The sequence below is a fragment of the Chiloscyllium plagiosum genome, unplaced genomic scaffold (genome assembly GCF_037043375.1).
Source record: "Chiloscyllium plagiosum isolate Xiang-an unplaced genomic scaffold, Cpla_swu_hap1 HiC_scaffold_6, whole genome shotgun sequence".
Taxonomy (NCBI): domain Eukaryota; kingdom Metazoa; phylum Chordata; class Chondrichthyes; order Orectolobiformes; family Hemiscylliidae; genus Chiloscyllium; species Chiloscyllium plagiosum.
This window is the reverse complement of record NW_028270144.1, coordinates 91,287,420-91,409,315: the sequence shown is the minus strand read 5'-3', so window position 1 is coordinate 91,409,315 and position 121,896 is coordinate 91,287,420. Positions and strand designations below refer to the sequence as shown.

General features: G+C 39.4%; 1 protein-coding gene across 2 annotated transcripts; it reads left to right on the top strand.

The window, feature by feature from the left end:
- The first annotated feature begins 368 nt into the window (after positions 1-368).
- On the top strand, positions 369-113,473 carry flt3 (fms related receptor tyrosine kinase 3). 2 transcript variants are annotated; one of them, XM_043692009.2, is made up of 25 exons: positions 369-482; positions 32,084-32,208; positions 34,195-34,288; positions 34,474-34,624; positions 37,634-37,740; positions 38,662-38,770; positions 55,637-55,797; positions 58,227-58,375; positions 58,471-58,618; positions 59,793-59,958; positions 67,229-67,335; positions 75,495-75,597; positions 77,062-77,246; positions 77,522-77,622; positions 82,993-83,125; positions 83,835-83,939; positions 89,031-89,141; positions 89,251-89,404; positions 91,604-91,740; positions 92,684-92,805; positions 92,893-93,015; positions 104,417-104,528; positions 104,623-104,722; positions 105,440-105,545; positions 107,748-113,473. In XM_043692009.2, exons 1-25 carry the CDS (start codon positions 431-433, stop codon positions 107,886-107,888), a joined length of 3,102 nt encoding a protein of 1,033 aa, XP_043547944.2. In that variant the 5' UTR covers positions 369-430; the 3' UTR covers positions 107,889-113,473. The 2 variants fall into 2 exon arrangements, with proteins under 2 accessions (XP_043547944.2, XP_087844324.1); XM_087988198.1 differs by lacking the exons at positions 105,440-105,545; positions 107,748-113,473 and adding an exon at positions 104,843-105,432.
- Positions 113,474-121,896: the final 8,423 nt, after the last annotated feature.

The window sequence follows — 121,896 nt, the reverse complement described above, 5'->3', positions numbered from 1 at the left end:
TTTAATATCAGACTTGATCAACTTAATTTTCGAATGTCCCATGGAATGAAATACAGTTGAAGATATTCCATTTGCTCGTAAATAACATCAAAAAGATGATGGCAGAAAATACGCTGGTTTGCCATGAAATTAAAGTATTGCTTTCACGGAATAAGCTAAAATTGAATTTAGAAATTTTGTCAGACGTCAAATCGCAAAATAGAAAAAGCACAGATTGTTATCTATATTTTCTCACTAGAAATTAGTAAAAAGAGCATTATTACAAAGAGGATGGGCTAAGTTCTTTGCACTGGTTCCTGTTGAGTGACGTATGAACAGGTTAAATAAAACCCACAGTCACTTTCAGCTTTAATGCTTGGCACAGTGCACTTGTGGAGTATCTGAGTGTATATTTTCATATCCTCTTTTTGATAAAAAGTATAGAACTACAATGTTGGAATTCATGTTTGAAACAGCAAGCAAGCTCTTTATCCTGGTTCTGGGTACGTATACACATCTGACACCTATGCTTAACACTGGGGCTTTTAAACTTTGAAAGACCAAATGTGTTGTGACATGGAGAGATTTGATTGCAGATATGATATTGTTTATTGTGGAAAGATGTAATACTTTGTTGACTAAACGTTTTCACCTTGTGCTGCTAACCAGTTTAACGGCCAATATATTGGTTCAAATTGCGAGAAGAGGTACGGTCAACATAGATGTAGCCATTTAACGGCATGAATAGCTACATTTGTTTTTGTTTCCTTTGTTGATGCGTGAATCTGGGCCACCCACGTGTGCGTACCGGCAGTTCATACCAAGAAACCATTTCAGTCCAACATTATTCAAAGTGGACCGTTGCATCTAAATCAGCAGCTGTAAATAATTCTCGAGCCATTTTTCTTAAACATTGTTGCTCCTTTAAGCATGAAAAGGTCAGTTCTCTGTTACGGTGACACAGAATCATAACTATAATAAGATACGATAAAAGTTTTTTTTAAAAAGCAGGGCTTCGATTTGGAAACAATCCCTAAAATTTGTTTTGTTCTATACTCCCTATATAAGCCGCATCGAATCCATTTCCTAACCTGGTGTCCCCATTTATCATTCATGCAGTGGTTATGAAACTAAAAAGGCAGTATTCAGGGCCAGTTCAGAACACTTCAAGGTTGGAATTGTGTTTCCAGCCGCAGGTGAAAGGTAGAAGTAAATGTATAAGTTCTATCTTGTGTAACAAGATAAGCAAACTACTTAGGAGGATGTACCTTTGGGTTTGATGTTTAACGATGATGGGTCGTAAAATTAACGATGGTTCACAACTAAGTTAAATCTCTACCTTGCTGCGTTATAAAAGCAGCTGGGAATTCCCATTTGCATGGTAACTTTTACTTGCGTGTTTAGGAATATGTCAGAAATGTCACTGACCAGAAGTTTAGAAATCTCTTCTGACGGGGACATGTGCGGTTTGCATGCAGCCTTATAAATATCAATACTTTTAGGCTCATGTTTTCACTTCTGTATAAACATAATACATTGCATTTGGTTTGAAGAATGTCTATTTCCGGAACAATATTGCTCATATTGTTGGTTTGGACTTCAAATCTGCATTGCATCTGGTAGAGGATGAGGAGTTCCACTCTAATATATACAAAACCAGCAGAAATAGAGTTGCTGCTTCAATCAATAGATAGACAAGACTTTCTCTTGAGGAAAGGAAAGCTGAGGGACCGAAAAATTCTTAACAATCGAGAATGTTTTACCTTGTGAGGAAGAGTAACATTAGAATCCTTACATTGTGGAATCAAGCCATTCGGCCAATCGAGTTCATACCGGCTCTCGAAAGAGCATCGTATCTCCATAACCTTGCATTTCCCATGGCTAAACCACCTAACCTGCACATCTTTGGACTGTAGGAGGAAAGCCACGCTGACACGGGGAGAACGTGCAAACTTCACACAGTAGACCGAGACCTGGAATCGAGCCCGAGCGCTGGAAGGCAGCAGTGCCAATCACTGAGCCACCGTGCTGCCTAACAGCGATAATAAAGCTATTGGTGGACAGAAAAGACGAAAGGAGATGCAGATTTTGTATGATAATAGTAACCTATCTGTAGTATTTAAACAGAAGGAAACTGCACTATGAAACCCAACGTGCCGAGTAACATTTGTAGAGTCAATGCGAATTTTCGAATTACTAACTCAAGAAGCCGAACACTCTACTCACTTTTTTTCGACTGCAGTTGAAACACGTGTGGCAAAAGCGGAAAGAAGACATAAACAAGCTCGAAAGTACCAGTGACACATTTTTTCCTCTCGTTCTTAAAATGTCCCTTGCCTGGGCAGTGATCCGGAAAACAGTGAAACAAAATGTGCGCCCCCCTCCCCCGCCACTTACACAACAAACATTTCCCCTTTGAGGCTAAACACACTTTACTCCTTCATTCTGAGGGGAAACTAAACCTCAAATTGCGACCTCGACACTGTTCCACGCACAAACATCTGCCATCCTCTAACCGCGCGAATTATATCCTAGACGTGATGCTGCCAAAGAAAACCAAACAAAAAAGTACATTTAAGTATAAAGTTAAAAATCACACAGCACCAGGTTATAGTCCAACAGGTTTAATTGTAAGCACACTAGCTTTCGGAGCGACGCTCCTTCATCAGGTAAGGAGCGCCGCTCCGAAAGCTAGTGTGCTTCCAATTAAACCTGTTGGACTATAACCTGGTGTTGTGTGATTTTTAACTTTGTACACCCCAGTCCAACACCGGCAACTCCAAATCATTTAAGTCTAGACACGCGCAACATTTAAATTGATGCGCAAACGAATCAAGAATGAGGTGAGGGAAACTTTTTCACACAACGTGTGTGGAATGCTCTGCCTGAAAGTATGATGCCAGCAGATTGAGTTGAAGCATTCAAGAAGCATTGGGTGATTACTTGGATAGACATTGCGTGCAGGGGTATGAGAAAAAAAGACTAAGTAATAGGTGTACACATGATGGGCCAAATGGTCTCCTTCTACTACAGCTTAATTCTGTGATTCTTTGACTTAAGAATCTCTTCTTGCATATAACAATCATAGCAGTGCAACATTAAAAGCCATCATCTCCCAAAACCATAAACGAGGGTATGTAAAATAAAATTATCCATAGTTGCCTGTGAATTCATACACCATCATGTTCCCTGGACAGCATTTCTATACTGGGCTTGCTGCATTGCTCCAATATGGCTCAGTGCAAGCTGGAAGAACAGTGTATCATCTTCCACTCAGGGACCCTGCAGCCTTCAGGACTCATATCAAGTTTAATAATTTTATGGCTTGAAAATTTTTTTCCATGTCTTGTATCCACTCTCACACACCAGGCCCTGTCATGTCATGGACTACCATGAGCCAACCCACTTTCACCTACTCACTCTCCCATCATCAGCTTTTCTTCTTCCCTGAGTTAGTATCAACCATCCATTTGGCTGCCGAACTTTCCTTCCCTGCCTTTGCTCACTTGTTACCTCCGTCCATCCCCGCCGCTGTCATCAGCATATTTTCAACCTTTTCCTTGCTCCTATCGGTTCTAAAGAAGAGAAACTGGACATTAACTCTGCTTTGTCTCCACAGATGCTGCCAGACTTGCTGAGTTTCTCTAACAATTTCTGTTTTTATTGAACCTGAGTATGGAGTCTGGTTAATATATTTTACAAAATATATATTTTCTTCCTCAAAGTATTTATATTTTTCTGATGCAATACAATTGCAAGTGCTGGCAATATTTAAAATATATCCTGTGAGAAAGATGCCAGACCCATCCTCCAGAGATTTTACACATTTTCCAGCCCTCCATGTGCTATGATAAACAACATTCAACAGGAGCTTCTCACTATTGCACATTCTGAACCTGGAATGCGCCAGTCTGCAACACTCAGCCCTCGTCAGCTCTTTGTACTGGAAGACAAACCGGCTTTAAGCATACAAGAGCAGTTTTCACCAAAATTGAATAGTCCTCCATCAGCAGTGCTGTCTATCTTAATGTGCATCTCTGGACTGGCCAGTAGAAAAAAGTCCTGCATCATGGATTTGCTCAGTATGAACCTCGTCAAAAGTTACTTCCGAGACATTCTTTGTAGATTGCAGAAGGAGGTGGACAATGTCTTCCTGAATATACTGACTTGAAATGCTGAGTTCAATAATCATTATTATAACTTGATTCTGACGCTACCTATTATCATGTATGCATGTCCAGGAAACAATTAAGAATGCAAATGGCATGTTAGACTTAATTACAAATGGATTGAAGTATAAGAGTAAGGAACTCTCATTGTTTTATATTGGGTGTCAGTGAGATCACACCTGGAATACTGTGTACAGTTTTTGTCTCTTTCCTTAAGAAGTATACAAATTTTTCCCACCCCAATGGATTTAATGCATGTAACTTCTTAAATAGATGGAAGGATGCTAATAACAATCTAAGGACTTTCCTTTATTGCACTCATTCCTGGGTTGACAGGATTGTCCTATGAGAAATTAAGTAGACTAGGCCTATATTCCCTTGAGTTTGGAAGATTGAGAGGAGCTTTCGTTGAAATGTAATGGTCTAAAGGAACTTGACACTGTAGATCTGAAAGTATATTTCCCCAGGCTGGGAATTTATATCTAGGGAATACAGTTTCAGAATAAGATTTTGATATTTGAAATCAGTAGCGGAGAAATTTCCTCACTCAGAGTTGTGAATCATTGGGATTTTCCCCCAAAAGAGTTATGGACATTCAGTTTTTAAGTATGGATTATAAGGGACAGGATTTGCACATATTTGGAAAGGCAAGGACTGATTATGGATAGTCAACATGGCTTTGTGCATGGGAAATCATGTCTTACTAACCTGATTGAGATTTTTGAGGAAGTGATAAAGAGGATTGATGAAGACAGAGCAGTGGGCGTGACCTATATGGACATCACTAAGGCATTTGACAAGGTTCTGCATGATAGACCAGTTAACAAGATTAGATCACATAAAATATAGGGAGATTGAGCCATTTGAATACATAACTAGCTTGAAGGTGGAAGACAGAAGATGATGGGGGAGGTTTGCTATTTAGACTGGAGATCTGTGTCAGCTGTGTACCACAAAGATTGGGGTTGGGTCCACTGACTTTTGTCATTTATATCAATGATCTGAATGTGAATGTAGGAAGTATGGTTAGTAAGTTTGCAGATGACATCAAAATTGGTGGTGTAGTGGACAGTTAAGAAAGTTATCTCCCAGTACGATGGGACCTTGATCAGATGGGCCAATGGGCCAAGGAATGGCAGATGGAGTTTAATTTCAATAGATGTGAGGTGCTGCATTTTGGTAAGGCAAATAAGAGCAGAGCATATACACTTAATGGTCAGGTCCAGGGGAGACCTTTGAGTGAAGGGTCATCGTTCCTTGAAAGTAGAATCATGGGTAAACAGGATGGTGAAGAAGGCATTTTGTACACTTGTCTTTATTGGTCAGTGCTTGAGTATAGGAATTGGGAGGTCATGTTGCAGCTGTACAGGACATTGGTTAGGCCAATTTTGGAATACTGCATTCAATTCTGGTTTCCCAGATTTGGAAGGACATTGTAAAACTTGCGAGGGTGCAGAAAAGATTTACAAGGCTGTTGCCAGGGCTGGAGGTATGAACTATAGGAAGAGACTGAATAGGCTGCGTCTATTTTCCCTGGAAGGTTGGAGACTGAGGGGTAACCTTATAGAGGTTTATAAAATCATGTATGGCATGGATAGGATGAATAGCCACAGTGTTTTCCCCAGAGTGGGGAGTCCAAACCTAAAGGGTAAAGGTTTAAAGTGAGAAGTTAAAGATTTAAAGGGGACCTAAGGAACAACCTTTTCATGCATATAGTGGTGTGTGTATAGAACGAGCTTCCGAAGGAAGTGGTGGAGGCTAGTACCATTACAACATTTACAAGGCATTTGTATGGGTACATGAATAAGGAGAAGGGTTTACAGGAATATGTGCCAAATGCTGGCAAATGGGACTAGATTAATTTGGAATATCTGGTCGGCAAATGGGTCTGTTTCCATGCTGTTACCAGGGACAAGAGATTTCAGCTGTAAGACAGGGTTATGAGGTGAACTAAAAGAGATTTACAAGATAATCAGAGGTTCTAATAGAACAAATAGAGAATAACTATACTCTTGTGTGTGTGTTTGATAACCAGAGATGTTAGCTTTAAAATCATAGACTTCAGCAAGGCATTTGATAGGGTTCCCCATGGTAGGCTCATTCATAAAGTCAGGAAGTATGGGATACAGGGAGATTTGGCTATCTGGATTCAGAATTAGCTGGCTGACAGAAGGCACAGAGTAGTTGTAGTGGAAAGTATTCTGCCTGGAGGACAGTGTTGAGTGGGGTCTTGCAGGGCTCTGTTCTTGGGCCTCTGCTCTTTGTAGTTTTTATAAATGACTTGGATGAGGTGGTTGAGGGGTGGGTTAGTAAATTTGCAGATGACACAAAGGTTGGAGGTGTCGTCGATAGTATTGAGGGCTACTGCAGGCTGCAACACCACATAGGATGCATAGCTGAGCTGAGAAATGGCAGATGGAGTTCGACCTGGATAAATGCAAAGTGATGCATTTTGGAAGGTTGAACTCGAATGCTGAATGTAGGATTAAAGACAGGATTCTTGGTAGTGTGGAGGAACAGAGGGATCTGGGTGTGCAAGTACATAGATCCCTCAAAGTTGGCAACCAAGTGGATAGGGTTGTTAAGAAAGCTTATAGTGTTTTGGCCTTCATTAACAGGGGGATCGAGTTTAAGAGCCGCAAGGTTTTGCTGCAGCTCTACAAGTCCCTGGTGAGACCACATTTGGAATATTGTGTCCAGTTCTGGTCACCCTACTATAGGAAAGATGTGGAGGCTTTGGAGAGGGTGCAAAGAAGGTTTACCAGGATGCTGCCTGGACTCGAGGACTTGCCTTATAAAGAAAGGTTGAATAAGCTTGGACTTTTCTCTCTGGAGAGAAGGAGGAAGAGAGGAGACTTGATCGAGGTGTACAAAATAATGAGAGGAATAGATAGAGCCAATATCCAGTGACTTTTCCCCAGTGCAGGATTGACTGGTACGAGAAGTCATAGTTTGAAGATATTAGGAGGAAGGTATAAAGGAGACGTCAGAGGTAGGTTCTTTATGCAGAGAGTTGTGAATGCATGGAATGCGATGCCAGCTGTGGTGATGGAAGCAAAGTCACTGGGGGCATTTAAGCAACTGCTGGACCTGCACATGGATAGCAGTGAGTTGAGGGGTGCATAGGTTAAGTTACTATATTTTATATTAGGATTAAATCTCAGCACAACATTGTGGGCCAAAGGGCCTGTTCTGTGCTGTATTTTTCTATGTTCTATGTTCTAGATCTGAGGATGAGATAAGAGATGCTTTCAATCAGGAGAGGTTTAGCAGGATCTGGAATGTTCTTCCTAAAAATGTGGTGAAAGTTGATTGCATGAATAATATTAAAAAGAATTCCGACAGGTCCTTGAGAATGAGGAACTTAAGAGGTTGCAGAAAAAGCAAAATGTGGAATTACTCAACACTCCTCTTGCAAAGAGCCAACACTGGTACGGCAAACTGAATCCTATGCAATGTTCCTATAATTCTAAACAAGCTTTCTCAAAGTGGTCAATAAAAGCCATAACTGAAAAGGTATGTTTGCAAAGTTGGTGTATATTGCAGTGCTCAGGACTATTGTCAGTTCTGATCATGCTTCTCCCACTCTATGGTTTTTTTTATTTCTTTCTCTTTCTGGCCAGTTCCTACCCATCACTTTCCCTTGCATGACATTCTTTACGTACTGCAATATAGTGCTTGGTCCGCTGATCTTCTGTTAGACTGTTACATCTTCTAATCCTCACTCCATGTACTATCACACTTCCTCTCACCCACTGCCTGTGCCAATGCATGACTACCATCTTTCCCACAGCAGTTCATGTCCTCCATTCCAACCCATGCTTCATCCATGCTCGTGGTCCTTCATACACTCCATGCCAGCTCATTCTAACTCATAGCTATACCATAGCTCTTCCATTCATCCAATATACACTAAACCAATGAACCATAAAGTAACAGAGAGATGTGTAGAACTGCTCTGAAAAGAAAACAACCATTCACAAACCTCCTGGAAAAAGGAAATATGATATTCTCTCCCCAAATGCCTTTGCTGCCTGAAATATAATTTCTCAGATACATTTAGTATAATTCCCTCTACCATCTTATGAGGTGGAGAATTCCACAGAGACACCATCCCCACTGAATGAAGAAGTTTCTCTTTTTCTCAATCCAAACCATCTACCTTGTGTCACGCAACCATGATCCCTTATTCTAGAACTCCACATAGGGGAAACAGCGCTGTCAGAAGTTTATACATTTCAACAAGATTCCCTCTCATTTTTGTAAACCTCAATGAGTACAAGCTTAGCCAATCCAATCTCACCTTCTATGATCTACCAACCATCTCAGGGAATCAGTCAGATGAATCTTCACTGACCCCCTTCTATGGCAAGTCCATTTTTTTTGTAAGGAGACTAAACTGTACATGCAATAAATGTCATGATCTGGAGGTGCAGGTGTTGGACTGGGGTATTCAAAGTTAAAAATCAACACCAGGAGCGCGGTTCCTTCATCAGGTGGTTGTGGAGTGTAAGATCGTAAGACATAGAATTTATAGGAAAAGTTTACAGTGTGATGCAACTGAAATTATTTATTGAAGAAGACCTGGAATGTTTGTTAAATCTCTCATCTTTTAGAAAGATCATGTTGGTTTCAGTTCTTTCATATGTGAATCCCAGAACTTTTTTTAAAGTTACATTCGCTAGTGAACTTTAACAATTGGTGCCATATCATCTCAGATAATGCATTGAAGAATGTGTCTGACACACACACACACACACACACACACAGACACACACACACACACACACACACACACACACACACACACACACACACACACACACACACACACACACCTATAGACCCATGCACTCACACAGACCCTCTCATACGCTCACATGTATACTCCCTCTCACAGACTTATACCCCTTTACACTCACACTCACACACATACACATACACATACATACTCATTCTCTCACAGACACTCAGCCCCCAGCTCCTCCCCAACCCCATCCTCACCCCATCCCCCAACACACACACAAATAAGTTTGTGGGGTGAATTTGTACTTGCAGAATTATATTTATTTTGTTCAAAAACTGCATAAATCCATGTAAGATTCTGTAAATCCCTTTTTTAGAACATTGGGGCACAGACAGCCTCACACAGGGCACCTCACACATTCAGTGCGTTATCTGAGATAACATGGCACCTATTGTTAAATTTCACTTGAGAATGTAACTTTTAAAAAATGTTCTGGGATTTACATATGAGAGAACTGAAACCAACATGGTCATTCTTAAAGATGAGAGACTTAACAAACAATCCAAGTCTTTTTCAATATATAATTTCAGTTATAAACCTTTGCTAAAAATTCTGTTTTATGATCTTATACTCCACAATCACCTGATGAAGGAACAGCACTCTGAAAGCCACTGCTTCTAAATAAATCTGTTGGACTATAACTTGGTGTTGTGTGATTCTTAATTTTTCCATAAACGTGGCTAAATGGGAAAGTTAAGGATAGTATTGAATTGAAGGAAACATTGCCTAATTCAGAAAATGTTTGTGGTATGTCAGAAGATTAGATGGGTTTAATGACCATCAAAGAATAACTAAAAGAAAAGTAGAAAGCATGTATTTAAATAGGGGGAAGGAGTACCTATGCTAATGTTGGTCTTCTAGAGAGTGGGTCTAGGGAATTGATAATGGAAAACCAGGAAATTGTGGGGGCATTGAACAAGTCTTGTAGTAGAAGACTTCGAAAGCTTTACTAAGAAACTTGAAAATCAAGTGGTGAAAGGGAGAAAGGAACTTAAAGCAATCACATGACCAGGGTAAAGGTGCTGGTAAACCAATAGATCTAAGGTTGAACAACTTCTCAGGACCCGATTGAATGCATCCTTGGTCTGAAAAGTGGAGGTAGTGGAGGCACAAAGTTATAATCATCCAAATTTCATTAGAATCTGGAAGCATTCCAGAAGTTTGGAAAGTGGCAAATGGAACATCAGTATTCAAGAAATGAGGAAAACACAAAGCAGCAAACTAGATCAGTTATTCTAATGTCTGACAATGGGAAATTGCTGGAATATATTTTTGAGGAAGTTGCAGTAGGATATTTATGAAGTTATAAAGTGATCAAGCAGAATCAGCTTTGTTTGACGAAAGGGGATTCAGGTTAACTAATTCTTTAGGGTTTTTGAGGAAGTAACAAGCAAGTTGGAGAAAGGGGACCCTGTAAATGAGGTCTACTTGGATTTCCAAAAGGCATTTAATAAATGCCATGTCAAATAATTATCACATCAATGTTTACCACACAGAGTTATCTCATAGTGTATGAGATAACATATTAGAATGGACAAATAATTTGTTAGTTAATAGAAGGTAGAGTGTAGATGTAAATGAATCTTTTATAGGTTGACAGGATGTAACTAATGGAGTGCCACACACGACAGTTCTGGTACCTCTATTTACAATCAATATCAATTACTTGAATGATTGGACTGATTGTATGGTTGTTGAATTTGTCGATTACACCAAATTAGATAAGAACTAAGTTGTCAAGAGGAGCTAGAAAATCTGCGAAGAGATATAGACAAGTTAAGTAATGGACAAAACTTTGGCAGACTGAGTAGAATGTGGAAAATTATGAATTTGTCCACTTTGGCAGAAAGAATGAAAAAGTTCTGTACTGCTTAAATGGAGAAAGATTGCTGATCTTGGAGCCTTGGAGGAACCTAAGTGCTCTGCTGCATGAATCACAAAAAAATAGTTTGCAGTAATAGCAGACAATTAAAAAGGCAAGTGAAATGTTAGTATTCTTTGAAGTGGTATAGAATATAATAGGGAAGGTTTACTGCACTTATACAGAGTCTTGATGAGGCCACATCTGGGGACTCAGTTTGAAAATAAGAAGGCTCTCTTTTAAGATTGACATATTGTTGTTTTTCTCTCTGTGGGTGAGTAGTCTGTGCAATTCTCTTGCCCAAAAAAAAAGAAGGCTGGCTCACTGAATTATTGAATTGCATAGACTTTTCTTAGAATACACAATGAAGGTTGTGGAAGCTAGTCAAGAAAATGGAAACTACCACCAGATCAGGATGATTGATTAGATTGGATTAGATTACTCTTGTTGAATGGCCTAACAGGTTCAAAGGGCGAAATAGCCACTGCTGCTGAGTCCTATGTCACCATTTAGTTTTAGAAATTGACCTACAAAGTTGTTATTGGTTATGGAAGGCAGGCAGGAAAGTTAAGTTAAGACCATTGTCAGATCTGTCATTATGTTACTGAAAGGATTTGAAAGGTCAAAAGGCATAATCTTGCTTCTACATTCTTAGATTCATGCAATTTTTTTTCTTTTAAATTATATAACGAATTTCCTTCTGAATATTATCATTGAATCCATATGCTTTGCTTTTCAAACAGATTAGTGGAGTTGTTGTAGAGAGAAATATGAAGTAATATATTTTGGGAAAGACAATGATGAAAGGCATATTTTGACAAAGCTAAGGAGAAGAAAGTTTGAGGAGTATCAGTACATGGATTTTTAACAGTGGAGCTGCATTAGCTCTAAAATGAGGAATAAAATTTTAGGTTTTCTATATAAAGGGGAAGGAAGTCAGTTTTCATTTGTACATGGAATTGGTTTAGCCACAATTGGAGAATTGCGTGCTGTTCTGGTAAATCCATTACAGGAAGGCCATGGAAAGGTTAATCTGGAATGGCTCTAAAATTGGAATTATAGTCATGAAAACAAAAAGATGGGTTAAAAATTAAAAATGCTAAAAACTCTCAGAGAGTAGAGAGAGAATCATAAGGTTACCATTTCAGGTCAATGACCTATTGTCAGAACCAATGAATTTTTAATGAGAACAACGATTATTCAGGGGAATATAGTACAAATTTTCAAAATTACATAACTTCTTGACACCCACAATGAGCTGAATGGCTTTCTCCTATACTGTAATTTCTCTGATTGAAGGACCACATACCAATGTTGACAAAGCCCAAGATCATTCCAATGATACCAAACTCAACTTTCTGATGCACTGTTGGTAAATCCAAGACGCCTAACATCACCTTGACAAACGGCAGTATTTGGTACATTCCAATAAGCACATACTCTGCTTGCTTGCCAGGATTAATGGTACACTGTCTCTCCTCCGTACTGAGGAGCATGAGCAAAAGAAGTGCCTGACCCCCATAGATAACTACTCTTTCCCTTCCTCCATTCCCCCAATGATGAGGACAGGTGACCAATATTTGTTCAAAGTAGGTTTAAAGAAGCAACTTAAAGGACAAGAGAAAAATAGAAAACCAGCAATATTTAGGGAGGGAATTCCTAATCTTGTCACCAAGATAGCTGAAGACAAGGCCACTGCTGGTGGAACAAAACAAATGGAAGCCAGGGAGCTGCCCAGCAATCTGATATTAAAATTATGCAGAGTTGTCACAGCTTTGAATGGCTGGGGGGAGCTTCAGGTATAGAGAAGAGTGAAGGATTTGTGCAAGGATGAGCATATTCGAATCAAGATTTTAGTGGACCAGAAGCCACCTATTGGAGACTAGGAGAATGACATGGCAGTATATGGTACATTACAAAAAGATAGAATTGGAACTATTGTTACCCTTACCTATGGACCTTGCTATAATTTCAAAATAAAATAGAAAAATCACAATTAATCTATTTTCATCAAAACAATTTTATTCATAACGTTTATATTTATTTTTCTAGCCTGTTCTACTCTTTACAAACATGTATATTAGTATTGGGATATCCCACATCCAATAGCTTCGCATTTCAAGCAACAATTGGTATCAAGTCTTGTCAAATCAGATGATGTTTAAAAAGTTACAATCAATAATTTTATGATAAAAGAATGAAATGGCCATGCCTGAAGGCAATTACTTAGTGCATTCAGAGGCAAGTGAATACCATTCAGGTCTCCTTACTGAAGATATGAACATTATCCATATTGCAATTGTTCAGTGCCCATCTGGAAAATCTCCTCTTACACTCGAAGCAAAACGCTTGTTGCTATCTATACTTGAAACTTTGGTATCTCTTAAATCTGTCCAAACCAATTTAGAACCGGTTTTATACCTTTCATCTTTAGATTGTCCAGTAGACAACTTTCTTCTTTGGATATAATACTTAAGGTGTCAGCTCATTTAAAGAGTACTGTTATGCTATTAAAATAGCCACTGTGGGGCCAAAGTGGCATGGTAATTGCAAAGTAGTTTAGTGGTGCCAAATTGCCGAAAAATCTAGAATCAAGGTCTGACCTGATTAAGACTACATTGAGACTCTTCTAGAGACAATAAGTTCACAAAGCTTAGTTTTGATTCTGCATGGAGTATAAGTCCTAGTTTAAATAGTGTTAGGTGATTCACTGGGGATTTTAAAATCTTATTTGGAATTAATGTAAAAGATTAACTTATCTAGACACATCTACTTACATTCTCCAAACAATTAAACATCAGCTGCTGGTGCAGGACTCTGTATATGCATGTCAGTTCACATAACACTGTACTGGACAGAGGAATTGCATTGTTAACCATGATATATTAATGAGGTACAGCCAGCTAAAATCAGTAGTGCAGCTATGAATTGGAGACTAATAGATGCAGTTTAAAAGCAGTATATTGTTTGGGGGTGATCAGAAACCAATAGCCAAATTCCAATTTACAATTGCTGTACAACTTCTTCATTGTCATTTGGTATACAGAATTTGAATGTTGTTGAAAAAAGACACATAATACCATAAAACATAAGAACAGAAGTGAGTCATTCATTGAGTCTGCTCCAAAGTTCAATGAGATCATGGCTGATCTGATAATCCTCAACTCCACTTTTCTGCCTCGTCTCCAGAACTCTTGATTCCCTTACAGTTTAAAAATCTATCTATCTTAGCCTTGAATATACTTAATATCTCAACCACAACAGCCCTCTGTGGTAAAGAATTCCACAGATTCACAACCATTCAAGAGAAGAAATTCCTCCTCATCTCTGTCTTAAATCTGTGTCCCCTTATTCTGGGGTAATTCCTTCTAATCCTAGATTATTCCATAAAGGGAAACATCGTCTTTGCACATATCTTGACAAGTCCTCTAAGAATCATTTATGTTTCGATAAGGCAACCTCTCAGTCTTCCATTTTCCAACAAGAACAGGTCTAAACCTACTCAATCTCTCCTCATGAGACAATTCCTCCATGCATGATATCAGGCAAATCAACCTTCTCTGGACTGTCTCTAATGCCAGTGTATCTTTCTTAAGGTAAACATCCAAAACTGTTCACAATATTCCAGCTGTTGTCCAAAGAGTCTGATGGTCTGATGTGTAGTTTTAGCAAAGTCTTCCTACTTTTATAGTCCAACTCCTTTGAAATAAATGCCAAGATTCTATTTGACTTCTGTGTTACCGATTGAACTTGGATGCCAACTTTCAGTGATTCATGGATGAGGATTCCCAAATTCCTCTGTTCTGTAGCTTTCTGAGGTCTTTCTCCATTTAAATAATATTCAGCTTCTCTGTTATCCTTGCCAAAGTGCATAACCTCACACTTCCCCACATTATACTCTACCAAGTTTTCGCTCACACATTTTGTCAAAGCTTTTCATCTTGTACTCAGCAGGACAATTTGCAACAATACTAATTCAAAGGGTATACAACATGCATGTAGCATGAGAGAAGAACTCTGATTAGTTGGCAAGTGGACTTTGATTGGTGGAGGCAATGCCATGGGGAATGCACTGGTTAATGCTGATTGACAGTTAACTGCCCACTTGTTTAAATCCTTTTGTTTAAATCAGAGTTAACCAGGCAGCTTAACTCTGATCAGTCAGGTCATTACACTGAGAAATGAAGCAGCAGATGATTACAACCTATTTTCTAAGTTGAAATAGGCATAGTATATGTACATGTTCTTTCTCTGCAAAATATATGTATATCTGGAAGCCATATCTATTGTAGCTTCCAGTACAGGCAAGGTGTCGCACTGAGAGTCCACTGACAATCCTAAGCTAGCGTCAGTGTAAATTCTTCACTCTACTTAGGATTATCCAGCAAATGTTGTCTAATTGCTGAATCACATCTAATGTTGCAGGTTTTACATGTGCAGGCTATTTGGATATTGAGGACATTAGATAATGCTCTCTCTTTAGTGTATTATGAATATTGATTTCCTATAGAATTTGTCTTATTGCAAATTGACCTGATGAGTGTAAGACAAAATCTCCAAAGATTAATTAGAATTTCTTTGAATAAAATATGTTTGAGCTAAAGGAAAAGTGATATAATCTCTCTATTCTGTGTGGCTCCACTTGTGGATTTGGACTTTATTGCTGATATGAGCAGGTTGCCAATGTAAATGTTTGTTCTCAAGTGTCCAGATAGTGTGTTGAATATGCTAATTCAAATTTGTGAAGTTGAAAAGAGAGAGCATTACAGGTATGCAAAACATATCTCTCAGCAGTAAAGTCATTCAAATTATGATCCACATCAAATTTTAATACTCTGGGTAAGAATTAAATTCCAGTATTTGGTTTTCTATGTAAAACGTTTGCTTATGCATTCAATGGAGCTGGTTCTTGAAGTTCTTGGTCTAATTCTTGAAATAAAGTTATCATTGTTTGGCTAGTAAAAGCACTAGCCATTTCTTACTTGTGAGAATTTATTTTGCAAACTTTTTGTCTTTTGTTATGTCTTCAGTTCATCAAACACATCTCTTCTACAGTATTTTTAATTATAGCTGAATTTCAACTCATAAAACTGAGAAGATAGAGCTGTTACATTGTACTGCATAATTAAATGTGGACGCTCAACAAAATTTCAGGCTGTATGCTCATTTAATCAAAGTTTGTCAAGCCGTTTCCAACAGGAAATGTTAAACTTTTTTTGTGCCTCTGCTTCACTGTGAATTGACTGTACTCTGCTCACTGGTGCTGCGTATATTACGGACTCAAAGAGTGGAACAGTCCTCTCCATGGTTTTGAACATCAAAACAGGATCAAGCTCATCCTTGCATGGTCTGGCTTACATGTGACTCTAGACCCACAGCAATGTAAGACCATAAGACATAGGAACTGAAATTAGGCCATTCAGCCTGTCAAGTCTGCTCTGCCATTTGATCATGGCTGGACGTTTCTCAACCCCATTCTCTCACTTTCTCCCCATAACCCTTGCATTTGCCTTCAGAAATCTCATCCTTCACAATGGATTCCAGGATCTTATCCATGACTGAAGTTAGGCTAATTTATCTGTAATTTTCCATCTTTTGCCTTATTCCCTTTTTAAACAGGGGTGTCACATTAGCAATTTTCCAGCCATAGAGTCATGGAGGTATATAGCACGGAAACAGACCCTTTGGTCCAACTTGTCTATGCTGACCAGATATCCTAAAGTAACCTAGTCCCATTTGCCAGCACTTGGCCCATATCCCTCTGAACCACTCCTATTCATATACCCATACAGATTCTTTTTTACATGCTGCAATTGTACCAGCCTACCACTTCCTCTGGCAGCTCATTCCATATATGCACCATCCTCTGCATGAAAAAGTTGCCTCTTAGCTCCTTTTTATATCTTTCCTCTCTTACCCGAAACCTACGCCCTCGAGTTCTGGACTCCCACACCAAAGGGAAAAGATTTTGTCTATTTATCTTATCCATGCCCCTCATGATTTTATAAACCTCATGATTTTATAAACCTCAATAAGGTCACACCTCAGCCTCCAGGGAAAACAGCCCCAGCCTATTCAGCCTTTCCCTACAGCTCAAATCCTCCAATCCTGGCATCATCCTTGTAAATCTTTTCTGAAACTTTTCAAGTTTCACAACATTTTCCGATAGTAAGGAGACCAGAATTGTACGCAATATTCCAAAAGTGGCCTAACCAACATCCTTTATAGCCGCAACATGACCTCCCAAATCCTATACTCAATACATCTGACCAATAAAGGAAAGGATACCAAATGCCTTCTTCACTATCCTATCTACCTGCGAGACTACTTTCAAGAAGCTAAGAACCTGCACTTAGAGGTCTCCTTGTTCAGCAACACTCCTTAGGAGCTTACCAGTAAGTATACAACCCTCCTCTGATTTGTCTTTTCAAAATGCACCACCTCGCATTTATCTAAATTAAATTCCATCTGCCATTCCTCAGCCCATTAGCCGAAATGATCAAGATCCTGTTGTACTCTGAGGTAATCTTCTTCGCTATTCACTACATCTCCAATTTTGGTATCACCTGCAAGCTTACTAACTATACCTCCTATGTTCACATCCAAATCATTCATATAAATGACGAAATGTAGTGGACCCAACACCGATCCTTGTGGCACACCACTGGTCACAGGCCTCCAGTCTGAAAAGCAACCTTCCACCACCACTCTCTGTCTTTTACCTTTGAGCCAGTTCTGTATCCAAGTGGCTAGTTCTCCCTGTATTCCATGAGATCTAACATTGCCAGTCAACTGTGAGGAACCTTGTCGAACGCCTTACTGGAGTCCATATAGATCATGTCCATCACTCTGCCCTCATCAATTTTCTTTGTTACTTCTTCAAAACCTTAATCAAGTTTGTGAGACATGATTCCTCACGCACAAAACCATGTTAACTATCCCTAATCAGTCCTTGCCTTTCCAAATACATGTACATCCTGTCCCTCAGGATTCCCTCCAACAACTTGCCTACCACGACATCAGGCTCACCAGTCTATTGTTCCCTGGCTTATCCTTACCACCTTTCTTAAATAGTGGTACCACATTAGTCAACCTTCAGTCTTCTGACATCTCCCCTGCGACTATCAATGATACAAATATCTCAGCAAGGGGCTAGCAATCACTTCCCTAGCTTCCCACAGTGTTCTTGGGTAAACCTGATCAGGTCCTGGGGATTTATCCACTTTTATGCATTTTGAGACATCCAGCACTTCCTCCTCTGTGATCTGGACATTTTTCAAGATGTCACCATCTGTTTCCCCAAATTCTATATCTTCCGTGTCCTTCTCTACTGTAAACACTGATACAAAATACTAATTTAGTATCTCCCCAGTCTCTTGTGGCTCCACAAAGAAGGCTGCCTTGCTGATCTTTGATGGGCCCTATTCTCTCCCTAGTTACCCTTTTGTCCTTAATTATTTCAAAAATCCCTTTGGATTCTCCTTAACCCTTTTTGCCAAAGCAATCTCATGTCCCCTTTTTCTCACCTGATTTCTCTCTTAAGTATATATTCCTACTTTCTATATACTGTTCTAAGGATTCACTCAATCTCTCCTGTCTGTATCTGACATATGCTTCCTCCCTTTTCTTAAACAATCCTCAATTTCTCTAGTCATCCAACATTCCCTACACCTACCAGCCCTGCCTTTTATCTTAACAGGAATATATTGTCTTTGGACTTTTGTTATCTCATTTCTGAAGGCTTCCCATTTTCTAGCCGTCCCTTTACCTGCAAACATCTGCCCCCAATCAGCTTTTGAAAGTTCATCTAAACCTTAACACTATGACAGTCCTAGTCTATGTTTGAAAAGTTAAAATCCCCTGCCATAACCACCCTATTTTCTTATAGATAACTGCAATCTCCTTCCAAATTTCTTTCTCAATTTCCTGGTGCCTCTTAGGGGTTCTATAATACAATCCCAATAAGGTGATCATCCCTTTCTTATTTTTCAGTTCCACCCCATAACCTCCCTGGACGTATTCCCAGGAATATCCCCCCCCTAAGTGCAGCTGTAATGCTATTCCTTATTCAAAAATACCACTCACCCTCCTCTCTTGCCTCCCTTTCTGTCCTTCCTGTAGCATTTGTACCCTGGAACATGAAGCTGTCAGTCCTGTCCATCTCTGAGCCACATCTCTGTAATTGCTATGATATCTCAGTCCCATGTTTCTAACCATGCCCTGAGTTCAACTGTCTTCCCTGTTAGGCCTCTTACTAGTCCCTCTCTCCTTTGAGAACATTTGACACCTTTTCTGAGACATCCTTGATCCTAATATCAGGGAGGCATCACACCATTCTGATTTTTCGCTACTGGCTGCAGAAATCTCAGTCAGTGCCTTTGACTCGAGAGTCCCCTATCACAATTGATCGCTTGAAACTTAATGTACCCTCATTACATTAAAGCCTCTCTTGATACCAGGAACTTGGCTGTTTGTGCTACGTTCCCCTGAGAATCCATCGCCCCCTACATTTTCCAAAAGAGCATACTTGTTTAAAATGGGGATAGCCACAGAAGACTCCTGCACTACCTGCCTACCTCTCCTACCTTTCCTGGAGTTAACCCATCTATCTCACTGTATCTGCAGCTTTTCTCCCTTCCAAAAACTGCCATCCCTCACACCCCCCGCTCTGTAAATTTCTCATTCCCTAGTAGGCTCCACCATAAGCTGCTCCAAAAAGCCATCTCGTAGACATTCAATAAATTCTTTTTCTTGCAATCCACTACCAATTTGATTTTCCCAGTCCACCTGCATATTGAAATCCCCCATGATCGCTGTAACTTTGCCTTTCGTACACATCTTTACAATCATCTGGTGTATCTTGCGCCTTAACTCCTGACTAATATAGTTGACTCTTAACTGCCCTCTGGGCAATTAGGGATGGGCAATAAATGCTGGCCTAGCCAGCACTGCCCTCAACCCATGAATGAATGAAAAAACATTACTACCTCAAACACATGGGCTATTTAATAAGACAAGAGCCCATGCTGTTGGATTCTAGACATAAGGATCATAGTCTAAACATTAGGGAAGACTGTTCAGGAGAAATGATGGAAGCACATCTACACACAAAAGGTGGTAAAGGTTTGGAACTGTCTTACACATAAGGTAGTTGATGCTTGATCAGTTGTTAATTTTAAATTTGAGATAGATGCTGTTTTGCTAAGCAAAGGTATTAAGGGATATAGACCAAAAACAAACAATCTGCTTGATTAGTATTCCATGCAAACTTAGAAACATTTAGTACACAGAAGGAGATCATTTGATCTATTGTATCCATGCAACTAACAAAAAGCCATTCGGTCTAATCATCTTTCCAACTCTTGATCTGTAGTCCTGTAGGTTATGGAACCTCAAGTGCATATCCAAGTTCTTTTTAAAATGTAGTGAGAATTGCTGCCTCCACTGTCTTTATTGGTGGTTTGTTCCATATGCCAAATAAATAGCACTCTTCAATAGCTCCCTAATCATTTGATCAAATGGTTTAGACAGCTCTCCTCCTGATATTGACTGCTATGCTAATGGAATGCTAAATGGTCTTGCTATCCAATTTATCTAGGTCCTTCATAATTTTGTACACTTCAATTAAATCTCTCTTTGATTTCCTTTGTTCCAAAAAAAACAACCACAGTTTATCCAATCTTCCCACTTAGCTAAAATTTACCGCTCTATGCAACATGCTCATAAATCTACTTCCACCTTCCCCAGCAGAAGCAGTGACCAGAAATCATAGAATCACTACAATGTGGAAACAGATCATTTGGCCCAACAAGTCCACACTGACATTCCAAAGAGTAACCCAGGCAGCGGAATGGGACTATTTGACGCTGCCCTTTTGGCGCCGATCATTTGGCCCTCCTGTTTTGACTCTAAACTGTTTTGGCGCTCATTACTTTGGAGCTGAGCTGTTTTGACGCCAATACATATAGATAACCATTGTGTGAAAATTATGGTTTGTCTCTCTTGCTTTGAATGTCTCCAGCCATTTCTGGTATGGGTTCTACAAGAGAAGAGAAAGAAAATTGTATTATAGCTTTCCAACGTGAAGGCAGTAGATGACCATTAACAATTGTTAAATGAGAAAATGAGTACAAAATGAGATTTGAATCTACAGCGGGTCATTACAGCTTTGACTATCAACTCTCGCTAGTTGAGAAAATTACATCGGGTCGTTAGTCATCCTCCCTTCTTTAACCAAACAAGACTTTTTTAAAATTCTGAATTGCCACCAAAACAGCTCAGCACCAAATTAATGAGCGCCAAAACAGTTTAGAGCCAAAACAACAGGGCCAAATGATCGGCGCCGAAAGGACAGCGCCAAAACATACCCGACTCCCAGCAAGACCCATTCTCCTATCCTATTACTCTACATTTACCCCTGACTAATACACCTAACCTACACATCCCTGAACACTATGGACAATTTAGCATAGCCAATTCACCTCACCTGCATATCTTTGGATTGTGGGAGGAAACCGGAGCACCCAGAATAATCCCACGCAGACAAGGGGAGAGTGTGCAAACTCCACATAAACAGTCTCCAAAGGCTGGAATCAAACCGTACTGTGCTCTGGTTGCAGTTTAACTGTTTGTACAATTTTTCTTCTTCTTCTTACACAGTGTTTTGGGATTGAAGATGATTTGCTTCCACTCTGGTTTGGTGAGTTCTGAAATAGCTATTAAGTCCCATTTGCAGTCTGCAGACTCTGCCACATATGGGGCTGGTGGTATGAAGGGTTAGAGGTTTGTGCGGTCCACCAAAGTCAGGTGCTTGGTGTTTTTAAGAATTAATCTTCTCAGTCTCAGTCAGTCACAAGCCAGGGTCTCAACTGAAATATTTTTAATATAGGGTCTTTGACTCTTTGTCATGTGAAGTGCATTTCTGGAGCTGTACAGGCAAGAAAAGAAGCTCCAGCCTAAAAGAGTGAGAGCATTTGAAAAATGTTTAATAGGCCTGGAGATTGCCTTATGTATTCTCTTCATCATTTACCATTGGGATTTCAATTATTATTCTAATAAGATTACACTAAACTCACTCCAGGAACAATATATTTTTCCCAAGGTGTACTACCTAGTTTTCACCAAAGTATTCCAGATGGACTGAAAAATAGCAGATGGAGTTCAATCTGGATGAATGCAAGGTTTTGCATTTTGATACAGCAAACAAAGGTAGGGCTTATACAATTAATGGTAGGGCCTCGGGTAATGTTATAGGACAGAAGAACATAAGGATTCAGGTGCATAATTCTTTGAAGTTTGTGTCACTTGTAGCGAGGGTGGTTATAAAGGTGTTTGGCATACTTGCCTTCATTGCTCAGTCCTTTGAGTATAGGAGTTAGGAAGTCATGTAGAGATTGTACAGAACATTGGTGAGGCCTCTTCTGGAATACTGCATCCAGTTCTGATCACCCAGTTATAGGAAGAATATTATTAACCTGGAGAGGGCTTAGAAGAGACTTACCAGGATGTTGCTGAGTATGGAAGGTTTGAGTTATAAAGAAAGACTGGATAGGCTGGAACTTTTTTCACTAGAACATAGGAGTTTGAGAGGCAACCTTATAGAAGTTTATAAAATAATGTGGGGTATAGTTAAAGTTAATGGTAGTTGGCTTTTCCCTAGGATGTGGGATTCTAAAATGAGGGGGCATATTTTTTAAGGTGAGAGGAGAGAAATTTTAAAAATACACGAGGGGCAAAGTTTTTACACAGAACATGGCTCGTGTGTGGAGTGAACTTCCAGAGGAAGTGATGCATGTGGTTACAATTACAACATTTAAAAGATCTTTGGAAAAGTATATGAATAGAAAAGGTTTGGAGAGATATGGGCCAGGAGCAGGCAAGTGGGATTAGTTTAGTGTTGGATCATGTTCGGCATGGACTGGTTGGATTGAAGGGTCTACTTCCATGCTGTATGACTCTACAGGATCAAACCAAGATTTTATTTATTTGTAGCATAAATTTCACCCCCTTGTACTTGAGCACTCTAGCTATAAAGGTCAAAATTCCATAAACCTTCTTGGTTTTCTTTTGTATCTATTCATGACATTTATGCACCTGGACTCTCAGGTCTGTTTGGTCATCCATTATGTCTAACCTTTTCACCATTTGGGAAGTACTTTTAGGTCCAAAGTGGATGAATTTACATTTGCCTACATTTACCTCAGTTTTGCCCATTTACTTAATCTATTACTATCTCTTTGTAATTTGATGCTTCTATGTAAACTGCTTAAAATTCCACTTACCTGTGTCATCAGCAAACTTGGATTCATGCTTTTCTAATCTATCATTTAGTCATTGATAAGTACAGTGAATAGCTGAAGTGCCAACAATGACTTTCACTGGTCATGACAATTTGCCACCAATTTCATATGATTCAGCTTCAGCTAACAGACTCCCATAAGAGATTTCTTAAATACCTTCTGGAAGTTCAATAAATAATATCCAAAGACAATGCAATCCATCAGGTCTATGGAATTTATCTATCTTGAGCCCCCTTACTTTCCCGAGCATTTTTTTGCTAGAAATAGCAATTGTATTTATAGAGTCATAGAGTCATACAGCACAGAAACAGGCCTTTTGATCCCACTCATCCACGTACGTCCACCTTAAAACATTCAATTACCCCCAACACCACTGCCTTCGATACAGAGTTCAAAAGTCCTATAGTCCTCTAAAAGCAAATAAAAAGTATCCTCATCTTTGATCTAAAAGGGTGATGCCTTATCTTTAAAATAGGTTTATTTTTCTGTCCCTGGTTCTGGGCAGAAAGAATAAGTGCTAAATATTATTTAAGTGTAAAAAGACTTGTAGAGTATTTTAGCATTGAGGGATTTAGTGGTTCTTGTGCATAAATCACAAAAAGCTTGCTTTTATTTTCAGCAGGTAATAAAGAAGGCAAACAAAATGTTGACCTTTATCTGAAAGAGATGGAGTGTAAAAATAGAGAAGTCTTGATAAAATTATGTAAGCTACAATAGTTAAACCACAGCCAGAACACTGAACGGTTTTCCCTTGTTAAACGAAAAATGTAGTGGTATTGGAAGCAATTCAGAGAAGGTTTGCAAGATTGATCCTGCCTGTGAAGGGATTGCTTTTGCGAAGAGATTGAATAGGTTGAATCCATCTTCACTGGAGTTTACAAAAAGGAGAGGTGACTTTGTTGAAACTTGGGATGGCACGGTGGCTCAGTGGTTAGCATTGCTGCCTCACAGCACCAGGGTCCCAGGTTTTATTCCAGCCTCAAGCGACTGTCTGTGTAGAGTTTGCACATTCTCCCCAAGTCTGCGTAGGTTTCCTCTGGGTGCTCCAGTTTCCTCCCACAGTCCAAAGAATTGCAGGTGAGGTGAATTGGCCTTGCTAAATTGCCCATAGTGTTCAAAGGTGTGTAGATTATGTGCATTAGTCAGGAGCAAATGTAAGGTAATGGGTCTGAGTGGGTTACTCTTCAGAGGGTCGGTGTGGACTTGTTGGGCTGAAGGACCTGTTTCCACAGGAGGAGATTCTATGAAACTTATAAGACTGTTAGCTGGTTTGACAGGGTAGATACTGAAAGATTGTTACATCTTGTGGGAGAGTTCAGGATCAAAGGGTACAATCTCAGAGTACGGGTTGCCCATTTAAAACAGAGATGAGGAAGTATTTCCTCTCTCAGACGGTAATGTTTCTCTGGAAATCTTTACCATCAAAGACTGTAGAGATTGGGTCATTACTATTGACAGATTTCTAACTAATAAGAGTCCTGTGGAAAAGGCAGGAAGGTGGAGTTGAGGATTATCAAATCAGCTACAATCTCTTTGAATAGCAGAGCTGACTCAATGGACCAAATCACCTCATTTGTTCCACATGATCTAATTTTTACTTGCTATATGATTGCCATCAATTTCATATGATTCAGCTTCAGCTAACAGACTCGCATAAGAGATTTCTCAAATAGTGAACATGGTCACTTTGGATATATATTGACTTAAAAATTAGTTCCTAGCTCTTTATGAATAATGGCAATATAACATACCTTTTCTTTAAAAAAAAACTAATGCCTCTACATCAATATAACTATTTCAATCATGAGTTTATCTTCTAAACAGAAGAATAATGACAAGTAAAATTCTATATGAAAAATTAAGATTCTTACATGGCATGTTTTCATTTTCATAAAAACATTATTGACGATATGGTAGGATTTGTGCCTCCATATTGGGAAATTGATTTTCATTGCTCTCAGTGATGAGTTGGCATGCTGCTCATGCGTTGTTGTTTTTGTTATTCCTGGCGTTGTAGGAGTTGTGCTTGACATTGTTGATATTGTGTCAATTGCTGGTGATGTTAATGATGTTGTATTACTTGTTGGTGATGTGGTTGGTGCTGTTTTCCTGGTTAGTGGTGTTGCTTGTGTTGATGATCTTTTCTACATTTCCAGCTCAGGTGTATGTCTAATATAGACATTGTTTTCTTCATTTGCTTACCAGTTCTGGTCTCAATCATGTATGACCTTGGAATCTCAGAATCGCCAGCAACCTTTGCTGGGTTCCAAGTTTTCATGATTGGAATCTTGTACGTGCAAAAATAAAGGTAAAGGGTTTCTTTAAGTCATTCATAAGAGCGTGGTCACTTGGTGGAAGTGTCTTATTTGGCAGAGTATTTTATATTTTTTATTCATATAACTTATGCAGAGACACAAACAATGTTGCACATTACAGAATGATGTCCCCTTTAGAAAATAAATGGTTGATTAAAGACATTAAACTGAACAACTGAGGAGGCTGTTGTTTGGCTCCCAGAGTTTGCATTTGTAAATTTTCAACTGATCAGCTCTCTAAATGATTTTGTGTCAGCCCTGAAATGTGTAGATCAGAGAGACAATAAGACAAACTTTGGACTTTCCTCTGTCTCTCAGCATTTCTTAATTATCGAAGTCTGTTAGCCTTGAGGATTCCTTTGACCATCTGGACATGTCCTTCTTTAAACCTGTGTCTTTTTAGGAATCTGATGATGATGTGATAATATTGATTCACAATCTGTGGTGAATTTGTTAAACTATCTGAATGTAAATTGGGTTCAATTGCTTATTGTACTGCTGAGATAATTGTTGTAACTTTCAAGTCTTTCACTATCCTGATAAAAGAAAATGTAAGAAGTAGTATGTCTCTATGTGATACCTTTCTCGATTATGTGTCGATAAATTAGTTCCACTGTATTGCATTTTGTATGATACTTCTTTTGCTGGTATTTTTGATCGTCTTGAAGTGGGCACCTTCTTGTTATGGTACACCTTTTAAGTGGGTATAGTTGTTTTATCCATGCATTAGGGGGGAAACAATGCAATGTACTATGTGTTTCAGACTAAGCCTCATTTGTTCAGAAAAAGTTACCATTTCAGACGTTGTTAGGAATACATATAGATTTATTGGCTATGAGGAGCTAGAATATAGAATGGTTTGGACATTCCAGATTGAAAAAGGTGTTTAACCACATTATTTCTTGGAGTTGTACTTACTGAAGAGGAAGGAGCTGAAGTCTGCTTTGGTTCACGTGCTTTTTACAAAAGTCAAGTGATTTTGGGGAAGCAAAGCTTTCAAGCAGATAACATGGGATTTATAACTTTAATCACTGGTCCACCTGGTGGAAGGGTTTTTGTTCTGAAGGTTGCCTAGCAATATAATCTGGACTGCCATTGATTTGGAGGAAGTACCTGTACATCTACCAATGTCATCTACTGCACCATTGCACCTGGTATGGACTCCTCTACATCAGGCAGACAGGATGCCTACTTGCGGATCATTTCAGAGAACATCTCTGAAACATCCACACTCACCGCCCCGTGGCTGAACACTTCAACTCCCCCTCCCTCTCCGTCAAGGACATACAGATCCTGTGCCAAACCTTTACCACCCGACGCCTGAAGGAAAAACGCCTCATATTTCGCGTTGGGACCCTGCAACCACACGGGATAAATGTGGATTTCAACAGCTTCTTCATTTCCCCTCCCCTAACATTATCCCACTCCAAAGCATCCAACTTGGCGCTGTCCTCTGGACCTGTCCATCATTCCCCCCTCTGACCAATCACTTTCTCCCTCACCTTCATTCACCTACTGCTTTCTCAGCTACCTTCCCCCCAACCTCAGCACCCCCCCCTCCCATTTTTCTCTCAGCCCCGGTCCATAAGCCTCATTCCTGATGAAGGGCTTATGCCCAAAACATCAATTCTCCTGCTTCTTGGACACTGCCTGACCTGCCGTGCTTTCACAGCAACACACTCTCGACACTGCCACTGATTTGTTTTCCATGGACTAAAAGGTGCCTTTAAAAGGACTCTGCTGACCTAAAATGAGTTGTGATCATATATGAAGCCCAGGCAACTCGCATTGAATATACAAAAGCAAAGCTGCTTCAAAATTGCACTTTCAACCAAGAAACACTGAAACTCAAGTTAGGTGTCAAGAAATTTGAGTCAAGAAATAAAACTCTTGTTTTCTTCACACATGCATAATAACTTGAGGTATTGAAGATAAAAGGTTACCCATGGAATGTTCAGTTTGGAAAAGACAATGGAGCTATACTATGTAAATAGAAAAAAACACTATTTCAGTGGCTTGCTGTAAGAACCCACAGAGACTAAACCAGATGGACTAAATACAATAAGGATATAAAAGGCTGTCTTTTCTCTCTCTTTAAATCTTGTAATCAGGTGATTGCTCCTGTTCCTTACTCCTCAGCATCAATCACATCACTTGTTGGTTTCTCCAGTTGTGCAGAACAAAGCACTTCAAGATGGTGTAACACACTTTATCGGGACCATACTGAAATGCCCTCCAGACCTCTCCAAGCTGCAGAGTCAGACCTTCCACTGTCCTACTGCCCGCTCCATTAGAGCCATGGTCGCAGCCTGTGCACCAATTAGGTGAAGGTGCTGCACCAGCTATCTGATCAACATATTAGATCAAAAAGGCAGTTCCTACTATACTTTTCCCCCTTTCTCAGCCCAGACATAGACCAAACATTCCATTTATCAATGGACCATATTTATATGATGCATAACGTATTGATACTACCCTCAACCCGCTGATAATATCTGCATCACTGAGATGACAATGTTAGTTTACAAATCAAAAATGGCATGGTTCAATTTGCTTTTGATGAACATTTGATGTATAAGTGTGTTCACTTTGCATACATTGTATACGTGCACAGAAATGTTTGCAAAAGAAGTGTACTGGAGATAACAAATGCATGCTTCTTGTGTTTGCGTCTTCAATGCCCTTATGTTCAGCAGACCTGGATCCTGTGCTTTCACCCAATCAAAGTGACACTGATTCTGCTCACCCTGTGTGTTGTCTGAGCCATTTTCCAGTTACATTTCACATCTGGAGAACAGCAAATGATGGCAGGGTACACAGATTGCAGTGAACACTATCAGCTCTGGGCCCCTGTTTAGTCACTGGAACCCCTATGTCCCCTTTTACCTCAATCTATCTTGACAGCTCTTTACCACTCTTTATGTCAATGTGCAGATGCATCACATTGAACTTCCAACTATTCCCCCAACCCCAAAATTACAACTTAATAATACCTATCCTGCTCCTCTAAACTCCCTAGCAGAGGCCATGGTGGTGGTCACTGCCAGTAATTCCCCCTCCTCTAGCCTGCCATGCCTTCCGATGCTGTTATACATAACCCAGCATACACCACGTGTTTCTCTTTCTCACTGTCCTTGTTCCCACCTCCATAAATATCTCGACATTTTTCCCCAGCCTTGACCACTTCAGATCTTCTGGCAGTGGTCCCACTGCTGCCCTACTGCATCCCCACCCAACTCCCACACTCCCCTTAATAATCAAAAATCATAACCCTAGGACTATATTTACCCCAGACTTCTGACCTACTTCTACCTAGACATGATTGACCAGATACCAACTACAGTCTTTGCTGCCCCCCAATTGATGATACGTGATTCCCCCGAATGTTGATGCTGACTTTATAGGACAGATCATTGCTCTTTGTCTGGACAGTTGTTGGGCAGATCCCTGATGGTGAACATCCCATTAAACGGGGTGACCATGGCCTAGCCCCTGGACTGTGCAAGGATTGTGCCCTTGGCTGAGAGTACCAAGACTGCCTGATCTACAGTGGTTTCCCCTTGACTTGACTAAGGCTAACCCTCACCCTGTGTCTGACATCACCAATCGGTTGAATAAATGCTCAGTGTGTTGCCCATGCAATTCGCTGGCACATGCTGTAGATGTTAAACTGATGTCTCAAAATGTTGTGCATCAAGATGTCACCCCACTCCCAGACAGATCCTTACGGACAAGTAGCTTCTCTCTGCATCTGGCGGCACGGTGGCACAGTGGTTAGCACTGCTGCCTCACAGCGCCAGAGACCCGGGTTCAATTCCCGCCTCAGGCGACTGCCTGTGTGGAGTTTGCACATTCTCCCCGTGTCTGCGTGGGTTTCCTCTGGGTGCTCCGGTTTCCTCCCACAGTCCAAAAAAGTGCAGGTCAGGTGAATTGGCCATGCTAAATTGCCCGTAGTGTTAGGTGCAGGGGTAAATGTAAGGGAATGGGTCTGGGTGGGTTGCACTTCGGCGGGTCGGTGTGGACTTGTTGGGCCGAAGGGCCTGTTTCCACACTGTAAGTAATCTAATCTAAAAAAAAGAGCATATCAATACGGTAATACTGATAGAATTTGGCTGGGGCTGAAGAGCTAGCATGTTAACATGCACAGCAAGGCAAAGCATGGATGCTGTGAAAATGCTGGTCAACTCTGAGTGAGCAAAAGCTAAGAAACCAAGTGAGCAACTCTTAGGTATAGTCAAAAAGTGTGGCACTGGAAAAGCACAGCAGGTCAGCAAGCATCTGAGGAGCAGGAGAATCAATGTTTTGGGCATCAGCCCTTCATCAGGAATGTGGGTGGGAGAAAAGGGCTGGGAAGACAAAAGATAGATACAGGTTGGGGGTGATAATGGTAGGTAGGATGGGAGGGTGTAATGGATAGGTATGAAGGAGATGGACAAGTGGGACATTTCAAGAGCGTGGTGCCGAGTTGGAGGGTTGAATTTGGGATGAGGCGGGGGAAGGGGAGTGAGAAACTGGTGAAGTCAACGTTAATGCCATATAGTTGAAGGGTCCCAAGGAGGAAGATGAGGTGTTCTTCCTCCAGTCATCGAGTCGCTTGGATTTAGCAGTGGAGGAGGCCCAAGATTGCATGACCTGGCAGAGTGGGAAGGGGAGTTGAAGTGTTCGGCCACAGGATGGTGGGGTTGTTTGGTGCATGGGTCCCAGAGATGTTCCCTGAAATGTTCCGTGAGTTGTCATCCTGTCTCCGCAGTGTAGAGGAGACCACATCGAGAGCAATGGACACAATAAATGAGGTGTAGCCTGGTCCAGTCTGTGAACTGGATGCTTTCCTTGGGTGCAAGTGTCCCTGTTGCAGCCTTTCAACGCTAGTTGCTGGTGCACCCTACAAAGCAAGTCTGTGCTTCTGAAACAGCCTACACATGGATCAGAGAGCTCTCATGATGATCATGAGGGGGACAAATGCCAATGTCGTAAATGAGGGGTGCATGCAGCTGGAGCTCATGTATCGTGTTCTGAGATGCTGTTTGGTACTGATTAGCATAGCGACTCCCCACACCCTACAATGAGCTGAAATTGCTGGTGACCCACACTGATTTCCATATTGACGCTGCTTGACACTTAATTCATTTGCACATTTGGTAAAATAGGTCTCTGCATCTAATGAGGTAAGTTGAGCCATTAATGAGGCATTTATTAAGCTATAATCATCCTTAATTGGCAGCTTGCCACTGACTCGTGAGAAACTTACCTTGCCACTTGCCAAAAGAACAAAAGATGAAGCGAGAAACTCCTGGTGTTGAAGTAGGCTCATCAGACGTCCTCTTTGATTCTGCCATAAATCTCAACAAAGTTTGTGTTGCACAGACCCCTCTAAGATTCTGCTTTTTGTGCCTGTCTTTATGGAAGAAGATATAGAAAATTCTTGAGATTTGTGAAAATGAAAAGTTAAAAGAAATTAGCACTCATAAAATGGTTGCACTTGAAAGGTTATCTGGATTGAGAGTTGATATGTCTCCTGGACTGGATGACCTTCACCCTAGAGTGTTGAAGGGAGTAACAATAAGGATTGTGATTAGAGAACTACAGGCCTTAGATTGATGTTCAAAATGGGGAAAATATTCGATTCAACTGTAAAGGATATAGCAAAGGAACATTTTTTAAAAATGTTAAATTAGACAGAATCAACATGGATGTTTAAAAGAGAAATCTTGTTTTACAAGCTTGAAGTTTTTTGAGGATGGTACTTATAGATAAACGTGAACTAATGAATGTGGCATATTAAGACTTCCAGTAGGCTTTTGAAAAGGTCTCACAGAGGAAGTTAGTAAATAAGCCAGTATGGACTGATGATTGATTAATAGATAAAAAGCAGGAAGTAGTGCTATATGGATCATTTTCTGGATGTCCAACTGAAGTTACTGAGATGGAAATAAGTGGTCTTAGTGGGCTCAAGTATAATGCCAAGGTGATGAAGAGTCTGGTTCACTATCTTAACAGGGAGTGGAATGGAGTTGGTAGATAGGGAATGGATTTTGGAGCAGGAAGACAAGACAATAATTTCAGTCTTCCAAAGATTTAATTGAAGGATATTTCTGTTTATTCAGTACTGGATGTTCAATAAGCAGTCTGATAAGTTAGCATCAATGGAAGATTGGGAGAGATGCTGCTAAGATTATGTTGAGCTGTGTGTTGTTAGTGTATCTGTAAAAATGAAAATTAAGTGACATTGACAAGAATAGTAGAGATCCTTGGGTGACATTAAAAGCAACAATGCTGGAACAAAAAGAGGAGAAATTGGATATGGTTTGATAGCTAAGGATGGAACCTGGTGAGAGCAACCTTTCTAAGCTGAATGACCATTGAGAGGTGTAGGAGGAGGATGGTGTGATCATGCTAGTGGGCCAAGAAGGTCACCCAAGGACCTTCTCACCTTGAGCACCATTAATGACATGGTGAGAAGGGCTGGAGTTTCTCTCTAGAATGAATTTCCCACATCATTTTTCCTTCTTGGCATCCCCCACTCCTCCAGGAATGGACATTCAAGTCCTGAGTTTAAAAATATAGCCATTACTTCTGTTTAATCATGATCATCAGAACATTCCATTTAACATGTTTATGAGGAGCTTAATTAAGATCTACTTTACTCTCAACAGTCACAAATGCAGCACTCCCTGGGGTTTCTGAAAAAGAAGTCAACAAAGGATTTTCTCAACCCAAGTACGTTTTGATCTATCGTACCAATATGGATCATCTGGAATCATTACACACAACAAACAAGGTAATTTATTGTTCATTCTGTCTGCATATTAATTTACTTTTCTTCTTCTATTGCAAAAAAACAACTATTTTCTCTTGGTGTTCCTGAAGTTGCTGTTTCATTCTATGGCATCTATCGCTGTGCCACTCCCTAAAGTGGCCATTTTTTTATTCGTAAAATGTGACTGTCAGTCAGTAGTTAAGTAGTTGCGGCATCATAGCAAACCCCAATTTTGTGTTCAAAGTGTGAACTCTCTATTGTGGGTCAGTGAATATATATCAAAATGCCAAAGGGATCCACATTCTTCCGATCAGGATTCTGGCCAAGATCAAAAGATATAAATCAATCTTTTTAAGCAACTGAATGGATCCTTACTCAACAGGTCCTGGGAAGGTGGTAGGGGTTGGGAGTAGAGTTATGCATCATTGTAAACGCAGAAGGAATTTTTTGAAAAGTAAAATATATAAAAAAGGTTCAGAGGAATATGAGCCAAATGCTGGCAAGTGGGACTAGATTAATTACTAATGTCTGGTTGGCATGGATGAGTTGGACCAAAGGGTCTGTTTTCATGCTGCACAGCTCTATGACTCTATGACCTTATAAAGGTGGTAATTAGAGTAATTAGATTACTATTTAACAAAGTTTCAATTACTTTCTAAAGCTCAATTCATTGGCAAAGGCAATCCTAACACAATCCAACAGTTTTAAGTCAACACAACACTTACATTTCAGATGATATATTGAGTTAGAAATTGGCTACAACCCGATAGTTAAATTTGTAGTCAAAGGTTATGATCAACATCAAATTAGTAATGGTGTCCCACTGCTCAGTGTGCTTATCTGTATCTTGGAGAAAAAGACTGGGGGATATGGCCAGCAGGTTCACAGATGCTGCTAAAATTTGGATGAAAGTTAAAACAGTAAAAGACAACGGTTAGAACAGCAAAAGAAAGATTTGCATTTGGATGTCTAAAAGCATGTTAGAGCTAATTAAGTGTTTTTTTAGAACCGTTATTGTTATAATGTAGGAAATGTGACAGCCAATTTGCACAGCACAAGTTCACACAAAATGTTTTGTGACAATGAAAAGATCATTTGTTTTATGATTTTAAACAGGGATAAAATTGAACAAGACACCAGGAATAATTCCCCTGCTATTTATGAAACTGTTCCATAATATTTATTACATTCACTTTAGAGTGAAGGCAGATCATCAGTTTAAAAAAAATACATTTGACTGTACAGAACTCCCTCAACTGCTTTGGAATATCAACCTTGAATTGTGGGATTGGATCCTGGAGTGGGACTTGAACCTAAAACGTTATAATCCAGTGCTACTAACTAAATTAAAAATGACACTAAAGTTATAGGAATGCCTGAAGAATGGGCCAAACAATGATAAATTACATATAACTTTGGTAAATGCAGTGTTATGCATGTAAGGAGTATCAGCGCAGAATACTGTATTATTTAACATTTGCGGAAATAAAATGGAAGAAATGTTCAATGTTTTGAAACATTCTAAATGGACTAAATTCAACAGGCTGTGAGTTTGGGGAGATTATATACTCATAAGCGCAAAAGTAGATGTTTTTTGATGAACAAAAAAAAAGGGATATCCGTGAAATTTATCAATGGAACATTCGCGGCAGAGATATGACGCTGATCTCTAGCTAGAGAACCGTAATTACGCAGCATTACTTGAAAAGTTAGTTTTATTCACTTTAGAACTTAGAAGCAGTACTACCAAAAATGTAGAAAATAATGCCAGCACTGGTTTGTGTGCTTACTGATAGATTATTACACATTGACAGATAGGGGAGAACCAGGGACATGCATTTAAAGTGGAGGAACAGGAGAAATTTTCAACATGCTTCTTTTCGTAGAATGTAGCGAGCATATATCCAATTGTCTTTATTGTTTCAAATTCATTCTATTTCTATGAAAACATTCTAAAAATATACAGAAAATATATGGGGCATTTAATTTCAGATCTTACTTTTATAGATTGTTCCCATCGATAAAAATCATAGTCAAAATCAATTCTGCTTGAACACCAACACTTCAACAAGAAGACAATTATTGATGTACGAAGCCAGTGGTATGAATTAAATTACTTGTGTTCCATATTGCATTTTTATTATTAGAATGACAAATTAATGTTTTTTATTAATTTTAAAATGTATCTTTATCCCAAATTATGCTTAATATGAAAATAAATCAGATTTCTAGATTAGTGCTGTGTTTTTTTTCTTTTCGACGTAGTTGATGTATAATGTGACTTAGATTTTCAGGTTAATGTCAGCAAAATTGAAGTTAATGTTTTGGACTCTATAACACTGAAAGTGATCATGAATGTTTCTGGGAATATATCTTGCCATTGGACCTTTAAGAACATCACAACTCCGTGTAATGTGAATTATTGCACCCTACACAGGTAATTTTCTTGATTTTTTAAAATTATGCTTTTGTATATTAAAAGTGGTAGGCAAAAGTGAGGACTGCAGATGCTGGAAACCAGAGTTTAGATTAGAGTGGTGCTGGAAAAGCACAGCAAGTCAGGCAGCATCCAAGGAGCAGGAAAATCGACGTTTCGGGCAAAAGCCCTTCATCAGGATATTCCTGATGAAGGGCTTTTGCCCGAAACGTCGATTTTCCTGCTCCGCGGATGCTGCCTGACCTGTTGTGCTTTTCCAGCACCACTGATCTATTAAAAGTGGTAGTCCAGATTTGTAATGCAAAATGAATTGAAGTTGCACTTTGTGGTAGACAAAAGATTGTGGTTCTACAAGTAAAATACGGTGTATTTTATGCTATCCTGCCAGCAAATTTGAATAATGGAAGCTTGTAAAATGTAATGCATAGTTTTTTTTGCCATAAAACCACTTGCCTCCTGCTCCAATACCTGTATGAAATTTTAAAGGGGTGTTAGAGGAGCTGGATAGTCTGCCCACCTATTAATCCCTATTGAGGTCATAATGTTAATGGTCACTAAAGGGTCTCATTCTGCTTCCACAGGTAGGTGGAGACCCCAACTCAAATTAGACCCCACCACCAAGAACATCTTCCCCACCCCACCTCTCTCTGCCTTCTGCAAGGACCGTTCCCTTTGTTACTCCTTGGTTTACGCCACTCTCCCCGCCAACCCCTCCAGCCCCACCCCTGGTACCTTCCCCTGCAACCGTAGGACATGCAAAACCTGCTGGCACACCACCTCCCTCACTTGCATCCAGGGCCCGAAATAGTCCTTCTAGGTGAAACAGAAGTTCACCTGCCTCTCCTCCAACCTAGATTACTGCATCTGGTTCTCTCAATGTGGTCTTCTCTATATCGGTGAGACCAAATGTAATCTTACGGAATGTTTTGCCAAGCATCTCAGCCAGGCCTGTAAGAGCCTGCGTGACTTCCCGGTCACTGTCCATTTCAATTCCCCTTCCCACTCCCTCTCTGACATGTCCATCCTCGACCTCCTCCATTGCAACAGTGAATCAGACTGGAAATTGGAGGAGCAACACCTTATCTTCCGCTTGGGCAGCCTACAGCCCAGAGGACTCAACATTGAGTTCTCCAATTTCAAATAATTTTCCCACCCATCCCTGGACTCCCATTCCAGCCCTGCCTCCTCCCTTCCAATTCTCCGACAGACCCCTCCTTCCAGCTACCAACCGAATTCACCCCTCCCCTTGACCAACCAGGTCATACCCATGACTTGTGTTCACCTATCACTACCTCACCATTCCGCCCCTCTCCCTACCCATAACCCTTTCCCCTCTCTTTATCTGCAGCTCCCCCTACCCCCACCTCCATTTCTGAAGAAAGGGTTTACCCAAAACCTCGACTTCTCCATCTCCTTTTGCTGTTTGGCTTGCCATGTTCTTCCAGCCTCCTTCTTATCTACTCTAATGTGGCTACCTGGCAGCTTTAGCTGCATGGACTGGTAGCAATCAAGTGTGGGTGGGAGCCATTTTCTTTGCTTGTCCTCTTGTTCATTGGAGGCATGTGCCCAAGTCATATTTTTCTCTTTTTCCTTCCCACCAGCCTCTCAAACATTTCCACCTCCCCAGTACACAGGGGCAAAATCGCTAATAGGCAATTAAATCACAATGGGACAGCTATTCTTCCCCTGGTTGGGTTTCTCACCAATCTTTTGGCTGATTAGTTGTGGGAATCATCGTGCCTATAAAACTCAGGTGTATGATTTATAGCAACCAGAGCAAGCTATTTAGTCATTCCGCCATTTGATAGATCACAGCTAGCATGATTCATTATAAATAACAGACCTTAAATACTGGATTTTACAGAGCATGAAAGTGCACATGTATTACATTCACTAGTTGGTTAATTAAAAATACACAAGATTGCATAGTGAAAACACAGCTCTGAAGATTTTCATAATAACTACATCATCTCATTGGGCAAGATCTTTTGTTTTACTAGTACAAAGTAGCCCATTCCCTTAATTCAAATCACAATATTATGCAGGAGGAGAAAATATACATGCTGTAATCTTCCTAATTTTCCATTCATTAATTTCAATGAACGGTAAAGCATGTGTAATTGGAAACCGCACCACCCAATATTCAGATACATTTTCTATTCACACAATGTAGTGTGACAGAAGCGCAAAAATAAAAAAATATCCTGACTAAATCTTGCATACACATTTTCATTCTGCTAGGTGACAAGCAATTCAAAACTTTTACAGAAACTCAGCATAAATGTTCTAATAACTCCAAAATCAATAAAATGTGATTAAAATATGCACATAGAGTGGTCTCTAAAGCGGAGTAGATTTAACTTTTCTTGTACTCATTTATGTGATGTAGGCTTTTCTGGCTGGCCCAGTATTTATTACTCTTATAAAGGTGATGATGAGCTTACTTGTGCAAGCTTGTGCAGTTTGGAAAGGTTACAATATATTTTAGCTAATAGATCTTAACTCACTTGTAACAATCAAATTTATGGTCATCTAAATAATTTAAAATAGCTTTGCTTTCAATAATATAAATTGAGTATTATTTTAAAAAAAGAGTTGTTTTCCCTTCAATTTGGTATTTCTTGTGAATTGTCCTGACATGTAAAAAAAGTAAAAGCTTCACCAGATGTATCTTTTTCCAGCAATACACAAGCTCTGTACTACCAAATTATGAATAAACTGTTTTTATCTTGCCATTTTTGGAGTTTCAACTTCATTTGACATATGGTTTCTTTGTTTCCCTTCAATGAATTATAAAAAGTAAACTAGCTACAATGACAGCGTTTATCTTTTTTTTGATCCAAAGCCATTCACTTCTGAATTCAGCTTTTGTTCAATGAGAAGGATGGAAATGCATTAAAGAATAATAATACAGCAATGCGTAGTATTTTAGTAAATTTCATTACTCATGTGGAATTTTCTTGTTAAATCTTGATAACATGGTCCAATTTTTACTCTTTTATTCTACAGTCAAATCATTACTTTAATAGTTTCTCGAGTCACTGAAAGGCACGCAGGAATATACCACCTCACTACTGAAGGCACAAACACAATTAACTTTCCAATTTTTGTAAGAGGTAAGTAATGAAAAATAAAAGCTTTCTACACATGAGAAATTACTGGTGTCTATTCATTCACATAGCCATATCCATGGTGTTCCACTCCTCAGACTGTTTATTGATTTGGGGGTATATTTGTGAAGGAAATATGTTATCAAATTTTTTAAATATAATTTTTTTTAATGTATTCATAAAACAAGATTGTGAGTTGGAATCCCATTTCAGAGCTTAACTATATAAATTAAGCTGATGCTTCAGTGTAGTACTGAGTGAATGCTGCATTCTCAGAAGTGTTGTCTCTGGATGAGATTTTAAATCAAAATTTAATCTGGTTGCTCAGGTAAAAGGTACCGAAACAAGAGCACTGCTTTCTCTTGGTTTCTTTGTCAAAATCAATTCCTCAATAAACATCACCAAAAACAGATTCACACATCATTTAGTTATACTTATAATCAACCCGTTCAGATATGCTATGACGCACTTCTGGAGCAGATTGATTTTGAACCCAGAGTTCCTGCCTCAGAGGCAGGGATACTACCACTGCACTACACAATCCACAAGCAATTTATATAGTTTTCTGTTTGCAGCACTTTGCTGTGAGATTTGTCCACCTGATGTCATGAACTTTAATATATCCTGAGGACATGTATGGTTCTATCAACATCAAAGAGAACAAATGTGCGTGACATCGGCTTTAAAACGTAATTAGATTCCATAAAACTGGAAAATATCCTAGATTAAGTACTATTAATGTGGGAAAAAATGAAAAACCCTTTAAATTGGTCAGATCAAAGTGATTTTGAATTTGCGTGAACTAGACACTCTTAAAAACAATTGGTAGAGTTAACTACGAACATCTTAATTAATGTGAGCCGTTAAGTGTCACATGTTTAACACAATTATTTTTTTCCAATAATATTTTGTAATTCCTTTTGATAGCAAAACCCAGGAAACCAAAAATTATAATGGAAAAAGAGGGAAAAATATTGGAATGCACAGCAGAAAGTTACCCATCTTCTTCACTTATTTGGAGTTCCAGTTCTACAAGGTATGCTTTCTACATACAGCATTTTAATTATTAGCATCACCATTTGATCTCTTGTGACATGTTTTCTTTAGCAGCTTAAAAATTAGACAATGTACATGATTTGCCTCTGTCCACTTTTTAGAGACTTCTAGGGACATGACTATGAGGCTGCACCAGGACAAGTTGAAAACTGTGGACTGAATTTTCCTAAAATTTGGCTAAGTCTCAATATTGGGGAGTTTCTGGACTGTTTCCATCTTTGAGCTGTAGTAAGATTTCTTGCACAATTTTATAGTGCTCACCCTGTTAATTATGCACTGCATCTCCACGATGCTGCCGTCACACTATCTTATACTCATCAGGAGCAGACTTGCTCACTACTGCCAGTACCTTCTGGGGTCCCCAGCACCATATTTAAAACTTAGCCATGCATTAGTTCAAATGTTGCAAACCAGGAATTGCTATTCATTTCAGAACAAAGGAAGGTCACTGGATACTTGACTGTATTCTCTCCGCAGATGCTGGCAGACCTGTAGAGTTTCTTCAGAAATTTGTTTTCATTGTAATTACTTCACCCAATTCCATTCCCTTGGAAACAGATATCCTGTTTGGCTTGTTACAGCTGATACTTCAGCACTCTATCATGCTGACGGTGATGGTTATCCTGGTCATTGTCCTCAACTACTTCCTCGGAAGAATGCTATTACTTTCACAGTTTCTGTCAAATCCCTTTTTTGCCTGCCAGCAGCATGCAAGGATTATACAGCACAGATTTTTATTTTTTAGCATACTGCAAGGAATCCCAGACTGCACAAACATTGGAGTTGCTTCTTGAACAAATCTATCACATGACCATCAATGATCAAAATGGAAGCTAATATTGCATTGAATGCAAGCTTGTCCTCAGTCAAGGGTGGTGTAATGCAGTTGTCAGCTATGGCTGTGGAGGGTAGACTTTGTCTTGCAGCAGTCATCCTTGTAAGACATCCGGCCCTGGTAGTGAAGTAGGGACCTGTGAGTTATGAAGGTCCTAGGAATCATGGAAGCTTCCAGGGTACTTAATGTCAGTTTTTAAGATGTGTTGCAATAATCACAGATAAGTTGGACATTGATCAGATGTAATCCTTTTCTATTAATAAGGTCAGACACATAATGCTACGCCAGTGTCACATATACCTGTGTATAGTGTATAGTCTATAGCACCTTCCACCTGGACTGTTCCAGCAGATGACAGTTCTGTTACACTGCGACATCCTCATTTACTAGCAGCACTGTGCCTCACTCATCTGGAGGATATTCAATCGAGGACAAAAAATTATGGGCCTCCTGCACTTTCTCCACATCCTGACAACAGTCCCGTTTGACTTGAATAAGAATTGATCTCCTTATATTTTGAGATATGTTCATTTGGGAGAAGGATGTTTAGTGTATTTGGTACATATGCTGCTGGTACATGGTCTCAGAATACTATTGATATAGTACAGCGCCATACAGCAACATGTCTTCCACCTTCATTGCAAGCAATCAAAATATTTGGCTTTTGATCTACACTAAAACGCAAGGTAAGACAGAACTACTGTGAGGCTGTAAGTCCTGAATGAAGCAGCAATGCACAAAAGGCTTGACAAGACAAGACCAAGATGCTGTGAGCATCCAAATAGGTGCAAAATAAGTGAGCACAAAGAAAGCAAGATAAGATGCCAAAGATGCATCCTGTTCTGACATACGAAACATATGTCTGTTCCTGTGCGCAAAATATCCAGGCACCAGCAGAATAATATGAAGTGTCAGTGCACTCCAAACTAGAGCATTGAAATGGTGAGTTGTATTCTGAGTGAGTCCAAGATGTGCCAAACATGATGTGGTGAGTCTATTGCTTGGCTGATGCCAACTCTATGGAAGGAGGGTGCGGGCGGTCACTGCCCGTGACGTGTGCCCTGAGGTTTTGAGGAATGTTGACCAAGATGGAGGCCCAGAGAAAATGCCAGTGAGCTGGAATCACCAGATAATAGAGTCATAGTCAGAGAGATGTACAGCATGGAAACAGACCCTTCGGTCCAACTCATCCATGCTGACCAGATATCCCAACCCAATCTAGTCTCACCTGCCAGTACCCAGCCGATATCCCTCCAAACCCTTCCTATTCATATACCCATCCAAATGTCTCTTAAATGTTGCAATTGTACCAGCCTCCACCACTTCCTCTGACAGCTCATTCCATACACGTACCACCCTCTGTGTGAAAAACTGCTCTGACTTTCCTGTTGGGAATTGGTGCCATTTTGTTTCTCTTCACTGTGTGGTGAAATAGCAATCTGCATATAAATGAGGCAAGATTAGGTAACAATGAGACTTTAATGTGTGCAACTAGGACCTTTACCACTCAGTATTGAAACCATAAGTGAACAATTAGACATTTTTTTCCTCATAATCGATGGTCTCATTTTTCCATTGTTGCTGTATTTTCCCAATTAACTCACCTTTGCCCATATCACTCTGAGGCTGGGAAAATTAAATCCTGTGTTTCCTCCCTCCAATAGGGAAGTACTTGGCTTTTACATGGAATAATTCCTCAAAACTAAATCAGGATCGCAAAGTCACTATATGACAAAAACATGTGCAGACATATCTACCAATCTGTAATACAGCTCACGGATATATTGGATGAGATGTTGGCCCATTTGCAATCCATTTACTTGAACAGAAATAAAACAGGGCATACTAACTCAACTGATGCTCTTTGCTTCTGAACTACTTAGCTCATCGTTTTATTGGAATTATATTAGTTATAGTTCAAATGTGCACTGCCATTTAATATCATCATAGTTGATCTTCTGCAGTAACTCCACTTTCCACATGCTTTGATTTCCTGAGAAATCTAAAATACATCCATGCACATGGATGCACAACAGTGAAGCAGAAGACATTGGAGTAGAGAATTTCAAAGATTCTGAACCCTCTGATGAAGAAATTTATCCTCATCTTATTTTGAAATTATTGATCTCATTCTCAGTATACAGAACCCATATTCTAGATTCCACAGCCAGGGGATACAGAGTCAGTGTCAAAAACTCTCAGAATCATGTGATCCAAGAAGTTACAACTGCAAAAAGGAATAATTTATCAATCACATAGCTGATGCACTGAATTTATTTGCATAATTTAATCATTTGTTTCAGTGAGATATCATGAAATTTATTTCCACTAGATTTACTCACTTGCCTTAGAATCATAGAAAGGTAGAATCCCTACAGTGGAGATAGAGGCCATTTGGTCCATCAAATCTGCACCAACCCTCTGAAGAGCAGTCCGCCCAGATCCAGCCCCCCATCAACGTAAACCCATAAGAACTGCAGAAACAATGGAAAGTGCTGTTGTGCTCTTCTTTCCCCCAAGGATTACCTGCTTAATTTATAACTAACAATGAGGAGAACTCCCTCACTAGTTATCTCAGTCATGTTTCTGGGTTTCTGTGGTTTTTCCACAGAGTTAGTTAAAAAGTTAGTATGTAAGTACAGCAAGTGATAAGGAAGGCAAAATGGACTGGGAGAACCAGAATAAGGAAGTCTTGTTATAACTGCATGGGGCTTTGGTGGGTGAACATAAGAACACAAGAAATAGGAGCAGAAGTAAACCATGTGACACCTTGAGCCTGCTCTGCCACTCAGTTACATCATCATTGATATTCTGCCTTAATTCCACTTTTTTGCTCACTTTCCACATGCCATGATTTCCTGCAAGATCTAAAATGTATTTGTACAAGCATTGGATACACAACAGTGGAGCAGAGAATACTAATAATTCTCAGCCATCTAATTAAGAAATTTATCCTCATCCTAAGCCTCAAATTGATCCCAATCCTTAAAGCTGCATCCCATGTTCTAGGTTCCACAGCCAGGCAATACAATCTGTAACTACACCATTAAAATCTCTTAGAATCATGTATGTTTGATCATCTGTTATTGCAGTATGCCCCCAAAATTACACACCAAATTTACATTGCCTGTCATCAAAGGACAAGTCTCTCATCCCAGGAAATAACTGGGTCAACTTTGACTGCACCTCACTGAATGCAGATCTAATACAATTACATCCTCCCTTATGTATGAAGACCAAAACTGCACACAGTATTTCAGGTGTGCTCTCACCAAAGCCCCATGCAGTTGTAACGAGACTTCCTTATTCTGGTTCTCCCAGTCCATTTTGCCTTCCTTATCACTTGCTGTACTTACATACTAACGTTTTAATGCTCCTTGTGCAAGAAGCCCAAGTGTTTCTGAACAGTAAAGCTTGGAAGTTTAAAGGATAATTGTTTCTCTATTTTTATTGTGGACTCATTTAACATATCCATATCTTTTAACAATCTTGCTGTGTGCTCCTCATAACTTACATTTTCAACTAGCTTTATAGTGTTTGCAAGCTTGGATAAGTTATCCTTGGTCTCTTCATACAGTTATTAATCTAGATTATAAATAACTGAGACCACAGCAGTGATTCTTTGGTATTCCAGTAGTCACACACTGCCAACTTGAAAGTGATACGGGCAAGTGGGACTAGTTTAGTTTGGGAAACTTGGTCAGCATAGACTAGTTGGAACGAAGGGTCTCTTTCTGTGCAATATGACTCTATGACTCGTTGATGCCTACATTCCTGTCCATTAACCAATTCTCTAAACTTGCTAATACGTTATACCAACTCCTTGAGCCCTTTTTTTTTGCAGATTGGCATTTGTATGGAGTCTTTTGGAAATCAAACTACATTAAACTAGTTCCTCTTTGTCTAATTAGATCCTCAGAAATCTCATTGTAAAAGATTCAGCAGGAAATGATCATGATACAATTGAATTCCATGTTTAGTTTGAAAATTACATATTCTAATCGCAAACAACAATGTCAAATGTAAAATAAACCAATGACATAGGTATGAGAGGAGAACTGCCTAAGGTTGGTTGGTTAAACAGATTAAAAGGTATTGAAATTAGGTAAATAAATAATTTGGGCACATTTAAATAAGCAATTCAAAATGTTGAACAAAAAGATGTTTCATTGAAAAGTCAAAATCCAGAAAGAAAGATCTACTCATGGCTTACTCAGGATGTTTATGATTGTTCTACTTAAATAATCTAGTGTTATGTGTAGAATTACTGGGAAAAGGCGGAAAAGTGACATTAATTTAAAATGCTCAGTAAGCCAGTACAGACAATATGGACTGAATGGCTTTCTTCTATGCTTTCATAATTCTGTGATTGTGTGATTCATTATAAACCTCTTCAAAAATAATTATCCAATACCTCTACTGCACCCTTCTCTATCACACTGTCAGAGAGTACATTCCAGGCCCTAACTACTTGCTTTGTGAAAATGTTTTTTCTCATCTCATATTTGTTTCTTTTGCAAAACACTTTAAAACTGTGCCCTCTTGTTCTTGCTCCATTTATGAGTGGGAACAATTTCTCCCTTTCCACTCTGTCCAGACAGCTCATGATTTTTGAAAATTTGTATCGAACCTTCTCTTTTATCCATGGAAAACAGTCCCAATTTTTCCAAGCCTTTTTCAAATTAAAATGTCTCATCTCTGCAATCATTCACCTAAATCACTTCAGTACTGTTTCCAATGCATTTCCATCCTTCCTATAGTGTGATGCCCAGTGAGTCTACTCAGATGAAGTCTAAGCAGTGTCCTCTGTAAATTCATCATAACCTCCCTGTTTTTGAACTCTGTGTGCCCATTTATGAAGCCTAGAATCATGTATGCTTATTATCATCTCACTCTATCTGTCCAACCACCATTTATTACTTATGTACATATATACTCGGGTTGCTCTGCTCCTGTATGCACTTTAGAATAGTAACCTTTTTTAAAAACAGTGTCTCTCTGTGTTCTCAGTACCAAAGTGCATCAACTCAAATTTCTCTGCATTGGTCTTCATCTCACACCGATCCTGCCACTCCACCAACATGCCGACATATTTCTGAAGTTCTTCACAGTTCACAATTCTCCCATGTTTTGTGTTTGCTAGAACACTGCAAATTGTCCCTGTACAATTTAGATCATTGTCCCTGCACAGATTAGATCATTGTTTCTGCACAGATTAGATCATTTATATATTTATATATCAAGAAAATTCCAGGTCCCAATACTGACTTCTGAGGAACTTTACTACAAGACCTTCTTCCAGGCTGAAAAATAACCATTCTTTATTGTACTATCCAACAGCCAATTTTTAATTCAGTTCATACTGTCCCTTTTTATTAAATGACATATAACTTAGCGCATAAATCTATTGCATAACATCATTTCAAATGTCTTTTGGAAGTCCATGTATACCACACCAAAGGCCTTCTCCTCAACAACTCTCTGTTACCTCTTCAAAAAACTCCAGATGTGATTTCCCCTTAACAAATCTATGCTCACTCATCTAAATCAATTCACATTTTTCCACGTGACTATTATTTCTATTCTGAATAATTATTTCAAGATCGTTTCTGGATGTTACAAAGGAAAGTGGCAAGTCAAAGGACTGCGAGTTTTTAAGAAACCAACAAAGGGCCGCTATAAGTTTTATAAAACGATAAAAGAACAGAACAAACTAAACAGGAATATAAAAAACAGATTATTTAAAGATGTTCAAATAGGAAGAGAGCAGCTAAAGTAAACTAACTTTGGTCCTTTAGTAGCAGATATAGGAGATATGGTTATGGGAATTGGGGAAATGGCAAAGACATGGAACAAATATTTTGTGTTTGCCTTTATAGTAGCTCACACAAATTGCATACCAAAAGCAGAGGGCAATTGGTAGGCAATAAATAATGAAGAAATTAAGGTAATTAACGTTAGCTGAGATAAACTCCTGAGAAATTGATAGGATGAAAATCTAACATTCGTCAGGACCTGAAGGCTTACATTCTCAGATTTTAAAAGAAATAGTAATGCATTCGCTTTTACTTTCCAAATTGTCCAGATTTTGGAACAGTAAAACAGAATCGGAAATTGGCAAAATATAACAGATTCTTGAGAAAGGAGGGGCAAGTGAAAATAGTGAATTTCAAGTCAACAACCTGAAATGAGTCACTTGGAAAATACTGAAATCTATTGTATTAAAGAGGTCTTAACAATGCATTATTATCATACAATGGATGGAATTTTACCCTTTCTGATGTTGCGTCAGCAATGTTGAGGAAACGGAGAGAATGAAAAATATCAGCTTCTCTACATCAAGAAAATACCTTGCAATTTTCCCCTTAACCCTTAAATGGCATATTCAGAATCACACTATTAAAGTCATAGTGTCAGGAGTGGCATGAGCAGCAAATACCTTATTTCCATATACTTGCACAGCTTTAATACTCCAATGTGCACTATTTATATGCCATTTCTCATTCTACTCTCCTTCCCTGAGAAACTAGATGGTGCCAATTCCTGACATACAAGCCAGAGCAGTTAATGGTGGCTACAGCTCATCAAATGCTTGACCTGATCATCATCTAACTGTGTCTTCAGCACAGTGTACTGCGTGGTCTATGGACCCAATCCTTCAACCATGCAAGTTGACATTAGTAAGACACTAGAGTCACTATATTACCATGCCTCCTTTCAGAGCAACTCTCACACCACTTCTGATCTGCACATGATGCTGCACATGATGCATGTTATGGCTCTTAAGTTGCTTTCTTAACGGCAAATCATTTTGGAATTACTTGGAGGCCAGCTTCTGACTACTCAACATTACTTTCTTAGTGCACACTCACTGACCTTAGCACTGACTTACAAGTTGTCAGTTGCTCACATTGTTTTGTTAACTCATAGGGTCCTTAGTGCTCGGCTCAGCTACAGGCCATCAGCCTCTGTGTTTTGCATTTCTTTTTGGCGCACAAAGTCTGTGCTGTGGACTGTCCTGCCAGGCCAGTTTGGGGGCTGGACCACAGTTCTGGGGAGCTTATCAGGGGGAAGTCTGTGGATTCCTAAGGAAGGCAGGCAATTGAGAATAGGTGCATTAGGCTGGGTTGCTGGGAGAATAGTGAAAGCAATGTGGAACAATTCTAGAAAGAAGAGAGAGATCTCAGACATTAGGACAGGACTGGGAAATCCAGGAATTGCTCCATCAGATCATAGTCACTTTAGCCTTTATATTGGGAGGGTGTATGGCCATCGGTGCATGCAAATTTCAAAGATCATGGAGTCTCAGAGTTAAATGAAGATATTAATTGTAATATGAAGGGGCTGAATGAAAATGGGGGGAAGCTAAAAGTCATAGGACTACAGGGTCAGCAACACTAAAGGAGAAAATGAAGGATAGGGGGAAAATCTTGTGTTATAGAACTGAAAGACCTAGGTGTCCAGGTTCATAATTCTTTGAAGTTTGTGTCACATGTAGACAGAATGGTTAAGGTATTTAGCACAGACCTTTGAGGAGAGGAGTTGGGAAGTCATGTTGAGGTTGTACAGGACATTGATGAGGCCTCTTAGAATCATAGAGAGTCCAACCCATGCATGCCGACCAGATATCCCAACCCAATCTAGTCACACCTGCCAGCACCTGGCCCATATCCCTCCAAACCCTTCCTATTCATATACCTATCCAATGCCTCTTAAATGTTGCAATTGTTCCAGCCTCCACCACATCCTCTGGCAGCTCATTCCAATCATTTACCACCCTCTGTGTGAAAACGTTGCCCTTTAGGTTTCTTTCATATCTTTCCACCTCACGCTAAACTTATGCCCTCTAGTTCTGGAATCCCCGACCCCAGGGAAAAGACATTGCCTATTTATCCTATCCATGCCCCTCATCATTTTGTAAACCTCTATAAGGTCACCCCTCAGGGTCCGATGCTCCAGGGAAAACATCCCCAGTCTGTTCAGCCTCTCCCTGTAGCTCAGATCCTCCAACCCTGGCAACATCCTTGTAAATCTTTTCTGAACCCTTTCAAGTTTCACAACATCTTTCCGATGGAAGGGGACCAGAATTGCACGCAATATTCCAACAGTGGCCTAACCAATGTCCTGTACAGCCACAACATGACCTTCTAACTCCTGTACTCAATACTCTGACCAATAAAGGAAAGCATACCAAATGACTTCTTCACTATCCTATCTACCTGTGACTCCACTTTCAAGGAACTATGAACCTGCACTCCAAGGTCTCTTTGTTCAGCAACCTTCCCTAGGACTTTACCATTAAGTGCATAAGTCCTGCTAAGATTTGCTTTCCCAAAATGCAGCACCTCGCATTTATCTGAATTAAACTCCATCTGACACTTCTCAGCCCATTGGCCCATCTGGTCCAGATCCTGTTGTAACCTGAGGTAACCCTCTTTGCTGTCCTCTACACCTCCAATTTTGGTGTCATCCGCAAACTTACTAATTGTATCTCATATGCTCACATCCAAATCATTTATATAAATGACAAAAGGTAGAGGACCCAGCACCGATCCTTGTGGCACTCCACTGGTCACAGGCCTCCAGTCTGAAAAGCAACCCTCCACCTCCACCCTCTGTCTTCTACCTTTGAGCCAGTTCTGTATCCAAATGGCTAGTTCTCCCTGTATTCCATGAGATCTAACCTTGCTAATCAGTCTCCCATGGGGAACCTTGTCGAATGCCTTACTGAAGTTCTGGAATACTGTGTCCAATTCTGGTTGCTCTATTATAGGAAGGATATTATAAAGCTGCAGAAGGTTCAGTAAAAATTTATCAAGATGTTGCTGGGAATGGAAGATTTGAGTAATAGAGAAAGGCTGGATAGGCTGAGACGTTTATCACTGGAGCGTAGGAGGTTCAGGGGTGACCTTAAAGAGATTTTTAACGCCAAGAAGGTTATAGACAAGGTGATTAGCAGGTGTCTTTTTCATATGGTGGAAGATTTCAAGACTAGGGGGCATATGAGAGGTGAAAGATTTAAAAAGGACGTGACAAGCAACATTTTTACACAGAGAGTGGTTTGTGTGTGGAATGAACTTCCAGAGGAAGTGGTAGATTTGGATACAGTTACACAGTTGAAAAGACATTTAGATAAGTACATGAATAAGAAAGGTTTGGAGAGATATGAGTCAAGTGCAAGTAGGTGAGACTACTTTAGTTTGAGATTATGGTTGGCATGGACTATTTGGGCCAAAGGGTCTGTAACCCTGCAGTCTGATTCTATAGGGAGATTCTACAATAGTGTCCAGGGGTGTGCAGGCTAGGTGCCTTACCCTTGGGAAATGCAGAGTTACAGGGTTGGAGGGTGGTGGGTCTGGCTGCAATGCTCTTTGGAGAGTCAATGTGGTCTCATTGGCAGAATGGCCTGCTTCTACACTGTAGGGTCTCTATGATGTCCCCAGTGAGTGAATAGCAAGCATACATGCAGGAAGAGTTGGCTGAGAGCCATTGAATGGACATGATGTATGCAACAATGAGAGTTGTAGGCTGTGATCCTTGGTGGAATGTTTGTAGACACAGAGATTAAATGGGAGCTGCCCCTGTGAGGTATTAGAGAGAAGCTGGCAGCATTTACCCTTATGGATTACAATAGATCACTGACCACTCCTCCTGCATTGCTGAGCATCCTACTTGACCCAGGCTACAGCCCTATCTCAGTTTGTTATCTAGGTTGGGCTGTCATTGTCTGGTGTTGTGGCATCCTTTGGCTGTCAACTGGAAAATGATGACTCACCCACGTTGATCACCAGCAACTCAAAGTCCCTGTCCACAAAGCAGGAGCAAGCTTTTCTTTCTGCACCATAATGGTCCAGCAGCACAATGTGAGGGGTACTTTCTGGTTTGCAGCGTCTGAAGTGGCATGATGCTAGGCTTCAAATAAAGAACTGTTAATGTGAATGACAGAAAGTCCTGACAGAGCCAAGCACTTCCGTCACTACTGCCATATTATTCCACTAGAGGGTGCTGTATAGCCTTGTAATGTGACTGGTTTGGTGAAGTGTGGAAGATTGTGTCAGCAAAGTCGCTTTGAGTTAAAGCGGACTGAACACCATGAATTTCACTCACAAAATACTTCAGCTGTAAATGGGAAATCGGCACCCAGTGATTTTCTTTTCAGCATGATTTGATGAAAGAGATATCATGTTTGACAAATTTATTAGAGTTTTTTGAAAATATAATGAGGAGGGGAGATAAAGGGAATCCGGTAGATGGAAAAATCAAAATATAGGAAACAGGAACAGGAGAAGGCCATTTAGCCATTTGAACCTGCTCTGTCATTCAACAGGATCATGTCTGATCAACCAACTCAGTATGCTGTTCCCATTTTCTCCCTATACCTGTTGATCCCCTTAAACTTAAGAATTATATCTAACTCCACCTTAAAAAAAAAATTCAGAGTTCTAGCCTCAACCATTTTTGGTGGCAGAAAATTCCACAGTTTCACCATTCTCTTGGTGAAGACATTTCTCCTCATCTCAGTCCTAAATAGCTCACGCCATTTAGAAAATAGTTTATTTTCGAAAATAGTCTTCTGACCAAAGTGCATAACCTCACACTTTTCCACATAGTATTCCATCTGCACTTCCTTCTGCAGCCTCCCTGTCTCCTTAACACAAACTTTCCCTCCACCTATATTTGTATTATCTGCAAAGTTAGCAACAGGGGCATCAGTTCCTTTGTCTACATTGTTAACATAGAGCATTGAATAGTGTGATTCCAACACTGACTCCTGGGAAACTCCATTAGTTACTGCTGTCATACTGAAAAAGATCCCTTTATCCCCACTCTTTGCCTTCTGCCAGTCAGCCAATCCTCTATCAATGCCAGTACCTTGCCTCTAACACCAAGGGATCTGATTATTTAGCAGGCTCCTTTGTGACTCCTTGTCAGAGTCCTTCTGGAAATCCAAATAAGTCACGTTCACTGGCTGTCCTTCCTCATTTCCTCCTCAAAGAATTCTAACAGATTTGTCAGACATGATCTCCCCTTTGATGAAATAGGCAAAAGTGAGGACTGCAGATGCTGGAAACCCGAGTTTAGATTAGAGTGGTGCTAGAAAAGTACAGCAGGTCAGGCAGCATCCCCCACCCCCCTCCCCTTGATGAAACCTTGATGTGCTTTTGCCCGAAACGTCGATTTCGCTGCTCCTTGGATGCTGCCTGAACTGCTGTGCTCTTCCAGCACCACTAATCCAGATCCACCCTATTTAACCATGTATTTCCAAATATTCCACAATCTCATCCTTAATAATGGACTCTAAAATCTTGACAAAGAGTGAGGTCAGGCTGACCAATCTATAATATCCTATTTTCTGCCTCTCTCCCTTCTTAAACAGGCATGTTACATTAGCTATTTCCCTGTCCTCTAGGACATCCCTGACTCCAGTGATTCATGAAAGATCACCACATATGCCTCCACAATCTCCTCAGCTATCTCCTTCAGAACTCTGGGGTGTAGTCCATCTGGTTGAGGTGATTTATCCACCTTTAGACCTTTCAGCTTCTCCAACCCCTTCTTCTTCATGGTAGCTACTAAACTCAACTTTGCCCCCTGACTCTTGACATTCTGGTATGTTACTGGGTATTCCATTTGAAGACTGATGCAAAGTACCTTTCAGTTCCTTTGCCATTTTTTGTTCCCCATTACCACATTTTAGCCTCAGTTTCCAATTGTCCAATGTCTCATCCTTGTCTCTCTCTTAATTTTATATATCTATAAAAAGAACTCTTGTAATCTTCTTTATTATTACTAGCTAGCCTACCCTCATATTTCATCTTTCCTCCATCATTAGTTTTTTAGATGTCCTCTGCTGGTATTTAAAGGCAACCGACTCCTCTGGCTTCTCACTAATCTTCACCACATTGTATGCTTTCTTTTATGCTTCTGTCCTGTCTTGAACTTCCCTTGTCATCCATGTTTGCCTCATCCTCCCCTTATAATGTTTCTTCTTCCCTTAGTATGTTTCTTTGGATGATTTTCTGCTGTGTCTCCTGAATTACCCCAGAGCTTCCTGCCATTGCTGCTTCATTGTCTTCCCTTCTAGGTTCCCCTTCCAATCAACTCTGGCCAGCTCCTTCCTCATGTTTGTGTAGTTACCTTTACTCAATTGTAGTACCATTACATCTGATTCCAGCTTCTCTCAGTCAAATTTCAAGTTGATTTCTATCATATTATGGTTTCTGCCTCCTAGGGGTTCTTTCACCTTAAGCTCCCTAATCAAGTCTGTATTATTGCACATCACCAAATCCAAAATTGCCCATTCCCTAGTGAGCTCTACCACAAGCTACTCCAAAAATCCATCTCATAGACATTCCACAGATTCCCTTTCTTGGAACCTGCTACTAACCTGATTTTGCCCTTCCACTTACATGTTGAAGGCTCCCATGATTCTTGTAATAGCGCCTTTCTTACATGTCTTTTCCATCTCCTGATTTATTTTCTGTCACACGTCCTGACTACTGCTAGAAGGTCTATACGTAACTTCGATTATGGACTTCTTTTGCCTTTTGCAGTTCCTCAACCCTACGCACACAGATTCTATGCCTTCTGACCCAATATTGCTTCTTGCTATCAATTTCATTTCATTTTTTTGCTAACAAGGCAACTTGCCTTCTCTGCTCATCCGCCTGTCCTTGTGATAAGATGCGTATCTTGGACTTCAATGTTTTTAAAAATCTAAACTATGAGCCTAAAAAGTAAGTAATAGCCACCTCTTTCCTTCTGCACTAAACTACCACACTGGGTCCAAAATCCCTAAACCCTATACACTCGGGCTGTGTCCTCCAGATGTGACCTCTCCTTCCCGACTCTGTGTAGCTTACTCAACCATGATCTTATTGAATAGCAGAGCAGGTTCAATGGACCATATGGTCTATTTGTGTTTGGCATGACTGATGTCAGGCTAATTGGCACGTTTCCTTGTTTTTCCCATTCCTTCTTTTCTTAAATAGCGTTGTTGTATTCTTCATTCCCAATGATATTCCCCTGTCTCTGATTCTTAGTGGCTATGCATTTACTTCAGCTTTTCTGCTCCTTTTTATATACTTTTAAAAAAACTCATAAATGTTTTGTTATAATCCTGGCTGGTTCACTCTCATTCTATTTATCCCTCTTTCAATCATTATTTTGGTGACTCTTTCACAGATTTCTCCCAATCCTCAAGATCACTATTATCCATGACTTACTCGGAAGATTATACATAGAATAATTGTTACAGAGAAAGGAGATAATTTTGCTCATTGTGTCTATGTTCACTCTCAGAATCATAAATTCACATGGTTCTATTTCCATGCCTACTTGCTGTAGTCATGATGTAAAGGTGCTGGACTGGGGTGGACAAAGTTAAAAAATCACACAATACCAGGTTATAGTCCAAAGGTTTATTTGGAAGTACAAACTTTCAGAGTGCTGCTCCTTCATCAGGTAGCTAGTGGAGCAGAATCATAGGACACAGAATTTATAGCAAAGGATCATAGTGTCATTTAACTGATGCGATATATGAACAAACCTAGATTGCTGTTAAGATTTTTCATCTTTTAGAATGGGTTGCAGATTTCCATTCATTAATATGTAAATCTCAGAACTTCTTTCAAGTCACATTCCCGAGATAACTTAAGGTTTTATAAAAAAAGGTGACATCTCAGCTCAGACAATGCATTAAAGGGCTGAGGTTAGAGTCTGTCTGTATCCCAATCTTGAGTTAGACTGGTTCTCTTTCCAAAGTAGGAATTTATAAAATATTGCATGGATTGACTGCCTACAGATTGTGTGCTTTTTGAACAAAATAGAATATATCTGCAAATACAATTCTGCAAATTCAGGAATGTGACTTGGAAGAAGATCTGGGATTTACATATTAATTAATCGAAACCTGCAATCCATTCTAAAAGATGAAAGACTTAATCTGGATTTGTTCAGTATATTGCATCAGTTGTATGACATTATGATTTTTTGCTGTAAATTCTGTGTCTGACAAAGGAGCAGTGTTCCGAAAGCTTGTACTTTCAAATAAACCTGTTGGATTTTAACCTGGTGTTGTGTGATTTTTAACTTTGTACTCCCTGCAGCACTGCCCACTCTTCCATTCCAGATAATAACATAGTTCCCTTTTGAACGTGTCATTGAACCTGCCTCAACCACATTCTCAGGCAATGCCCTCCAGATCAAATTTCTTCTTATTTCTCCTATTGCTTCGTTTTCCAATTATCTTCAATTTGTTCCCTCATTCTCAATTCTTACTTCAATGAAGACAGTTTTTTCTCAATCTTCACTCTCCACATATCTCATAGGTTTGAATATCATATTTAAATTTTCTCTTAAAAGTCTCTTCTCCAAGGAAAGCAGTGCTAACTTCTCTAATCCATATATGTAATTGGAAATCCCCTGGAATCATTCTCATTTACCTCTTTTAAACACTAATGCCTTCACCTCCTACTTAAAGGGTGGTGCACTGAACTGGACTCAAAACCCAAATTGAAGCTAAATCAGTGTTTTGTACAAGTTTAACATAACTTCCTCATTTTTGTAACCTATATGTCTATTAATAAAGCATACAAGCCTAATCTCCAGTTGTCTTCATCCTTGTCTGAACCAAGATCTAATTGTGCTGTCTACTACTGTCCTTATTGTTTATTATCAGGATTATGTCTCCTCCTTTTCTGTTATGTCGGTTTGAAGTGTTGTCCCACATGGAACATTTTTTCCCAACCTTGGTAACCTTGGAACCTTTGTTATCAGAGATTATATCAAGTCCTTTTATTTTTAGTACTGCCACAAGTTCATTTTTCTTGCTATAAATGTTTCATGCATTCCAAAAAATAACTTTTTTTATACTACTACTCTTTGTGTGTATGTTGTCTTTGTTTACGAGTAATGTTAACTCTCCGCTCTTTCCTCTCTCACTCTGCATGTCTTTATCCAAATTGATATACTATGGTAATGACTCTTCTTTTTAGATTTCAAATTCTTCTTTGACCTGAACCTTCATCTTCCCTCCCTCTTCCTTTAGTTTAAAACCCTATTCTCAGCCTGAGTTATATGATTTGACAGGAAGCAGCCCCAGTCTGGTTTAAGTAGAGCCTATCTACTTAAAATAGCTCCCTCTATTCTAATACTACTGCTAGTGTCCCATTAATTCAAACCACATCTTCCCAAACCATTCCTGGAGTCATTCAATTCATTTTTAAGTTTACTTGATTCTATGTCAATTGATACATGGCTCAAGTAACAATCTAACGTAATCACTTTTGAAGTTCTGCATTTCAATTTAGATCCTAATTCCCAAAACATCATTTCAGTTCACCAGTTGTCAGCTCCTACATGGATCACAACAACTGGATTCTCCCTATTTTACTATAAATGTCTCTTCATCTGTGAAGATGTGATTCGGAGATGCCAGTGTTGGACTGGGGTGTACAAAGTTAAAAATCACACACCAGGTTATAGTCCAACAGGTTTAATTGGAAGCACACTAGCTTTCGGAGCGACACTCCTTCATCAGGTGATCACCTGATGAAGGAGCGTTGCTCCGAAAGCTAGTGTGCTTCCAATTAAACCTGTTGGACTATAACCTGGTGTTGTGTGATTTTTAACATCTGTGAAGAGATATCCTTATCCTTTGAACTCATACAGGCAAGGCAATCTTCAGAAATCCCTACTCCAGCAGCACAGAGCAACATCTGTTCCCCACCTCTACTGCATTCTTTATCACTCTTCCTGACTGATTGGACCTCTCCTTTGAATCAGACAAACTTTATAACATGATTCAAAAGACATGTTTTTGCTAATGGGTAGGTGAAAAGTAGTTTTTAAAAAACCTTGCTGTTCAATACATTGGTGGATGAATTTCACAGGGCAAAAAATGCTACAAAATAATTCCACAATTTGCCATTTTTTTAGTCTTACATATGTAAAAACTGATGGAATAATTTGATAGTTTGATGCAGTTAACAATATGTTTTGTATTTACAGCTCTTCAGAAATACCATACATAAATCATAATAAATCAATCGTAAGCTTTGGAGTGACAAGAATTAGGAAAAAGATTTCCATAAGGCAGTGTATTCATAATCACATATCTTGCTGTGCAAGCAATATTCATGGAACAGAGTGTTCAAGTCTTTACACTCAAGGTAATTAACTCAACAGTCAATGTAAATAACATAATAAAAAGTGATTTAACATAATAGTTTCATACAGGAATTCAAATAATGTCATGGTACTGTAGTAAACTAACTGCTTCGTGTTTCATGGTTTTTGTTTTCATAATTTGTGTACTCTAAACGCTATCCCTCAAAAATCTCAGCTGAGAGCTTGATTTCTGCCAGGAATGAGCCTTGAAGTTGGAATGGAATCCATGCAGTTATGCTGGAATTTCATCCCACGTACTCTGGTCTTTGACATTCATGCAAAGGTGAGGGGAGGGGAACATAAGCAAATAGAGTCATAGAGACGTACAGCGCGGAAATAGACCCTTCAATCCAACTTGTTTATGTTGATCAGATCTCTCAAACTAATCTAGTGCCACTAGCTGGCACTTGGCCCATATTCCTCTAAATCCTTGCTATTCATATACCCATCCATCTTCTGCCCCAACTTCCGCATCAAGATGCTTGTCAGGTTGAGTTCCTGTGATACCGTGAAAATTCAATCCTTTACACTATGAAATACTTCAGGAGATTTAGTGCCAACTAAAAATCATTTTGAAGCCTTTTGAAGGACCCAAAATCCTATTAAGGCTGAAGTAATCACTCTTGGAGGGGCTCAGTTAGATATTCTGGAGATACAATGTCTCCTTTTGTGGTCGAAGACTCAAACCATTAATTGGCCTTCCCAGGAAAAATCACAGGTGGGTGACTGCAGATGTCTGACTCAATTTTAACCTGATGACAGGGTTTACAGCCCACACGAAAAATCTTGCCTATGGTTTCACTCCAAATAGTACTCAGAGGAACTCTTCTTGCTCAAATCCACCATGCTCAAAATACAGCCAAGCAATCTAATACTTTAAAATAAAACTCTTTTCTCTTTATGTGTGTTTGGTAACAGTAAAATCTTGTACTCAGAAACATCTAGGAACATGGCACAAAACAAAAGAAGTATTCAAACTGGTACACAATATGTCTCATGGTAATACTGAAAAGATCATTAGATTCCTTCAAGCTATCCATTCAAAACAACCTTGTTTTGTAGAAAAAATTGATGTGTATACTTAGGCAAATATATGCTAGAGTTACCTATCAGTGGGAACTGGACCAATAATACTTTCACAAGATTTGGGAGTTAGCATACTCTCAGGGAGTGCACTCAACTCACCATCCCAATGTATGTCAGGCAGCTCAGGGATAACTCTGCAACATTTTATTTTCCATTGCAGATTTGTTTTTTAGTGCGACCAGCAGCAAACTGCACTGGATGTACCCAAATTAAACATTTCGCATTGGGCTTGCACTTCGTGCAAAGATGTTAGTACTTTGGCTTGATCCATTATCTAAAGATCAGGACTTATGTTATTAATTGGGAAGGTCAATACATTCAGATTTTTGATTTTGTCAGGCATTTGCATTGAAAATATGTGAACTTTTCATTTTTTAAAAATATAACAAATAAGATCAGTTAAGGAAAACATTAGTCACTATAACAATGATTGTAACTAATCATGGAAATTGCAAATCATTGTAGACAGTGTAAAATACAGCAAGGATTTAAAAGTATATCTACAGAGCAGACTGACTGCGATCCCTCTCAACCCCAAGGGTTAATTGTCAGTGACTTTAGATTAGTTCATTTCAAATACAAGGATTCCTGCAATGCCTTCATTTTACGCTTTGTTCATTTAAATACATCATAACATTTGTAACAGATAAGGAGATCTTTATCCTCAAAATTAGTGACCATTTTCTAAAGATAATTCAGTTTAATGCATGATCTTTCACCTTTACATGACCTTCATAATAATTTTGTTTTAAATAATTAGCCTACTGTTCAGCTGGTAATTACTTTAAAGTGTAAAAAAAAACAGCTGTTATTAATACACTGTAGTTCTTGTTCAACTTGTGTATATCCTTTCCTTGTACTACCTACTACTTTCCCACCACTTCCTTCTTAGAGACCACAATCACTTCCTTCTATTAAATGACTTCTTCTGTTTTGCCAATTCTGCCACCACTTCTCTTTGCTGAGGCAGACTCCACTTCCCTCACTAAAGACACTGTTGCTTCCCTTCTTGAGATAACCCCTTTTTGAGAGTTCAAAAATGTTTTTCCTCAGAAGTACAACTACTCTGATTAGGAACAGTAATATCAATGCCTACAATTTCATACTGCTAAAACTATAATTATCAGTTTAAAATGTAGTAACAACACAAACACTGATCTTCTTAACACCCACGACCCGGCACAAAAGACACTTGAAAGGTTGTAATTTAATCCAATTTGAAAATTGAGAAAAAATCATTGTCTTGGCTGAAAGTGCAATTAATTCATGCAAATGGCCTTGAATATTGTTTAGTCTATTGCAATTAAACATGTCATTTTATAATATTTTGTCCTCTTTATTATAGATCTTGATAGATCAAACAAAGAAAGCTCAGTTTTGAATGTTTTTCTGAAAGTTGGTGATCCATTTCTGGTGCGATGTATTGCTTCATATGAAACATACAAATTCAGAATAGGTTGGATTACTAACACAAATGCAGGAAATACAACAGAGGTATGGCTCTGATTTGAGATTGTTTATTATCAAAGGGGATAAAGTATTTATTTTTAAAAATCAGCATTGTTCTTGCTGTTCCAATAATGAAACAGGTCCTGGACGTTGAAGAATCATTTGTATCAAGCAGGCACACAAGGATCAGATTCCTGTTTATTACTTCAGTACAACTGGAAAATAGCGGATTATATACATGTACTTCTACAAAACATTCACATAAAACAGTGAAATTAACAGTCATTGGTAAGTTTCAGCTTCACAATTGAACATTCAATTCAATGGCATATAGAATTAATTTTTCCAATCTGCTTGAAGCTAATAGAAAATAAAATACATAACTTATTAATCTTCCTAATAGAACAATACATCCAAGTTTTGTGATGATTGTATTTTCAATTCTTGCCTTCTATTAGCACAGTACATTTGGTATTATTCAGAATTTGAAATAAAGACATCAAATCTAATTTGAAATTCCTTTGCATGCATTAGCCATACTTTCATACAGCATTTAAACACAGTGAATTCAATTAATACGTAAGACTAAATTCCAATGTATGCTACACGAATTTTGATGGAAATTCAGTTCACTGTTTCAGGTGTACATTACAAAAGCTTATAATCAAATTTGTAGCCCCACTTCCATGGTTAAACTCTTACAATTCTTATGCCTTCATCCTTATTTAGCCTACGTTGAAGTGCTAACATAAGTAGAGTTTTCCTTTGCATATTTTGCTTCTTGCCCTGAAAGTTCTTGAGTACTGAACTATATTTCTACTGGGCATCCTTTTATACCATATCTGGATGGCTATACATTTTGTATAGCTGATATGGCTGGCTGAATTTTCATTCCAGAGCCTAAATTACGCAGCTAGGAGGAAATGTAACTTAGGAACATGCACATGCTGGTACTAGGACCCAGACATGATATTCAAGAAGGAGGGCACTCCAGCACCGAAAGATATCTCCTCTCCAGAGGTAAGAGTTACAGATAAAGATAAGAGAATGAGAATGTGTCTTGTCATGAGAAAATTAAGCTGGCCAAAACATGACCAAAGCTGTCAGCCCACTAATGCGAAGAGGGTGCTTTTGAATAGCATCTGTAGCTGCATCTGTGACCTGAGTCAGTTTTGTCCATCAGTTTGCTGCTATAAAGCCATTTTCAAACATCAACTGGGATAAAACAATGGATCTGACTGGCTACCTGCACTGTAAGGCAGAATCTATTGGAAAAGAATCAAGAATTTTGACAAGTCAAATCCTCCTTTAAGTACCATCTTATATATTTCAAGTATTTGCTTATGTAATATTTGTTACTAATCTTAAAAAGGAAAGAATGAATTAAATTTAATGCAAGTTTTTAAAGTAATGTCTGTTATGATAAAACATTACAGCAGATTGGTATTCATTATTTTTACAGAGAAAGGATTTATAAATTCATCAATAACAAACAATGTTCATACAATTGGTGAAGCAGAGAACTTTTGTTTTGAAGTTAGATTGAAGGCATACCCACTTGTAAGGTGCCAGTGGTATTTCTCCCACAAAGGATTCCCCAGCTTGCTTAAAAAGATATCTGGAAACAGGTAAATGCTTTTTGATTGCTTTTGCTGGACAGTTTGCTAAACTATATTATTTATATTAAAAAATTATGTGGTGTTTGTGACAACATTGTAAGTTCTGGGTCACAATTTTAAACTCAAAGCTGTATAGTAATTTATTAGGTGAAGTTAATTGGTTTAAGGGACCCTTGATCAATTTCTAATTGGCTCTTAAAGGAGAAGGGCATTGCCGATGTCTCCTTCCATTATCTCCTGACTGGTTCCTTACATTCTCAATTATTCACAGGCCCTTTTTTAAAATTTGTTCACACTGCTGGTTAGGTCAGCATTTATTGCCCACTGTACTCCCTTCTAAAACAAATTGAAACAACCCTAGTACAAAGGCATAGCTGTAGTAAAGCATTCTTTGTAAGGCCTAACAAGCTGAGAGGATACCATCTCTGCCTCATTCAATTGTGGAATGGATATTAAATAGAAATAAGCTGGACAGATCCCCTCATCTTGTAGCTGTAATTAAGACATTAAAGTATTGTCTTCACGTTGTTCTGAATCCCATAGTGCATTTCTTTGTTAAGTGAAGCTCAGCAGAGTGATACGGTAGTTAAATACTAAAATCTACATTGGATACAGACAGGCAGATTATAGAGTCAGAGTCGTACAGCGCAGAAACAGACCCTTTCGCCTACTATGTTTTTGCTGGCCAAAGACCAAACTACATTGATCCCATTTACCTGCACTTGATCCATTGCTTACTATGCCTTGGCATTTTGAGTGTTCATCCAGATGCTTGTTAAATGTTGCAAGTGTACCTGCCTCCACCACCCTCTCAGGCAGCACATTGCATATTTCTACCACCCTCTGGGTGAAAAACATTTTTCTCAGAATACCTCTAAGCCACCTATTCCCCACCTTAAACTTATGCCTTCTGGTCTTTGATATACCTGCCAGAGGGAAAAGATTCTCATGATCTACTCTGTCTATGTCTGTCATAATTTTGTATACTTCAATCTGATCACCCCATAGCATCCTCTGTTCCAAGGGAAACAAACCCAGCCTATCCAATCTCTTCATAACTGAAAACTTTTCATCTCAGGCAACATCCTGGTGAATCTCCTCTGCTCTCTCGCCAGTGAAATCATGACCTTCCAATAGTGTGGCAGCCGGAACTGCATACAGTATTCCATCTGTGGCCTAACCAATGTTTTATAAAGTTGTAACGTGACTTCCTCACTCCTGTATTCTACACCCTGGCTAATGAAGGAAAACATTCCGTATGTCTTCTTCAGGACCCTGTCTACGTGCTGACACCTTTAGGGTTTTATAGACTTGTACACCAAAGTCCCTTTGTTCCTCAGTACTTCTTAGGGAACTACCATTCATTGTGTAAATTCTTCCCTCACTGGACCTCCCAAGATGCATTACCTCAAAAAATTTATCAGGATTAGATTCCATCAGTCATTGCTGTGCCCAATTTACGAGCTGATCCATATCTAACTGCAGCCTGAGACCATCCTCTTTACCATCAACAACATTATCAATTTTGTCATTGGCAAATTTGCTAATTATACCTCCATTCACATCCAAGTCATTAATGCACTTACAACCAATTCCTGTGGCACACTTCTGTTCACAGGCTTCCAATCACAAAAACATTCCCTCACCATCACCTTTTACCTCCTATTTGCAAGCCAGTTTTGGACCCAGTTTGCTAACCTGCCTTGGATCCCATGGGCTCTTACCTTTTGGACCAGCCTTCCATGTGGGACCTTGTTAAAGGTCTTACAGATGTCCATGTAAACCATATCAACTGCACTACCCTCATCAATATATTTAGTCAGCCTTTCAAAAAACTCAAGATTCGCCAGACAGGATCTCCCTTTACCAACTCCATGCTGACTATCTCTAATAAATCCCTGCCTTTTCAAGTATTGATTAATCCTGTACCTCAGAACTTTTTCCAATAACTTCCCTACCACTGATGCCAGACTAACTGGTCTGTAATTACCTGGCATATCCCTGCTGCCTTTCTTGAACAAAGGAATCACATTAGCTATCCTCCAATTTTCTGCCACTTCATCTGTGGCTGACAAAGTTTTAAACATATCTGCCAGGGTCTCAACAATTTCCTCTCTTGCCTCCCATAACAGCCTGGAATATATATCATCATGCCCTGGGGATTTATGCACCTTTATCCACATTAAAACATCTAATATCTCCTCCTTCTTAATCTTAAGATGTTCTAGAACCTCACTATTCCAATTGAAATCTTCAACTACCATGTCTGTCTCCTCTCTGAATACAGATGAGAAGTATTCACTTGAGACCTCACCCACGTCCTCCGGTTCCACTGCCCCTCTAATCTGTAATACGGCCCACACTTTCTTTGTAATCCTCTTACTCTTAACATCTGTATGAAAGCCTTGGAATTTTCCCGGGTCCTATCTCCAAAGAAATTTTGTGGTCCCTCTTTACTTTTGTGCAACCCTCTACACTCAATACTTTTGAAGGGATACCCATGTTTTAATACACTGTACCTGACATATGCTTTTTTTCTTTGTCTTTATCAAACTCACAATATCGTTTGACATCCAATGTTCCGTGGACTTGCTGCCCTTGTCCTTCAGTGTTAGACAATCAAAATAAAATGCAGCATGTGCACACATATGCACACACCCTCCAATTAAAGTGAAATATAATCTAATCCAATGAAAGCATGTAATTGTTTTGAAGTTTAACACCTTAAATACCAACTGTCCAGTTCCTGATGTTACCTCGAGCCAGCAGCTCATTTCAAATAGAAGAACATAAGAAATAGGAGCGGGAATTGTCTCTGAACATAATATTTCATGTTTTGAAAAAGACATTCAACTGATAGCAGATATTTGCAACAAAAACAGAAGCTTAGCAACGGTGAATAAAAATCAAGAGTTAATGTTTCGGGTCCACTAACGTTTCCTCAGAACTGATGGTAGCGAGGAAAATGTCAGTTTATAGGCCTAGCTGCCATTTTCCTAGCTACCATCAGTACTGAGGAAGAGACACTGGACCAAAACATTAACTCTGATTTTTTTCTTCACAGGTGCTGCCAGAGCTCCGGAGCTTTCCAAGCAACTTCTGTTTTTATTACTGATTTATAGCATCTTCGGTTCTTTCAATATCAGATATTTGTTTTCATTATATTTTTTGTTGCTGATGTTTAGATTTATTCACTGAATGAGTCGTTAAATATAACAGTAGTATCAAGAATTGTCAACTGAATATTTAAATCTGAATTTGAACTATATATAGTCATCTGTATCTAAAATTTGTCAGCAATCATTTATAGGACTGGCAAAATTTTACTGAAATTCCTAATTAAAACATCTAGCAATCATGTCTCAAAGCCATTTCACAAATTGACATTATCTAAAACATTTCATTGTTTATGGCCATAAAAAGATTTAGGTATTTTAAATGGTATTTCCCCAAGTTGTACACATTTACATTATTTGTTATACTAATTTATTTTGTTGTGCCATAGCCACTGATGTACAAAGTGCTGTTAACTTTCTTCCAGAAAGACAGTACATATTTTAAAAATAACTCTTACATATTTCCTTCAGGAAAGATATCCTTGTTGGCATTTTAAAAGTTCTAGGTACTTAAAAGGGAAAATGTTTTGTTTGTTAGTGTAACATGTTAGGCAGGGATATTAGAAGTTTGGATCCGAGATATGTGTGAGGAGTTAAATCAGGTGTACCCTAGAACTCTGTGGGAAGCTAGAGAAGTGATTGTTAGGCCTCCTGCTGAGATATTTGTATCATCGATAGTCACAGGTGAGGTGCCAGAAGACTGGAGGTTGGCTAACGTGGTGCCAATCTTTAAGAAAGGTAGTAAGGACAAGCCAGGGAACTATAGACCAGTGAGCCTGACATCGGTGGTGGGCAAGTTGTTGGAAGGAATCCTGTGGGACAGGATGTACATGTATTTGGAAAGGCAAGGACTGATTAGGGATAGTCAACATGGCTTTGTGTATGTGAAATCATGTCTCACAAACTTGATTGAGTTTTTTGAAGAAGTAGCAAAGAGAATTGATGAGGGCAGAGCAGTAGATGTGATCTATATGGACTTCAGTCAGGTGTTCGACAAGGTTCCCCATGGGAGACTGATTAACAAGGTTAGATCTCATGGAATTCAGGGAAAACTAGCCATTTGGATACACAACTAGCTCAAAGGTAGAAGACAGAGGGCGGTGGTAGAGGGTTGTTTTTCAGATGGAGGCCTGTGACCACTGGAGTGCCACAAGGATCGTTGCTGGGTCCTCTACATTTCGTCAGTTATATAAATGATTTGGATGTGAGCATAGGAGGTATAGTTAGTAAGTTTGCAGATGACACCAAAATTGGAGGTGTAGTGGACAGCGAAGAAGGTTACCTCAGATTACAACAGGATTTTGATCAGATGGGCCAATGAGCCGAGAAGTGGCAGATGGAGTTTAATTCAGATAAATGTGAGATGCTGCATTTTGGGAAAGTAAATCTTAGCAGGACTTATACACTTAATGGTAAAGTCCTAGGGAGTGTTGCTGAACAAAGAGACCTTGGAGTGCAGGTTCATAGCTCCTTGCAAGTGGAGTCGCAGGTAGATAGGATAGTGAAGAAGGCGTTTGGTCTGCTTTCCTTTATTGGTCAGAGTATTGAGTACAGGAATTGGAAGGTCATGTTGTGGCTGTACAGGACATTGGTTAGGCCACTGTTGGAATATTGCGTGCAATTCTGGTCTCCTTCCTATCGGAAAGATGTTGTGAAACTTGAAAGGGTTCAGAAAAGATTTACAAGGATGTTGCCAGTATTGGAGGATTTGAGCTATAGGGAGAGGCTGAACAGGCTGGCGCTGTTTTCCCTGGAGCGTCGGAGGCTGAGGGATGACCTTATAGAGGTTTACAAAATTATGAGGGGCATGGATAGGGTAAATAGACAAAGTCTTTTCCCTGGGGTTGGGGAGTCCAGAACTAGAGGCCATAAGTTTAGGGTGAGAGGGGAAAGATATAAAAGGGACCTAAGGGGCAACTTTTCACGCAAAGGGTGGTACGTGTATGGAATGAGCTGCCTGAGGATGTGGTGGAGGCTAGTACAATTGTAACATTTAAAAGGCATTTGGATGGGTATATGTTAAGGAAGAGTATGGAGAGATATTGGCCAGGTGCTGGCAAGTGGGACTAAATTGGGTTGGGATATCTGGTCGGCATGGACGAGTTGGACCCAAGGGTCTGTTTCCATGCTGTACATCTCTATGACTCTATTAAGGTACTGCACTACCAAACAGGAACCGGCTTAAGGGATTGATTGGCCCACCATCTTTCAAGGTTCCTATGATAACACTTGATTTCTATTGATGTGCAAAATGTTCTTTTTATTTTTAAGATACATAATGAAATAACTCTGCCATCAATTTTGGCATAGTTATGTACTTACTCCCAAAGGAAAATTGTGTAAATGTAAATACATACATGCAGTTTACATTCACACCCATTCACTGGAGATAGTTAATATTTATCTTGAGACAGATAACACAGTTTAAACTATAATTATGGTGCTGAAATGTTCACCTAAATAATCTCAACTATTATCTTTACTAAACATTATATTTACCACTTAACATGCATAAAATATAAAGCTACTTTAACCCCAAATATCCAATGGAAACAAGGCACATCAGGAATTAAATATCCACCTCATTACCCCTTCCTGAATCTTTTTGATTTCAGTGTTAAGAGGTGCTTCCTGACAGACACAGAAAGCTGCTTATCCAATGCCAGATTCATATACCCTAATTTAGATCCAAAACTTGACTCTGATATTAACTTTTACCTGCGTGAGAAAGGCAATATGGGTTTCTTGGCAGATAAACGTCCTGTTTTAGGATCAGAGAAACATTTTCAAGCCCCACAAAATAATTTATATCTCAGATTACAAGATATAAATTGTAATTTTGTAACATTAGGTTTCCCCCTCAGATTTCTATCCTGAAAAGTCATCCGCTACATTTGGAACACTTAGGAGCAGGCAGTGTCCATTTAGCCCTTCAAGCTTGCTCTGTCTTTCAATAAAATCATCGCTGATCTGATTGTGATTTCAATTCCTCTTGCCTGTCATCACTCTTGACTCCCGTGTGGATCAAACATGTGTTTTAACTCTGCCATGAACAAAGTTTGGTGACCCAGCTTCCACTGTATTCTAGAGAAGAAAATTCCACAGACCAACAACCCTCTGAGAGAAAAGAAATTCTTCACCTCAGTCTTAAAATGGACACTTCTTATTCATAAATTGTGCCTCCTACTTCTCATCACCCTGTAAGAAAAAAACATCCTCCTGATGTCCACCCTATCTAGTCACCTCTTACAACAATCATAACCTCTCATACTTTTGAACCCCAATGGATACATGCCCAAAATGTTCAGTCTTTCTGCATAGGATAAGCCCCTCATCCCAGGAATGAGGTAAGTGAACTTTCTCTGAACTACTCACCTGAGTGCTCTTGTTAGATTGATATTCTGGAGACCAGCAGCTGCCTGCAGGGGGAAATGAAACTGTGCATGTTGATGAGATCTATTGTATAAATATACCACAATCTCATAATTAAGCAGGAAGATGAGCTACTAAGCAACTTACTAGCTGTTAATAATATCCCAAAGCTCTCTGAAGTTAATTATTGCTATTGTTAACCTCTATTATCTATTAGCATAAAGAGGAATGCGTAAAAACAACAAAAGGAAGTGACTCATTTAAAAGTGCATCCTTCAATAAATTAGCATCAGATGCATTGTCATGATGAGGAACAGCAGATATACTGAACTAAGGTATTCCAGAATACACGCTCTTGTCACTTTTTCCAAATACTAAATTACATCATCAGAGTATAGCATAGTGTGGAGATCATACGCTTCATAAGAGGGAGTGGGTCACCCCAACCCATTGCCTCTAGCTACCTAGAGGCATTAACAGAAACCTGACAGCAATATCAGTTAGTTATCTTCTCATGGTGTACAACATATATTGTCTTAGGACAAAGGCATAGAAGATAATAATGGATGAAACTTCGGGATGTTTTTAGGACTAGTATGAGAGATGCAAAAGAAAGCATACTCCTAAAATGCTTCTTATAAGATCAATGAAGCTCACACCAATTTCCATTTACAAAATACATGCAGTGCACTAATAAATTTATCATTTGTTTTCATGTAGATTTTTTCTGCTACTTATGCTTTTTGTTTATTGTATGATACCTAATTCTCATTCTTTTTACTGCTTCTTAGTTATTCTGCATCATTTTGTGATCATGGTCATAAACCAGGAATCTATGAATTCTTTGCAGAAAATGAGGAGGCAGAATTTCGGACATTTTTTACTTTATATATAAAAAGTAAGTAATAATTACTGAGTTTAGTACATTTATTTTGATATTAAAGTTCAAGGTATTTAATTTAAATACATTTATTTTCTAATTTGAGGAGAAAGACGTTACAGGTAATTATTATACCTTCTTAAAGGTGATGCAACATAGAATTAGAATGCCAAAGGCCTAAAGGAAAATTAATTCTTGAACACAGAAGATGGAATTTGACCCAACAAAACTCTTATCACTTTCCTTAGTGCAGAACTTTCACTCAAAGTTTATACCTAAGAAATTGCCAGGTCTTTGGTAATTGACAATGTTGAGGCATTGAATTTTTTTATGACTTTGCTCTCTCCTTTCAAATGTGTTGACCTTTGCTGAACTATTGTTCTTTTGTCAATCCATTTATAATGAGCTATAATCTAGAAAGAACTGACATTTCTCTCTGTTCACTGCTTTTATGCATGCCGCTATCGGCCTTCCTTCCATCCAATTTCTGAAGTTGACCACATATATAGTCCTTTTCCTACTTGGCCTGTTCTTTCCTGACATTTCACCTTCTATTTTCACCGGCCCAAGACTTTCATCCTATCTTTTCTAGTGATTGTATTTTCTCAGTTTCGGCTTCCTCACCAGCTCAAAATCCATGAGATGCTGGGACTTCAAATTTCCTGATGGTACACTGATGGTTCATTGTTCTGTCCAGTTAATTCTAAGCACCCTACATTGAAAACAGTAGGAACAAGTTACTGCAGATGCTGGAATCTGTACTGAAAACAAAACAAAAACACTGGAGATCCCAGTGGATCAGGCAGCATTCATGGAGAGAAAACAAGATAGCTACCTGATGAAAGAGCAGCGCTTCAAAAGCTTGTATTTCTAAATAAACCTGTTGGGACTATAACCTGGTGTTGTGATTTTTAACTTTGACCACCCCAGTCCAACATAGGCACCTCCACATCATTGTTTCAAACCTAGATGACTCTTCATCAGAGTTGGTGTGAAGCTTCATGTCAACTCTGATGAAGAGTCATCTAGACTCGAAACATTGGCATTGAAAATGGTACCCTGGTCAAATGGTCATTTTAGATGTGTGAGTGAACATCTATTCTAGCATGACAGGCATTACAGATGAGCTCAATCTATCCTTATTCGATTTTAAGAGAAATGAATTGTCTAACTGGAGTCCTTGGGTATCAATTAGGAGTGAAAACATATTTGTTTTGCTGTAGTTGATCTGACTGCTACAAACTCACAGCACATTGAGGATTATCTATATGGTTTAGTGCAACACTGTGTCATTAACTGCCAAACTAGACTTGGTGAAATATTAAGGCAAAATATTGCAGATGCTGGAAATAAAACCAGAAAATGCTGGAAATACTCAACATTTATGGTTAAAAACCACACAACACCAAGTTATAGTCCAACAGGTTTATTTGGAAGCACTAGCTTTTGGAGCACTGCTCCTTCATCAGGTGGTTGTGGAGTATAAGATCATAAACATGAGTCTTATGGTCTTATGCTCCACAACCACCTGATGAAGGAGTAATGCTCCGAACGCTAGTGCCCCCAAATAAATCTGTTGGACTATAACCTGGTGTTATGTGACTTTTAACTTTGTCTACCACAGTCCAACACCAGCTCCTCCACATCTTGGCAAACATTTATGGTGAGAGAAACAGAGTTAATGCCAGAATGTTAGCTTCATTTCTGTTGTCACAGATATTACCAGAAGTGTTGAGTATTTTCAGTAGTTTCTGTTTCTATGTAAGAAATACTTATCTCGATGTGAAGAAAATAATTACTTTATTTTGAAAAATAATCTTTTTAATTCCATCACAAAAGCGAAATAGTGCAGTAGGGATTCTGAAATAAGAATAATAAAAGGCTGAAAATACTCGACAGTTTCAAGCAGCAGGTACAGAGAAAAAGAGAGTTAAGGTTGATAAGCTTTCTTCAAAACCAAAGAGAAATAGAAATATTAGAGTTTTAAGAGACTAGAAGATGGGAAGGCACAGGACCTGCAATGAGTGGGAACAGATTGAGTGAAAAAAGCAAAAAATTGTGTCCAAACGAAACATGAATTAGTACTTAGAAACCGCATGAAGGCAAAGTGAAGGAAGATAAGAATCAAGATAAAAAGCAAGAATCAACCCAGCAAAACATAGGAAAAGAAAAACATGTAAGAAACAAAAACACATAGAACAAAATGAAGGCAGATGTTATGATCTAAATTTGTTGAACTTGAGGGTTCAATCCAGAAGGCTGGAGTGTGCTGAGTTGAAAGATTAATTCTATGATTCTATAAATTTTTCCCTCGAGCTTGCATTGAACTTTACTGGAGCACTGTGACAGAAAGGTCAACATGGGAGTAAGGTGAAAACTAAAATGGCAAAAATAATTGTAGGAATAATAAGGTGTTCTACAAAGTAGTCACCCAGGCTGCAATTAGTCTTCACTGTGTAGAGAAGACCACATCAGGAGCAAGAAGTACAGTATACTAAAATAAAATTCATATTAGGAAATCATTGATTTTCACTTGGAAAATGTATTTGGGGCCATTGACAGTCAGTAGGGAGGAGATTAAAAGATTGGTATTGTATCTCCTGGCTACATGGAAAGGGAAGCAAAAGATACTATGGGTGACTAAGATGAGGACTAGAATATTGCAGCGAGAACCGTCCCTATGGAATGCTGGAAGGGGAAGGCAGTGTTTAGTGTTTGTATCACAGTGGAGCTGGCAAAATGGCAGAAGATGATCTGTTGAATATGGAGGCTGCTAGGTAAAAGGTGAGAACAAGATGAACCCAATCATTATCCTGGAAGGTATCACTGAAGGGAGTGCTCTGAAAGGATTAGGTTGAAGTTTGTATTAGGCTTCAACCAATTTGATGATGGCACACCATCTTAGGAGGAAAATCAAGGAGTTTAGATCTTGATGGGGTCAGACATCACATCCCTGACTCTTCTTAGTTCTAATGATTACGCCTAATTAATCAATGTATTAATCAACCTAATCTTATTCTGAAATGAACTACTTCTTGTTATGAAGTCAAGTGTCCCCTCTTGTTAAGACTCACTAGAGGTATGTCCGCGACCACTATTAATCAAATATGCCTTTAGACCTGCTATCGAAAGATGGTTAGGGCTCTTGTGGTGTAGTGGTTGTGTACCCACCTCTAAGGTAGGATATCCTTGTTCAAGCCCCACCTGCAGCAGAGGTGAACAGGTTGATTAGAAAATATCTAGAAAGGACTGTTGATTACAGTAATCTACCCCATCAATAGAAAAACAAAGAACCAAGAGCAGGAGTAAGCAAATCAGCTCCTCAAGCCTGTTCTACCACTGTATATGATCATGAATGACCACATTTAAGCTGCAATTCCATTTTCCAGCCTACTCCCCATAAACATCTAACCAGCTACTAATTACCAATCTATTACCTCCTTAAATTTATTCAGAATCCTGATGTCCGTTGCAGTCTGGGGTAATAAATTCCGCAGATTCATGACTCTTTGAGATAAGTAATTTCTCCTTATTTGTTTTAAATTTGTCACCCTTCAGCCTAAAACACTAACCTTTCATTCCAAGTAGCCCCACAAGGGGAAACACCTATTCTCTGTCTATTTTGTCAATTCTCTTATTTTATATACCTCAATTAGATCTCCTCTCATCCTTCTTCACTCAAATGGGTATTGACCTAAACTTCTCAATCTCTCCTCATAACGCAAGCCTTTCACGTCTGGAATTAATCTAGTGAACCATCTCTAATGCAATTATATCCTTCCTCAAGTAAGATGACCAAAACTGTACAGCACACTCCAACGCGGTCTCACTAATGCATTGCACAGTTGCAACACTTCCCTACTTTTGTACTCCATTATTTTAGCAATAACTGGTGAAATTCCATTTACCCTCCTTATTACCTGCTATACTTGCTTTCTCTGACTTATGTACAAAAACACCTAAATCTCTGCACTTAAACATTTTGAAGTTTCTCTCCATGCAGATAATCAGTTGCCTTTTTAGTCTACCAACCAAAATGGATAACCTCAGATTTATCTATGCTAAACTCCATATGCCAAACATTGGCCCATTTACCCAACTTATTTATATTCATTTGCAAATTTCTTATTTCTTCATCACTTTCCCACCTATTATAGTGTCATTTGATAATTTAACTATAGTACATTATATTTCTGCATCCAGGTCATTAATGTAGAGACTGACGAATCTATGGAATTCATTAACACAGAAAGCAGTTGGGGCATATTGTATGATTTCAAGAAGAAGTTGGATATAGTATTCGGGACTAAACTGATCAAGGGATATGGTGGAAAAATGGAAACTGGCTTTGGTGCTGGATGTTTAGCCATGATCATTACGAATGTAGAACAGCATAAAGGGCCAAATGGTCTACTCTCATGTTTTCCATGTTTCTACAATTCATTCCACTAGTAACAGCTTGCCGACTTGAAATAGAACTATTTATCGCTATTCTCTGCTTTCTGTTGATGAGCCAACCCTTTATCCAAGCTAATATATTACACCTCACCCCATGAAATCTTACCCTGGATATTTACCTTTTGTGTGGCATTTTATTAAATGCCTTCTGGAAGTCCAGATATACAACATTTTGAAGACTCCTAATATGCTGTGGTTCTGTTCACCGAGCTGGAAGTTTTTGTTGCAAACGTTTCGTCCCCTGGCTAGGCGACATCATCAGTGCTTGGGAGCCTCCTGCAAAGCGCTTCTTTGATGTTTCCTCCGGTGTTTATAGTGGTCTGTCCCTGCTGCTTCCGGTTGTCAGTTTCAGCTGTCCGCTGTAGTGGTTGGTATATTGGGTCCAGGTCGATGTGTTTGTTGATGGAGTTTGTGGATGAATGCCATGCCTCTAGGAATTCCCTGGCTGTTCTCTGTCTGGCTTGCCCTATGATAGTAGTGTTGTCCCAGTCGAATTCTTGTTGTCTGCGTGTGTGGCTACTAAGGATAGCTGGTCGTGTCGTTTTGTGGCTAGTTGATCATACACTACTATCATAGGGCAAGCCAGACAGAGAACAGCCAGGGAATTCCTAGAGGCATGGCATTCATCCACAAACTCCATCAACAAACACATCGACCTGGACCCAATATGCCAACCACTACAGCGGACAGCTGAAACTGACAACCGGAAGCGGCAGGGACAGGCCACTATAAACACCGGAGGAAACATCAAAGAAGCGCTTCACAGGAGGCTCTCAAGCACTGATGATGTCGCCTAGCCAGGGGACGAAACATTTGCAACAAAAACTTCCAGCTCGGCGAACAGAACCACAGCAACGAGCACCCGAGCTACAAATCTTCGCACAAACTTTGACTCCTAATATCTACATTGCTTGAACTCTAGCAAATTAGTCAAACATGATTTACCCTTCATAAAACCACACTGACTCTTATGGATTGTGCTTTGACTTTCCAAACATCCTGTTATTACTTTTTTAATAAGTGATTCCAACAGCATCAATATGTAAATGAAAACTACTTAAAATGTTTGGAAGGAGATGTTTCAGTATTGAAGGTTTCATTAGGCTGCACAAATCTGATGTTGTCGCACAATTTTGGTTGATGAATTAAGGAGTCCAGCTCTCGTACCTGATAGGTTCAGATGTTTAAATTTCACTCCTGTTTATATTAATGGTTATGCCTAACTAGTCAATGAATCTTGTTTCTATTTCTGCTATGCAGTTGACTACATTTATTAAGGTAAGTGCCTCATCTTTTTAAGACTCATTAATGGTTTATCCTCTACTGCATCCATCCAAACAGATCCTTAGGCATAGTATAGAAAGTAGAATATTTGTCAGCACTCTGCACTAACTTGTTGCCAGTATTTAGTATCATATCATACAACAGGAAAGAGGGATAGGAGCAAGTGCACAGGTGTGTGAAATAGAACATGTCAACATGTTCTTGTCAACCTTGCTGTTTTGGTAACCTCAATTGTGGAAAAAGGAAAACATGGCAGAAGTGTTGGTATGGAAGGTAGCTGTAGCAGAACAGATGCAATGGAAATAGAAAAACCAGGCGATTAGACTGAAATCCTTTCCAGGAGTAGGGTGCAAGAAAGGTGGTTGCGCGAGTCTATAGATTTATACTGAGCATTAATATCTCCAGAAATGGAGGCAAAAGGTAAAGGAAGAGAAGAGAAGCAGGAGAGTTGAACCAGGTGAAGGTGAGAGAAGAAAGAAAATTGGAAACAAAGTCAATTGCAGTTCATGGTATCATGACTGATACAGTCAACATTGTATTGGAAAAAGTGTTCAGGGGCTGAGTAGCAATTCTATCATTCTCCACTCACCTCACAGATGAAAAGGGCTTTCAAAAATCCAAAACGATAAGCTGTGCACAAGCATTAATTCTATGATGGAAATGTACTGCATTCCATATTGTATTGGGTCCCTCTGTGGTTTCTGCTGAACATGTTTAAGGTTTAAATGAATTTCCAGAAGGCTAATAACTTTGCATTCAATGGAATTTCATTTATATTATTCACTTTTGAATAACCAGTTCATACTGTTACAACCAGTCTCTGGGTGAAGTTCCCCAATTTGTTATGGTTCTAGATGAGGTGCCCCATATTGTTAAGCTCCCAGGTGAGAAAGGATGAACTGGCTCCCTATCTTTATTCATCCACTCCTTCGGTTGGTTGTAACAAGATTTTTTTTTACAAATGCCCTCCCTTGTGGAAAGCTTTCTCCCATACCCAAATGAACTTATGTTTTAGAAAGAGCTAATTTAACCAGGTTTACTTGAATTAACAAAAGGAGTGTGTATTTTAATTATTAAATGCAAGAATAATTTGAAACACAACACCCAAACAGATGAGGCAAAAGTGAGGAAGCAGATGCTGGAGATCAGAGTCTAGATTAGAATGAGGACTTCCTGATGAAGGGCTTTTTCCCGAAATGTTGATTTTCCTGCTCCTCAGATGCTGCCTGACCTGTTGTGCTTTTCCAGCATTATTCTAATCTAGACCCAAACAAATGAGTCTGAACAATAAAAGTTATTTTTAAAAAAAATCAGTCTCTGAATTGCTCACAAAGAGTGGATCATTTTGTGTTGTGGAGGTTACTAGTAGCATTCACATTGACACAACACCCAAACAGATGAGGCAAAAGTGAGGACTGCAGATGCTGGAGATCAGAGTCTAGATTAGAGTGGTGCTGGAAAAGCACAGTGGGTCAGGCAGCATCCAAGGAGCAGGAAAATCGATTTTTCGGGCATTCATCAGGAAGTCCTGATGAAGGGCTTTTTCCCGAAATGTTGATTTTCCTGCTCTTCAAATGCTGCCTGACCTGCTGTGCTTTTCCAGCACCACTCTAATCTAGACCCAAACAAATGAGTCTAAACAATAAAAGTTATTTAAAAAACACAGATCAGTCTCTGAATTGCTCACAAAGAGTGGATCATTTTGTGTTGTGGAGATTACTAGTAGCATTCACATTGGCATTTGAATAGTTGGCAGGCTGAGATTCTTGGTTTTGATTGAATTTTCTTTGTCTTGATTCCTTTTTAAACTGGTTTACAGCACTAGGATTTAGAGAGAGTCTACACCTGTGACACAGTGTTGACAAGGAGATAGTTCTTCGACTATGACATTCACAGTACGCTAACTCTCAAATCAGCTCCAAATCATCTCAAATCCATGACAGCATTCAGTCTCACAAACTACTCCAGTAGAAACTGGTTTTAAAAAAGTTCCTTTTTCATTATTCATATTGGAAAACACAAACTGTCTCTGCAGTTTAGGGCATAATCCACAGGGGTGGTTTGTAGCTGAGCAGCGAGTTGTCAGCCCCTCGTTATCTTTAGTAGTCATGAGAGATCACAATCTAATCTGTTTCAAGTTTCTTTGACACCTTTAGGTGTTACTTCTCATCAGTTCCACAAAACTAATTTTACACCTGTAGTTATTGTCTCAGTAGCAGTCGTCTTTTTAAAAATATATATACTTTGGAATAAAAACTAAAACATCATAGTGTTTTGAGGCTTCTAACTCATTGTATTGACAATACATTGCATGTATGATGAAATCATATCCAGAATCAACTAGTAAAAATATGTGGAACATCGATTATATCTGTAGAATTAATTTTTGTCTCATTATCATATCTACTAAATTTGTAAACTACATTTTTCTACAGAAAAACCATCTCTTGAACTTTCATCAGGAAAAAATAATATTTTCTGCAACTCCACAAGCTATCCATTAGCCACAGTGAGTTGGAAAAAATGCAATGAAAAATCGTAAGTAAAAGAAAAACAACAAGATGTCACTTTTAAAGTATGGTAACATTGATTTCTTTTTCCCATTGATTGTGAACAGAGTTAATGTTGGGTCTATTTATTCTATCTTAACTGTGCACAGTAATTACAGCATATCTGACTTTAACAATCAAAATCATGGGTTCTAGGAGCACTAACCTCATTCCCATGGTACAAATTAGATATACAGTATATATATTAATAAAACAGTCCAAATGGTATGGGGTAGACATTTTTAAATCAACCTGTTCAGAGATGTTATAACATGCCTCTGGAGTAGATGGGACTTTAACCCAGGTTACCTGGCTCAGAGTTATGGGCAACTATAAGCATCTAGGCAAAAGTGAGGACTGCAGATGCTGGAAATCAGAGTCTAGATTAGAGTGGTGCTGGAAAAGCAAAGCCGGTCAGGCAGCATCTGAGGAGCAGGAAAATCGACGTTTCGGGCAAAAGCCCTTCATCAGGACTCTGATGTGCTCTTCCAGCACCACTCTAATCTAGATACTATAAGCACTGTTTGGGGTGGAATAAATATAGGGCAAATATGGGGCAAAATTGAAAGTGTGTACAAAATGCAATAAAATAGATAATGGTTCAACACCCACCCCAACATTTTGGGACAAAATAACTTATTGTGATAGCATATTTGCAAATGTTTTAATAAAACTACACCAGGTATCCACTATGAAATGTGTTAAGGAACACAGCTTTGAAAAACAGAAGAAAACAAAACAATTCTGTCTATTAAGTTGTATAATTGTGTTGGTTCATGGAAGATTTTAGATTTGTGGTTCTGCAACTGATGTTTTCACAGAAACATAACTAGCAATTTCTAACATTTTTTAGTGCAGTTTCTATGCAATATAGAAACTAATCATTTGCTACAATATATGCATAGTGTCTGATCAAACAAAGTGGCATAATTCTATGTTGTAAACTGGATTTGAAAGAGGATTCGGTAATCTTTCTAAAGATTTCTACAATCGTGAAAAGCCTTTCAATATTATTGCCCTCTTTCAAATCCATTGCTTCCCAAACTTCTTCCCTCCAAGTTCCCATTTTGAATCTTAAAAGTTTTAACCTTTGGTATGAGCAGTGAATTGGGTGCTTAGAGTAGGGGAGAGCAAAACTCAGCAGTGACTCTTACTACCCCACAGCTCACAATCCCCAAATTTCAGTTTGTGACTCTAATTGGGGACCCAATTCTTACTTTACACATAAACACAGGTACTTCAGCAGTGTGATTTTTCTAATATCAGCTGATTTAATCCACATTCACAATTTTAAACTAAAGGGTGCAGCAAACAAAATAAAAATGAGATCCCAAGAATAATCACTTGATTAAATGACTTCTGTACACTTAAATAAAACAATGTGTGAAGTTGATAGATGTAGGTTTAGCCATGCAGATTTTTAATGTGTTCTTTTCTTGTTGTTGCATTCAAGCTGCGCTGGAAGTGAAAATATAACTGAGGGCATTCAGACAATGGAGTTAGATGGAAAAATATTTGGGTCCAAAAGTATACTGAGTGTACTGGATCCAACGGTCATGACGGGTGGGTTTTCAATAGAGTGCTGTGCAGAGAATGCTGTAGGCTCAATCTGCAAAAGAAGCTATCTTCCAGAGCAAGGTATGTTAAAGTTGTGTAATTCTTGAAGCTATATTAGTGCTAACATACAGATCTAATTATGCTGCAGTAGTTGCACAATGTTGTAGTGTACTGTGTTGTTTTAATACATAAGTGATGAATTTAGAGGCCTGCAGAAATTGGGCTGGAGAATGGGACTAGCTGGGTAACTCTTGCAGGAGACGGTACAGATACAATATGTTGAATGTCCTCCTTCAGTGTAGTACTGAAAAATTCTATGATTCTATTATTCTGTACATAGCCTTTCTTTTTTCCAGATAAAATGCGGTTTTCAAAGACTATTTTCTACACGACAATTGGAATTTTTGGTCTAGTTACAATCCTGTTTTTTGCTTTCATAGTCCCTAAATATAAAAAGGTAAATACGCACCTTTGCATATTAATAATGTATATCTAAATGCAATATTTTATGTACACAATATGACCAAGCCAATAAATATGTTGAATCTCCCACTGATATTTTGACTGTCTGCACTCTGAAATGCTCACTCAGATGACAGACTATTTAAATCTATGTGCCTAACAGTTTAGAAATTTGTCAAAGATGTGCAGGATTGTTTCAAACACTAATCAGTTACTGTGTACTGACACATAAAATAGGAAAAGGAAATAAGTTTTAAAACAACTATTTGCAACTACTTTTTTAAAGCAACTTTTTTAATGATAAAAGATACAACACCTACAAACTTCTAGAGAATAGTTTACTGTAATTTTTTTTGTGTATTTCTTACTTCTTTTTCAGTATAAATTTAACATTGACCATACTTCATAGTCTTTGATATTCCACTTGGCTGTCATAATAGCAAGAATGTTTGTTACTATGTAATGTACTGTGTGAGAATAGATTTGGAGGTGATATATATAATTGCATTTTTCATAGTGTGCCCTTGCAGAGGATGTTTTATGTGAAGGCACAAACGGATATTTTTAGCTTTGCTAGTGTAAAATATTCAGTCAGCCACCTGATTTCATTCCCCTGGTTCCTATCGATATAATATGAATAAAATTAGGATGAAGTAAATGACGTGGATAATTTAATATTGTTTTAGGAAACATGGGAGAAATAGGAACAGGAGTAAGCCATTCAGCCCATCAAGCCTGCCTTGCCACTCTAGATCACATTGCCATTTCCCTGCATTATCTCCATATCCATTAGTGTCATTGGTTGCCAGAAACCTATTGATTTCTAAATTGAACATGCTTAATGATTGAACTTCTACAACAGTATGGGAGGGATAGAATTCTAAACATTCAACACTTTGAGAGAAGAAATTCCTCCTCTTCTCAGTCATAAGTCATATAACCCTAATTCTGAGAAAATTTCCCCTAGTTCGAGACTCACTGAACAGGTGCAAACAGACTGAACAGTGCAGTCACAGGCTCTGTACAGTTGTAGCAAGAATCTTTACTCTTCCTTGTGGTGAAGGACTATACTATTTGTTTTGGTTATTGATTGTTGCTAACTTTGAATGAGTCAAGAGCAAGGAAACACAGGTCCTGTTGGACACCAACACTTTCCAAATTCTCGTCATTTAAAAAATGCCCTGTCTGTCAGTCTCAAAGTGGATTACTCCACACTTGTTCCAATTATATTACATATGCCACACTCTTACCCATTCACTTAGCCTGAGAACATCCGCAAATGTGGGATGAATTTCTTGCTGACAATTAAGACCCTTCAGTGGTCAATTAATAACACCATAATGGTCTCAGCTCATCACCTCCTTGATCATCTACCTACCCGGTGGCTGGGAAAGGTGACTAATTTCCCAACTGGGAACACACAGAGACATGTCTGTCAGATTGGGATGGCCCTCCAATACCCAATAGTGTTTGCAAATGGGGGGGTTAGATGGTGGTCAGTGGAGAAGCCTCTGAATATCCTTTATTATCACATGCATTCAATATAAAATATAATGAAAAGTGTGTACCATTGCTCATACATAAGCGCCATTCACAGAATAAAATAAAGAAAGATAACTTAAAAACAGTCCAACTTTTCCTTCTCGGCTGCTATAGTATACCACCAACAGAGTCCAGCTCTGGGCTTTCCAGCCCACACCATGCCGCTGAGAGAATGTCCTACTCTGAGTTTCCCAGTCCATGCCTTGCCACCCAAATTGCCCCACTTTGGGCTACAACACCCAATGCCATGTCACCAGGAGATTATCCCACTCTGGGCTTTCCAGCCCATGCAAAGCCACCGAGAGTGTCCTGCTCTGGGCTACATCAGCCCACTCCATGCTAGCCAGACAGTGTTCCACTCCAGGCTTTTCAGCTCACGCCATGCTACATGGAATATTCCACTCCAGGCCAAACCAGCCAATGCCATGCTGCAGAGAGAATGTCCTGCTCTGGGCTTTCCAGCCCATGACATGCCACCCACCTGCTCTTTTCTATCCCCTGATTTGAAAGTGGAGTCGCAGGTAGATAGGATAGTGAAGAAGGCGTTTGGTATGCTTTCCTTTATTGGTCAGAGTATTGAGTACAGGAGTTGGGAGGTCATGTTGCAGCTGTACAGGACATTGGTTAGGCCACTGTTGGAATATTGCGTGCAATTCTGAGCTCCTTCCTATCGGAAAGATGTTGTGAAACTTGAAAGGGTTCCGAAAATATTTAGAAGGATGTTGCCAGGGTTGGAGGTTCTGAGCTATAGGGAGAGGCTGAACTGTCTGGGGCTGTTTTCCCTGGAGCGTCGGAGGCTGAGGGGTGACCTTATAGAGGTTTACAAAATGATGAGGGGCATGGATAGGATAAATAGACAAAGTATTTTCCCTGGGATCAGGGAGTCCAGAACTAGAGGGCATAGGTTTAGGGTGAGATGGGAAAGATATAAAAGAGACCTAAGGGGCAACTTTTTCACGCAGAGGGTGATACGTGTATGGAATGAGCTGCCAGAGGATGTGGTGGAGACTGGTACAATTGCAACATTTAAGTTGTATTTGGATTGGTATATGAATAGGAAGGGTTTGGAGGGATATGGGCCAGGTGCTGGCAGATGGGACTAGATTGGGTTGGGATATCTGGTCGGCATGGACAGGTTGGACCAAAGGGTCTGTTTCCGTGCTGTACATCTCTATGACTCTATGATTCTATAACTCTTCTCTCTACAAGGCCCAGCGCACAAGAAGAAGAAAATAAATTTACTTTCTGGCTGCTGGATCCCCCAAGGAGTACACCTTGCCTGGTGGACTTTGTGCTGACCTCTGACTGGCTGGCAGCTTTTGCCAATCCAGGTCACCATGCTGAGGCCTATGTTAAGGCAAGATGCTCACCTTTGGTCACTTATCAGCACTTAATGTGGTGATCTGGGACTTATTTCACCTATAGTGATAGCATGTTAGCCAACAGCTGTCTCTCATACTAAGGCAAAACATGGAAATTTCTGCCCCAACACTCTGGGATATAGCTCATTTAGTCCGAGGTGTTTCTTAATCTTCAATCCAGTTAAGTTTCAATTACCAACTTCTTTACACTCCTCAGTCTCATATGTTCTTTAGTTACCTAGTAGTTCTAGAAGATTTTCTGTACTTTTCTGCGCAAGGGCAGTAAAAAGAGGGCTATGTTATACCAAAACTTGTCTAACTGTTAAATTTGAGGAGTTTCACAGTTGTTCTCACTCCCTGAGCTGCAAGTGAGTCATTTCATGCAGTTCTCTGCTGCACACCTTATTATGTATTCATCACATCTTTATAGCATTGCACTCATGCCATAGTACGCTCTGCATTGGCAAATTTGATACATTGAAGTCCATTTTCCATCAGGGTCATTCTTAGGCACATGATTGGCCTTCTAAATGGTGAGTTGGAGCTGCCAGGTGTCTGCTTTGACTTTCGGTTAGGTAATTGTTGCTAGTTTCTATCCATTGCCTGGGAAATAGGAAACTGCATAAAGATTAGATGTGGTTAGGTAATAATGAGATATAAATGCATATTTATAGGCTTCTTAATGCTCACCAGAAAAAAAGCATATTTTTAAAGAATCCTGAAAATTACTTGAAGACATTAGTTGTTTTTGTATTCATTATGAGTCTCTCCCCACCCACCCCCCCCACATATTTATATCCTGGAGCATGCTTAATATTAGCTGGTGAATGTCAATGATTTAATATTGATGGAATTGGGTCTTTTGGGCACCAACCAACTTTCCACCCAAAATTAAAGGGACATAGCAGAAAGATAGGTGCCCCCAAAACAATCCACCAATTTATGGTAAATGCAGTCAGTGTGGATTACAGGACATTCAGTAGTTTTTGAAGAATTTAGTTTGGGGGTTTGAGTCTGCACAGGTGGTTCTTTGTAGTGTTCCTCTGGACCAAATTCAGTTCACCTGATAAGATCATTTATACTATGGAGATTGCATCGGTTGCCATGTTGACTTAGTTGAGATTGTACAGTGGTCCTATTGACAAAATGTGACCCTGATATGCCAAAGTGTACCTGGCACTCCCTTGACTCTGGCATGTACTTCATCTGCCTGGAAAATCATTCATATCAACATGCATAAGCAAAACGGAAAATTAATGTGATCTATTATATACCAATTTCAAGTCTTCATGCCAGTGGAAATAATTTTTCAGTTGTCTGTTCCTAATATTTTGAATACTGTAACAAATTCTTCTTCAATCTCATACACTAGAAAAGAGTCCTATTTCTGACAGTCTTACCTTCTGATTTCTGTCAATTATTAGTTGCAGCATTCAACATCATATTTTTCTCCAGAATTACAGCATTATAGGAGCAATAAAAAAATTCAAAACAAAAATTAGCATTCATGATGTGGCTTGATTTTCGACCAACTATCAACATTCATGATTGATTTTTAATTCTAATAAACGATGTAAAAGCGTTCTTCAAATCCCCTGATCATAACCAAATAACACGAAATGGGCTCAAACTTACAGCTTAGTCTTCCTTGCTGAAAATTTCCAGTCATAAGGTCTCTGTTATCATCACTTTATAACCAGCCACCAGAAGTGTTGAAGATATCTCATTTTCCTCATCTTTCTGTCTCTGTGGAAGTGTCTGACTTCAGCACAGCACACCCCTTGGCAATACAGCAAGACAACTGATCTCCAAGAGATAGTGCATGTAACCCCAATATAGTGCTATGAAACAGTCAATAGAAGGGTCAATATTGTGCACAGATTTATTTGTTGATATTTAGGGGCTCATGAGGCAGCTTTGAATTGCCTGTTTTGTAGCAAAAAGAGCCACTAATTTTGAGTGAGTCTCCGGATCTCAATGACACTTTATAGCCCCGACACCAGTAAATTTCCAGATGTGTTACTGGAGATGTATTGAGTGCCAACAAGTTGCTTTGCATTAAAAAAAGAGAACCAACAGGGCAGTTATTACCTTTTTGCTTTCATACATTTGGATGTACCTGGTTCATGACTGCAACAGCAGATGACAATTTAGCTGTTCCATTCCTTACACACTGTTTCCGCATGAATACCACAATCAAGAAAGGAGAAGGAAGAAGAGAGGAGTAGTATCCTAAAATAGCTTTATGTTCTTTTCAAGTAGTGCGGTTTGTAAAATGACTAATAGATTTAGCTACATACTGTAGCTCTGATGTGGCCCGAGCACTGTCATGGTTTCCCAATTGTGTTGAGATTTCTATGAATTCATAACACAGATTTTATAATATGATGCATCATGGTTATTGATATAACAGACATTTTCATATTGATTAATATAAAATCTCATTCTGGTCTTCATTTAAGCAACCTGGTTATGAACGGCAGCTCCTCATGATACAGGTTATTGGATCCTCTGAAAACGATTATGTTTATGTTGATTTTACCAACACTGATTATGATCCGAAGTGGGAATTTCCTCGTGAAAACTTGGAACTGGGTAGGCCATCTTTTCTAATACCTAATACAAAGTCATAATTTCCACTCAGGTAGCATAAATGAACCTGAGGTGACAAAATAAGACAGGCTAAACAGCTTCAGAGTAACCTTTTTTATATCCAATGTGCTTAAAGTAACACAATTCACTTTGTGACATTTTGCTGCGAGTGTATATATAAAAGAAACCGCTCTCAAAATCTTAATTATTTGAAACACTGATATTATCATGTGATAGTTCAGTGCTTCTCTTGCAAACAAAACAATGAAACAGGATTAACTACCAGTGACTAACAGTTTCTTTTATTTAATCAGCTGTGCAGGTTCAACAACATAAATGAGGTCTGAGTGATTAGACCTGATTTTGATTGTTCTGAATATGAAAATCGTTTCTAAGGAAAAGAAAAATCAATGAATTATCCCAATAATTCACAAATACATTTTTTCCATGTAAATATATTTATTTATCTTTAAAACTGGAGACAGCATCATTGAAAAGAAACAAAATTGCTAGAAATATGCAGTAAGATAGGTTTATCTATAAAGAGAAAAGACCAGTCATAACACTTGTAACTGGTACTCAAACATAAAATCCCAATTTATTTTATTACTTCCTTTTTAATCTGCAACTAGATAAAATTCTTTATATGACAGTACATTTTTACTGCAGAGGAATTTGGTAATACTCTTAGTTAATTGTTTGTGACATGCAGGGAATGTACTTGGTTCTGGTGCATTTGGAAAAGTCATGGAAGCCATGGCGTACGGAATCAATAAAGCAGATGTCCCCGTCCAGGTTGCTATCAAAATGTTGAAGGGTATGTGCAAATTATATCAAACCGTTCTAAGTAGAAATTTAGATTAAAAATTGTGCAAATGTTGACTCTAACTTCGGACTTGCTATTGTTTCAGAATATTAATGCAATTCTGTGTTCAGTTGAATTCCTACAAGATATTCATTTATTAGATTATTGAACTTCAAATTTTTGCTATTAGCTCAAATCTTTGGAATATTTAGGCTACAGCTAAATGACCATATACAGCATTTTACCAGTTGCAAGTTTTACAGATTTTATTTCAAAATATTATCTAATTTAGCACAATTAGCCTTGACAGTATTTTTTTTTTCTCTAGACAGTTATGTCCATATTTGAATGGGTCTTCAAACTTCTAAATTCATTCAATATAGCAGTCCTAAGTTTAGCAGGTGTTCAGATGAAGCCTGGAATGAAAATAATCTTATTGGAGGACAAAATCCAATAGAGTCAGCTACTGGAATTTTGGAGAGGGTTTTTTTTTCCTGGATCACATTAAATAGTAAGGTGGATGTGGAATAAACAACATGGCACCAAGGATCAAATTAGACTAATATGAAAAATACCAACATTACATAACTATCTTATCACCTACCAACTAATAGCTTGGAAGAGGAGATATATAAACGTACAGTATATAATCACAGAGATCATGTAGCACAATGGTAGTATCCCTATCTCCTAATTCAGGAGGCTTGGGTACAGGTCTCACCTGCTTTATATTTGTAATAATACATCTGAGCAGGTTGATTAGAAATTATCTGCTATATATAATTAATGCTATTAATCTTAACCCATTTCTAATAAACTGATTAATTACATTAATAAAGTTTTAGAAGAATTTTTGAAAAATAATTTAAATGAATTAATATAACTCCTGTTAGTTTTCTAAAGTTCCCATACGGCTGCTGTCTTTAACCTGAGGGTCACCATATGTTAGGTGAGGGAAGAAGATGAGAAGGATAGTCCTTCATGTTCACCTCAGCTGCTGCAGGAATTGAATCCATGCTATTGGTATCACTCTGCATTGCAAACTGGCCAGTCAGCAAACTGAGCCCCACTAATTATTTCATTAATAGATAGAATTGCTATCTGATGGCAAAGCTCTTTTCTTGAGGATTTTATGTCTTAATCCTAGCACTAAATGAACATTTTGAAAGTGTAACTTAACTGATGAGTAATTTTCGTGTTTTATTCACTCATGGGATGTTGGCTTGGCTAGCATTTATTTCCCCATTCTTAGTTGTCTTTGAGAAGGTGCTGGTGAGCTGCTATTTTGAACTGCTGCATTCCATTTGGTGTAGGTACACCCACAATATTGTCAGAGAAGAGTTCAAGGATTTTGATGTAGAGACACTGAAAAGACAGTGATATATTTCAGAGTAACATTTCTACAAAGTCTAGATGTGAATGAAAAGTTTGATTTCCAATATTGAATTGCCATCATTCCAGCTGGAGAATTTGAAGTCAATTTTTAATATATGCAAATAAAAAGCTGTATAATTAAAACTTACCCAAAAGCTGCTGTATTATTCCAAAAATAGAGAAAGGAATATTTTAAAAAAGGCAACTGCCATTCTTACCTGGCCTACATATGTCTTCGATCTCACACCATCACGGTTGACTCTTAACTGCTCTGTGAAGTGCTCCAGCAAACTACTTACTCACCAATGCTTTCTGGGCAACTCAGGATGGAAAATACATTCCTACCTTGCCAGTAACACCCACATAGAGTCATGGAGACATACACCACAGAAATAGACCCTTCAGTCCAACTTGTCCATGCTGATCAGATATCCCAACCCAATCTAGTCCCACTTACGTCCAAATGCTTCCTATTTATATACCTACCTAGATGCTTTTTAAATGTTGCAATTGTACTAGCCTCCACCACTTCCTCTGGCATCCAATTCCACACATGCACCACCCTATCTGTGAAAACTTTGCCCCTTAGGTCTCTTTTATATCTTTCCCCTCTCACCCTAAACATATGCCCTCTAGTTCTGGACTCTCCCAACCGAGGAAAAAGACCTAGTCTATTTACCCTATCCATGCCTCATGATTTTATAAACTTCTATAAGGTCACCCCTCAGCCTCCGCACTCCAGGGAAAACAGCCCAAGCCTATTTAACCTCTCTCTACAGCTCAAATCCTCCAAACCTGGCAACATCCTTGTAAATACTCATTTAGTATCTCCCCCATATCCTGCAGCTCCACAGAAAGGCCAGCTTGTTGATCTTTGAGGGGCCCTATTCTCTCGGTAGTTACCCTTTTGTCCTTAATGTATTTGTAAAAACCCTTTGTATTCTCCTTAACTCTATTTGCCAAAGCTATCTCATGTCTCCTTTTTTGCCCTCCTGATTTCCCTCTAAAGTATCCTCCTACTTGCTTTATTCTCTTCTAAGGATTCACTCGATCTATCCTGTCTATACCTGACATATGCTTCCTTGTTTTTCTTAACCAAACCCTCAATTTCTTTTGTCATCCAGCATTCTCTACACCTACCAGCCTTTCCTTTCACCATAACAGGAATATACTGTCTCTGGACTCTTGTTATCTCATTTCTGAAGGCTTCCCATTTTCTAGCCATCCCTTTACCTGTGAATATCTGCCCCCAATCAGCTTTTGAAAGTTCTTGCCTAATACCATCAAAATTGGCCTTTCTCCAATTTAGAACTTCGACTTTTAGATCCAATCTATCCTTTTCCAACACTATTTTAAAACTAATACAATTATGGTCGCTGGCCCCAAAGTGTTCCTCCACTGACACCTCAGTCACTTGCCCTGCCTTATTTCCCAAGGGTAGGTCAAGTTTTCCATCTTCTCCAGTGGGTACCTCCACATACTGAATCAGAAGTTTTTCTTGTACTTGCTGAACAAATTCCACTCCATCTAAACCCTTAACACTATGGCAGTCCCAGTCTGTGTTTGGAAAGTTAAAATCCCCTACCATAACCACCCTTTTATTCTTACAGATAACTGAAATCTCCTTACAAATTTGTTTCCCAACTTCCCTCTGACTATTAGGGGGGACTATAATACAATCCCAATAAGGTGATCATCCCTTTCTTATTTCTCAGTTCCATGCAAATAACTTCCCTGGATGTATTTCCAGGAATATCCTCCCTCAGTACAGCTGTAATGCTTCCTCAGTATCTCCCTGAGTCCCAACACCCATACTTTAAATCCTCCTGGGCAGCTCTAGCAAATCTCCTGGCCAGTATATTAATTCCCTTCCAAATCCGTCCTTCTTTTACAGGTCACATCTACCCCAGAAAAGATTCCAATGATCCAAAAAATGTGAATCCTTCTCCCATACACCAGCTTCTCAGTCATGTACTCATCTGCTCTCTCCTCCTATTCCTACCTTCACTAGCTCATAGCAACGGGAGTAACAGATGTTACTACTCTCAAGGGTCTCCTTTTTAAATTTCTGCCGAACACTCTCTATTCTTCCTTCAGCATCTTTACCTTTTCCCTTCCAATGTCGTTGGTTCCAATGTGTACAATGATCTCCTGCTGGGCCCTTTCCCCCTTGAGAACATTGTACACCCTCTCTGAGACATCTTTGATCCTGGCACCAAGGAGGTAACACACCATTCTGATTTTTCGCTGCTGGTCACAAAAACGTCTGTCTGTGCCTCGGACTAGAGAGTCCCATAACACAGTTGATCTCTTGGAACCCGACATTCCCCTCATTACATTCGAGCCAGTCTCAATACCAGAAACTTGGCTGTTCGTGCTACATTCCCCTGAGAATCCATCACCCCCTACATTTTCCAAAACAGCATACTTGTTTGAAATGGGGATAACCACAGTAGACTCCTGGGTGAAAGTGAGGACTACAGATGCTGGAGATTAGTGTTGAGCGTGTGGTGCTGAAAAAGCACAGCAGGTCAGGCAGCATCCAAGGAGCAGGAAAATCGACATTTCAGGCAAAAGCACTTCATCAGGATGAAGGGCTTTTGCTTGAAACATCGATTTTCCCACTCCTTGGATGCTGCCTGACCTGCTGTGTTTTTCCAGCACCACACTCTTCACAGAAGATTCCTGCAAAACCTGCCTACCTGTTGTACCTTTCCTGGAGTTAATCCATTTATGTGACTATATCTGTGACTTTTCTCCCTTCCTATAACTGCCATCCATCACATCCCCTTGCTCCTGTAAATTCCTCATTGCCTCTAACTGTCACTCCAACAAATCCATTCAATCTGATAGAATTTGCAACCAATGGCATTTATTGCAGATATAATCCTCAGTAACATGTAAACTCTCCCTAAACTCCCACAATTGACAAGAAGAGCATATCTCTCTACTAAGAGCCATATTTGTTTCTTCCAATCTGCAGACCCAGAAAATAGCACCATCTTATTCCTCTACTAAACACTGCTCTAGGCTAACTTAATACTTATGGCTTATATTCTCAAGTTTAATCAAGAGACATATCTCAATAAAACATATAATCAAGAAAGAACCCATTCTACTCACTACTGCAAACTTACAGCAAGGCCCCAAAGCCACCCTTAAAACTATTCACTTATCTGTCTCTGTGCTGTGACCTCTCCCAAACAGGTTCCTCCTAGATCAGTTGTAAATTTCACTGTTGGCTACTTTTCCCAGGTGCACTCCGATATCCAGCGATACATGAATTCAACAGCAAAGGAAGTAACTGCGCAGGTTCACTGCTGTGTCAATTAGCAGTGTGGGTTTCTTTCCCTCTCTCCTGTACAGACCATGTGCTGCCTTTGTTCCACTCCCTTTTAAAAGTGCCATTGTTTCGACTTTATTTTTCTCCAAAGTTCCAAAATTCCAAAACAATGCAACAGCATATGAAACAGTAATTGCTGCTCTTGGAATTCGAGGAAATCAACCTCCAACACCTAACATACGTCAAAAAAGGAGCAGCCTGTTACAGCCAGAAATTTCTCCCATCCTCCATCTTGGATTACCCTGAATCCTCTCTAAAGAATAAATTGAAAATTTAAACTAGTTGTACAAACAATTCAAAAAAATATCAAAATCAAATAGTGCTTTGTATAATAATTTTAATCAAGTCAGTGTAAATTTATAAGTATGTTTTATTATACTTAAAAGAAAAATATGAGCCTTCTGAAAAAGATGCCTTGATGTCTGAACTGAAAATGATGATTCACATGGGGCGCCATGAAAACATTGTCAACCTTTTAGGTGCTTGTACTATTTCTGGTAAGAAACTTTTCCTTGAAGCTTAGTTTGTATGTCTTCATATTTAAATCATACTATTTACTTACTCACTCAATTGCTTACTCAAAATCTTAATTATGTGCTATTTTAGGTCCGGTATACCTAATCTTTGAATATTGTTGCTATGGAGACCTTCTTAATTACTTAAGAAATAACCGGGAGAATTTTCATAAGACATGGACTGACGTCTTTGCACATAACAACTTTAGCTTCTATCATAATCTTTACAATGATCAGCAATTCAGGTAAACTACACATTTATCAAATTTGCTGTTGGTCAGTCTTATTATCTTCCAGTACCCTTATGATTTCTATTGTGTTTGTTATGAAAAAAAATAAGCACATGATAAGAAAATGTTTTATTTCCAATTCCTAAAATCAGTGAGAAACACTATCGGGCTGGCCAACATATAAATAAGATATCAACAATTTGATTGAATTTCCAATTCACTAATATTATGTAAGTGTTAGCATGGCTTAATGTTGAATCTTGCCTGAGTTAGAAGATTACAGGTTGAACTTTTGTTTTAGCACTAGTATGGCATTTCAGACTGAGATTGATCTGCATTTTCAGTATTGCTGCTTTTCAGCTTGTTCAGATGAACATTAAAGACACTGTGCCACTTTGCAATGCAGCATAATGCTGACAATTATCCCTCAGCTAATGTCATCAAGACAGATTGACTGGTCAGATATCTTGTCTTTGGGATTTTGCTGTGTGGAAATAAGCTACTGCATTTGCCAACAGTATGCTGTAAAGTAATTAGTTGACTATCAAACATTTAGGCATATCTCCAGAACATGTGATACATTTTATAAGTTCAAGCTTTATCTCTATTTATCAGTAAATATAGCTAGTACTTATTGAAAATCATCCAGTCATGATTTACAAAGGTTTTGCAAAGTACTTTGCAATTACACGACAAGGAATAATAAACAAGAAAATAATATGCGGGGCATTCTTCTTTAAAGGTAAAGGTAAAGTCACCATAATATTACTGGAACACCAGGCTGCTGTCTCATTAGAGAGGCAACTGGAAGTTGTTTAATGCGACATGTAAGGGGAGAGGATTATAAGGAGAATCTTTCATGGTAATCTCAGCCAGTATGGGAATTGAAGCCACACTGTTCACACCATTCTGTAATGAAAACCTGCCATCCAACCAACTGAATTAATGAAGCAGAAATAATTGCTTGATCTTTGTAATCATAAACAAATTGTCCCATCTATGCCAAGAACCTATTTTCATTTAAATCATGTCCCTGTTCTGGATATACAGGGGCTGATTTTCCAACCCCTCCAGCTCCAGCACAAACTGCACATTTTGCACACACCTAACCTGACCTTACTTCAATCCACCCTAACTCTGAGTTATTACTTTTAAATTCATTGAATCACTAACAGGACTAAGAACTAATGCCTGTCTAGAGGTTTGAGATAAATGGCTGTCTGGCAGAAATATAGAGATCACAGTAATCCATGAGCTCCAAAGTAAAGTATTGAAGGCCTAAAGTTGGTCCAAGGGCAGATGTATGGTGAGGTTGGTGGTTTTAAACAGGAGTTGCATAAATGAAGAGTTGAGGAAGATGGTGGCCATGGAACAGGCAGTGATGTTGTGTAGAATGAGCGGTGGCATGATGGCTGATGCACACATTCACTGAACTACAACCATCCAGTACATGTTCTGTTTTGCCTGTCAGGACTTTATATTGTCTAGTTTCTTAGTGGAGGAGAAGAGAACTGGAAGTGAAATGTAAATTGAGCACATTGCGTCTTTAATAAGACAGAAATACACAGAAATAAGGTGGTCGCCATTCAAAAGTGAGGTTCTAAGTTATCATTTAATGCCAGAGGGAAAAATTGGGAGTGTTTATCTTGACAACAAGATATTGTTTTCTTACCCAATTTTGTCACCCTATTCTCCATTACTCCCGCCATGCTAGTGAGGGGAAAATTCCACCCATTTTCTCAGACAATGAGCGTGATAGTGGCTCAGCGGTTAGCACTGCTGCTTCACAGCACCAGGGACCCGGTTCAATTCCAGCCTTGGGCGACTGTGTGGAGTTTGCACGCTCACCCCATGTCTATATGGGTTTCCTCTGGGTGCTCCGGTTTCCTCCCACAGTCCAAAGATGCAGGTTAGGTGAATTGGCCATGCTATATTGCCCATAGTCTTCAGGGATGTGTAGGTTAGGTACATTAGCCAGGGTAAAGGTCGAGTAATAGGATAGGGGAATGGGTTTGGGTGGGTTACTCTTCGGAGGGTTGGTGTGGACTTATTGGGCCAAAGGGCCTGTTTCTATGATCATCCTTGTATTCAGATTTACAGCTCAATTGTGAATTTATTTTGTTCCCTAATATAAACATTTATTTAGTAATGGAAATTTTTTTTCGTGAAAATTGGACCAATTTTATGAGCATTTTTATTCTCTGTTTTGAACAGCAATAAAGCTAGAAATGTGGTGCAAAATCAATCTTATGAGCCCATGAATAGAGAATCCAATACTGGCATGTTGTCACAAAAATCTGATTGTGATTTACTATTCCATGAGGATGAACTAACATGCCCATTAAATACAGGTAAGACATTGTGTGTGTAATTCTAGAGCAATTGTTTCTGTCACTCCAAGGATAAATACTGTATCGCAAAATAGAATGTAGATGACTATAGTAACTGACCCGTTGTTTATTTCAACAAAGGGGAAAAACCCATAGTCAAGGTCAGTGTTCTATATATATTGCATATGTATCTAGTTCACACGGTATCTTACACAGTTTAGGAGGGAGCATCTACTCTTGTTCAACATATAAGTTTGATGTTACAACTATATACCGTATACATTAGATTGTAATTCAAGTATGTTAACTGCCGGAGAGAAGCATCAAATCAGGTTGCTCCTTTATTGGAACAAGAACAGAAAACACCAGCAAAACCCAACAGGTCTTAGAAAGTTCTGACAAGGGGTCTCTGGAATTGAAGTGTTAACTCTGTTTTTCACTCTACAAATTCTGCCAGACCTGCTGAAATTCACCAGTATTTTCTGTTTCTGTTTGCAGTTCTTAATTTTTATTTTAGTGCTTCTTTAGTGGCTAAGATGTAGGAAGCTACACTGATATGCGAAGCAAGTTCATGAAAATGGTGCATAGAAAATCTAGGGTGTACTTGTTGTATGACGGTAATATATACAGAATACTTTAGAAGTAATGCAGACCTTGTTATAGAGTTACAAATAGAATATACTTTACAGTATTTACACCAAGAAAATTTGCCCTGTTATTGAAAATTTTTGATATTTATGTGGTAGGTACTCTTTATTTTAAGAGAGGTTTGCATCTAACACCAGTCCCAATGTACATAAAAATCCAATAATCACCCTATAAACAACTGTTCTCCAACGTAATAAATAATTACTTCAGATTTAATGATTCTAACAAAGTTTTAATATCTGTAGAGTAGCACATAAGAAATTCTTTGCCAGATATTTTCAATTACTCAATCATTTTTCAACCTTTCTCTGTCTAGATGTTGACTATCGGAATGCCAGGAGATATGAAGATGAAGATTTGCACGTTCTTACTTTTGAGGATCTCCTGAGCTTTTCATATCAAGTTGCTAAAGGGATGGAATTCCTGACTTCACGAAGTGTAATGTTACTTAAAAAGTCTTTGAATCAAATAATTAAAATTATAGCTTAGTATTATCAAAGTGAATTAATGATTGATGTTTATTAGTGTATTCACAGAGATCTGGCGGCAAGGAATGTGTTAGTTACCCATGGGAAAGTAGCAAAAATATGTGATTTTGGATTGGCCAGGGACATCATGCAAGATTCTAATTACGTTGTCAGAGGCAATGTAAGTACATGTTTATGTTTGTTTCTTGTTGTAATCTCACCTAATCATTCATACATTCTGTAAGCAATTTTAGCATTTGGTGACAACATAAACAAAGTTATTGTAGATTGTCCAATTGTTATAGAACCCTTGCAATTTTTTAAATTCACTTTTGGGATGTGGGCATTGCTAACTCGGTAAACATTTATTGCCTGTCCATTGAGAAGGTGGTGATGTGCTGCCTTCTTGAACCCTGCAGTCTACATCGGTTATGTATGTATGTATCTACCTATCTATCTAGCGACAATGTAAAATTTGTCTCCATTCTCCTGTCTATTTTATAACAATATAACAGAAAAGAGGGAGAGGTGTTTAATTCATGACCAATCTACTGATGTCAATTTTAAACAATCAAGAAAAGATTTTTTCTTTTGCCTGCCTTCCATTATTTGTTGCAAGACTGTAATCAGGAGCAGGAAATCCAATTTTCTACTCTAACCCAACAGTAATATTTTAATAATTGTCACTGTTCCCACTGAGATTAACTAATTAAAATTAGAACCCTTGAGCTTTCTGATTTGCCCCACTATTGACCAGTAAAATTACAAGGTAGATAAATAGTTTAGGAAAAAGTGAGGGCTGCAGATGCTGGAGATCAGAGCTGAAAATGTGTTGCTGGAAAAGCGCAGCAGGTCAGGCAGCATCCAAGGAACAGGAGAATCGACGTTTCGGGCATAAGCCCTTCTTCAGGAATGAGCCTCAGCCTCATTCCTGAAGAAGGGCTTATGCCCGAAACGTCGATTCTCCTGTTCCTTGGGTGCTGCCTGACCTGCTGCGCTTTTCCAGCAACACATTTTCAGATAAATAGTTTAAATGAGTATTTAATAATGCACAAATATTGGTAATTTCAAATAAAACAGACACTGCTGGAAATATATAATATGTGTATTAATGTTAGTAAAACAATACAAGTTAATATTGTTAATTTGATCCTTCATCACCTCCCTCAAGTTCTTAATTAAGTAAATAATATGTTTTCATACCATTTGAGCTGAGGAAAGGAGCTATAATAATAGTGAACCCCATTTATTTGATCAGTTGTAGATGTGTGATGTTGACCAGTGTCATTTTTCTGTCCTGCAGCCTTTACATGCTTCTCACATTTTATCTCTCCAATGTGTCTGTTTTTGTCTCTTTCTTTGTTCCTTTTGCATTTCCCCCTACATGACCATTTGGCTTCTACTTCAATCTATGTGTCCTTATGTTTGATCTTCTCGCTGTTTCCAATATTGTTGCTCCAATTCCAGTCTTTCTTTCTTTCTTTGCATTAATCTCTCTCTCCTTAGTTTTCAAGAGCTCCCCATAATCTCTTCCACTGATTTGTCTCATTCCTGATCAGTGACCCTCTCGCCTATTGATTGAGATGCATTTGAAAAATCTATGAGACCCCTTGAAGAAAAGCAGAGGATTTATCACCGGGACCACATTTGTCCCTCAGCTAACATCTCATTTATCAACTTATCTCATTGACATCTATGAGAATTAGTTGTGTTCAATCTGGCTGCTGTGTTTTTTATTACAATAACTCCTCTTCTAAACTACTTCACTGGCTGTGAAGTGTTTTGGGACATTGTATGTATATGTGAATAGCAAGTTATTTTTATGTTCTTTGTTATTCACCATATTCCTAATATAATTCTCTATTACCTATCTTTCTTTGTCCATGTTTTCTTTCTTGCCAAAAGTTCATTCTGTCCCTACCCTGTTGATGTCTTTTGATAACAAAACAAAAGTTAAAGTTTGCCCACTGGAGACCCACAGCTTGGCATTATCAAGTAAGAAATCATCACATTCAGGAAAACAATTGGACAAGTCCAAACGTGAGCTTTTATTGACTGTCAGCAAAAGAGAACACAAAGAAAATGTAGTACTTGCGGCAGTAAAGTCAGCAACAGGGCTATCAAGCAGTGCCTGCTCAGCGATGCGCAGCTTGGATTCCACCAGGGCCACTCAGCTCCTGACATCATTCAAACATGGTCAAAAGAGCTGAACTCCAGAGGTAAGGTGAGAGTGATAGACCTAGACATCAAGCTTGCATACAACTGAGTGTGGAATCATGGAGCCCAAGCAAAACTGAAATCAAAAGGTATCGGGGGCAAACTCTCCACTGGTTAGAAATTCACCTGGCACATAGGAAGATGGTCGTATTTGTCGGAGATCAGTCATCTCGGCTCCAGGACATCTCTGCAGGAGTTCCTCAGGTAGTGTCCTTAGCCCAACCATTTTCAGCTAGTTCATGAATGACCTAGCCTCCATCATAAAGTCAGAAGTGGAGATGTTCGCTGATGATTGCACAATGTTCAGCACTATTCACAAGTCCTCAGATACTGAAGTAGTCCCTGTCCAAATGCAACAAGATCTGGACAATATTCAGGTTTGGGCTAACAAATGGCAGTAACATTCATGCCACACAAATAGCAGGCTATGACCACCTACAATAAGAGACAATCTAACCACTTCCCCTTAGCATTCAATGTTGTTACCATCAGTGAATGCCCCACTATCAATATCCTGGGGATTACCATTGACCAGAAACTCAAATGACTTACCACGTAAACCCAGAGGCTACAAGAGCAGGGCACCATGGAGAAGAATACTGAGGCAAGTAACTCACCTCCTGACTCTACAAAGCCAGTCCATCATCTACAAGGACAAGTCAGAAGTTTGATGGAATATTCCCCACTTGCCTGGATGAGTGCAGCTCCAACAACATTCAAGAGGCTTGACATCATCCAGGACAAAGGAGCAGCCCACTTGATTGGCACTGCATCCGCAGCATCCACTTACCCCCACCCCCATCACTGATACTCAGTAGCATAAGATGCACTGCAAAAATTCAGACAGCACCTTCCAAATTCACAACCACTTCCATCTAGAAGGACAAGGGCAGCAGATAGATGGGAACTATACCACCTTCAAGTTCCCTTCTGAGCCACTCACCATCCTGACTTTGAAATAAATCACCATTCCTCTACTGCCGCTTGGTCAACACCCTGGAATTCCCTCCCTATTGGCATTGTGGGTCAACCCACAGCAAGTGGACTGCAGCAGTTCAAGAAGCAGCTCCCCAACACCTTCTCAAGAGCAACTAGGGATGGGTAATAATTGCCAGCCATCCAGCAATGCCCACACCTCACCAATAAGTAAAGAATTCTCCCCTGACAATTCAAACCAACCAGCATTCAACGATGGTCTGTTGCACCCAACTCTTATCTATGGGAACGTGGTGTCATTCAGGTTCTATCTGACTTATAGTGCTCGATGCAGCCAAGCTGTATCATGGACAAGGAGAGCTTCCTCCTCCTTAATGTCCTTATTCTTCTCTTTGTAAGGCTGCTGTAGTTTTACTAGAGGCTCAGTTTCTTTAACATTGCCTTGTTGCTCCACTTGTTATTTGCTGGTTCAAAATGTTTATCTAATTCTCTGATCTACCAATAATCTTTGCAGATTTGTACATCTATATTTGTGCATTTGTACAGATTTCTTTTCTTTCACTCTTTTGTACTATTCTTAACTTCCTTAATTAGTCGCTGGAAAAGCGCAGCAGGTCAGGCAGCATCCAAGGAGCATGTTAATCGACGTTTCTGGCATGAGCCCTTCTTCAGGAATGAGGAAAGTGTGCCAAGCAGGCTAAGATAAAAGATAGGGAGGAGGGACTTGGGGGAGGGGCGTTGAAAATGCAATAGGTGGAAGGAGATTAAGGTGAGGGTGATAAGGTGAGGGTGATAGGCCTGAGTTGGGGTGGGGGCGGAGAGGTCAGGAAGAAGATTGCAGGTTAGGAAGGTGGTGCTGAGTTCAAGGGTTGAGACTGAGACAAGGTAGGGGGAGGGGAAATGAGGAAACTGGAGAAATCTGAGCTCATCCCTTGTGGTTGGAGTGTTCCTAGGCAGAAGATGAGGCGCTCTTCCTCCAGCCATCGTGTTGCTATGGTCTGGCGATGGAGGAGTCCAAGGACCTGCATGTCCTTGGTGGAGTGGGAGGGGGAGTTGAAGTGTTGAGCCACGGGGTGGTTGGGTTGGTTGGTCCGGGTGTCCCAGAGGTGTTCTCTGAAACGTTCCGCAAGTAGGCGGCGGATCCACAGCACCCGATGTGGCCTCCTCTATATTGGGGAGACAGGCCGCCTACTTCCGGAACGTTTCAGAGAACACCTCTGCGACACCTGCACCAACCAACCCAACCACCCCGTGGCTCAACACTTCAACTCCCCCTCCCACTCCACCAAGGACATGCAGGTCCTTGGACTCCTCCATCGCCAGACCATAGCAACATGACGGCTGGAGGAAGAACGCCTCATCTTCTGCCTAGGAACACTCCAACCACAAGGGATGAACTCAGATTTCTCCAGTTTCCTCATTTCCCCTCCCCCTACCTTGTCTCAGTCTCAACCCTCGAACTCAGCACCACCTTCCTAACCTGCAATCTTCTTCCTGACCTCTCCACCCCCACCCCCACTCCGGCCTATCACCCTCACCTTATCACCCTCACCTTAACCTCCTTCCACCTATCGCATTTCCAACGCCCCTCCCCCAAGTCCCTCCTCCCTACCTTTTATCTTAACCTGCTTGGCACACTTTCCTCATTCCTGAAGAAGGGCTTATGCCCCAAACGTCGATTCTCCTGCTCCTTAGATGCTGCCTGATCTGCTGCGCTTTTCCAGCAACACATTTTCAGCTCTGATCTCCAGCATCTGCAGTCCTCACATTTTCCTTAATTAGTCACCAATGAATGCATCCTTCTCAATGAGCCTTTCTTTCTCATTGGGATATACCTTTTCTAAGAGTTACTGAATACTTCCTTAAAACTTGACACTGCAACTCTACTGACCTAAATTTTAACCTAGTTTCCCTGTTCCTCTTAGCCAGCTCTGTCTTTGTACCCTCATAGTTACCTTTATTTAGATTTAAAACATGAATGATGGATTCCACACTTCTCCCTTTCAAAATGAATGTGAAATTGTGTCACTTCAATACTCCTGTACCATGATGTCATTGATTAATCCTGTCTCATTGCATCTCACATTAAAATATTTTTAAAATTATTTTGACAATCTTTGGAATTTCCTGCATATTCTGTTGCTTTCTGTCATATTCTGATAATCTGTGCTGAAATTGCTGTCCTGCTCTATTGCTTTATTCTTTCCCTTCGCTTCACTTTATCCCTTGCATCTCACTGTACCGGACCATAGCTCACCTCTTGCAACCAGAGCATTTTGGAAGAAATTCATCCTCCTCTTCAGTCAGTAAAGGCATCAAGGCTGTGATAGCTGCTATGTTCACCTCAGACTCTGAGGTTTCTTCAATGCTAGATGACGAGGGAGATATCTTGGGTTCCAATAGCCTTTCAGGCTGACCTGAGGGGCTGGGTTTGGTTTACTCTTGCCCCAGCTGTGAGTTTGCAGCTTTCATGTGGTTCAAGTGCTTGTTCAGGACTGCCTCACCTTCCCGAATTTTGTACATAATAGAACCTGACCGAGCATTGATGCCTCTTACCCATGCGGGGCCATTTCTGTTGTTTTGGCACCAAACTCCATCCCCTGAAGTAAACTGTCTCTCTCACTTAGAGGATTGCTGTGTCGCTCTTGATGCCATTCCCCCCACCACCCCAGGTCTGGGAAAATCAGATTGAACTTAGTGCAGAGTCTTCGTCCATTACTAACTCTGCTGGAGCTATCCCTGTAGTTGCATGACGGATGGTCCGAAAATCTAATAGGAATTGGACAGTTTGATATCGATTGAGGCTGTAGGTTGTTTCTTTAAGCCTGTCTTCAAAGTTTGAACTGCTCTTTCCACCAGATCACTATTCAATAGGTGGTATGCAGCTGCCCTTATATACCGAATGCCATTCAACTTTAGAAAATACTCAAATTCTCTGCTGATAAATGATGGCCTCCATTGTCTGTGAACAACACTTTTGTGTTGAAAAATGCCCACGTATTGCGAAAAATGCTTGCAGCTTTTCTATCATCATCTCTGTGTTTGATGAATGAACTCTATGGACATCCAACCACTGGCTAACACCTTAAATGACGACAGTTACTTCTTCACTTCCCTAAAAGCAACATCTTGGCTATGAGACCATGTCCAAGGCTGACCCTTTTTCAGTAGCAGATATAAGGGTTACAAGATGGCAGCTGGGTTACGTATGAACTTTCTGTAACTATTCACCATCCAAGGAAAGACCTAAGTTCCAGTACAGACGTGGGAATTGGGGCACCTTTGATCACCCTCACTTTATCTTCCAACAGGTGTAACCTGATCTTGTCAACTCTGTAGCCAAAGTAGGTCACTTGGGGTGTCTGGATCACACAATGTTTTCTTCTGAGCGTAAGCCTGCCTTGGAGAACTGTATAAGGACTACGTCTTAGGACTATGTCTAAATTCTCTAGTTGCTCTTTATTAGTCTTCCCTACTATTAACACATCATCCAGATAAACAGCGACCTAGGAAAACTTTCTCCATCATCTGCTAAAAAATTGCACAGACTGACAATAGCCCAAATGGTAATCTCGTATATAGGTTCAAACCCTTATGGGTATTTATTATAGCAAAGTTCTGGGAATCTTCATCTGACTGTAATTGCAAGTACACATGGCCCATGTCCAGCTTTGCATATAAATCCTCTATGCAAGGGATTGGGTATTTATCCAGATGTAAGAAGTGGTTTACTGTTTGTTTAAAAGCCCCACAAATGCTAACTGACCTGTTGAGCTTCTCAGTTGGACTGGTTTGATGGTTCCTTACTTTTTAGCCCCCTGATTTCTGCCTCACCTTTTGCACATATGGCAAATGACACTAGGCTGGCTTTGAAGAATCATAAAATTGCTTCCTGGTCAACATGCAAGGCTTTCCTGAAAAACATTCAGGTACTTATCTAGGGCTTCACTCAGACAGCCATTTTCGAATCTCAAAATGTTGAATCAATCAAGGTGAATCTTTCTCAACCAATTTCACAACATCAGGTTTGGGTCTGAGACTATACTGCAATCTGTAGTAACTGAATTGAGACTGGAACCAAAATTGTAACCTTAGTCTGTAAAGGCTCCCTGACATAGGTTCTCAGTCTAGCTGAGATCTTACACAAACTTAAGGATTGGAGTCCAGATTTAATTTTGTAAAGAACTGGTTCTGCAATCACTAATACAATGGCATCAGTATCAATCTTCATTAGATCCAGGTGACAATTTAATCAGAAGTTTGTTTTGATTGGTTCTGATTTGGATCTTGCTATGCAATTTAACTGTTTCAGGCCAGATGTAGGTGGGCTTTCCAGGGTGTGCATGCTCCTGGATACCAGCCTATGAGTTTTCTTTTTGAATTCAAGCTGAGTGGGACTCTTTTGCTCTGACCTGAAAAAGCCATCATGAGTCTGCATTCTTGCAGCAACTACAATGGCTTTCCAGCCATGTTAACCTTTTGATTAAGGCTTGGCTTTGTTTTGGAGTTGTGCTGTGGGCTGACCTTGAGTTCCTCCAATCAGGATCTGTGCTGAGTGAGGCTGTGCAGTTGTCTTCACTCAAGTGATGTCCCCAAAACTCAGTCAACTTGGCAAGAGAGTCCACTTTCATCAGTCACCCTGTAATTCACATGCTCCACTAGCAGTACTTTCTAATGACAAAGCGAGTTGTGGTGCCTGTTTGAATTCAATTTGGGCTTCAGCTAGTAGGCACTTTTGCAGGATTACTAATGTCATTAATCCCACATATTAAACAGTCTCACAGCATCTCACTAAGGATTAAACCAAAATCACATGCCTCTGCCAGTCATCTTAACATTGTAAAGATCCCGACACAGATTCCCCTGGTCAATCATGCTTCAGATTTTGAGGAGGCTTGGAGTCATAATATTCCTTAGCTAAATCCAGCAACTCTTGAAAGCTTTCAGTATCTGGTGCGTCAGAAAACGTTAGGCTCCTAATAACTGAAAAAGATGCAGGTCCACAAGAATTATTCATTGCTTTCAATGCCTCAATGTCATTTGCCTAGAAAAAATAATGCATTATTTCAACATATTGGGCCAAGTCTTCAATGGCAGGATCGAACGAGTCATGTTTCCCAAATAAAGGCATGATGCCAGAAATGCTCACCCCAACTCAAAGCGAATTTCTTCAGCTGCATATTTTTTTCTCTAGTCATGAATGAAATAATTCCCCAGAGGCCAATGTCCTGTCACCAAGTTGCCCATTATTTACACATGCATAGTACTTGACACTGTTGCAACCTCCTTAGAGCCAGTTCTCGGAGTGAACAGAACCTTTGACACTCCTGTTTTTTTTCTTCTTTTTTCTTCATTTTTTTTGCTGTGTGATCAGATATGCCCCTTTTTTTTCTTAAACCCCACATTACTGCCTAACTGCAGTAGTGCTTACTTTTTCCCCAGCACCCATGGTGTGTGTGTGCAGGTGTGAGGCACAGTGAGAGACACAAAGTGCACGAATCTTTATTCAATTTCCACCACCAGGAAGATAGGAAAACACCCGGGTGGCCAGTGGCAAGCAGTGCCCTTCACAACAAAGGGGACACTCCTGTTTATAGCTGTCAGCCAGGGCTCCCGGATTGGACCAGATTAATCAGGTAGCTGTAGAGCAGGATCATAAGACACAGAATTTATAGCAAAAGATCACAGTGTCATGCATGCAACTGAGACGATATATTGAACAACCCTAAACGGCTGTTAAGTCTTTCATCTTTTAGAATGGGTTGCAGGCTTTTGATTCATTAATGTGTAAATCCCAGAACTTCTTTCAAATCACATTCTCGAGATAACTTAAGGTTTTATTTTTTAAAAAGTGACATCTCAACTCAAACAATGCTTTAAAGGTGTGAGGCTAGAGTTTGTCTGTATCCCAATCTTGAGTCAGACTGTTTCTATTTCAAAGGAGGAATTTATAAAATGTTACATGGATTGACTGCCTGCAGATTGTGTGTTTTTGAACAAAATAGGATGTAACTGCAATTATAATTCTGCAAATGCAAATTCACCCCGTACCTAGATTTAAGACTATGAAAGTCTCAAATGTTTTCACTTGTAGCCAGGCCAGAATTAGGGTCCATTAGTATTAAGACGGTCACTCAAAATCCAAGAGGGAGTTCACAAATTTATTTTGTTATGACTCATTCAGTTTGATTTCCTCACTTGACGAAGGATGTAGTTGCAAAGAAGGCACTACAGAGGAGGTTCACTTGACTGATTCCAGAGATGAGAGGTTTGTCTTATGAGGAGAGATTGAGCAGTTTTGGGCTATACTCATGAGAGTTTAGAAGAATGAGAGGAGATAGATAGAATAGCGAAGAAGGCGTTTGGTATGCTTTCCTTTATCGGTCAGAGTATTTAGTACAGGGGTTGGGAGGTCATGTTGCGGCTGTATAGGACTTTGGTTAGGCCACTGTTGGAATATTGCATGCAATTCTGGTCTCCTTCCTATCGGAAAGATGTTATGAAACTTGAAAGGGTTCAGAAAAGATTTACAAGAATGTTGCCAGGGTTGGAGGATTTGAGCTGTAGGGAGAGGCTGAATAGGCTGGGGCTGTTGTCCCTGGAGCATCGAAAGCTTATGGGTGACCTCATAGAGGTTTATAAAATCAAGAGGGGCATGGATAGGATAAATAGACAAAGTCTTTTCCCTGGGGTGGGGGAGTCCAGAACTACAGGACATAGAACTACAGGGAAAGATATAAAAGGGACCTAAGGGGCAACCTTTTCACGCAGAGGGTGGTACATGTATGGAACGAGCTGCCAGAGGAAGTTGTGGAGGTTGATACAATTGCAACATTCAAGAGACATCTGGATGGGTATCTGAATAGGAAGGGTTTGGAGGGATATGAGCCAAGTGCTGGCAAATGGGACTAGATTAGGTTGGGATGTTTGGTCAGCATGGACAAGTTGGACCGAAGGATCTGTATCCGTGCTATACATCTCTATGACCTATGTGTGTGTGTGTGCGTGTATGCATGTGAGGGGGAGAGAGAGAGAGAGTGTGTTGGGGGGGAGTGTGAGAGTGCATGTGAGAGCGTGTGTTTGCGTGTGTGGTCCTCTTGGCAGGGGTGCAGGGAGGAGATGTGTCTGAGAGCCTGCGTGAGAGTGTGAGTATGTAAGAGTGTATGTGTATGCATGTGAATTGCATGCATGACAGTGTGATCTTTTGCAATAAATTATGTGTCTTATGATCCTGCTCCACAGCTCCCTGATGAAGGAGCAGCGCTTTGAAAGCTAGTACTTCCAAATAAACCTGTTGGACTATAACCTGGTGCTATATGATTTTTAACTTTGTTACAATCACTCTAGGGACCTTGTGGAAAATCTGATCATTTGCAACAGATAGCATTCCAATCATATGAAACAAGATCTGCTTGCAAACCTCAGAATTTCATGTCTCATATTAGACACAGTTTTGTTCATAGACAGCATTTATTGAATAGTTTTGACTGTTTGAAGTCATTTTGCTGAGATTTCTCTCAAAACCAAGTATGCGTGTCAGTCAGGCTTGTAGTATGGTGCATTTGTATGTGCTAGAAGTTACATATATTATTATACAGGACCCTGTTCCTTGTAGGCAAAAGCAATTTGTCAACTTTTTCATTGAGAACAGAGTCATGGAGCCTACCCATCCCTACTGCCCTAATTCCCTTGACTAGTGTATTGACCAATTAGAGTCAAATTGTCTGGTCTGAGTTTTTCAGGTAACTAAGATTGACAGTTAACAGTTCCTCTAGGCGAATGTGAGGACTGCAGATGCTGGAGATCAGAGTCAAGATTAGAATAGTGCTGGAAAAGCACAGCAGGCCAGACAGCATGCTGCATCTCCATGCCAAAAATGGCACAAGCAATCAGCACCTTTGTTTCTTGATGAGTAAGTTGGTGGTCTCTTTCCAAGTTTTTGTGTGCCTCTTCTAATAAGTCCAAGATGAAAATCTTTGAAATTTGTCTCTTTTTAGCAACATTTAAATATATTAATGTCCAAAACACAGCAAAGTATGTGAATAAAAATGTAAGTAATTATTTTCTCGTGACTTCTATTCTCAACTTCTCATGCTTCTGGTTGTTTACATTTAACAAAATTCTTAAGATTCCTGTTTATTAAAAAATGGTAATTAAACGACTACAGAAAGTGAACTCAGAATAATTATGTGGAAATACACACCTTATAACAGAAAATAGATGGTCCTTTTGCCCTTTGATGCACTGAAAGCAGCAGATGCTGTACAAAATATGTCTCATGAGTAAAAATATTGATTTTGGTATTCTTTTCATTGGCTTCCACTGAAAATGTCACTACTGTACTTGCACATCATAATGAGAAATAATTTAGGGAAACCTATAAGTTAACACATTTTACTTATTAACTTTGGTTTTCCAATTAAATTTAGGCACGACTGCCTGTCAAGTGGATGGCGCCTGAAAGCTTATTTGAAGGCAGTTACACAACTCGTAGTGATGTCTGGTCATATGGAATCTTATTATGGGAAATATTTTCACTTGGTAATAATTAATACTTCATATTAATCCAAATATTGCCTGATGAAAATTCTACTCAATTGCATTGCCTAATTTTATATTTTAAATATTTGTCAAGGTGTCAATCCATATCCTGGAATCCAAGTTGATTCTAACTTCTACAAGCTAATCCAAAGCGGGTTTAAGATGGAGCAGCCATTTTATGCTACTGAAGAGATGTGAGTTTCTCTGTCTTTCTATTTTGGACAATAATTTAAATTTTGATGTATTCACACTGAATAGTTATTCACAATGATTTAAAAAAACTTGTGAAACATGTTTTGATATATTGAAAATAGGAATAAAAGAAAGCTGAGATTGAACCCTTGTACCAGATTTGCTCTGTGAACCTACTTTTAGAGTTTTCTTCCAAGGAAAGCTAGAAAAAAATATTGAACATTTAAAGTCTCTAAACATGCTGCACCAGGAACTGGTAGGAAGACATGGATTGCTGTGATGATTCTGAATATGTCATGTTGCCAAATCTTCGGGTGGTTCGAAATGGAAACTAGATTCTTTCTTATAGGGAAATGTTTAAAGGTTATGATGTCTAAGCAATTCTGATGCCTGATTAACAGTTGCAATGGCAAAAGCCTATAACTTGACTGTCTGCCATGTTCTGTCTCAGTCAGGATCTCACGGATGCTGCAGAGGTCTAAAAAAAACTTTCAAATTAAATAAATGTTGTATTGTAATGGCTGCTGGTAGCTATTCAAATTCAACTCTGATAATTAATTCAATCTTCATAAGATGTAATTCTCAGATCACAATGTACAAATATCTTCAAACAATATATGGAATGTATTGTTGAAAGCATTCATTGCAGTTCCATAATTTTTGAGTAATGTTTTACTGTGCCTACTTGCTAACATGCTTCTGACTGCCTATTTTCATAGATACAGTGTGATACAATCATGCTGGGCTCTTGATCCAGGAAAACGACTTGCATTTTCAGACCTAGTTTCTATTTTTGAAAAGCAACTTGCGGATGCTGAAGTAGCTGTAAGTGAACAGTCTTACAGGAAGAATTAATAACATATTTACAGTACTTGAAATGAAAGCATTTGTCTACAAATGAAATAGCTTATTTATACAGCATTCTTTATATTCTTGAGACATTCAATAGTACTTCACAATCAATGCATGTCTTTTTAAGTATAGTCACTTATTATGTGGATACATTTGGCAACCAGTTTGCGCATAGCAAGGGCTCACATACAGTAACTAAGACAAGTCATCACTCAAAAAAAATGCTGCAGAAACTCAGCAAGACCAGCAGCATTTGTGGAGAGAGAAATAAAATCAATGTTTTTAGTCAGATATGACCCCTTCAGAAAATCAGCCATCAGGTAATCTGTTTTTAGAGGTATTGGTTCAGGACTGAGCAAGAAACCAAGGGAACTTGCAAACTTGATGTCTATTAGCACAGGCCAAAAGAACAAACCACCGCCAATGCAGCCCTCCCTTAATCTTATATTGAAGTGTCAGTCTAGATTATGTGCTCAAACCACACCGCATTTGAACATATCAACTTCTGATTCACTTGCTAAATTGACATTAGATTCAGATCCAAGGATTTGTTTTTATTAAATTGCAATGATTATCTGCCAAATGGGTTTATCATTACCTCATTTAATTAATTCAGTTTGAACTGGTGTTTTCTGCAGTAGTCATTTTGAATGCACTAATTTCTTACAAATAGCATCGCATTACTAACCTCCTATACACAGTATGCAAAATAATGTTTGGGAAAAATCATTTTCTGGAAAATTTTTGTCTTGCACTCATCAGGACAATTCACAACAAATACTTAAAAGGACATGGATAATTTGAGAGGATAGGTTTGATTGGCTGGGCAATGCAATGAATAGTTTTGGGCTCCTTATCTAAAGGAAGATATATTCGCATTGGAAGCAGTTCAAAAAAGGTTTACTAGGCTGATATCAAATATGGAGGGACTTTTTTATGTGGAGAAGTTGAGTAGATTGTGTCTGTACTCATTGGAATATGAAAGAATGAGACATGGCCTCTTCCCCCCGCAAAACCCCTCTCGTGGGTCTTTACCATGGTTAACCCACTATATTGCACATGATGGTACAAATCTTTGGGGCATAGCCAATCTACGTAATCCACACATCTTTTGAGCAAGGAAGGAAACCCACAGAGACACAGGGAGAATGTGTACTCTCCACACAGGTGGTCACCCAAGGCTGGAATTGAACCCAGGTCCTTGGCATTGTGAAGCAGCAGCAGTCCTAACCCTTCTGCCACCAAGGCTAGGATTGAAAGACTTTTAATCAGTAAGGGAATCGAGGATTATAGGGAAAAGGCAGGAAAGTGGAATTGAGATAATCAGATAAGTCATAATCTCACTGAATGGCTGAGCAGACTTGATAGGCTCAATTGGCCTACCTCTCCTCCTTTGCTGAATCATCTATGGTAATGGACTATAGACTTTGATTGGTAGAGGTGTTGCCACAGACAGTATATCAATTAATGGTGACTGACAACTACCAAGCTTGTTGACATTATAAAAAAGGCAAAATTGGTCAAAAATTGCCCAGAGAAATGAACCAGAGAATGGTTGTTACCTATTATGCTCACTTTGAAATATATATAGTGTGTGTACATATTATTTCTGTATGCAAAAGAAAGAACCTGTGTATTAATACATACATATATTTGTATGTACATACAAATGCACATACTGCAAATCTGACTGACAATCCCAAATCAGTTCTCAGTATAATTTTTTATACATTCAGGATTATGTAGCAAATGCTATCCAAATGTGGAATCACATTTAATATTGGACATTATGTTGTGAGTTTTGTAAACATAGGCTGGGTTGATATCGTCATTACATTGCTTGAGATGAATAGCCAAAGGGATACACAATTTGACATGATCAGAGCAATATTTTCTCAATACCGCACTGGAATTTCAGCCAGAAGTTTGGCCTCAAGTCCCTGCAGGGACGTTGGACTTGAACATTTGAAGTGTCAGAATTGAGAGTTACCAATTAAGGCACTGCTGTCACTTCACATCTGATATCGTATCTTGTTGTTATTTGTCCTGCAAGGGGTACAATGATCATGCTGTAGTTTTATAAAAATCCTTATTTTGAGATTCATTTCTACATATGTCAGATTTTTTGAAAATATATTTTTTCACTAATTCATGTTTTATTTTGCTTTTATTTAGCTTTATCACAACGTAAAAGTGTGCAAATACAATTCACACTATAAAAACCTCCCTGTTAGTTCTATGGAGTGCACCAGCATCCATTCTGCCACATCATCACTGAAGGAAAGTACTCCAATGAATGAAGATGTGCAAATGTAATTTTTCTGCTGTATTAACCATCAAAGATAGGTGGTTTCATTGGACTATGAATGTTTTCTTTTCACCACTAAGCTAATCAATGACTGTCTCAGCTGCTAACATCACAAAGGTTACAATTATTGAAACAGTTTTACTTTTCTTCAGTTGTAGTTCAGTGGTTTATGGAAGATTGGGCCGTCAGAAATTTGTATTTCTCCATTTGTGTTATAGAGTATTGAAATATGTTAGATTAAGAACAATGTAGAAATTTGCAATTCAACCACAAAAATTAACAACTCAAAAGTGATGGAAATTATAATTAAAAAGATGACGAGTCTACTTTATGAACTCAATGATGTAGAAGCAAATAGCACTGGGAGTACTGAAATCGTGGGTGTATAAGGTTGACAAGGTTGAAACCGCAATTGGGATTGAAGAAAGCCCCACCCAGTAAACAAAGAATAATAGCTAACTAACTACTAAATTGTTGTCAAATCCTGTTTGGTTGGTTAATGTCATTTTGGAAAGGAGATCTATTGCTCTTTCCTGGTCCTATCTATATGCAACTCCAGACCCACAGCAATTGTAGTCGACTTTTAACTGTTCTCTGAAGTGGCCTAGCAAAGCACTCAATTATCAAGATGTTGATCACCTTCTCAAGGACACTCATGGATGGGTAATTAAAGCTGCAAATATTGGTAGTATTATCCACATGCCATGAATGAATAAAAACAAATGTGGAATAGGCTCTATCTAAAGCAGATAACACTTAAAAAGAAACTTTATAAATATCTGGTTAAAGATGAGGTCAAGTCATCTTAGGATAGATAAAAATAGAGATGGTCAAATGCTGTGTGAAATATCATGATCCTTAAGTCACTGAGACAAGAAAATTATTACACAAATTTGCACATTACAAAGAAATATCATTGTTGGTCTATCAATGCTGAAGATATAGAATGTAGATTTAAGATTAGGTAGTTTTAGGGGCTTTTGCTTGATTTACTGTCACAAAGATTTGTTTTAATAGTGTCGTTAGAAAGCTGCAATGTTTCCTGAGAGCATAATCTGACAGAAATTTACAGCAGGCAAAAGAAGGAGACATTAAAACCTGGTCAAGGAGGTAGGTTTTAAAGAGTGGTTTGAATGAGGAGACAGGGCTGGAAAGATTAAGAGGTTTAGAAAGAAATTCCAGTATTTAAGGCTCAGATGGCTGAATGCACCCCCACAGATAGTGAGAGAAGAAGAGCAGGAGATACACAAAAATGCCACATTTCCAAAAACATTTAGGGATGGAGAAGGTTATGATGATAGTAAAGAGTGGAGAGTGATTTAAATGTGAGGATGAGAATGTAAGTATTATTAGAAATCAAAGATCAACTTTTCATGGTCTTTCCCTACTGATTATATAGATTGTAAAAAGTGCAGAATTGAGAATAGTGGGTGTTCTGTAAAATGGATTTGGTGACCTGTTCTCTTATTGGTAAACTCTTCTTATGTCATAGTCACATTTGTTAAAAGCAAAGTACTTAAACATTTCTCACTTTACCACACAAAATATCAATTTTTTAAGATTTGGAGATGCCGGTGTTGGGCTGGGGTATACAAAGTTAAAAATCACACAACACCAGGTTATAGTCCAACAGGTTTAATTGGAAGCACACTAGCTTTCGGAGCAATGCTCCTTCATCAGGTAGTAGTGGAGGGCTCAATCCTAACACACAGAATTTATAGCAAAACTTTACAGTGTGATGTAACTGAAATTATACATTAAAAAAATTGATTATCTGTTAACCCTTTCATCTGTAAGAATATCATGATAGTTTCACTTCTTTCATGTGTAAATCACAAAACCTTTAAAAAGTTGCATTCTCAGGTTAGCTGTTAACAATGGTGATAGCTAGACAATATGTTGAAGGTGTTAGCCCCCTGTGTTCTCTGTCTATGCCATGGTGTTTAGATTGATTCTAATCTAAAAAGTGAGATGACGGAGTTTTGCATGAATTCATGCAGTTTTTTAGCTCGGAGTTCTACATGAATGCATGCAGTTTTTGAGCAAAGTACAATGTAACCCTGCAAGTACAAATTCACGCCACAAAATATATGTGTGCATGTGGGTCTTTGTCTGTCTAACTGTGTGTGTCTGTCTGGGTTGGGGGTTATGAGTGTGAGAAAGTGTATGTATGTGTGTAGTGAGTGCAGAGTGTCTTGAGTCTGTGAGGGGGTGCACGTGTGAGTGTGGGAGTGTGTGTGGCTGTAAAGGTATGTGTGGGTATCTCTGTGTGTGTCTGTGTATATGTGTGTCTGTGTGTATGTGTGTATAGCAGTGCCTGTGTGTGTGTGAGAGTGTATGTGTGTAGGAGTATCTATGTGTGTGTATAGTGCAATGATGGTCACCTGTAATGTGACATGAACCCAAGGTCCCGGTTGAGGCCCTCCCTATGGGTACCGAACTTAGCTATCAGCCTCTGCTCGGCCACTTTTCGCTGCTGCCTGTCCTGAAGGTCCGCCTTGGAGTACCAGGAACCTGGGTTCAATTCTATCCTTGGGCAACTGTCTGTGTAGGGTTTGCACATTCTCCCCGTGTCTGTGTAGGTTTCCTTGGGTGCTCTGGTTTACTCCCACAGTCCAAAGAAGTGCAGATTAGGCAAATTGGCCATGTTAAATTTCCCTGTAGTGTGAAAAGTAGGTGGATTAGCCATGGGAAATTAAGGTTAGGGGGTCTGAGTGGGATGCTGTTCATAGGGTTGGTGTGGACTCAATGGGCCAACTGGGATTCTGTAGGGACTCTATGATCATTCAGTCAAATGCTAGAATATGGTTAAAGGAAATCAGCCTTCAAGCTTTCCCTTCATCTTTGAAAAGAATTGATATCTATTTGGCATTGCCTTTGTCATGACTCAAATGGGAAATACTGTAGAAAATGGATTTCAATTTAGGCAGATGAATAGCCATCACTAGGGACCTAAAAGGGATAGAACAGAGAACTACCTAAATCGAGAAATTTTAGAAATAGTGTGGCTCCAAAGAGACTTGGAGGCTTAAATAAGTAAATCATCAAAATGTCATGTTAAGGTACAGAAAACAATCAAAAAGTGATATTGGCCTTGACAACTTCAGAAGTTGAACAAGATTAAATTTGGTCTCTTAAGTGTTGAATTTCAAGAACAAATTGCACAAAGTGTAGTGCAGCCCCTGGAATTTAGCTAAGGGGTGATTTGATTCATGTTTACAAAGATATTAAGGCTAAACATACAGAAAGAAATTGTTTCTGATTGTTTCGAAATCTTGGAGTTGAGGCTTAAAAATGAGATCTTTCAGGAGGGAAATTAGGAAACACTTCTACACACAAAGATTTACAAGTTTAGAAATCTTCTAGAATGATAATTGATGCTAGATCAATTTTTGTCTTAATTCTGAGATTGATGGATTTTTTTTAATCAAATGTATTTTTGGATAATGACAAAGGCAGGTATATGGAGTTGTTGCAGATTAGCAATGATCTCACTAAATGTTAACAAAGCTTGAGGGAGCTGAATAACCTAGTCAATCTGATGTTCCTAAAAGCTTTGAGAGTTCGCTTGACTTGCACGCTAGGAAACATTCTGAAATATTCATCCTCAGTCCACTGTAGAAAACAACAGTCAGATGAGAACAGTTGAGCTGTGCGGACAACAGAGTCACTTAGAGCTGTTGTAATGCAGTGTTCTTCAATGTGTGATCCTGGGAAAGAATGCTGCTCATTCTGCTGACTATCAGTGATTGTACCATCGTGTTTGGAAAGGCATACTGTGGAGGTTTCAAGTTGTTGATAATCAATATAAAATGAATTTATCAATTAGGATTGATGGCTACTTTCCCAAAATTAAACTTATTAAAAAATTTTTATCCTTTCTGATGTTCTGTCTATCATTGTCAAACAAATGAAAACAGTTCATCTGCTGCTGAGTGAGCCAGTTGGGGAGGGGGGAAGGGGAGAGGAGTGCACTGAGAGTAGTTTTCCTGCTATTTTCTCATTTTCCTTGTAAATAGGGTTCAACTACTATTAAAAATGCCCTGTGAGGGGAATCAAGTGGATGAAACCACAGTGTTAATACCTATAATCACCATACTGCTCTTCCAGAAACAACTTTGAGTTCTGTTGTGAGATTGGGAAAAAGCTATTTGGATCTTCAAATAAACATTGTATCAATGCATCTATCCAGCATACAGTATATCAGTACATCTAATGCATCTGGTTACAAATATTTCATTGCTGCAACATATATTTCTATATTTATCTAAGTTCTTAATTTTTGGATTTATGCTTCCACATTTTTTATTGTTCAGGTTATATTTATTTTACTGATTAGTATAAGTGCTTTGCCATTCCAATCATGTAGGTAGCATACAGCACCATTACTCACTCAGCTCAGATCCAGGGTGATTGTATGGCACAGAAATAAATGGAACCTAAGTAAACAAAGCTGAAACATTTTTGGGTTGAATGTGAAGTGGCCAAACTAAAATAAATTTAAATCAGTTGATCCATCCGTGCAGCCCAAAACTTTACCAAGCTTTTACTGATTTATTAATTCTGAAGAACTTTCAAAAAGATGAAAATGGAAGATTGTTATAGATCAAGTGCCCTTCTGAAGTTCAGATTAAAGCAAATTGCCGAGCATCATGGCAGTTCACCTTGTTTGGACCCAGGTTTATATGTCTGGTTCACTTACAATAAAATATAGCACTTTTACAAAGAACAAAAGACTATTGGGTCCAACATATTTGACCCTTTTTGATGGGTCTAAGACCCACCTACTTTCGTTTTCATCTTATGCTTCAATCTCTTTCCAGTTTGTAACCTGACTTCTTGTGGACAATTAATTTTGATGATCTTTTCTGAGAGCCTCGTTCTGTTAGAAGTATCCTTAGTATTAAAAACATTTAACTGGTTTCCATACTGCTAACTTCCTTATTTTTTAATTTGTACATCAGTATATTTGAACTTCCTGGCAAGTTTTTTAATTTTAGAAACTTATGGAGGGATAGTGCAGTATGCAAACCAGATATCTGGTCTGCAGAAAAGTGAAAGAAATTAGATGTAGAACAAATTTATTCTGTTTCTGTGCACTTCTTAGCAACAGTCTATTGAGTATGTGTAGATCAGAAGTTTAGCTGCTGTTTTAGTTGTGAACAGTACACAGTACAGGGTAGATGCTGAAGATGAAAGAATACATTGTTGGAGTTATATTGAGAGATTTATCTTGCAGTTAATCTGTGCCATACTTACTCTTGAAGACCTTTATGCTGCCATGACTGAATGTGTAATAAGAAAATAATTACTCGAACAATCATTCCTTAGCTGATGGGCACTCACCCTCAAAATATAACAAGCATACTTATTACCATGCAAGAGCTACAATAATTATTAGATTGCTGCAATATTACATATATACTGCTATTATATAATGTAAGTAACTTTTTTTTCCTTTGCATTTCCATCTTCCTAGACTGTATGGATAATATTTATACAATTGAAGTGATATTAAAAGCTGCAAATAATGCTTGTATACTTCCTTTTTTATTGCATTTGAATAAACTTGAAGTTGAATGACAACTCTTGACACTGTGTAAATTGCATGTCTTATTCATAATTTTCAGAAAAGGTCATTTAATGAGTCATTAGCATATAATGAAGCAAAAAGTGCTCATAAACTTACAAGCAAATGAATTTAGAGCAAGAGAAGGTCACTTGGCCTCTCAAGCTTGACCTGCCCACCATTCCATAAAATATTGATTACTCCCCATTCCTGCCTGCCTTTTACCCTTTAGGTAAAAACAATGACTGCAGATGCTGGAAACCATATTCTGGATCAGTGGTGCTGGAAGAGCACAGCAATTCAGGCAGCATCCGACGAGCAGCAAAATCGACGTTTCGGGCAAAAGCCCTTCATCAGGAATAAAGGCAGAGAGCCTGAAGCGTGGAGAGATAAGCTAGAGGAGGGTGGGGGTGGGGAGAAAGTAGCATAGAGTACAATAGGTGAGTGGGGGAGGAGATGAAGGTGATAGGTCAGGGAGGAGAGGGTGGAGTGGATAGGTGGAAAAGGAGCTAGGCAGGTCGGACAAGTCCGGACAAGTCAAGGGGACAGTGCGGAGCTAGAAGTTTGAAACTAGGATGAGATGGGGGAAGGGGAAATGAGGAAGCTGTTGAAGTCCACATTGATGCCTTGGGGTTGAAGTGTTCTGAGGCGGAAGATGAGGCGTTCTTCCTCCAGGAGTTTGGTGGTGAGGGAGCGGCAGTGAAGGAGGCCCAGGACCTCCATGTCCTCGGCAGAGTGGGAGGGGGAGTTGAAATGTTGGGCCACGGGGCGGTTTGGTTGATTGGTGCGGGTGTCTCGGAGATGTTCCCTAAAGCGCTCTGCTAGGAGGCGCCCAGTCTCCCCAATGTAGAGGAGACCGCATCGGGAGCAACGGATACAATAAATGATATTAGTGGATGTGCATGTAAAACTTTGATGGATGTGGAAGATAAAACTTTGGTGGATGTGCCCGAGCACCTTCTCCAGTGCTCTTCATCAGCTTATGCTCGGAAAATCAACTCTCTGCTTCTCGGATGCTGCCTGACTGACTGGGCCTTTCCAGCACCACAATTTTTGACTCTGATCTCCAGCATCTGCAGTCCTCACTTTCTCCTTGTCATGACATGGGCTGTTACCACAACCAACCCATTGTCAGCCAATAATGGATCCCATTAGCAGCTATCCAGTCTCCCAGACTGGCCCTTGCCCATTCTTTTGTCTGCCCATTGGTCATCTCTCTCTCCAGGCTTTATCTCCACCTATTATTTACTCCTCTCCGCCTCCCCTCGCCCACTCCATTTTCAGCATTTACACTAACCTTCACCGAGCTACAATCAGTTCTGAAGAAGGGTCACTGGACTTGACATGTTAATTCTGCTTTCTCTACACAGATAGAACATAGAACATTACAGCGCAGTACAGGCCCTTCGGCCCTCAATGTTGCGCTGACTTCTCATACCAATCTGAAGCCCATCTAACCTACACTATTCCAAGTACGTCCATATGCTTGTCTAATGATGACTTAAATGTACTTAAAGTTGGTGAATCTACTCCCATTACAGGCAAAGCATTCCATGCCCTTACTACTCTGAGTAAAGAAACTACCTCTGACATATGTCCTATATCTATCACCCCTCAATTTAAAGCTACGCCCCCTTGTGCTCGCCGTCACCATTCTTGGAAAAAGGCTCTCCCTGTCCACCCTATCCAACTCTCTGATTATCTTATATGTCTCTATTAAGTCACTTCTCAACCTTTTCTCTAACGGAAACAGCCTCAAGTCCCTCAGCCTTTCTTCGTAAGACCTTGGCTCCATACCAGTCAACATCCTAGTAAATCTCCTCTGCACCCTTTCCAAAGCTTCCACATCCTTCTTATAATGTGGTGACCAGAACTGTACAAAATACTCCAAGTGCGGCCGCACCAGAGTTTTGTACAGCTGTAGCATAACCTCATGGTTCTGGAACTCAATCCCTCTATTAATAAAAGCTAAAACACTGTATGCCTTTTTAACAACCCTGTCAACCTGGATAGCAACTTTCAAGGTTCTGTGTACCTGGACACTGAGATCTCTCTGCTCATCTACACTACCAAGAATCTTACCATTAAGCCCAGTACTTTGCATTCCGGTTACTCCAACCAAAGTGAATCACCTCCCACTTGTCCGCATTAAACTCCATTTGCCACCTCTCAGCCCAGTTCTGCAGCTTTTCTATGTCTCTTTGTAACCTACAACATCCTTTGTCACTATCCACAACTCCACCGCCCTTAGTGTCGTCTGAAAATTTACTAACCCACCCTTCTACGCCCTCATCCAGGTCGTTTACAAAAATGACGAACAGCAGTGGACCCAACACCGACCCTTGCATTACACCATTGGTAGCTGGACTTCAGGATGAACATTTCCCATCAACCACCACCCTCTGTCTTCTTTCAGCAAGCCAATTACTAATCCAAACTGCAATGTCTCCCAGAATCCCATTCTTCCGCATTTTGTACAATAGCCTACTGTGGGGAACCTTATCGAACGCCTTGCTGAAATCCATATACACCACATCAACTGGTTTACTCTCATCTGCCTGTTTGGTCACCTTCTCAAAGAACTCAATAAGGTTTGTGAGGCACGACCTACCCTTCACAAAACCGTGCTGACTATCCCTAATCAAATTATTATTTTCTAGATGATTATAAATCCTATCTCTTATAACCTTTTCCAACATTTTACCAACAACTGAAGTAAGGCTCACTGGTCTATAATTACCTGGGTTGTCTCTACTCCCCTTCTTGAACAGGGCAACCACATTTGCTATCCTCCAGTCTTCTGGCATTATTCCTGTAGACAATGACGATTTAAAGATCAATGCCAAAGGCTCGGCAATCTCCTCCCTGGCTTCCCAGAGGATCCTAGGATAAATCCCATCCGGCCCAGGGGACTTATCTATTTTCACACTCTGCAGGATTTCTAATACCTCTTCCTTGTGAACCTCAATCCCACCTAGTCTAGTAGCCTGTATCTCAGTATTCTCCTCGACAACATTGTCGTTTTCCAGAGTGAATACTGTCGAAAAATATTCATTAAGTGCTTCCCCTATCTCCTCTGACTCCACACACAACTTCCCACTACCATCCTTGATTGGCCCTAATCTTACTCTCGTCATTCTTTTATTTCTTAAATACCTATAGAAAGCCTTAGAAATACCTGATCCTATTCACCAACAACTTCTCATGTCTCCTCCTGGCTCATCTGAGTTCTCTCTTTAGGTCTTTCCTGGCTACCTTATAACCCTCAAACGCCCTTACCGAGCCTTCACACCCCATCCTAACATAAGCCTTCTTCTTCCTCTTGACCAGAGATTCCACTTCCTTCATAAACACAACTCCCGCGCTCTACAGCTTCCTCCCTGTCTGACAGGCACATACTTATCTAGGACACACAGGAGCTTTTCCTTGAATAAGCTCCACATTTCTAATGTGCCCATCCCCTGCAGTTTCCTTCCCCATCCTATGCTTCTCTATCTTGCCTAATCGCATCGTAATTGCCTTTCCCCCAGCTGTAACTCTTGCCCAGTGGTATACACCTATCCCTTTCTATCACTAAAGTAAACATAACAAAATTGTGATCGCTATCACCAAAGTGCTCACCTACTTCCAAGTCTAACACCTGGCCGGGCTCATTACCCAGTAGCACTCCTGCACACACTGGACAAAACCTGACCCATCTATAGTACTCGTACTATGGTGTTCCCAGTCAATATTTGGAAAGTTGAAGTCCCCCATGACAACTACACTCTCTCACTCCTATCGAGAATCATTTTTGCTATCCTTTCCTCTCCATCTCTGAAACTATTCAAAGGCCTACAGAAAACTCCCAACAGGGTGATCTCTCCTTTCCTGTTTCTAACATCAGCCCATACCACCTCCGTTGACGAGTCTCCAAACATCCTTTCTGCAACTGTAATACTGTCCTTGACCAACAATGCCACACACACACCCCCCATCCCCACTTTTACCATCTTCTCTGTTCTTACTGAAACATCTAAATCCTGGAACCTGCAACAACCATTCCTGTCCCTGCTCTATCCATGGCTCCGAAATGGCCACAACATCGAAGTCCCAGGTACCAACCCATGCTGCAAGTTCACCCACCTTATTCTGGATGCTCCTGGCGTTGAAGTAGACACATTTCAAACTAACTTCTTGCTTGCCGGTGCCATCTTGCATCCCTGAAACTTGATTTCGGACCTCCTCCCCACTCTCAATCTTTTCTATACTCGAACTACAATTTTGGTTCCCATCCCCCTGCTGGATTAGTTTAAACCCACCCCAATAGCCTTAGCGAATTTCCCCCCCAGGTATTGGTACCCCTCTGGTTCAGATGAAGACCATCCTGCTTGTAGAGGTCCCACCTAACCCAGAAAGAGCCCCAATTATCCAAGAATCCAAAACCCTCCCTCCTGCACCATCCCTGTAGCCACGTGTTCAACTCCTCTCTCTCCCTATTCCTTGCCTCAATTGCACATGGCACAGGCAACAAACCAGAGACAACAACTCTGTTTGTCCTAGCTCTTGTTGCTGCTGAGTTTCTCCAGAATTTTCTGTTTTTATGGTGAATTACATATGACTCCCAAGTTGCATATTGGGCAACAACATCTCAGGTTACGCTCCATGGTGTTATGGAACAGACCAAACTCCTTCAAAGTATGTTAAGAAGATAGCCTAGATCCCAACATTTTATTATTTTTAAAGGCAAGTGTGTTCAGGATGCAATTAAATTAGTCAAACTACTAGGCTTGAAGCAAAACACACTTTATTCTTACACTATACTTAAAATACAGGTAAAATAATAATTTACAGACATTTAACTGGAACTGTATTAAAATATTTAACAAGATAATATAAATGTTAACTACCACTGTTTAGCTGTTCCAAGATAGTAACATCCCATAACCACACCTCTTGTAGAGGCAAATACAGTAAAATAGACTGTGTCACATGCAACATTTCTCCAGTCCAGAAGGAAAGAACATAAAAAGAAAATTCTGAGAGAGAGAGAGAACTCAAGTATTTTGTTGTAGCAGGGAGAGATGTATAGCAGCTTCCAAATTTCAACAGCTAGTGAAAGTTAGTCTAAAGTCCAGTTCTGTGGAAGCTTGACCCACCCTTTCATGCTGCTTCAGTTGTTCCAACTTTTAAAAAAACTCAAGGTCTCACAAGCTATTTACTTTATTGGCTTGGAAAGATAGCTCGTACCTCTATCTCAACCTCTCTTCATAAAAATAAAACCAGCACAAAATACAACTTTCTTTTGTAAATATTTTTATTAGCAAAAAAACTTTTTTTGACTTTACAAAAATATAGTTATTGAAAATATAACAAATACCACTATAATAAAAAAAACGCAATGCAACTACTGTCTACTAAATACTAACCTACCCTAAAATACAAAACAAAACAAACACACCAATAAATAGGTAAGTGACTAATAAAACAAAAAAAACAAAGAATACAAAATAACAATGCTCGGCGCAAAGCTCCCAACCAAAAAATGGGAGCGTTGTATATCTACCCGTATTAACCCCTCCAGGGCCCAGGACTCAGCAAACCTAACCATCCTGGTTAAACAAAAGCCCTGGTTAAGATAGGAGACAGATCTGTGCCCAAATAACTCAAAAAGGGCTGCCATCTCTTATAAAAATGGTCTGTTGTGTGGTGTACCATATTTGTGAGAAAATCCAAGGGGATGTGCTCCATAATTAATTTCCGCCATCCCAATAAGCCCAGTGGGTTCTCAGACACCCAATTCATCAGAACATTCTTCCACCCACAGTATGCAAGAATATTAAATAGTTTCTTCCCATGCCCGTCTAAAGATAAATTTGGTTAGACCTAGGAGAGATGTCGGGTCTACTTTAAATTTGGTCCTCAATACCCTCCCTATCTCTCCCGGCAAAGCGCTCCAATAAACATGGAACCTGTGGCATGTCCAGAAGCAACGGGTAAAATTACCTACACTTATTTTACATTTGGAGCACATTGGAGATGCCCCCTTTTTAAACTTCGCCAGATGGTCCAGTGCCAAATGAACTCTATGCAGAACTTTTAACTGCATAGCCGGTGTTCTGTTACAGATTGAGATCTTTTGCGCGTTCTACCATATGTCTTCCCATGTTTCAGAAGAGACCTCCACTCCTAGGTCTTGCTCCCAAATTTCACATAGCCGGTTAATATCCTGCCAAGCCCAACCAGGTGATAGAGGGCACTAACCAAAAGGGTGCTTGTGGAACATAGCAACCACCTATCTATATTGGGCTTATAGGGCTTATTGAGAAATGTAGTCTTCTTCTGGATGAAATCCCTAACCTGAAAATAATGGAAAAGATCTCTGCTGGCCGCCCGTATTTGTGGCTCAGTTGCTCAAAAGACATCGTAACCTCCCCCTCAAACAAGTCTCCCAGACTGGAAACCCCTTTCACTGGCTAACGTTTGAACCTGGTCAGAACCCTGGCATACCAACTATGGGGGTGAATGGCAACGTCTCGGATAAGCAACCCTCACTCTGACACATTGCCCTCCATGCCTTGACCATACCAGTAACAATGAGGCAGTGGTTCATAACTATCCTCATTTTATCCATGAACAACAGGTTAATAAGAGGGCACTTTGCCTGGGAGGCCTCGCTATCCAGCCATATTGAGCCTGGATCGTTACCTGCCCAATTGCACACAAAGGACAGCAGGGAACTCAATTGATACCTTCTGATGTCTGGGAAAACAACTCCTCCACATTCTTAAGGCAACTGCAATTTAGTAAGTTTGATGAGGGGCCACCTACAACGGCAAATGAAAGAACTAAACTAAGCCTTTAGTTTAGTTGACCTGGGAAACATTATAGGGAGCATATGCACAGGATAAAGCAAACGAGGAAAGATATTTATCTTAGCTATTCGGCACAACCACGAAATTGATAGAGCCTCCCATCTCTGGAGATCCCGCCTAATATTATCGAGCAGGTGAACAAAGTTAGTCCGAAATAACCACTCAAATATGGGGGTAATAAAAATACCTCGGTATTGGAAACCCGCTTGTGATCACTTAAAGGGCCACCTTCAACCTCTGGCATTCCCTTAAGGTCCCCTTAAAGCCTCCAACTTTGGAAAGTCTATCTTATATCCTGAAATAGCCCCAAATGAATTAATACATTGTATCAAATGGGGTACGGAGGTCACTGGTCCGATAAAAACAGAAGGACGTCATTTGCATTTAGTATAATCTTGTATACCCTCGCTCCTACTTACGGAGCAGTTATGTGGACGTTCTGATGAATGGCCTCTGCCAACGGCTCTATCACCAACGTAAACAATCACAGTGAGAGAGGGCAGCCTTGACAACCACCCCTGCCAATCCTAAAGTTCCTAGACTTTACCCTGTTGGTGATGACCACAACCAGAGAGTGGTGATATAAAACCTCCACCCACTTAGCAAAGACCCCACCCAACCCAAACCGCTCTAAGACATAAAAGAGATACGGCCATTCCACCCGGTCAAATGCTTTCTCTGGATCTAAGGAAATCACCAACCCCTGGATCGATCGTTGCTGAAATGCTTGGACCATATTCAGCAAACTTCTAATATTATTATAAGACCTATGACACCTTATAAAACCTGTCTGGTCCTCTTTAATAATATGGTACAACACCTTTTCCAGTCTCAGCACCAAAATCTTGGACAGAATCTTAAAATTTGAATTTAATAGAGAGATGTCTGTATGAAGCATAAACCTCAGAAACCCTCCCCCTCTTAAGAATGAGGAAAATATTAGCATCTCTCAAAGATGGTGGTAGGCATTTATGCATTGTACATTTGGAATGATTGTACATTTCCAACACTGGCCTGACAGAATCCCTATAAACTCCTTATAAAACTCAACCAGGAGACCATCAGGGCCAGGCGCTTTCCCATTCTGAAGTTGCCTGGCTGCCTCCTGTATTTCCTGAACTGTCAAGAGGGCATTAAGGAGAGAGGCCTGTTCTAAGGTTAATCCTTGGAGGTCCAGACTCTTAAAAAAGGTTTCCATCTTGACCCACCTATCCTCACAACCTTCAGACCAATACAATTCAGAGTAAAAACTCCAAAAAGCCTCATTAATTCTTTTGGCATCGTAGGTAAGGACCCCAGCGCTGTCACTAATTGCAGTGATGGATTGGGGAGCATGCATTTTCCAAGTCAGATACACTAAATACTTCCCTGGCTTATCCCCATACACGAACAGCCTTTGTCTAGCAAAAGCAAGTTCTTTCTTTGTGGTTTGTGTAAGTACTGAATTCAGGGCAGCCTAAAGGCCGTGATCCGCTGTGGCTTCGTCACCGAAGGCCTCGCAAAATGTGCCGCCTCAGCGGCTTTCATCCACGTCTTAAGTAGATGCTGCTGCTCCCCTTTCAGTTGTTTCTGGCTAGCAAAATAAGAAATAGC

Excerpts from the sequence above, each read along its gene's own strand:
- flt3 (XM_043692009.2), top strand. The coding sequence starts at position 431 with ATGTTGGAATTCATGTTTGAAACAGCAAGCAAGCTCTTTATCCTGGTT. Across the intron at positions 38,771-55,636 it reads TGGAGTTCCAGTTCTACAAG|CTCTTCAGAAATACCATACA; the intron begins GTATGCTTTCTA and ends TTGTATTTACAG. Across the intron at positions 59,959-67,228 it reads AAAAAGATATCTGGAAACAG|TTATTCTGCATCATTTTGTG; the intron begins GTAAATGCTTTT and ends ACTGCTTCTTAG.